The 120,612-nt window shown below is 45.4% G+C and overlaps 1 protein-coding gene and 2 long non-coding RNA genes across 5 annotated transcripts; 2 read left to right on the plus strand and 1 right to left on the minus strand.

The window, feature by feature from the left end:
- Positions 1 to 25,156: 25,156 nt before the first annotated feature.
- On the plus strand, positions 25,157 to 64,556 carry LOC140197860 (uncharacterized). 3 transcript variants are annotated; one of them, XR_011886041.1, is made up of 4 exons: positions 25,157 to 25,475; positions 28,985 to 29,076; positions 48,448 to 48,541; positions 64,324 to 64,556. It is a non-coding gene; the product is annotated as an uncharacterized lncRNA (long non-coding RNA). The 3 variants fall into 3 exon arrangements; XR_011886042.1 differs by lacking the exon at positions 48,448 to 48,541; XR_011886040.1 differs by lacking the exons at positions 48,448 to 48,541; positions 64,324 to 64,556 and adding an exon at positions 31,202 to 35,395.
- On the minus strand, positions 37,463 to 97,826 carry pelp1 (proline, glutamate and leucine rich protein 1). The gene is given in 19 exon segments (XM_072258383.1): positions 37,463 to 37,862; positions 40,011 to 41,462; positions 43,362 to 43,565; positions 50,370 to 50,425; positions 50,940 to 51,105; positions 52,159 to 52,309; positions 55,105 to 55,221; positions 58,739 to 58,827; positions 72,422 to 72,509; positions 75,366 to 75,495; positions 83,924 to 84,074; positions 88,150 to 88,209; positions 89,057 to 89,128; positions 91,373 to 91,522; positions 91,635 to 91,740; positions 94,494 to 94,558; positions 95,174 to 95,350; positions 95,352 to 95,448; positions 97,644 to 97,826. Coding segments are annotated over 18 exon segments (3,360 nt in total). The 5' UTR covers positions 95,382 to 95,448; positions 97,644 to 97,826; the 3' UTR covers positions 37,463 to 37,766.
- LOC140197861 (uncharacterized) lies at positions 73,007 to 92,305 on the plus strand. The gene is made up of 3 exons (XR_011886043.1): positions 73,007 to 73,541; positions 78,966 to 79,119; positions 91,598 to 92,305. It is a non-coding gene; the product is annotated as an uncharacterized lncRNA (long non-coding RNA).
- Positions 97,827 to 120,612: the final 22,786 nt, after the last annotated feature.

The raw sequence follows: 120,612 nt of genomic DNA on the forward strand, positions 1-120,612 counted from the left end.
GAATGGATGAATTCTGCTCCTATGTCCTATGGTCTTCTGAAATGTGCTGTCAGGAGTGGTGGCAAATACGATAGTGGCTTTTAAAAGTTCTTGGAACATCGATATGCAGAAAATGGAAGGATGTGGACATTGTGTAGGCAGAAGGGATTATTTTAGTTAGGTGTTTAATTACTAGAGTGATAGAGTCATAGAGAAATACAGCTTGGATACAGGGCCTTCAGCCCATCCAGTCTATGCTGACCATGAAACTTCGGTTAAGCTGCGCCTGGACTATTGCGTTCAGTTCCGGTCACCCCTTTATAGGAAGAATGTGGAGCCTTTAGACAGGGTGTAGGAGAGGTTCGCCAGGCTGCTGCCTGGATTAGAGAGCATGTGGTATAAAGAGAGGTTGGACAAACCTGGGATGCTTTCTTCAGACCGGCAGTGGCTGAGGGGAGACCTGATAGAGGTTTATAAGTTTGCGAGAGGCATAGTTTAGTCAGGCATAACATCATGGGCCAAAGGGCCAGTTCCATAGTTATACTGTTCTGTGTTTAATGGTGTAGTGAAACCAAGGACCTTGAAGTGTGGTGAAACCATTCTGCAATATTAAGACCACCTCCCACCCAGGACATGCTCTCTTCTCACAGCTGCCGTCAGGAAGGCAGCATAGGAGCCTCAAGACTCACAACATGAAGCTCAGGAACAGTTATCTCCTCTCACCCATCAGGCTCTTGAACCAGAGGGGATAACTCCACGCAACTTCACTCATTCCATCATTGAAATGTTCCCACAACCTATGGACTCACTTTAGGGTCTCTTCATCTCATGTTCCAGATATTTATTGCTTATTTATATATTTTCTTTTTCTTTTGTATTTGCACAGTTCCTTGCCTTCTACACTCTGGTTGAACACTCAAGTTGAGTGGTCTTTTACTGATTCTGTTATGGTTATTATTCCATAGATTTATTGAGCATGCCCACAAGAAAATGAATTTCAGGGTTGTTTATGGTAATATACTACTATATAATAAATTTACTTTGAATTTTGAGGAGCTTCTGGTTTCTTCCTGATTGTATTATGTATAATGAGGTTGGTAAAACAGTGATTGTATCCATGAGGAGTTAACCGCATGGGAATTTGCCTGCAGTTCTGTGTCAAGAAAACACTGACAGTCTTGCCAAATCTGCTTGGACAGCATTCAAACTTCAGACTTGGAACTAGTGACTCAGAGACAATTGAAGTTTTGAGTCCTCTCAAAATTCTTCGCATTCTGCGGAAGAAAGAATCTGACTTTCCCCTGAGGCTCCCTTTTTGCAGTCAGACCTTTATTTTTCAGCTCTCTGGAGTGTCTTGAGGTTGACAAGTGGATGCTGGAGAAAGAGGAGGGTGAATCAGCCGGTGTCAGAGCAGAGCAGTCTAAATAAGGGATTTAGAGATGAGAGAGCTGCCTGTCTGAGGATATCACGGGCTGCCTTTTAAGGAATGGGGAGCCTTGGAGTGGGAGAAGGTCTGATTGAGATGGTGTGGGAGCAGAAGTTGCTGATTAATAGCTGTGTGTGTGTGTGTATTTGTAAAGTGATAGGAATCATCGTCTCCAAAGGGATCTCCAGACTTTAAATTTGGGAACGTAACAAACAGTGAGTGGGTTCTTCTTACAGATTCATGTAGGCACAGTTATCTTAGAACAGGAGGTGCCCCTCTAAGTGCATTGTTATCCAAATGGATCCCAGCAGAGCCTCAGAGAACTGTCTAGAACATAGAGCAGTACAGGCCCTTCGGCCCACAATGTTGTGCCGACCCTTTCACCTACTCCAAGATCAGCCTAACCCTTTCCTCCAACAGAGCTGTTCATTTATGGGCCCGTTTAAAAGTATCTCAAATGTCCCTAGTGTATCTGCCTCTACCACCAGCCCTGGCAGTGTGATCCGCTTGCCTACCACCCTCTGTGTGAAAAAATCTACCTCTGACATCCCTCTACATTCCTCCAAACACCTCAAAGTTATCACCCTTTGTACTAGACATGTGTTAAAGGTTACTGTTCGGAAATAGATCCTTCAACTAAACAATGCTTGCTGTCCTCTTGGGAACTACAAGTCGAGCTTGTACTTCCTTTATCGTCACAGTGTTCTCACCTTATCAGCCACCATACAGGAGTGGAAAAGGCAGCCATGATGGTAAGGGCAACGCAGACATGAGGGAGCCTGGTGAAATTTGCTGTGTATGGGAGCAATTCCACCCCCCCGCCCACACACCCCTTTCCACTTGGGTGATAACCTTCCCAATTTAGTCCTATGCCTCTGGCAGGATTTAGACTGGTGATGAAAGTTCAAAGTTCAAAGTAAATATATTACCAAGGTACATTTATGTTACCCCATCAACCCTGAGATTCAGTTTCTTGCAGGCATCCTCAATAAATCCATAATCAAATAATAACTATAATAGAATCAATGAAATACCGTACCAACTTGGGCGTTCAACCCAAGACAGCAAACTAATAATAAAAAAATCACAAATAAATAAGCAATAAATATTGCAAACATGAGATGAGGTGTCCTTGAAATTTCCACAGGTTGTGGGAACATTTCAATAATGGGGCAAGCGTTGGTTGAGGGATAGTTACTGTTCCTGAACGTGGTGGTGCGAGTCCTGAGGCTCCTGTACCTTCTTCCTGATGGCAGCAGTGAGAAGAGATCATGTTCTGGGAGGTGAGGACCACGATGATGGATGCTGCTTTCCTGTGACAGTTTTTTATGTGCTCAATGGTGGAGAGGGCGTTACCCATGACGTACTAGGCCGTATCCACTACATTTTGTAGGATCTTCTGTTAATGGGCATTGGTGTTTCCACACCAGGCTGTGATGCAGCCAGTCAATATACTCTCCACAATGCATCTATAGACACAAAACATTGAATGCCTTTAGAGAGTGATGGTGTCTTGAGCCCAGCGGCTTCTGCGGCGTACCGTAGAGTGTTGTGCTCCCGGGGTCCTTGAGCATCTGTATTTACTCATCATTATCTTAAGACCTTGTGCTCTCAGTTTAATCTTGTCAAGTTAATTGTGACTGGCACATGTCTCCCGCAGTCTATGATTATTTAAAGAGAACCTTTGTGACAGAGAAAGCCTGTTGTTCCCCCACAGTTTGGGTCGAGTCCTCTGTGAGCACACCATGACACATGGAGCTAAAGAACACAGAAACAGGTGTTTTGGCCCAACTCACCAATGCTGACCAGGATGCCCACCAATGCTAGTCCCATTTGTCTAATCCATGGGTTCTTAATCTCAGTTAAAGGTATTGGTCCACGGCATAAAAAAGGGTTGGGAACCCCTGCTCTAAACCTTTTCTATCCATGTATCTATCCAAATATCTTCAAAACATTGCAATTACATCTACCTCTACATACTTTGATAATAAAATGAACTTCTGAATCTTTGAATACATATCTACTTAGCAGGGGAATTAAGAATTATGGGGTAAAGGTAGGTTGGTGGATTGTGTGTGGCCATCTAGAGAATGCAGAGAAGATCTACAAATTCACTGCCTGGACTCAAGGGCCTGAATTATCGTGGGAAGTTGGGCAGGTGAGGACTACTTGAACCAGAGAACAATGAGGAAAGTGTCACATAACTGGGGCGGTACAGTGGTGTAGTGGTTAGCGGAACGTGTTACAGTACCAGCGACCCAGGTTCAATTCCTGCCTCTACCTGTAGATGTTTGTATGTTCTCCCTGTGACTGTGTGAATTCCCTCTAGGTGCTCCAGTTTCCTCCCACAGTTCAAAGTTGTACCAGTTGGTGGGTTACTTTTTCATTGTAAATTGTCCTGTGGTTAGACCAGGGTTCAATCGGGGGACTGCTGGACGGAAGCCTGTCTCGAGGGGCTGGAAAGGCCCATTCCGCGCTGTACCTCAATAAAATAAAATACAGGCCTAAGATCCTGAGAGGTTTAGAGAGTGAGTGCACAAGGCCTTTTTCCTATTGAAAAAACTGGGTGGCATAGGTTAAAGGTGAGAAGGGAAAGGGTACCTGAGGGGCAATTTTTCCACTAGGAGCATGGCCTGTATATGGAACAAGCTGCCAGAGGAAGAGGCTGGGGCAGCTACAAACATCATCATTATGTGCTGTGCCCCAACTTTTCAAAGATATTTGGTGATTAGAAAGGTTTAGATAGGGGCCAAACACAGACAAGTCAGATCAAAGTCCTGGGGATGAGTGGGGTGAGTACATGAGGAGAGATCGAGTCGCCTGGGACTCTACCTGCCAGAATGAGAAGGGCTTTTACAGATGACAACCAGTGCTGGGCCTCATCATCAACAGTGATGAGATGGCCTACACAGAGGAGGTGGCTTGGTGGCTCGAGGCTTGGTGCCAGGTAAATAAACTCTTCCTCAATGTCAGCAAGACAAAGGAGATGGCTATCGAGTTCAAGGGAACTCAGACTACTCACACTGCCTATTACCAGCTTCACAGCAGTGGAAACTGTGAGCAGTTTCAAACTCCTGGGAGAGCACATCACACACAACCACTCATGGTCCCAGAACACGTCCCTCACAGTCAGGAAAGCTCACCAATGCCTCTACTTTCTGAGGAGGCTGAAGAAAGCAGGTCTTTGCACATCTATACTCACATCATTCTACAGACGCACAATAGGGAGCATCCTACTGTGCTGCATCAGTGCATGGAAACTGCACTACGGCTCTAGTCAAAACTGTCCAACGCATCACCAGCGCCAGCCTATCCACCATCAAGGACATATACACATAGAGATTAGATCAGGACCACGAAGAACACCTGGCCAGCGCAGATTTCTTTTCCGGATATTACCTTTCCTGTACTTTGACTGCTCATAGAGGGTCAGGAAACCTTAGTAGTTGTGCACACAGGTATTTGATATTGTAAATTCAGGTGCTCTTCAGCTAACACAATGAAGGTATTTATTGGTAAATACAGATTCTCTCTGATCATACTAAGAGGAAAGTCCTTGTAACAATGTCCTTGATGAGGAGGAGGGCTGTGCCTGTGATGGAGATGGCTGAGCTTAAGATCCTTTCTTGATCCTGCTCATTGTTGCCTCTGTACCAGGCAGTGATGCAGCCACTCAGAATGGCATCTGCTTAGCTGCTCAACACTGTCCACTTGTTTGTCTGAGGGCCTGTTTACGTGCTGTATGCCTCCATGACTCAACCCCTAGATGGCACGAGCTCACCCGAGTGCCTGCAAAGCCAGGTAAAATCACTCTTCATCGTCATTAGGTCGCATCTGGAATTTCCATTTGGTGGATGATTTCCCTCCACCCCGCTCTGACATGTTGGGAAATCATGTTGGTGGCAGGTTACAGCTGTGGTTTGCCTTTGCCTTCTGCCGGCTGAGATCACCACCTCCTGCAGTGGATGACCAGGATGTCTAAGTGCCTTATCGTGCTCTTAGCGCTCCACCACGCCTGCTGGCCTGCCTTCTTGACCGTTGGACCACTAATCGGTCTCTCCTGCTCAATCCGCCATGGCCAGATTTCACACGTTGGGACAGGCATAAAATCGCTTTTATGTGCAGTTAATTCATTAACTAAAAACATGGAGATGGTTCCATCATCTAGGATAGTGAATGCTCCTACCCAACAGCACTGTGGAGGCATCTTCACCAGGACTGTAGGAGATCAGGAAGGCAGCTTCTCTCCAACCACTCCAGCCCTGTTCAGGGCAGGCAGGCAGTAACAGGATCCCAACTGTATTGGAGGGGTCATGACTGTCACGTGACAGCACTGCCCATTTACCTGGTCGAAAGACACGCCACCTGCCAATCAAGGTTTGACCCCTCCTTGCCCATCGATGCACACCTAACCATTAGCCCCTCTAATTAGCCTTGTACTTGACCTCGGGCAATTGACCCTGCTGGTACCGAGCCATTGGTTTCCCTGTGGATCACCTGGGCTGGACTCATCAGCCCTGCTGCACTATAAAGGAAGCCACGAGTGCTTGACCCGCTCTCTTTTTTGTTACTTCCGAGGGACCACCCTGCTGTTGGTGAGTTGTGCATTGAATAAGGTTGGGGTGTGGGTATTGTTTCTAATATCATAACAGCCGTGCCCGCACAGAGTCAAGAGTGTTGGGTATCGTATTGACTTTTCCCTTGGTTGTGTGTGTGTGTGTGTGTGTGTGTGTGTGTGTGCGTGTACTTTGTTCACACGCGATTTTATTAATTGTCCGTGTGTGTTTTATTGCTGATCTGACTACTGTAAATTGTGTGCATGTGCATGTGCGTGTTGCTTCTGTTACCATTTTCCCACGTTTGCCTTCTGTAAATAAAATCCTTTACTACCAAGAGTGTGTCCAGAGTCCTCGCCTTTGAGACCTATCAAATCTGCTTCCTCACTTACAACACCAACCTCCCATAAAACAGATCCCTGATCCAAGGGAAACCTGCTCCATGGGGAGCGAATGAGGATAGAAGGAGACAGCGAGAACCCCTCAAACTAAGGAGGGACAGACCCAGGGCCTGGCTGCAGCCCTGGAAGTTCTTTGAGCCTTTTGTGTGAGAAACAGGCCCTTTGGCCTACAGGCTGCGCTGAGCACCATGTAGGTTCTCGATACCATCATTAGTTTAGCCCAACGCGCCTCATGCAGGCAATGAGTGGGACCAAAGTTTAAGGTTCAAAGTCTATTTATATCAAAGTACATGTATATTATACAACCTTGAGATTTGTCTCCTTACAGGCAGCCACAAAACAAAGAAACCCAGTACAACCCATAAAACAAGACCATCAACACCCCATGTGCAGAAAAATAACACAAATCGTTCAAGCAATAAAAGTAAGCAAATAACATTCAGAACTGAAGTTCACAGAAGTAAGACCACGTCTGTGAAGTCAGGAGCCCGTCAGTTACAGAGCACAGGACACAGTCTCAGTTTAGCGCAGGGATGAGAAAACCTCACGAGCAGTCAACTGAACACTGACATGTCCCTCACCACTGGCTCCGACACCCTGACCTTTCCAATCTGGCCTGTTGCTTACAGTGGGTCAATCCTCATTCTCGGGCCCGGGCTCTGCCACCTCAATGCCCTCTCAGACCTGGGCTCTGCCACCTTAATGCCTTCTTGGGCCCAGGCTCTGCCACCTCAATGTCCTCTCAGACCTGGGCTCTGTCACCTTAATGCCCTCTTGGGCCTGGGCTCTGCCACTTGAATGCCCTCCCAGATCCAGGCCCTGCCACCTCAATGCCCTCTCGGACCTGGGCTCTGCCACCTCAATGTCCTCTTGGACCTGGGCTCTGCCACCTCAATGCCCTCTCGGACCTGGGCTCTGCCACCTCAATGCCCTCTCAGGCCCAGGCCCTGGGATGAGCTGCCTTGACTCGGCCCATGCCCAACCTTTCCAGTTCGGTCCGACGCTTAAATCAGTGGAGTTCGATTTGTTCCTCACTCTTGGGCTCGGGCCCATGCCCTGCTGCCCCATCTCCACCTCACCTCAGTTCAGCCGCTCTTCCAGCAGCCACACATTGTCTTGTTCTCCACTCTTGGGCCTGGGCCCTGTCACCTCGACTCAACCTGTGCACATTGTGCCACGACTGTCCTCCACATTCAAGACTTCAGTTCACACTGCAAAAACACCAGGTTGTACAGGCGGTCCAAAAGCCCATCTCCAACAGGGGAGTTACAGGCTATTGATCGCAATGATCACTTCCCAGAAGAGTTATTAACAAAGTAATTAGTAATTGTTTTTGCTGCCAGTAAGTCATTGCTGTGTTTCACCAGTGCCATCTTAAACCAGAGAGCACACACCAAACAACAACTACGTGCAGAACTACAATGGATCACATGGGGTCATGCCATTCGGCCCATCCAGTGTGCTCTGCCATTCCAACAGGGCTGAATGATTAACTCTCTCAACCCCATCCTCCTGCCTTTTCCCCTTTATCTTTGACACCCTAACTAGACAAGGTCAACATCTGACTTAAATATACCTAAGCACTTGGCCTCCACAACTTTTTGTGGCAATGAATTCCGCAGATTCGCTGCCCTCTGTCGAAAGAAATTCCTCTTCATCTCTATTCTTATATACTGAGGCCGTGCCCTCTGGTCTTAGACTCCCCCGCTACGATGAACTGCGGCCTGCTCCAGCTGCTGCAGGCTTCGTGTCTACGGACTCACTCTCGTTCTGAATGCTGTTGCTTGCTTTTGTTCTTTGCCCAACTTGTGGGTTTTTTTTCTCTCTGCGCATTGGGTGTCTATTGGTCTTTTTTAATGGGTTCTTTTGGGTTTCTTGTAAGTAGACAAACCTCAAGGTTGTATAATTTATACATACTTTGATAATAAATGCACTTTGGACATCCTCTCCACATCCACCCTATCTAGGCCTTTCATTATCCGATAGGTTTCCGTGAGATCCCCCAGGCTGGATAGAAGCAAGATGCTTCAATGGGTATTTAAAACTGCCAAACACATCACCATCAGCAGCCTACCTGCCATAATTATATATTTCATATTTCATCAGGCTATATTTCACTAAGGGTCTGTGAAGATTTGGTATGTCACCTAAGATATTCACAAGGTTCTACAGATGTACATGGAGAATACAGCTGCATCACTGTCTGGTATGGGGGGTGGGGGGGGGCGACGGTACAGGATCAAAATAATCTGCAGAGAGTTGTAAACTTTGTCAGCTCCATCATGGGCCTGAGCCTCTGTAGTAATCAGGACATCTTCAAGAAGCCATGCTGTAAAAAGGCGGAGTCCATCATTCAGGACCCCCATCACCCAGGTCATGCCCTCTTCTCATTGCTACCATCAGGAAGCGGGTAGACTCAATGATTCAGAAACAGCTTCTTCCCCTCTGCTATCCAATTTCTGAATGGACATCGAACCCATGGACACTACCTCACTACTTTTTTTTCTCTTTTTCCACAACTTATTTAATGTGACTTTTTAAATAAATATATATACTCACTGTAAATGACAATAATAATGTTGTTTTTATTATTATGTGTTGAAACGTACTCAGAAACAGTTACTTCGCCAAAGCATTAAGGCTGATCAACACCTCCACCCATTTACCCACCCCACTCCATCCACGTCAGCCACTCCTCCCCACAGCCTCTCAGCACCCATCAACCCCCATTCATTGCAACTTCACTCATACGCTCCACACAGACATAGTTCTCAAATGACCTGCTGCTACCTAGACTTCCTCTTGCCAACCGTCGCTTTGACACATTATCGTTTCCTGTCGGAGTTACCTTATGCTCAGATACTCCTCCATCTAGCATCACTTATCTACGTACAGTCTATGCATAAAAACTAATTTTATGTATACAACAGCAGAGGGGTTGCTTCCTATAGTGGAGGAGTCTGTGAACAGAGGACTCAGCTTAAGAATAGAAGGACATCTCTTTAGAAAAGAGATGGGGAGGAATTTGTTTAGCCTGGGTTTCAGTGAATCTGTGGAACTGATTGCCTCAGATGGGTGTGGAGGCCAAGTCATTGGGTATATTTAAAGCACAGCATGATAAGTTCTTGATTAGTCAGGGTGTCAAAGGTTACAGGGTTGAGAGGGATAATAAATCAGATCAGAATCAGTTTTAATTCACCAGTGTATGTTGTGAAATTTATTAACTGTAAGGCAGTACAATGAAATACACGATAAATAAATATAGAGAAAAACACTGAATTCCAGTAAGTACATAAATATGCGTGTGTGTCTATTAAATAGATAAGTTAAAATAAGTACAGTAGTGCAAAAAATCAGAAATAAAAAGTAGTGAGGTGGTGTTCATGGGTTCAATGTCCATCCAGAAATCGGGTGGCAGAGGGGAAGAAGCTGTTCCTGAATCACTGAGTGTGTATCTTCAGGCTCCTGTACCTCCTCCCTGATGGTAGCAATGAGAAGGGGGCACATCTGGATTGGTAGGGGTCCATAATGATGGGATAAAAGAACTAGTTCTGCTTCCCTCTTTTATGGTTTTATTTGTACATTGTGTTTTATAGGATTGCTTTTATATTTATATTTATTGTGTTTTTTTATGCTGCATCGGATCCGGAGTAACAAATTATTTTGTTCTTTATTCTGGTGTATGGAAAAAGGACAACAAACAATCTTGATTCATGAATCCTGCACAGCAAATCTCACCCATCTGGCACAGTCAAAGACACTTAGATCACATTTCTTCCCCATTCCAACCGTGAACCAGTTGGGTTCCATAACGGCAACTTTCATTGTTTCTATTACCAAGATAAGCTTCCTTGAAATTATTTATTAAATTGCAAACAGTTGTAAATAATTACTCAACATATTGCATATTCTGGCTGGCGGGATTTGAACTCTTGTCTAAGGTTCAAGAAGGTCTGGAGCCTTGTCTGCTGGCTGAAGTTTACACTGGTACTTCCACACCCAGCTGATCCTGAGACCCACCACTGAATGTTATGGAATCGAAGGCTGGGTCTTGCTCCCACATAACTGTCCGTAGAGTCACAGTCACTACATGAAAATTGCTCTTGGTCTCAACAGGTCCACACCCATCTCCACTAGTCCTGCACTCCTGGGCTGGTTGTCCTATGATCTGCGGGGAAGAAGCTTCCCAATGTCATTGTATTCTCCCCCTAGATTCTACATTTCACACTCACTGGAGGCAATTTGCTCCCCCAGTCAATCAGGAAGGGAGCTTTGAATGAGGGTGAGAAAGGGGTGGGGGGAGAGATGGGGCGGGGGGGGAGAGAGAGAGGGAAAGAGAGAGAGAGAGAGGGAGTGAGTGGGAGAGAGGGAAGTAGAGAGAGAGAGAAAAAAATGGAGGGCTATATGGGAAAGAAATGTTCTTGGAATAGTTTAAAAGGTCAGCCCAATATTGTGGGTTAAAGAGCCTGTGCTGTGCAATAATACTCTATGTTCTATATTCTGTCTTCCTGGCTTGATCAAAGAGGAAGGTGGCTTTTAACAAAAGAAAGAGAGAAAAAAGAGAGAGAGAGAGAGAGAGAGAGAGGGAGTGAGTGAGCAAGAGAGGCTCTTCAGCCCACTGTCCATGCTGACCCATCAAACACTCATTTACACTAATGCTTCATTAATCCCATCTGAATTTTCTGCACATTCCCATCAAGTCAGCAGTTAGGCGTAGTTTGCTCAGCATGGACGAGATGGGTCAATACATCACGGGAACAGTCCCTCCTCACCACTCCACCATTCACATGAAGCACTCCCTCAAGAGGGCAACATCCATCATCAACGATCCCCACCATCTGGGTGACCACCTTCTTGGTGCTACCATCAGGCAGAAGGTACAGAAGCCCAAATCCCACACCACCAGGCTGAGGAACAGCTATGAACCATTCAGGTCTTGAATAAACCTGCACTACCCTAATCACAGCCTCTGGATAGCAACACTATGACCCTTTTGTCACGGAAACCAGAGGAATTGACTCAGCCTGAAACATTGTCCCTTTATTCCTCTCCATTGGTGCTGGCCGACCTGTCGAGATCCCCCAGCACTTTTTGGGTGTTGCCCTGGATTTGCAGCACCTGCAGAATCCCTTGTGTTTGAGACTATGACCACTTTGCACTGATAATGGACTTCGTCATTTTGGTACCAATATAACATGGCTAATCTATGTTCTTCTGATGCTAAGGGCTTGTGATACTGTTGCACCTGAGCATACATGTGCATGAGACAATAAACGTGACTCTGACTTTATAGAACATAGAAGAGTGCAGCACAGGAACAGGCCATTCAGCCCACAATGTTGTGCCGAACCAGCTAAAAAGTAAATCAAAACCACTCACAAACTAACTCTTCTGACCTACTCAATGTCCCTATCCCTCCATCGTCCTCACATTTGTGTGCCTACCTACTCTCTTTTTTGCTCTTGATGTATGTATGGAATGCCTTGGGATTCACCTTCATCCTATTTGCCAAGGACTCTTCATGGCCCCTCCTGGCTTTCCTAATTCCCTTTTTTTGGTTCTTTTCTGGGTTTTTTATACTCCTTAAGTGGTCCCGACTTCCAAAGCTTTGCATTTCTTTTCTTGACTAAATTCATCACCTCTCTGCGCCATTTTCTTTGCAATTTACATTTCTGCAATTGGTTACCTTTGCCCGGGGTTGTGACAATCCCGGACACAGTACTTTGGACAGAGTCACACAATCCCAGAGGCTCAGCCCATTGGAGGTATAGCCTCTGATCTGGGTTGTGACCCGGGTGCGTACACACTGTGGTCTCTTGATTAGGTACCTCATGTACTCCCTGTGCCTAATAAAGTGGCCTCTGCGTGTCTGTCCATGGTCTTCCGCTGCTGCGGACCATCCTCTTTGAGGTTCGATGTCTTGTGCGTTCAGAGATGCTCTTCTGCACTCCACTTGTTGTAATGTGTGGTTATCTGAGTTACTGTCAGTCTGGCCATCCTCCTCTGACCTCTCTCATTAACAAGGCGTTTTCACCCACTGAACTGCCGCTCACTGGATATTTGCAGCATTGCATTGGAACTGCTGTATCAGACCATGATGCAACCAGTCAGGATACTTTCAACAGTACATTTATAGAAGTTTGTTCAAGTGTTGACTGACATGCCAAACTTCCTTAACATCCTAAGTGTAACACTTGCTTCGCCTAGCGGCTTAATCTAGCGGGGTGATAACCCCCTGCCCGGCCAAACTTTAAAAAATCGTGTTTGGGTGCATGCTGCATGATGTGTCCCCTGTTACAGATTAGTACCCCGAAATAACAAACGGTACAATATGCGATTAAACGATTAAGCTTTATAACTCTTACTTTGACTACATGGTTAGTAGAGAAACAAAATATAAAAGAAGAAGGGCGCGATACTATTAAACAGTCTGTGCACAATAGTTGGAGCTCACTCAGCAGATCTTCTTCCACCATCGCTGACCTTCGGACCCCCGCTCAGAGTCCACCCCGTCTGGTGGTCTACCGAATTTCTCCATTCTCATCTTCTCTCTTCATCCCCCTCTCTCCCTCTGCAAAGCCCGCAAAATCAACTGCTCCAGAATCACCAGACAGGGCGACAAAATCCTGATTGGCTAACATACATAATTATCTCCAGCCATAACCCAAACATTGCTGCGACAGGGAAAACATTACCTCAGCAGTTAACATTATAGAGAAGCCATTACATAAGAAAGAAAGACACTGGAGCCCATCCACTTCAAAGTTCAAAGTGTTGTGCATTCAGAGATGCTCTTCTGCACACCACTGTTGTAACACATGGCCCATTTGAGTGACTGTCAGCTTGAACCAGTCTGGCCATTCTCCTCTGACCTCTCTCATTAGCAAGGCATTTTCACCCACAGAACTGCCACTCAGTAGATTTGTTTTTTATTTCTCACACCATTCCCTGTAAACTCTAAAGACAGTTGTGTGTGAAAACCTCAGGAGATCAGCAGTTTCTGAGATACTCAAACCACCCCGTCTGGCACGAACAATCATTCTAAGGTCAAAGTCACTTAAATCACATTTCTTCCCCATTCTGATGTTTGGTCTGAAGAACAACTGAACCACTTCTTCTTCTTTTGTGCTAATGGCCACTTGCACCTATCAAAAAAGTGCATTATTGCCATGATGGCGATCAGAACCTACCTCCCAAAGCCGTTTAAATTAAAAAAGTTCACCAGGCTTGCCCGCCCCTGCTTCAGGCGCCAGAATATCCTGCAAGCTGAGAATTGAACCTCTTGACCATGTCTGTGTGCTTTTATGCATTGAGTTGCTGCCACATGACTGGCTGATTAGATATTTGCATTAGCGAGCAGGTGTATGGCGTACCTAATAAAGTGGCCACTGGGTATATTTACCTTTGCCTAGCCTTCTTAACTTGATTACTGCATCACAAAGGTTTAGCTGATGGGTTTGGACTGAATTGCTGTGGTAGGACTGCCTTTAAAATGAAATCACTTCATCTGGAACAATGTGGGAACATATTCCATACCAAAGGCAGTGAGTAAAGACTCTCATGTTGAGATTGTTGTGCATGGGTCAACAAGTATTTCTCCAGAGACATGCTAAGAGACAGAACTTACAACACTACAGCACAGAAACAGGCCCTACAGCCCATGAAGATTCTGCCAAGCATGACACAGAATTAAACAAGATCTGTTCTGCCTACACATGGCCCATCTCCCACCATATCCTGAATATTCATGTGTCTGTCTAACAGCCTCTGAAAAACCATCACCGTGTCTGCTTCCGGGATCCCTGTGGACCAGTTTGAGTGGTAGGCGAACTGGAAAGGGTCCACCATAGCTGGAAGGTGCGATTTTATACGATCTAGCTGCTCAAAGCACTTCATGACTGTTCGAGTTACTGGGTGTCCATCCTTTAGGCTCTCTCAGGCACCGGAATGATGGTGGCTACCTTGGACAGTGGACTGTTTGAGAGATGGTAAAGATTTCCATTAAGGTGAGCCACACAGTCCCACAGCACCTGACCAGGTGACTCTGCAGCTTCACCTGTGTCTAGGGTCCTCCTCACCTGCGACCAGACCGGGTGCATGCTCCTCAGGGACAGAGGAGGCTTTTCTCAATGTCACAGCATTCAATTAGTCAAACTGTGCAGAGAGAGCATTCAGGCGGGGAGGCGTCACTGCTGTTAAGGTGGATGTAATTAGTTATGGGTTAATAATGGGATTAGATTTGATGAGATGTGAATTGATTTGATAGGATATTAGACCATAAGATCCCAAGTCCATAAGACATAGGAGCAGAATTAGGCCATTTGGCCCATCGATTCTGCACCACCATTTCATCATGGCTGATCCATTTTCCCTCTCAGCCCCAACCTCCTGCCTTCTCCCCGTATCCCTTCATGCCCTGACTAATCAAGAACCAATCAATCTCTGCCTTAAGTTATACCCAATGGCCTCCACAGCCGCCGGTGGCAATGAATTCCACAGATTCACCACCTCTGGCTAAAGAAATTCCTCCTCATCTCGTTCTAAATGGATGTCTTTCTATTCTGAGGCTATGACCTCTGGTCCTGGACTCCATCACTATAGGAAACGCCCTCTCCACATTCACTGTATCTAGGCCTTTCAATATTTGATAGGTTTCGATGTGATCCCACTCATTCTATTAAACAGGCCAAGAGCCATCAAACGCTCTTCATACATTAACCCTTTTATTCCCCAATCATTCTCGTGAACCTCCTCTGGACCCTCTCCAATGCCAGTATATCCTATCCTAGTTAAGTGACTCAGAACTGCTCACAATACTCCAAGTGCAGTCTGACCAATGTCTTATAAAGCCTCTGCAGTAGCTAGAGGGGAACTGGAGTGGGGATATTGAGAATGGGAGGGAGATTAAAGAATGTGAACAGGATGTTAAGGGGAATGGTATTAATGATGCCAAAGAGTTAAACTGACTGGCCAGTCATTATGTTGATGCGGTGTGTGTGATTTATTGACACAATTGTTGTGCTATTTTATGAGTAACTGTTGCAAGTTGCAGCCAGCTTGGGCTGTTTATCAGAATTGAGTACACATGAAGTTTATTTGGCATGCCTTGATCTTGATATATTTGTGCAAGGCAGGGTTGGGAGAGTCTGCTGGCGGGGGTGACTCTCTGATGCAGCCATGCCCAGTCTGGAATAGATTGCTTTCAGGGCCTTATCATTATCATCATCATCATCGTTGTTACATGCCATATCACATTACATAGGTGATCATGATCTTTGACCATGATTGTTCTTGGCAAATTTTTCAACAGAAGAGGTTTGCCATTGCCTTCTTCTGGGCAGTGTCTTCACAAGACGGGTGACCTCAGCCATTATCAATAACCTTCAGAGATTGTCTGCCTGGTGTCAGTGGTCACATAACCAGGACTTGTGATCTGCACCGGCTGCTCATATGACCATCCACCACCTGATCCCATGGTCACATAACCCTGATCATGGGGTGGGGAGAGGGCTAAGCAGGTGCTACACCTTGCCCAAGGGTGACCTGCAGGCTAGCGGAGGGAAGGAGCGCCTTACACCTCCTTTGGTAGAGACATATCTCCACTCCACCATGTGGATCCTGTATAAAATTATGAAAAGATCAGCTTTATTTGCCACATGTCAATTTGCATCAATGACCCACACAGTCCAAGGGGGAGGGGGAATGCAAGTGTCACCACACTTTTGGCGCTAACAGTCCATGCCCACAATTTACATAAACCGTAAGTCTTCGAACTGTGGGAGGAAACCGGAGCACCTGGAGGAAACCTGTGCAATCGGGGAGAACGTACACACTCCTTACAGGCTGGGGTGGAAACTGAACCCCAGCCACCAGCTCTATAAAGTGTTACGCTAACCGCTACACTACAGCACCTCCCATTGGGGCAGAGGTAGAGTGAATCCTTACAATCTGTTTTTCCCGGGTGGGAGATTTTTCATATCGTGCACTGTACTGCTGCTACGACAATACAACAAAGGCCATGATGCATGTCAGTGGTCATATATCCCGGTAGCGTAGTGGCTAGCACAATGCTCTCAAATACCCGGTTCAGTTCACGCCACTGCCTGTACGTTCTCCCCGTGACCGTGTGGGTTTCCTCCGGGTGCTCTGGTTTCCTCCCACAGTCCAAAGGCGTACTGGTTGGTAGGTTAATTGGTCATTGTAAATTGTCCCATGATTAGGGTAGGGTTAATCGGTGCGGCTCGAAGGGTTGTAAGGGCCTATTCCGCACTGCATCTCAATAAATAAATAGATAAATAAAACCTGATTCTCATTTTAGATCAGGTAAATGTATGCAGGCTTTCCCACTGAGGTTGGGTGGGACTACAACCAGAGGTCATGGGTTAAGGGGGAGAGGTGAGAAGTTTAAGGGGAATATGAGGGGAAACTTCTTCACTCAGAGGGGAGTGTGAGCGTGGAGCGAGCTGCTGGTGCAGATGGTGCATGCAAGCTCGATTTCAGTGGATAAGTTTGGATAGGTACATGGACAGTAGGGATATGGAGGGCTATGGTCCTGGTGCAGGTCAATGGGTGTAGGCACCTTAAATGGTTTCAGCAGGGACTAGATGGGCTGAAGGGTCTGTGCTTTTCTGTGCTGTACTTTTCCATGACTCCATGATCCAAGGTGAGAGGGGAGAGCTGTAATAGAAAAATAAGAGGCATCTACTTCGCCTGGACTCAGTAAATGGAATGAGCTGTCAAAGGAAGTGGTTGAAGCAGGTACATGGACAATATTTCACAGGCATTTAGGCGTGTACAGTTCAGTTCTGGTCATTTCTTTTCAGGGAGGATGTGGAAGCTGTAGATAGGGTGCCAAGCTTTTCTGTCTGGAGCAGAGGAAGCTGAGAGGCAGCTTGGCAGAGGAGTACAAGATGATAAGAGGCATAGATAGAATGGACAGCCAGAGACTTCTTCACAGGGTGGAAATGGATGCATTTCTCACAGCTGTAGTTATCAGAGAAACTGAGGGTCTTCCTCACTTCCCACCTCCTGCAAGAAGAGCGTACTACTGTCCCGACAATCACTCTGACTGCTTCATTCATGGAACAACAGAGAAAGAGGCTTCACCTTTGCCTCCTCTCACTTACTCCACTTCTTCTTGGCAATGCTTCAAGGTCTGACGATGTGCCGCTCCTACAGTGACCGCTCCACTTCTTCTCAGCAAAGCCTCAAGGTCTCACTCTTACATTGAACCACTCCTACAGTGACCGCTCCCCTTCTTGGCAAAGCTCCATGGTCTCACTCTTACAATGAGCCACTCCTACAGTGACCGCTCCACTTCTTCTAGGCAAAGCCTCAAGGTCTCACTCTTACATTGAACGACTCCTACAGTGACCACTCCCCTTCTTGGCAAAGCTCCATGGTCTCACTCTTACAATGAGCCACTCCTACAGTGACCGCTCCACTTCTTCTCAGCAAAGCCTCAAGGTCTCACTCTTACATTGAACCACTCCTACAGTGACCGCTCCCCTTCTTGGCAAAGCTCCATGGTCTCACTCTTACAATGAGCCACTCCTACAGTGACCGCTCCACTTCTTCTAGGCAAAGCCTCAGGGTCTCACCCTTGCAATGAGTCACTCTTTAAGTGACCATTCCACTTCTACTCAGCAAAGCCTTAAGGTTTCACTCTTACATTGAGCCACCTCTACAGTGACCGCTCCACTTCTTCTAGGCAAAGCCTCAAGGTCTCACTTTTACATTGAACCACTCCTACAGTGACCGCTCCCCTTCTTGGCAAAGCTCCATGGTCTGACTCTTACAATGAGCCGCTCCTACAGTGACCGCTCCACTTCTTCTAGGCAAAGCCTCAGGGTCTCACTCCTAACCAGAGCCAGTGAACTGCACAGTGACCACTCCACAAAATTGTATGAAAGGTTGTGGCTCCAGCCCAGTACATAATGGGCAAAGCCCTCCCAACCATTGAATACATCTACATGATGCATGGTCATTGGAAAGCAGCTTTCATCATCAGAGATCCTCACCACCCAGGCCATGCTCTTTTCTTGCTGTTGACATCAGGTAGAAGGTACAAGAGCCTCAGGACTCACACCACCAGGTTTGAGAACAGTTACTACCTCCCAACCTACAGGCTCTTGAACAAAAGGGGATAGCTACACTCACTTATCCATCCATTGAGATGTTCTCACAACCAATGATCTCACTTTAAGGATGCTTTATCTTGTTATTTCATGTTCTCATTATTTATTGCCATTTATTTATATTTGCATTTGCACAGTTTGTTGTCTTCAGCACTCGTTCATTGATCCTGTTACTATTCTAAAGATTTGCTGAGTATGCCCACAAGAAACTGAATCTCCGGGTTGTATGTGGTGTTATATATGAAAATATATGATACTCAAATTTATTTCGAACTTTGGAGCTTTGAACTCTTTATTGGCAGTATCTGCCCAATTAACCAATTAGCTAATTAACAATACACGTGCTTTTAATACCTTCCTTCTCTCAATCCTGTAAAAGTAGAATTGCCAGCAATGAGATGAGCTATTTTAAAATTGGAATCAGTGGGGCAACTCTTTCACCCAGAGGGTGGTCAGTATATGTAACAAGTTGCTAGAGGAACTTGGAAAGTTTTGTGAGTAAGAAAAGTTTAGAACAGGAGTTCCCAAACTGAGGTCCGTGGACCCCTTGCTTAATGGTATTGGTCCATGGCGTAAAAAAGGTCAGAAACCCCTGGTTAAAAGGATGTAGACCATACAGATAGGGATCTTGGCCAGAATGGATGAGACGGGCCGAAAGTCCTGCTTCCAAGCTTGTCACAGCCAGGTTCCAATGTACAAAGTTCAGTTCACCGAATGCACATTAGAAGGACCAACCTGTGCTTAGGGACCAGTGGGCTGGGTCGGGAAGCTGACCTTTCACCTCTGAAGCCAAGGCGCTCACATGCCATTGGCTGCTGATCGATTGGGGTGAAGAGGGGTTGAACAAGTCAGTCAGAAAGGTGGGGAAGGATGGGGAGATCAGTGGATTCAAGAACTTGTAAGCCTCCCTCACAAGGTCACCATACGGCTGCTCCCTGCCTTTCACTTAGTGTCTAGTCACAGACAACAGACAGGGACTGTTCCCTTGCCAAGTCCCTGTGGCAGTGAGTCAGCTGGGACTGCTCCAACCCTGACCCTGGAGAGGAGACCGAACACCTCCTCAGCACCGAGGAAAATCCTGGTAATTGTCACTGGCTCCGCAGCCAACTTCCCTTAACAAGCGTCTGGGAAAAGTGACAGTTCCGTACTGTCTGTGTCTGAGTCCCTGGCAGCCAGCTCCACCGCAATCACGGCACCCTGCTCACTAAATGTGCAGTCTGTCATCTACACAAATGCACATATGCACAGGTGCAGTGTGCAACTAATCTTGCAGAGGCATCGCAGCCACATAGAATCAGATAATCAGCATTCAGCAGGATAAAATAAATAACATATCACCAAATACTGTAACAAGCTTCTACAGATGTACTGTGGGGAGCATTCTGACTGGTTCCATCACTGTCTGATATGGGGGGTGGGGGAGGAGCCGCTGCACAGGATCGGAAAAAGCTGCAGGGGGGTTTGTAAACGCAGCCAGAAAACCTCTCCCCACCACCAAGAGCATCTCCAAAGGTGGCATCTCAAGAAGGCGGCATCCATCGCTAAGGACCTCCATCCCCCAGGTCACGCCTTGTTCTCATTGCTACCATCAGGTAGGAGGTACAGGAGCCTGAAGGCACACACTCAGTGATTCAGGAACAGCTCCTTCCCCTCTGCCATTAGATTTCTGTATGGGCACTGAACCCATGAACCATGGGCATGGACCTCCGGGTCCAAGGATAGATTCCAGGGGGTCCGTGAACTTGGATGGGAAAAAATTTACAACTTTATTTTCACTAACCTCTAACTGGAATTTAGCATTTCCTTCAATTATGGATGTAGGGACCCCCATCACCCAGGACATGCCCATCTCATTGCCACCATCAGGGAGGAGGTACAGGAGCCTGAAGGCAAACACTAGACACTAGACACTAAACACTCAGTGTTTTAGGAACAGCTTCTTCCCCTACCCCAGCAGATTTCAGAAGGGTCCGTGAACTGAGCAGAATGAAGAGTAGCAAACGTAGTTCCCAGAGTGACCAGACGATGGCACCCTAACCTGGCACAAATCCACTAGACAAGTATGGCAGGAGATCGAAATGTGCTACTCTTCAGAGTACTTGCCACTGGGTAAAAAACTGTCTGCACAGAACTGACTAAGTTAAGCTAACTGAAGAAAATAACAAATCTGAAGATGTAGAAGAATGCCATATAACATTGTTTGCAAAGGAATCACCTAATAATGCAGAGGTTTCTGATGCAGGGATTTTGATGGCAGAATCACTGGAATCTGCTGTTATTGATACAGCTGCATGCAGACAGTGTGTTGAGAAAAGTGACTTGAAGGCCATGCAAGTAAAGGAAGTGTATAAACTGGTGAACACAGATACACACAGTAACAAAGCATTCAAATTTGGTGATGGAAAGATTGTACATTCTACCGAAAGAGTACAGATTCCTACAAAAATAGGGCAGACAAAATGTTATATTGGAGAAAGTGAAGTTGTTAAAACGAAAGAAAATCTTGTCTTTGTCGTTTGAATGTTTACACCACCTCACTGTTTTGCTCACTTTTTGCTTTTAATTCCATTATTTATTTACATTTTTATATATTCTTATTGTGGTTCCTTAAGGTTGTTTTAGCCAGGGGTGGTAATGAGGATAAGATCCCATTGCCTATTAAATACTCCCAATGGCACGCGTCTCAAATAAGGCGGCACGTGTGTAATTGCGCAAGTGCCTCTACAACTCATGTTCTCGGTGTTACATTGAACATCAATTTTTTTGAAAGTGTTGCACTCTCAGAATTTTGTTTTTGTTTGTGCTAGGCTGCTTGAAGCTGAACACAAATATAATTCCAGTCTACTTTTTTCAGGTAAGAATTTGGAGAAACAGGAAACTAACTTTTTTTGAATATAATGTGTTTAATTATGTAACAGTGCTGATGCTCTACAATAGTTCAACTAAGCTAAAAATGTTTTGTTGATGATTAGGGAAATTTCATGGTGATTTTCGTGATCAGCAGCCATAAGATACACCCAAAAATATTCAGAAAGCAAAATCTTTGTTGTCCAGTGTTATTTATTTTCTTTTTTTTTTGTTATTCATTTGCACAGTTTTTCTTCTTTCACATTGGCTGTCTGTCTGCCTTTGTGTGTATTTCTTTGTTCTACTGTGAATGCCTGCAAGAGATTAAATCTCAGAGTAGTACCGAGAGACATTGGGTACTTTGGTAATTAATTTACTTTGAACTTTTTGAACTTGGAACTGTTTACTTGTGGTGCTACATTCATGAACTTGGATCTCATATGCCTCTGAACCATCAATTCGAGCTGTAACATCCAAAATTGGAGCTGCCCAGACTGGACCTGTGCCACAGATGCTGACGTACACGTGAGCGGTGCCTTGTACTTTAGTGTTGCTCGTGGCAACTTGACAAGCAGGATTACTTGGCCCCCAGGGCCATCCTGTCAAGTCATTCAAGGCCACAATAGCTCCCTGAATAGTAACAAAAAATGATCTGTCATTGGCAATCCTTAATTAAACACAACTTCTACAACACTGATGTTCAACGGCTGTCTTTGTGTTCCGCTCCATGGTCCTGTTCTGACTGATAACTTGAAACCCTCTGCTTGCAATCACCAGCGGAATTAGCTGCCATTTGGCCTGGTTGTGCTGACATGGTTACCACTAGACCCAACCACATTAGGGACAAATTGTCCGTTCTGTGCTCTTGTTCTGCCTGATAGCTCTGCTTATAACCATATAATAATTACAGCACGGAAACAGGCCATCTCGGCCCTTCTAGTTCGTGCTGAACTCTTACTCTCACCCAGTCCCACCGTGCTTGTTCAAGTTCAACATCATTCCACTGTATACATGTACACTGTCAAATGAAACAATGTTCCTCCAAACCAAGGCTGGGGTTGGATGGGTTTTTGATTATGTTGGTTGCCTTACTGAGGCAGCAATGAGTGTAGACGGAATCCATGGAGGGTGGAGATGGACCGTGATACTTGTGTGATCCAAAAGTTCTTCAGAAGTTAAGAATGAGGCATCAAACTTGCTGTTTATAATTATTTTATTAAGTATAGCAAGAACAGGAAAAAGCAAGAAAGCGGTGTCGAGGGAATGAATGAAGGGGAAAAAAAGGAAAGACAAAGGAAAAAAGGTTGCGGTGATCTCATACTCAGACCAGAGACAACCCAGATTCCAGTGATAACAATTAACCTATGAACTAGTTAGATTCAATTGGTGTGACACCTGCTACTGAAAACTGAACGGCGCTAACCACTACGCTGCTGTACTACCCTGGGTAAATTCATGAGGGGCAGATTCAGGGTGAATGTGTGTAGTCTTTTCCCCAGGGTTGGGAAATCAATAACTGGAGAAAACAGGTTTAAGGTAACTCCACCATGGACAGTCCCAAGCCCAGTGGCAAAAAGAGCAGGGTTGGACACGGGACTAGCAACACAATCCCTTAAAAACACAGAGCTACAAAAATGCCAACAGAAGCTATAAAGTTCTCCTTCCTGGGAGAGGAAGGTCCTAGACCAGGGGTTCCCAACCTCTTTTTATACCATGGATTCCTACCGAGAGTTATGTTGACCCCCAGATTTGAAACCCCTGATCTAGAAGATAGGCTGCACTTTGGGACAACATGAAAGACAGGCCCCAGATAGACTGGCGAGCTGGTGTTGCGGGCCTACGTCCCAGTAGGAGTGATGAGAAGAATGTAGGTTTAGGGTGAGAGGGGAGGGTTTAATAGCAAAGTGAGGGGGCAAGTTATTCACTCATAGGGTGGTCTGTATTTGGAATGAGCTGCCAGAGGAAGTGGCTCAGGCAGGTTCAAACATTAACAATATTTTCAGATTCAGATTCAGATTTACTTATCAAATGTGCGTTGAAACATACAATGAAAAAGTATTGTTTGCATTAACCACACATTCTTGTGCTAGTATAGCATGCCCATGATGTTTAACACAACAGCACAACACAAAACAAGCAGAAACAACAACAGCAGCAAACTCTCACCCCCTCACACAAACAGGAGCTTCCAACAACAGGACTGGCCACCACTTTCTAAATTTTAAACAGAGTTGGACTTTTTAAATGTTCAAGGCATTTGTGGGTAGGAAAAGTTTCAAGGATTATGGGCCAAGCCAGGGAAAGTGGGACTAGCTTAGATGGGCACCTTGGTGAGTATTGAGCAGATGGGCCAAACGACCTGTTTCCATGCTCTATGACTCTCACTCTAAGAGGGTTTTCGGTAATTTGAAGTATAGCTGATTTTGTACTTCTGTTGTTTTTTTTTGTCTGTACAACTCCGATGCCATTTTTAAGATTGCTGACGACATCATTATCAGAGGCTGAATCAAAGATGATGGCACATCAACATATAAGAAGGAGATTGAAAATCTGGCTGAGTGGTGCCACAATAAAAACCTCTCATTCAACGTCGGAAAAAACAAGGAACTGATTGTCGACTACAGCAGGAAGAAGCCAGAGCTCCATTAGCCAATCTTCATCAGCAGATTAGAGGTAGAGAGCATTAGTAACTTTATATTTCTTGGTGTGGAGGCCAAGTTATTGGGTATATTTAAGACGATGATAGATTCTTGATTAGTCAGGGCATGAAGGGCTATGGGGGGGGGTGGAGGCAGGAGATTGGGGTTGAGAGGGAAAATGGATCAGCCACGGTGATATGGTGGAGCAGACACGATGGGCCGAATGGCCTAATTCTGCTCCTATATCTTATGGTCTTATGATTTCCCAAGGTCTCTGATTAAGGGCCTCGACCGGAAAAGTCAACTGTTTATTCTTTTCCATAGAAGCTGCCTGGCCTGCTGAGTTCCTCCAGCATTTTGTGTGTGTTGCTTTGGATTTCTAGCAGTTGCAGATGTCCTCAAAGATTTCCCAACCCTGGGAGAAAGAGTGTGCGCATTCGCTCTGTCTATTCCCCTCATAATCTGATGCAATTCAGTCTCCCTCTCGCCAGGCAATAATATCCTATTAGCCTAACTAACTCGTCCTTGTAGCTCAAGTCCTGGATTCCTGGCAACATTCTTCTCTGTTCTTCACTCTTTCCAACTTAATGGTCTTGACCAATCCATCATTATCTGACATCAAGCAGTGTGTGGTCACACCGCAAAAGGACACACTCCCTTACTATACTCCCACGCTTCTCCCTTTGCACACAAATCTTCCACTACTTCCTTGAACATCCTAATCCCCGGAGCGCAGAAAGTAGCCGAAAAGACGGCAGGCGCTAGGACCCCGAGGAAAACCAGCAGCTGCAGAATCTCCTACATTTATGCTGTTTCTCACTCCTCGAACATTTATTCCGGAAATACTTTATATTAATGCGGTGGGGAATCAAGGAAAGAAATTTGTTTTCGTGCTTTTCTGGTACGCGAGGACAGACTGGTGATTGGTTGCATTCCAGAAATACGAGAGCAATGAGATTAAACTCCACAAATTCGACAAGAGGGTAAAAATAAAGTCACAGAACATTGTCAGACCACAAAGTCAGCAAGAGAATAAGACCAGGATGTGAGTCGGCTTGACGTGTGAAAGTAATTTACAGGAGTACGCTGCTGTGTGGAAGATTAGCTAGAGAGCAATGGCGCAATTTGCACGCCGGGATTCACTTCCTGGGTCCTAAGCATTTGACTCTACATGAGGGGTTAAATTTTAACCCCAGTCGAGCGGTTTAGGTGTCAGAATGAACACCGGTCAGTGGAATTGCCGCTTCCACTACTTGAAACTCCTCTGCTCGCCTTCCCGAGCTTATTAAATTGGAAAAGAGCCCAAAACTGAGTCTTTCGATTGTAGCACATGGTAGAGGTGTTGCCTCCCAGCTCCAGACACCCGAGTTCGATCCCGGCCACCGGCACTGTTTTTGTTTGTGTGTGTGCGTATTCTCCCTTCCACCGGAAGCCTAAAAATGATGACGTAAGCTTCCACACAGAGCAACATGGCTAAAAAAGTGTATGAGGTCAGTGCGTTAATCGGCCGCGGGGGGAATGCACTGGGATGAGTGCAAATGGGTGGGTGACTGGTTGGTCAGCACAGTGTTGGGAAGGCCAGAGGAATCTGCGCTGGTTCACTCTGGGATGGGAACCCTGGAGTCCCCCCGGGGTCTGTCACCGCGACCACCGGCCCTATCCCTAACCTCACTATCCCGCAAATGATGACTCATTTAGCATCACTTTATTCAACTTCACTTGCCCCATCACTGAAATGGCCCCACAACCAATGGACTCGCTTTCAAGGACTCTTCATCTCATGTTCTCGATATTTATTGTTTACTTATTATTATTGCTTCTTCTTTTTGTATTTGCTGTTTGTTGTCTCTGCACTGTGGTTAAACGCCCAAGTTGAGTGACCTTTCACTGATTCTGTTATTGTTATTATTCTATAGATTTATTGAGTATGCCCACAAGAAAATTAATCTCAGGGTTGTATATCGTGACATAAATGTGCTCTAATAATAAAATTAACTTTTTACGTTTTAAAAGTGTTCAGTGTATTGGTTGACAGCAAGATCCCACACAGAGCCACATGATCTGAACTTCTGTGCAACGAAGTTCAAAGTACGTATATATATCACCCTATACTACCCCGATATTCACTTTCTTGCAGGCATTCACAGTAGCTCAAAAGAAGTATCTCTAGTAGTTGTGCGAGCTGCCTGCAAAACATCACCATGTACTGCCAGGGCCATCTTAGACCCACCTCGTAGATGCAGCCAGGCCAGGATCACCAGTAGTGAATCTTCTCTCTGCTTCCCCTGGCCCTCCTTGCTATGGGTTTCATCTCCAACTTTTCCCAGTTGCAATGAAGGTGTGCAAGTCTGAAAGAGTTCCTCTCCACACTGTTAATTGCACGATAGGTGGTTGATGAGGAGGGTCTTTGAAAAAGGGTCTCAGCCCCAAAATGTCAACTGCTCATTTCCCTACATGCATGCTGATTTCTTCAGCATTTACTTGCTTCCAGCTTGTACTCCATCCCCTCCACCCCCATATTCAGGCTTCTGCCCCCTTCCTTTCCAGTCCTGATGAAGGGTCTCAGTCTGAAACGTCAATGGCTTTTTCCCTCCATGGTTGCTGCCTCACCTACTGAGTTCCTCCAGCATTTTGTGTCTGTACCTCAAGATTTCCAGCATCAGCAGAACCTCGTGTCTCCCTTGAAGAACCTCCATGGATTCCAGCTGAAATTCTACTTCGTATTTCAAGTTAACACACTATCAGGCAATGCAGTTTAGCCCCGGAGTAGTATCATGGCTGATTTGTTTAATATCACTGGCATATGCCATGAAATTTATTGTTATGTGACAGCAGTACATTGCAATACATAATAAAAATAAAAAATTATGCTAAGTATATACAGTATATATTGCAACTACTCACGTAACTTTTAAAAAAAAAGTATATATATATATATAAAAACTTTTGAAAAGTTAAGTTACGTGAATAATGCAAAAATGGAAAAAAAGTAGTAAGGTAGTGTTCATGGGCTTATTGTCCATTCAGAAATTGGATGGCAGAGGGGAAGAGTCATTTAGTGTGTATCTTCAGGATCCTGTACCTCCTCCCTGATGTTAGCAATGAGAAGAGGGCATGTCCCGGATGACGGGGTCATTCCCTGAATCTCAGCATCCAGAAAGAAAATCTATCACTCTCTGGAGCTGAACCTCATCACCCCTCTTGCAAAGAGAAATACAAAGATTGACCAGGATCCGGATGAAGAAATTTCTTATCTCCAACCTCAATGGACAATCCTTTATTTTTTGAGAATGGACTTCTGGTTCCAGACTGTTGGCCATGAAGAAAACATCAAAGTCAAATGGATCAAGGACAGTGGAAGCAGGCAAACCAATTATCTTTGTTCTTGTCTTGAGGTGGAAGGAATGGAGGCTGCCATTTTGTGAAGCTGCTCTACATCCTCCATTTTATGAGATGGAGCTGCTTGGATTTTGGTGTTTTAAAGTAGACACAATGATGCAGAAGTTAATTTGCTGGACTTGAGATCATTTCCAAATAAGTTATTTGTGAAGTGTCCTTTGGTTAGAAATAACATGTAAGTTTGTGGCTGTTGGGGTCTGTGTCTACAGGTTTTGTAACTGATATAAAACAAAGCCAAAATTACCAGTTGTCAGTTGTCACTTGTGGAAGAGGAGTTGTAAATTCATGCTGGCTTGGACCAGAGCCAACAAGAAGATAAAGGTCAGTCAGATGGCCAATAACACTGAAAGTCAACATTTAAATTGGTAAGGAATGGATATAAAAGCAGAGATATTCAGATACAATATAGCGATAACTCTCTCAAGAGACCCACCATCGCAAGGAAGAACCCCCAAGCCGGGGGCTGGGAAAAGAAAGGATCAATCATCTGGCCAATGGAGAGCCCCTGTTTTCTATGTTTAAATTGGAAAAGTGGTCTGAATGAGAGGGAATGGTAGAATTCATGTTCTAAGTTGTTGGGGTTAACGTAGCTACGTTGCTGTTTGTGCAGAGATAACAAAGTACAAGCTCTGATTAATTATGAGTTGCATAGTGAGTTTCCTAATCCTAGCTCGTTGACGAATGGTCAACAAGACACCACATTTTCCCAGCACATATCCTCTAAAGTTCAGTTAGATTAAGATCATCTTTCATTTCTCAAAAGTATACTACAGGAAGAGGAAACAACAAATAAAAGTATTCATTTATAATTATTTGTTGTTTTTTTTGTAGTTTGTCTTCTTTTCCACATTGGTTGTTCGTCACTCTTTTGTTTGTGTTGATAGTCCAGATTCAGGAACAGTTATTTCTCCTCAACCATCTGGCTCCTTGAACAAAGTGCAAATCAGTAGTAGTGTTCATGAGTTCAATGTCCATTCAGAAATTGGATGGCAGAGAAGGGAAAAAGTGAACCACTTCATACTCTAAATCAAACAATAAGCATTAAAATATTAATTATGCATACATACTCACATTTCTTCATACTTGTAAATGTATCTAAGCTTTGATACAAAACTCCGCACCATGAGAAAGATCAGTACCCACTGGAATTTAGAAGAATGAGGGTGATCTTTGAAACCTATTGAAAGTTGAAAGATGTAGATAGAGTGGATGTGACGAGACTAGGACCAGAGGCACAGCCTCAGAAAGATGAACATCTTTAGAACAAAAATTTGTAGCTGTAGGGGCCAGATCACTGGTTTCATTTAAGGTGGAGATTGATATTTCCTGATTAGTCAAGGAGTGAAGGTTGTGGGGAGAAGGCATGAGAATGTGTTGAGGAGTAAATGGACCACCCATGATGAAATGGTGGAGCAGACTCGATGGGCCGATTGGCCTAATTCTGCTCCTAGGTCTTATGGACTAAGTGTGGATTACTTCACTTACCTCAACACTGAACTGGTTCCACAACCTACGAATTCGTTTTGAAGGACTCTACAACTCATGTTCTCAATTTCATTTTTTTAAAGCTTATTAGGTGTCTTTATTTTGTTATTTGCAGATTGCCTTCAGAATCTGAACCAGCAAGTGTCATGAAATGTGTTACCATTGCAACATCAGTACAATGATAATTGAGAAAAAAACTGAATTATAGTAAGTATATTTATGCACTGTATATGTATATTATATGTTAAGTTTAATAAGTAGTGCAAATACAGAAATTAAATATTAGTGAGGTAGTGTTCATGGGTTCAATGTCCATTCAAAAATTGGATGGCAGAAGGGGAAGAAGCTGTTCCTAAATCGCTGACTGTGCGTCTTCAGGCTTCTGTACCTCCTTCCTGATGGTAGCAATGAAAAGAGGGCATGTCCTGGGTGATGGGGGTCCTTAATGATGCCTTTTTGAGGCATTGCTCATTGAAGATGTCCTGGATAGTGCCCATGATGGAGCTGACTAATTTAACAAATCTCTGCAGCTTATTTTGATCTTGTACAGTAGCCCCCCCCCCATACCAGACGCTGATGCCCATTGGTTGCTTGAGTCTGTGCGCTGTTTTATTGTCCTACTGCGAATGCCCGCAAGAAAATGTATCTCAGGGTAGTATATATAGTGACAACTTGGATAATATACTTACTTTGACCTTTGAACTGTAGATATTGAAAGCCTAGCTTGTTTAGTTGTTCCTTGCAAAGGGCAAAATCCCTCCTCTCAAATTTTGTTACACTCCCTCTATGGCGAATCGGGAAATCAGATGTGTACATACAGCACAAACAAATGAACTGCTGGATGAATTCTGTGGGTCAGGCAGCAACTACAGAGGGAAACGGACAATCGGTGCATTGGGCTGAGGCCGCACATCTGGAAGGGAGATGGCCAGTCTAATGAGGTGAGGAGAAAGTGTGGAGTAAGATCTGGCAGGTGATGGGTGGATCCAGGTGAGGAGGGAGTAGGTATAATGATAGACACTGGGAGGTGGGAGGTGAAGGTGACAAAGGGCTGCAGATGGTGGGATCAGATAGGAGAGGAAGAAGTGAACGAGGTGGGGCATGCAGAGTACCATGGGGATAGGGGATCCAGTGTTGTGCATAATGGGCAGATGGAGGAGGGGAATGCATTAGGGCAAGGATCCCAACCTTTTTTATGCCATGGACCCTACCATTAACCAAAGGGTCAATGGACCCCAGGTTAGCAACCCCTGCATTAGGATATCCTAACGCAGAATGAAGGTGGGTGAAGTGGAGGGGGGGGGTGTCCTTGCATCTGAACATTGTAATTGAGGTGTGGTCTTACCAGAGCCCAAAATAATCTCAGCAAAACACTGTTATTGCGAGAAGTTTTGTGTGCGTGGGTGAAGGCTGATTCTCCATGGACTCTCTCTATGGGTCTCGCTGCCTCGGTAAGGCAGCCAACATAATGCGGGTCACCGTTACAGCTCAGGCCCTTGGAGTTCAGAGTTCAAACTTCAATTCCAGTGTCCTATGTAAGGGGTTTGTACATCTTCCCCGTGAACGTGTGGTGGTTTCCTCACGATGCTCCAATTTCCGCCCACAGTCTAAATAAAGGTGTAGCAATTAGTAGGTTAGTTAGTCAGAGACAATCTCTGAGGAGTACTGATAACAGCTGGGATCACCTGTCTTTGACAGAAGGCGGCAATAGCAAACCACTTTGGTAAAAAAAAATTACCGAAGTGGTTTGCCATTGAAAAATCATGGTCAAAAGGCCATAATCGCCCATGTCATAGGACATGGCACATAATGAATGGTTAAATTGGTCATTGTAAAAATTGTCCTGTGATTAGGCTAGGGTTAAGTCGCTGGGTTGCTGGGCGGTCTGGCTAATTGGGCTGGAAGGACCCCGTGCTGAATCTCTAAATAAGTAATTCATCAAAGACTTCGGATATTCTCGCTTCTCCCCTCTCCCGATGGACAGGAGATACAAAATCCTGAAACCAACTACCAGCAGGCTGAAGGACAGCTTCTGCCCCATGTTATTGAACAGTCCACTAGCACAATAAGATGGACTCTTGACTCACAATCTACCCCATCATGAACCTTAATGCTTAGCTGCCCTTTCTCTGTAACTTTCACACTTTATCTGGCTTTCCGTTGTTTTCCCCTGTACTACCTCAATGTCTGTAGGGATGATGTGCATGACTCTGTGGCCTTGTCAACAATCTGTGCTGCCACTCAGCCTTAGATGAAAGATTCAAAGCTTCAAAGTACATTTAGTATCAAAGAATGGATAAGTTATCGAACCTTGAGATTTGTTTGCTTACAGGGAACCACAAGCAAGAAACCTGAAAGAATCCATTTAAAGCAAAAAATCAGAATAAAAGACCAACAGAGAAAGGGGAAAAAAAAACAAAATCATGTCAACAATAGAAGTGAACAACAACACTCTGAACCAAAATGAGTCGTCAGATCTGAATCCTGGAGCAGCCCGAAGTAAGCCCAAAGCCTCACTTATCAGTTCATTATATTAGTGGGCATGAAGCACAGCAACCAGGGCAGTCTTCATAGCCTCAGCACCATGGAGAAAGGAGAGACCATCACAGGAGAGTGAGCAAAATTGGCCATTGCCTCGGATCCTGACACCCTGTCTTTCCAGTCCATCTGCGTCAATGATCAAATGGAAAAGCGAAAGGCTCCAGCACCCTGGAAAGAGTGAACATGGCTGAGAACAAGCAAAATCAGCTCTGCCTCCAATCTGGGCTGGCTTTTAAATTGTCCAAACAGCAGATCGTGCCTCATACTAGGACCCGGCTACTGCAAAGGGCTCAGGGCCTAGACCACTACACCTAGCGGCTCACTCCGGGTCAACAGCAAACGCAAACATATTACACCTAGTGTAACACGTAAACCATCACTGTAAACACCTGGAACCATAACACTAATTCCTGTGGTGCCCAGCTACCCAGAGCCTTCCAACACACAAATCACACACATATTCCAACTCAGTTTTGTTAACTAACCTCCAACCACATTGATATATTCCTCTCAAAGTCATTTGTTCCAATTCTCTTCTAAATAACGTGTGTCACACCTTAATATGACAGATTTAATGAACTGAATGGCCTAGTTCTCCTTCTATGTCTGATGGTCTGAACAAAGGTCTTCCAGAAACCTAGATACAGGGGCTTCCTTGATTACAAATGACCTGACACAGGAAAATCCAACTTTATGCAAAACTTTGAGTAGTTTAATGTGAGGACAATACTGAGGCACAACTTCTTGATCTGTTGGTTATGTAGTTGAGCAGTTATAGCACTGTGTGAAAAGAAAGTTACTATTACAAATGGACCAGCTGGAAAATGGCAGTTGGAATTCAATGCAGACAAGTGTGAGGTGTTGCACTTCAGTACGACCAACCAGACTAAATCTTACACAGAGAACGGTAGGGAGCTGAGCAATGTGGTAGAACAAAACGATCTAGGAATACAGGTGCATAATTCGTTGAAAGTGACACCACAGGTAGATAGGGTCGTAAAGAAAGCTGTTGGCACATTGGCCTTCATAAATCAAAGTACTGAGTACTTTGGAGGGATGTTATGTAGAAGTTGTATAAGAATGGTGAGTATTGTGTGCAGTTTTGGTGTGCAGGAAAGATGCAAGTGTGATTGAAAGAGTACGGAGAAAATTTACAGGGATGTTGCCAGGTTGGAAGATCTGGAAGTTTATAAAATTATTAAAATCTGGACTTTATTCCTTGGAACATAGAAGATTGAGAGATTTGATAGAGGTATAAAAATTATGAGGGTTATAAATAGGATAAATGCAAGCAAGCTTTTTGCACTGAGGCTGGGTGGGAATAAAACCAGAGGTCATGGGCTAGGGGTGAAAGGTGAAAAATTTAAGGGGAACATGAGGGGAAACTTCTTCAGAGGGTTGTGAGAGTGTTGAATGAGCTGCCAGCACAGGTGGTGCATGCAAGCTTGATTTCAACGTTTAAGTTTGGATAGGTACATGGTTGGTTAGGGGTATGAAGGTGCAGGTCGTTGAGAGTAGGCAGTTTAAATGGTTCATCATGAACTAGATGTGCTGTACTTTTCTATGACTCTATGAACTACCTAACAATATTAATGGGCAGTGTTAGAAATCTCAATGTACCTCGTCATGGCCCCTGCGCATCACTGCCTACTTGACTATTGATTGTTGGCCTTACAATCTACCTCATTTTACACTTTATCGTTTACCTGCACTGCACCTTTTCCAGTAACTTTTATACTTTACCAGTAATTTTTACACTTTAATTCTGCATTGCTGCTGTTTTACCTCGTTCTACTTCAATTCACTGTGTAATGATTTGATCTGTATGAACAGTATGCCAGACAAGTTTTTCACATCTCAGTACATGCAAGAATCAGAATCAGGTTTAATATCACTAGTATATGTTGTGAAATTTGCTTTAAGTATATATATTGTACGTTATGTGCTGTGTCATATGACGTGGGTGGTCATCGTCTTTCCATGAACATGATGATTCTTGACAAATTTTTCTACAGAACTAATTTGTCATTGTCTTCTTCTGGTCAGTATCTTTATAAGATCAGTGACTCCACCATTACCAATACTCTTCAGAGATTGTCTGCCTGGCGTATAACCAGGACTTGTGATATGCACCAGCTGCTCATACGACAATGAACAGGGAAACATACCACTTGCATACACACATTCATATATATTTGAAGAAGTGCACATCCTTGATTATCAGCGAGGAGATGTTATTTCCAATCCAGCGAGCAAGTCAAGGACCCAATAGCAGAGAGAGGTACAGAGGCCCAGGGTTTGGAGCTTTCTCGATCAGAACTGTCCGAATGATTGTGTTAAATCCTGAGCTGTGGTCAATAAACAGCAGACTGACGCAATAATTATAGTACATGTGACAATAATAAACCAATAAACTTCTGTATTATACTCTCTTTGCAACTCTAACTCAATATTCTGCATTGGTTTCTTCCCCCCCACTTTGGTTTAACCTTGATGTATTTACGTATGGAATGACCTTTTCACCACATATTGGCGCACGTGAAAATAATAAATGTATAAATGAAAGCTTTATAGCAAGGAGTTCCCAACTTTTATATGCCATGGCCCCCTACCATAAACTGAGGGGTCCGTGGACCCCAGATTGGGAACCCTTGCTTTACAGAAAACATGTGACAGCAATACACCAGTAGCTACTGAAAATGGACAATTGACAAGGCAATCAGCTAATGGACAGTTACTAGATAACCTGGGGACTGCCCCTACGTCACCTCCACTGGATCCCCCATTTATTTAGTCCTGATGAAGGGCCTTGGCCCAAAGCGTCGACTCTTCATTCCCCTCGATGGATGCTGCCTGACATGCTGAGTTCCTCCGGCATTTTGTGTGTCTTGCTCTGGATTTTCATGTTTATCCTGAATATCTCATGTTTATGTTCCCCTGTCCATTTTATTAGTTACATCTCAAAGCACTGATAGACTTGTCAAACCCAATTCCCTCTCCGTTAATCTGTGTTGCCACTAACAGCCCTCTTACCAGTTACCTTAAAACGGAATGCAATGGCTGCGGTCTTTCATTGATTCTGTTATTGTTATTATTCTATGGATTTATTGAGTATGCCAGCAAGGAAATGAATCTCAAAGTTGTATATGGTGACACATATGTACTTTGAAAATTTTTCTACTTCGGACTTTGACTTTCCGCCCAACCACTACTTTCAGACTAATTGGTCTGTGGTTCACCACCCAGTTTCCTTCTTTCCCAAATAGCAACTTAAGTTTGCTGCCTTCCAATGACAAGACTCGTGACAGAATGTATTGAAGTTTAATTTCAATGACTGCTTCTTTCTAGGACTAACTGGTACAGAAATTGGCACTTTAGCCCACCCTGTCCACGCTGACAAGTTTTTCCATGCACCAACTCCATGCTGGTGGAACTCAGTAAGTCAGGCAGCATCTGTGGAGGGGAATAAGCAGCCAATGTTATGGGTCAAGATTTCCAGCATCTGCAGCATAAGCCCATAGATACAGGAGCAGAATTTGACCAGTCAGCCCATCGAGTCTTCTCCGACATTAATCATGACTGATTTGTCATTCCTCACAAACCATTTGGTAGAATTTTGAGTTTAGTTTTTTCCACTGTACTACTGATCTTGTAATGAAAGGTCAACACTTCACCTACCTTCTTTAAACGTTACCGAGTTCTCTATTTTTAAATCAGTTTTGCCTGCTCTTGATGCTGGGTGGAGCAGCAGTGACATCTGCTGGCAAGAGGTGGTGTGGCTGCTGGGAAACACTGGGGACAGGGCAAGCGAGTGGCATCATGTAAAACCAACCAACCAATCAAAATCTGCCCTCTGCTACCTTGCCAAACCTAGGGAAGAGCCTCAGTGAGGTGGCTTGTCTCGCCACCCTCTGTGCAGCCTGACTGGCCTCTGAAGAGTCCGTGTTCCTGCCATTCTGCACTGTGGCTATCTCCACTGAAGTGTTAGGGGTTTCAATAGGGGTTATAGATGTGGGGCTGGGGGGGTGGGGGAGGGAGCCCTCAAGCCTCTGGGTGTGTGAGACGTGAGACACTGATCAACGTGTCCTCCTCTAGCAGGGCTAGTAGGCTTGTTCGTGCTGACTGCTACCCAAGGGATTTGCAGCCTAAGGTGTTGCTCTGCAGGAACTTTGCCAAAAGGACAGGTAGCACAGGAAAATCCAAGACGACATAACATTACACATAAATGAGACCAGACCCATCCATCCACGCTCCCTTCTGTCCTCTCCCTTGGAGTAGAATATGCAAACATTTGAAAACACGTACCAACAGGCTCAAGGACAGCTTCCACCCCACTGTTTGATTCTTGAACTCACCTCTTGCAAGATAAAGACTGATCTTTCAGTCTACCTTATCGTGACCCTTTCATCATAATGTCTGCCTGCACTGTGCTTTTTTTGTTCTGCATTTTGATCATTTTTCCCTTGAAGTACTTATGTTTTAGAATGATCTATCTGGTTAGAATGCAGAAGCTTCTTGCGGTACCCAGATACACAGAAAGTGGTGGTCGTCTGGAATGCGCTGCCTGGGGAGGTGGTTGTGGCAGATAGATTAGGGACTTTTTAAGAGACGTTTTGATAGGCACAGCAATGTGAGGGAAATCGAAGAATATGGACATTGTGAAGGCAGAAGGGATTAATATAGTTGGCCATTTGATTACTAATTTGGTTCGGCATAATTGTGGTCCAGAAGGTCCTGTTCCTGTGCTGTCCCATTCTTTCAAGGATTCTTCATCTCATGTTCTTGATATTTATTGCTAATTTATTATTATTTCCTTCCTTTTACATTTGCAATTTGTTGCCTTCTGCACTCTGGTTGAACACCCTAGCTGGGCGGTCATCCATTGATTATGTACAGTTATTATCCTATAGATTTGCTGCATATACCCAAAGGAAAATGAATCTCAGGGTTGTATACTGTGACACAAATGTACTATAATATAATTTACTTTGAACTATTTTCTATGTGACCATAATAAACTAATTCTACTCTCTGCACATCATGGCCCTGGGTGTCAGTATACTTTGGTTCTGCAACAGATACAGTGGTGGGCAACAGGATATGGGCAAATCATATGTAAGCACGTGAAAGTCTGCAGACGCTCGAAATTCAGAGCAATGTCACGCTAAACGCTGCAGGAATGCAGCGGGTCAGGCAGCATCTATGGAAATGAATGAAGTCGACATTTCAGGCCGAGACCCTTCATCAGGACTGGAAAAGAAGGGGGAAGAATAAGGTGGATAGGGGTGGGTGGGTGGGCAGGCAGAAGTACAATCTGATAGGAGAGAAGAGTGGACCACAGGAGAAAGGGAAGGAGGGGACCCAGGGGAGGTGACAGGCAGATGAGAAGAGGTAAAAGGCCAGAATGGGGAATAGAAGAAGAGGGGAGGGGGTGGGAAATTGATAATCATGCCATCAGTTTGGAGGCTACCTAGAGGGAAATGAGGTGCTGCTCCTTCACCCTGAGGGTAGCTTCATCTTGGCACAAAGTTGTGATGGGAATTAAAATGTTTGGCCCCGGGAAGTTCCACTTTTGTTGGATGGCACGGAGGTGTTCGACAAAGTGGTCTCCCAATTTATGACAGGTCTTACCAATGTAGAGGAGGTTGCATCAGGAGTACCGGTCACAATAAACGACCCCAGCAGGTTCACAGGTGAAGTGTTGCCTCACCTGGAAGGAGTGTTTGAGGCCCTGAATGGAGGTGGGGGTGGAGGTGAATGGGCAGGTGTAGCACTTTAGCACTTCGTTAAGGACAATGACGGGTATATTCCTCTTCCCCTCCTACCCCACTCCCTATTTTAATTTGAAATAAAAGGTAGACTCAACTTCAGACCTGGCGAGAGACCCAGCGTCAGGTCCAACTACTACAGGCAGAGCGCGGGGTTCAGACCAACACGGTTTTCGCTTCAAAAGGCCTTCACACTCACTTATTACTTGGTGGTGCTTTCCCAAAATAAAGAACCTTGGTTTAGTAACAGTTCTACTGTGAAACACAGGCTGGGCAAAAAGTGGTAACGAATTGTAACATTCTTTATTAATGCATGCACTAGACTCAAGTTCAGGCACGTTAACAATTTATATTTTAAAAAAGTCATAGAAAACACAACCGTACACATAAACACGTATTTTTGAGTTACCTCAGCCTTAACCCCTTGTATCCAGAGCCAGGCATCATGGTAGCAGTCCGGAGTATAACTAGACAGCCAGCTACCCCACCCCAGCCTACAACAAACAGCTTCGCACGTCAACACGGCCAACCTGGGCTCCAAGTCTGACTGCTGCAGTCGTCTCTGGTCCTCTGCACACCAGGACACGATCAGCTGCTTGATCCCGGGACCTCAGCCACATCCTCTTCGTCCGGTGGACAGTCTATGAAGTCAGCTAACATGGCTGCCGTCTCGTCCTTGGGGGCCTGACAGACAGAAGCAGCAAGGAAAAACACATTGAGTAAGTGACCCAGTGGAGGAGGGTCTCACTGGGGAGCTGTGCAGAGACGATAGTCTGCAACAGCGCCTGTTTGGCACTAACCAGAGCAGAACTGCCTCAGCACCTTGCAGAATGCTCTTTGTACGTACAGACACAGCCTGATCAGGCCTGGGAGTTATAGAAAACCTGGGCTAATTCAATAAGAGACACAAGAGATGGCAGATGCTGAAGTCTGGAACAATACACAACCTGCTGGAGGAACCCAGCGAGCTGAGCAGCAACTGTAGGGAGGAAAGCACCTGCCTTTCAGGTCGAAGCAATGAGCCTGAAGCTGGTACTCAAATACTCTGAGTTACGAAGGCAATTATGCCAAAAGCTCCTTTTACAATACTATCTATCTGTCACACCACTTTCAAGGAATTATGGATCTTCGTTCCCAGATTCTTCTGTTCTACCAAACACCTCAGTGCCCTACCAACTCAACATGTAAGCTTTGAAGCCTTCCTGGCTCTTCCCACTAAGCCGTTCTACATTCACTGGCCACTTTATTACAAACATTTGTAGGTACAACTTAGAACTGTGTAAGCTGGCTGGTGGCGTAGTGGCATCAGCGCCAGACTTCGGAGCAAAGGCTCCCAAGTTCGAATCCAGCTGGCTCCCCTGGCACGCTTTCCATCCGTGCTGGGTTGAGCGTCGAGCTAGCAACTCGACCTCATAAAAAAGAAATTGCCTGTTACAGAAACATCAACAGCAAAAAGTTGATGGCCTATGCTCTCTCGTGAGTTTAAAAGCCAATTTCCTTTTTCCAGAACTCTGTGGTCCCAAGTTGTCTGCTGGGTAGCCCATCCACTTCAAGGTTCGACATGCCATGCATTCAGAGGCGTTCTTCGGCACACCACTGTGGCAAAGTGTGGTTATCTGAATTACTGTCTCCTTCCTGTCAGTTTGCACCAGTCTGGCCATTCTCCCTTGGCCTCTCTCATTAGCAAGGTGCTTTCTCCCTCAGTACTGCTGCACACTGGATTTTTTTTGTTTTTTTTGCACCATTCTCTGTTAACCCTCCAGACTGTTGTGTGTGAAAATCCCAGGAGACTAGCAGATTCTGAGATCCTCAAACCACCCCACCTGGCAGAACAGTCTAAGTCACTTAGATCACATTCTGATGTATAAGTGACAACTGAACCTTTTGACCATGTCTGCATGCTTTTATGCATTTAGTTGCTGCCTCGTGATTGATTAAATATTTGCATTAATGAGCAGGTGACCTAATAAAGTGGCCACTGGGTTAAGTTCCAAGTACCTAGCCATGAACACAAGGATGCTGCACATCTCAGTTTCCACTCTGTCTACAGTTGCTGTAGCACGTGCTCTCTAATCCAGGCAGCATCCTGGTGAACCTCTTCTGCATCCTCTCCAAAACATCCACCTAGGAATGCAGGTCCATAATTCATTGAAAGTGGCATCATCACAGGTTGATAAGGTCATTACATAAAGAACATTGGCCTTCATAAATCAAAGTACTGAGTACAGGAGTTGGGATGTTATGTTGAAGCTGTATAAGATATTGGTGAGGTCTAATGCAGTTTTGGTCATCTACCCAGAGGAAAGATGTAAATAAGGTTGAAAGAGTAGAGAAAAAATTTACAAGGATGTTGCCAGTCTGGAGGACCCAAGTTATAAGGAAAGATTGGATAGGCTAGGACTTTAATCGTTGGAACATAGAAGATGCAGAATGAATAGATTTGATAGAGGTATACAAAATTTTGAGGGGTATACGTAGGGTAAATGCAAGCAGGCTTTTTTCCACTAAGGATGAGTGAGGCTACAAGTAGAGATCATGGGTTAAGGGTGAAACATGAAAAGTTTAAGAGGAACATGAGAAGAAACTTCTTTACTCAAGAGGGTCATGAGAGTTTGGAATGAGCTGCCAGTGCAAGTGGTGCATGAAAGCTCAACTTCTACGTTTAAGAGAAGTTTGGATAGCTACATGGAGTGTAGGAGTATGGAGAGCTATAGTCCCGGTGCAGGCCGATGAGAAGAGGCAGTTTAAATGGCTCGGCTGTTTCTGTGCTGTAATTTTGTATGACTCCTTCCTGTAACAGTACAAGTGATTGTATCAAAGACTAGGTCTCACCTTGCCTTCAGCGGGTTCTTCAGACATCTCCACCTCCTCTGGCTGGGGCTGGTCGCTGGTGCTCCCCTCCACAGCTGCTGTTGTAATTTCTGGGACTTTTGCTGGGGACCCAGCCTCTGGTTTCCCCTCGGGCTCCTGGATGGGCCCTCCATCCTCTACGCCGGCTTCCTCAGACGCTCCCTCCTCTCTGCTCTCGGTAACTGGCGTCTGCTTGCTCTCCTCCTCTGGCACGGACTCCTCCCTGGACTCTGCTGCATCATCCGGGGTAGTCTGGGCCCCAGCTGTCACCTCCTCTGTGGGCTGGGAGCTCTGCTCTGGTAGGGCGTCAGTCTTCCCTGCAGGACTTTGCTCCTCAGTCCCTGGCTCCGGGGGTGCCACCACCTCTGCCACCGGTTCCTCCTGCCCACCATCCCTCTGGGAAGCGACCTCCTGTGTCCCGTTCTCGGCTGGTGGAGTGGTTCCGGGCTCCGGCTGGCCCGCCTCTGCCAGCTGCATGCTCATTCCTGCCAGGAGCCCCTCGTCCTCAGACGCCGGACCTTGGCCCCGACTGAATATCTCCTCTTCCTCTTCCTCCAGCTCCTCGAACCCCTTGTAGTCCATCTCATCGTCCTCCTCCTCCTCATCCTCCCCTTCCTCTTCCTCCTCTTCTTCCTCCTCCTCCAGCTCCCCCTCCTCAAAGTCCTCCTCGTCCTCATAGTCTTCCTCATCCTCTTCCTCCTCATAGTAGTCCTCCTCATCCTCAGGGTATTCTCCTTCCTCGTCCTCACTGCTGTTAATGTTGATGACAGTCAGGTCCTCATCCAGAGGTTGGGCCTCTGGCCTGGGTTCTTCCGCCATGGGAGGCTGAGCAGGGGGGGCAGCCAGGGGTGGGGCAGGTGCCTGGGGCTGACTGGGGGGTGGCGAGGCCACAACGATCTTTTCCACTTCCTCTGCCTCCTCCTTCCTGGCCTCGGGAGAGGCCCGCTCGAGAGTGAGGCCGCCGGGCACAATGACCACGCTGTCGTCGGAGTCGCTCTCCAGTGAGATCTCAACATCCGACTCTTCCTCCTTGTCATAGCGGATGAAGACCGGCCGCCGACCGCCGTCCCCCAGGAGGGCGTCTTCGTCCCCAGGGACCCCTGCTTCGGTCTCCCCCTCAGCCGCGGGGACCGGGGTTGGGCCCAGGCTGAGCTGCGGGGGGAAGCCCAGCACTGGAGGGGCAGTGGCAGGGGGACCAGAGAAGCGGGGCTGCAGGGAGGGGAGCCCCGAAGGCGGGAGGCGGGCAGCCGTGAAGGAGGGCGGTGGGGGCTGCTCGATGAGGGGCTGTGCGTCCGTCGGCTGTGGCTTGAAGGGGGCCCCCACCCCTGCCACTGCCCCCGGCCCTGTCCCGGCGAGAGACACCCTGAGCGGAGGCACCCGTGGGTGGATGACGCAGTTGCAGATCACCAGGGCCTCAGCGCAGAAAGCCGCCACCTACAGATGCAAACAGAATGACAATTTTAGTTGGGGGCACCGGAAGGATTAAATTGGCCTCGGTGACTATGCTCCCACCTCCCCCGAAGAACATGGATTTTGTTGGAAAAATCCAGGGAGAGCTGACAGGAATGTGGGATAGGCAGGGATAAGAGGAAGGGTTAAATCAGTCATACTGAACTCTTTCCCCCTTCACACAGTGGGTCTCAGTGGAAAATCTGGGGAGAACAGGAATGATTAAGTTGGCCATAATGAACCCCCCCCCCCCCCACCCCACCATCAACTCAAATGAGTTTCAACAGAAGTCTGGGAGCTGACAGGAATGCAGGAGTGGGGTGAGTTTAAATTAACCACAGTGAACACCGCATATCCCCCAACCCTGACTTTTTGATGCACGCTGGTTTTGATGGAGGATTCCAGGGAGAGCTGACAGAAATGCAGGGATTAGATCAGCTTTTAGATTCAGGAAGACTAGAGATTTGTCCTGGGGTTAGAGGACTGTGTGTGTGCATTAGGAGGGAAGAAGGAACAGGGGCCTGCTTTGCCTTTGTTGTTTGTTGCTTGCGGGCCGCCCTTGGCACACCCTCGGGTGTGCTGTTTGCTGACGTAGATGCCGCATTTCACTGTTTTGTTTTTATGTACATTTGAAAAATAAATCTGAATCTGGGGAGAGCTGACAGGAATGCAGACGGGCAGGGAAGTGTTAAAATAGCCACAGTGACGCCATCACCAACCCCCCCCCCCCCCAATGCAAGTGGGTTTCGGTGGAAAATTCAAGGGTGTGCAGGGTAGGTGGGTGGGAGCAGAAGAGTTAAATTTGCTGCAGTGAACGCCCTCCCCACTTCAATGAGTGTGGTTTTCAGTGGAAAAGTCTGGGAAGAGCTGATGGGAATGCAGAGCAGGGAAGGTCAGTAGGTGAGTAAAATGTCATTTCTGTGAACGGGTGCACACAACCCACCCACCTACCCATTGTTACATGCCTGTCACAGGAGACTGTAGACGTGCCGGTACCTAAGGCAATGGGCGAGCTGCTGGAGGAACTCAGCAGTGGTGGGGACAGAGGGACGGTCGACATTTCAGGTTGGGACCCTGCATCAGGACTGTAAGTGCAGAGAGGAGATGGCCAATATAATGAAACCCTACAAAAGCAGCAGCTATGGCCCAGTCCATCACGAGTAAAGCACTCTCCAGCACAGAGCAGGAAAGATGCATCCGCAAATGCTGCCTGTCGCTGAGTTCCTCCTGCGGCTTGCTTTAAGTTGAGTGAAGGAGGAAATCGGAGTATCCGAAGGGAAAATCCGCCCAGTCCATGACAGCTCTCTGTGGAGCCCCTGTCATCTGCCTTCATACCACATGCAGCTCAAGGTCAAACTCAGTTTGATCCTGCTGCTCTGAACATTTTCATTTGTTAGTATTCTTCAGCCTGGCAATCGGCTATTTGGTCCATTAAATCCTTGCTGACCATCAAGCACCCTTTTACACCAATCCGTCTGTCTTTAATCTCTCCACAATTTCATCAATTCTTCCCAGATTCTAACCCTCACTCACACACTAGGGCAGGGGCTCCCAACCTGGGGTCTATTGGTCCACAGCATAAAAACATTTTTGGAACCTTTGCACTAGGAGGTCAAAATACAGTGGCCAATTAACCCCACAGGTCGTTGGGATGTGCAAAAGAACTGGAGCACCTGGGGTAGCCCTACATGGTCACAGAGAGATTGTGTATACTCTGCATAGGCTGAGACACACAGTGGCATAAGTCAGGGTTGAACCTGGGTCTCTGGAGTTGTGAAACAGCAGCTCTACACCCTAAGCCATGACATCAATTAAGGCAAAGGCACTGGACACACAAGAGAGATGTTAACACACAGGTAAGGGAACGTTCAGCCCTGTTTTTACCTCAGTGTTCCCGTCGTTCTGTCCCTGGCTGAAGGCTCGAACAGCGCAGTGCAAGGGGGGTGGCCACCTGGGGCTGGGCACCAGGAGCAGGAAGAGCAGCAGCCGGTAGAGTTCCTTGCGGCAGTCCGCCCGCAGGTAGGGGCTAGGGGAGTTCGAGCCCTGATGCATGCGGAGGAGCAGGGGCAGCACCAGCTCGTGGAATTTCTGCAGCGGGAGAGAGGAAATACGTTAAATCAAGTCATCGAGGTTAATGTCACTTGCACAGGTACAATGTACGACTTACTTGCCTCAGCATCACAGGCACATAGGTACTGACACATAATGCTCTGTAAGTTATACATGAAAAATACAAAACAACAAAGTGAGAGAGTCAAAGGAAGAAAGACAAGACTCAATCAGAAAGAAGAGATTCTGTAGATGCTGGAAATCCAGAGCAAAACTCACAAAATGCCAGAGGGACTCAGCAGGTCAGGTATTGAAAGGGGCTGAGACACTTCACTGGGACTGAAAAGACCACAAGATACAGGAGCACCATTAGGCTATTTGGCCCCTTGAGTCTGCTCCACCATTTCATTATGACTGATCCATTTTCCATCTCAGCCCTAATCTCCGGCCTTCTCCCTGGATCCATTCATGCCCTGACTAATCAAGAATGCCATAAATATACCCAATGACTTAGCCTCCAAAGCCACCTGTGACAACAAATTCCACAGATTCACCACTCTGTTCCAAAAGACACCCCTCTATTCTGAGGCTGTGTCCTCTGGTCTTGGACTTCCCCACCATAGGAGACATCCTCTCCACATCCATTCTATCGAGACCTTTCAACATTCAATAGGTTTCAATATAGATACCCCCTCCTCATTAGTTTCTGGCTTCTTCTCCACTTCCTTTCCAGACACAATCAGAGACAAGTTCATGGTAGTGCACAAGTTGGTCAGTATGTTCTGTTGCCAAGGTAGAGTTAGAGTTGTGCAGGTTGGTTCAAGAACTTGATAGTTGTAAGAAAGTAACTGTTCCTGAAGACGGTGGTGCGAAACCTCAGGCTTCTGCACCTCCTGCTTGACAGTAGCAATGAGAAGGCTTGCCTGGATTGTGGGACCCTAGATGATAGATGCTGCCTTTTGAAGCAACGTCTCCTGTGGATGCTGTCAGCAGTAGGGAGGGCTGTTACTGTGACAGACCAGGCTATCTCCACTACCCTCTGCAACTTATTACCTTCCTGTGCATTCAGAAGAATGCTGATAATGGCTGGGGTCACCCGCTTGTAAAGACACAGCCCAGAAGGCGGCAATGGCAAACCATTTCTGTAGACCATGATCGCCCACGTTATGCTACATAATGATGATGATGATAATGAGGATGACCATAAAGATCAGCATTGTTGTGTGAGGCAAAAGGCCCATTCCTAAGCTGTGAGACTCTATGATACTTGACCAGTAACTTCCCATGCATCAACAGTGTAAGAACTTGGCTAGAACATTGAACACAGAATGGTACAGCACGGAATGAAGCCCTTCGGCCCAATGCCTGTGATGAACATGATGCCAAATTAAATCAAATCTCTTCTGTCTGTACAGAATCCATTTCATGACCTGCACATCTCCTTTAACCTTTAGCCCTCTTACCTTAGAGCATTGTGCATCATGTCGTATGACGTGGGTGATCATGGTCTTTCCATGAAAGAGGGCCTTACCACCCACTATACCTTATAAAAATGGAGAGTCTAGGTAGTTCTTAACTGCTGTGACTGCCTGTAGCTCCAGCACCAGCAGTGCGCTCCAGATTCCCTATCCCTAGTCGCCAGGCTCCCGTTGCTTTATAAACCCCCAACAGTACACTATCAGCTGTTAATTAGTTACTGTTTTGAACTTAGAACATTACAGTACAGGCCCTCTGGCCCATGACATTGTGCTGAACTCTTGGATCAATCTAACTCTTCCCTCCTGTATAGGCCTCCATTCTCCTACCATCCATCTCAGAGCCTCAAATACCCCTAAATGCCTCTACAACCACATCTGGCAGTGTGTTCCATGCACCCACTAGTCTCTGTTACCTCTGACATTCCCCACCATGCTTTCCTAAATCACTTTAAATTTACACTCCCTGGTATTAGTATGTGCACCCTGGAAAGCCTCTGGCTGTCCACTTGATCTATGCTTCATCATCTTATACAATTATCAATTCACCTCCCATCCTCCTATGTTCCAAAGAGAAAAGGTCTAGCTTGCTCAACCTTCCTCATTAGACCAGTCTCACCTGAACTGGAGGGAGAATAACATCTTTTATTGGAAGGTTTGCTAGTGGTGCACTGGGGGGGGGGGGGTTAAACTAGAGTTACAGGGAGATGGGAACAAGACTACCAGAACAGACAGTCGAGTGGCTGTGAAGAAAGATGTTGTAAAGGCTACATACACAGTCAGGATGGTGGAACTAATGTTCTGAGCTGCGCATATTTCATTACAGACAAGCTTAGGAAATTATGACATTGTAGCCATTACTGAGAGTTGGTTGCAGGAGAGGCAGGACTGGCAGCTCATTGCTGTGGGATTCTGTTGTTACAGACATGATAGAGCAGGAAGGATTAAAGGGGCAAGGGGTTGCATTACTAATCAGGGAAAATATCCCGACAGTGCTCAGTCAGCACAGATTGGAGAGCTCGTTTAGTGAAGCTTTATGGGTAGAACTGAGGAATAAGAGAGAATACAAGATTATGTTATAGAGCATCCAACGCGATTTAAAGGAGCAAATTTGTAGAGAAATTGCAGACTGCTGCAAGAAACATAAGGTTGTGATAGGCGATTTTAGCTTTCCACGTGTTGACTGGGAATCTCAAACTATAAAATGGTTGGACAGGAAAGAGTTTTTCAAATGTATCCAGGAGGTCCCAACTTGAGAGCGTGTGATACCAGATCTCCTATTAAGGCAGGTGACAGAAGCTTGTGTATGGAAACACTTTGCATATGGTGATCGTAATGCCCTTAGTTTGAAGGTAATTACGGAAAAGTATAGTTCTGGTCCTCCGGTTGAGATTCTAAATTGGAGAATGGCCAGCTGGTGGTATCAGAAAGGATCTGACAAGTGTGGATTGGTACAGGTTGTTTTATAGCAAAGGTGTACCTGGTAAGTGGAAGGCCTACCGAAGTGGAATTTTTAGTACAAAGCTTCTATGTGCCTGTCAGGATAAAAGGCGGCTAACACGTTTAGGGAACCGTAGCTTTCGAGAGATATTGAGGCCCTGGTTAAGAAAACAAAAGAAGTGCATAGCAGGTATTGGCAGAGAGGAACAAATGAGGTACTTGAGGAGTATAAGAAATACAAGACAGCACTGAGAAAGGAAATCAGGAGTGCTAGAAGACATGAAACTACTCCAGCAGACAAGGTGGAGAATCCCAAGGGATTCTACAGGTATATTAAGAGCAAAAGGATAACAAGGGGCAATACTGGTCCGCTGGAAGATCAGAACTATTACTATGCGTGGAGATGGGAAAGATCTTAAATAGATTTTTTGCAATTGTATTTAATCAGGAAATAGACAGAGTCTAAAGATGTGTGGGTGTGGCAATGCAGCAACAAGGTCATGGACCCTATACAGATTACAGAGGAGAAGGTGGTGTTTGCTTTCTTGAGGCAAATTGGGAGGGGGATAAATCCCCAGGGTCTGACAATGTGTTTGTTCCCTCAGACCCTGTGGGAGGTTGGTGCAGAAATTGCCCTAGCAGAGATATGTAAACATTCTTAGCCACAGGTGAGGTGCCAGAGGATTACAGGATAGCTAATATTGTTCTGTTGTTTAAGAAAGGCTCTAAGAATAAGTCAAGAAATTATTGGCCAGACAGCATGACATCATAGTGGGAAAGTTATTGGAAGGTATTCTATAACGGAACAGATATATGTGTATTTGGATAGACAGGACTAATTAAGGATAGTCAACAAGACTTTGGACAATCTTACAGAGATATTTGAGGAAGTTACCACTAAAGTTGATAAAGGCAAGGCAGTGAGTGTTGTCTATATGGACTTTAGCAAGGTCTTTGACAAGGTCTTGCATGGGAGGTTGGTCAAAAAGCTTCAGTCGCTGGGCATTCAAGATGAGGTAGTGAATTGGATTAGACATCAGATTCGTAGAAGCTAGAGATTGGTAGTAGATGGTTGCCTCTGACTGGAGGCCTGAGACTAGTGGAGTGCTGCAGGGATCAATGCTGGGTCCATTGTTGTTTGTCATCTATATCAATGATCTGGATAATAAAGTGGCAAACTCGATCAGCAAATTTGTGGATGACACCAAGACTATGGGTGCAGTGGACCATGGGGAAGATTATCAAAGATTGCAGCAGGATCTGTACCAGCTGGAAAAATGGGCTGAAAAATGGCAAATGAAATTTAATGCAGACAAGTGTGAGGTGTTGCACTTTGAGAGGACAAACCAGGGCAGGTCTTACAGAGTGAGTGTTAGGGCACTGAGGAGTGAGATAAAACAGAGGGATCTGAGAATACAGATCCATAATTCCTATGGCATCACAGGTATATAGGGTTGCAAAGAAAACTTTTGGCACACTGAACTTCATAAATCGATGTATTGAGTACAGGAGTTGGGATATTATATTGAAATTGTATAAGATGTTGGTGAGCCTAATTTGGAGTATTGTGTTCAATATTGGTCACTTACCTACAAGAAAAATATAAATAAGATTGAAAGAGTGCAAAGAAAATTGACAAGGATATTGCTGGGACTTGAGGACCTGAATATAGGGAAAGTTTGAACAGGTTAGGACTTTATTCCCCAGAAGGGTCTCGGCCTGAAATGTTGCCCGTACTCTTTTCCATAGTTGCTGCCTGGCCTGCCGAGTTCCTCCAGCATTTTGTGTGTTGCTTAGATTTACAGCATCTGCAGATTTTCTCATTTGTGACTAGATGGCCAAATGCCTGTTTCCGTACTGTAGTGTTCCAGGACTCCATGGCATGCTTTCTAGACCAGGCAAAGCATACCCGTCAGAAAGATGACGCTCAAGTCCCTCTCAGGTTAATGGAACAAATATTTCTGACTACTGGACAAGTCAATTGACAGCCTACTTGCCTCTCAAAGGGCTGGAGAATGTCCCACAGGATCCTCACAAAGAAGAGACCTGCAGCCCTGGGCACTACTTGGAGGTTGGAGGACCATCTGTGGATATCAGTAGGTGGGTGAGTAAAATGGGGTGGGGGAGAAGGGGAGGGCATGGTTTAGTGCCGTTGTTCTACTGAACAACGTGGGCATGCTATGTTGATGTCCTTAAGACACCAGAGCAGAATTAGGTCATTCAGCCCATTTATTCTTCGCCACAATTCAATCATGGCTTATTTATTTTCCTTCTCAACACCATTCTTCCGCCTTCTTCCCATATCTTTGACTCCCTTAATAATCAAGAACCTATCAATCTCCACTTTAAATACACCTCATGAATTGACCTCCATAGCCATCTGTGCTTTATAGTCACTACCATCTGGCTAAAGAAATTCCTACTCATCTCTGTTCTAAAGGGACGTCCTTCTATTCTGAGGTTGTGCCATCCGGTCCTAGGCTTTGTAACTATGAGAATCATCCTCTCTACATCTACTCTATTTAGGCTTAACAATATTCTGTAGGTTTCATTGAGATCCCCCTCATTCTATTGAACTCCAATAGTACAGACCCAGAGCCATCATAAGCTCCCCAGTTTCATTCCCAGGATCATTCTTGTAAACCTCCTCTGGAGGCTCTCCAATGCCAAAATGTCCTTTATTTAGATATGGTGCCCAAAACTACTCACAATACTCCAAGTGCAGTCTGATCAATGCCTTATCAAACCTCAGCAATACATCCATGTTTTTATATTCTAGTCCCCTCAAAATGAATGCTTAACAGTGAATTTTCCCTTTGTTACCAATGATTCAACCTGCAAGTTAACCTTTAGGGAATTCTGCACTAAGACTCTAAAGTCTCTTTGCACTGATTTCTGAACTTTCTCCCCGTTTAGAAAACACTCTATGTCTTTATTCCGTCTACCGAAATGCAGGACCATTCCATCTGCCACATATTTACTCACTCTCATCCTTAGGTTCTGTTGGTTAACACAAACGACACATTTCACTGTATGTTTCGGTGTATGGGTGATAAATAAATGAATCTGAACTGACAGATGAAAACAGCTGTCATTTCCATTAAAAGGCTCCTCGAATGCTACAACTGGATCAGCCCAGAACACTAACCCAATCAAGCGCTTATCTCAAGGAACATGAAGTTGGTCTAATGGGATTCTCCCCCCCACACAGCTTCAGCTCCTTTGACCAAGCATTTGGTCACTTTCTCCAAGAAAAGTTCAGGCAGCAAAGTAAACTCCCTTTCAACATTTCAACCACCTCACCCAAGGTCAGAACCCAGAAGGAACTAAAACTGCTCTTTTATTTGTTGTCACAAGTTGCTGAAGGAACTAGAAACAAAAACGGAAAGTAGAACACATGCCTGGCTGAATCAAAAGCTGGAATCAAACCCAGCAAAAGGAAAAGACCAAAAGAGCGATTCCTTCCAAAGATTCAATTTAATGCTGATGAAGGTCATTTGGCCCTTCCCTCTTTGCACCTACTTTCTTTTCCATGTTAATTATCTATTTACCAGAGAAACATCGCCACTACCTCACTATTTATCTCTATTTCTGCACTATCTATTTACATTAAATATATGCCAGTGATATTAAACTTGATTCATTAGTAGCCCCATTTGAAGGAACTCCAGTCAGCTAGAGATCAGATTTTAGATGTGTCAGAATTAACCCCAGTGCACTACCCTGATCAGGCGCTTGCCTGCAGGGCTGTGAAGTGGGTCTAATGGGATGCTGCAAAAAAAGGTCTGCTGTTTCCCGGTCACCAGTTCCCGCACGCCACCGGGGGCGGAAAGGAATCGCTATGCACTCCCCCCCAACCCCCAGCGCAGCCTCAGACCCTCCCCCCTTAGGAACGTAAACGAGAAGAGGAGTGGCCACCTTCACGCACCTTATGGGTCTCCTCCTTCAGGAAACTTCCGCTGGACAGGATCACACTGCTGCAGACTGTGGGAGAGGGTGGAAACACAGTGATGAGCCAGGGGGTGACATAATTCTGTCGCCAAGCCGGCAGCATGGGAGGGCGGGTGGGACGCAGAGTCAGCATCCACCACAGGCTTCTGCCAAACTCCAGTCAGGGTCTGCCTGCACAGTCGCTAGTGCAAGGCTACACACCACCCGGCACGGCCACTGGGAGCCAGGGATACAGACGTTGTGATCACTGGGATTGCGACATGGTCTCAGCGAAACAACAAAACGAGCCAGGAGCTAAGAGTGGACCTTCCCCAGTCCAGTGACCAGGCGTGAGAATCACCCTCACTCCAATGGGAGTGACTGAGGGGCTGCGTCTGATGAGAGTGGTGCCATGCAGCTCTGAACTCTGCGCACACTCCTGTACACTTTGACCTCACCAAGTAAGGGCAACGAAGCGGGTGGGGATCAGGTAAAACTCAGCAAGCCTCAATGCGGACTCGTCAGGCAGACCTTCACCGCGATGAGGGAGGGTTAACCTCTCAGGTACCTCTCAGTGCCGCCAAGCAGACATCACTGTTGGCGCTCAGGTCTCTCTTCTTCTGCCCTTGCATGGTGGACCCTTCGCTCAGGTCCATCAGCTTCTGCTTCTTGTGGGCGTGTTTGCCGTAGTTCTGTGACTGGGCCCCATCGCCCGCCGGTCTCTCCCCCTGCAGCTGGAAGGGCAAAGGCCAAAAGTCACAACACCAGTAAGGGCAGCCGGAGTTGCAGCCAGAATTTGGGGGAGTTCAAACTTTCAGCTCCAGAGATCCAGGTTCAATCCCCATCTCTCCCACACCTCACATCTCCCCTCTGTCTTGTCTCTTCCTCCCCCACCCCCTGCCTCCAGTTCCTTCCCCAGCCCAGCCCACCTCACCCTGCTGTCTTAGTCTCTCCTCCCCGCTCCATCCTGCTATCCGTCTCTCCCATATCTTTCAATCGACCCCTCCGTCTAACTCTCCCCCTTCCCCCCCGCCTGTTTCTGTGCCCACCACCCTGTGTGTGTGTGTGTGTGTGTGTGTGTGTGTGTGTGTGTGTGTGTGTGTGTGTGAAGTTTGCACATTCTCCCTTTAACCACATGGGTTTCCCCTTGGGTGCTCCAGTTCCCTCCCACATCCCAAAATCATGCGGGTTCGTAGATTAACTGGCCTCTGTAAATTACCCTTAGTGTGGGTGAGGGCGAGAATCCGGGGGTGAGTTCATTGGAATGTGGGGAGAGGGGAGAGGGACTGATGGGAATGCTCCCCAAAGTAGCACATACTTTGGCATTCAGATGGGGGGGAGGGGTTGGAGGGGGAGAAAGGGGGGCGTGGAGGGGCAGGTGGAAGGTCGGGGTGGAGAGGAAATGCACCATACACATTCTCTGAGAGGTTTTAGTTTGACTTCAAGTCAACGCTATACTCCTAAGGGTGCTCTACCATTTTGTAGAGGAGTATAAAATCATGAGGGGTATACAAATGGTGAATGTCCTTTTTCCCCCAAAACGGAAGAAATCAAGGGCATAGGTTTAAGTTGAGAGGGGAAAGATTTGATAGGAACTTGAGGGGGCAACTTTTTTTTATATATAAACACAGGCACGGACCAGTCGGGCTGATGGGCCTGTTTCTGTACTGCCTGACTCTATGCTGTCGGGAGCCTCTCCCCGTTTCACAATACAAGTTGTTGGTTTACCATGCTGAGCAAACTGGCTCCCGCCACCTCTCCTACCCTCACTCTGTGGATCTCCTCACCTTCAGTGTGTCCACCACGGGAGTGATATCGCTAAGCAGGTTAGCCAACAGGACGTCAGAATGGTGGAACGTGCCCTGGAGAACGCCTGAGGAAGCCCCACAGACTTTCACCCATGTTTCCAGCACCTCATACACCTTCACTCTCACAGAGCTGCAAGAACGATTGTGTGGCATTAGTTTTCCCTCGTCCTGTTCACCCTCAGGAATCAAACCAAACCAGCACTTAGTACTCATCTGCAGTTAACTGAGGAAGATTGCAATCTTTCTTCCCCAACTATGCTTTAACATTGCAATCATGTAGGAGCAGCTTTGATCAAATACAATCCTTTCCAAGAACACCAATTTGAAATTAAATAAATATTCTGGGCCTGACTCAGATTTGAAGTCAAATCCCAACCAAATCTGAGCACCAAGCTCTAAGCTGATTTCACAGTATGGGGCTGAAGTGAACAGTCAGTCAGTAAACTAGGATCAATGAGGAGGTGCAGTGGGTAGAGGTCACAACTCCAGAGACCCGAGTTCGATCCCCACCTTTGGCACTGTGTACGTGCTTGTATCTGTCTGTGCGTGTCTGGAGCTTGCACATTCTCCATGATGGCATAGGTTTTTCCCCAGGCGTTTTCCCTCCAACATCCCAACAGTGCATGGGTTTATAACTGGCCACTGCAAATTGCCCCCCCCAGCATGCGAGAGAGGTTGATTCTAGGGGTAGCTGGTAGGAAAGTGCAAAGAATAAATGGAATCGATGTAAATGGCTTGTTGATAGTCAGTACGGACTCAACTGAAGAATCACTCAGGAAGAGGAGGCAGTTAAAGGGCGTGAAAGAGGGATAGGTTAATGGGACAGATAGCTCTGACAACTTGACGGGTCAAATTTGGGGCAGAATTTGTTAAGTGTGTCTAGGAGGGATTCCTAGTCCACAATGGTGTATTTTCATTCTGTGGACTAGAGGAGAGGCCATACTGAGGGGACAAAAGGCATAGATAAATGAACAGCCAGGGTCTTTATCCCATGAAAAGACTTATTTATAAGATAATTGGAGGAAAATATAGGGGGGATTTCTTAGGTATGCTTTATTTTTAAATACAGAGAGTGTTAAGTGCATGGAATCCACTGTCAGACAGTATAGACTGAATACCAAGCCTTTGGGCTGCTGCGGCGATTTGGGTTCAGAATGATGTTGCTGCTGCTCGCTTCTATTGTTTGCATGACTTGTGCTTTTTTTCCCTCTTTCTCTGCACATTGGGGGTCGGTCTTTATTTTTTTAAAAATTGGGTTCTTTCAGGTTTCTTGCTTTGCGGTTGCCTGTAAGCAGACAAATCTGAAGGTTGTGTAATTTATACATCCTTTTATCATAAGTGTACTTTAATTCATTAGAGACTCATATAAATAGGCTATTGGATGAAAGAAAATGCAAGTTATGTAGGAGGGAAGGGTTAGATTGACCTTAACGTAGGTTTAAAGTTTGGCTCAACATCGTGGACCAAAGGATCTGTACTGTGCTGTACTGCTCTAAACTCTAAATGGCCTCATTGGAAGAAAAACTGAACATGAGAAGAGAGGGCTCCGCAGGACCTTGTGGTGAGTGAAATTCGGAGCATAGCAGTTATATCAGTACTGACTCAGTGAGCTGAATGGTCTTTTTCTGTGGTCTCTATGACCCTGCAGTTTCTTCCAGTTCTGTTCCTGGAAACTGTTCAAGCTGGAATTGCAGCCATAAACTGAGTTCTTGGGCAGCAGACGATACCTGTAGCCCCACTTTGGCTGAAAAATCCAACCTACCAGGCTCCCCAATGCTTGTGTGTATGAGCTATACGCACAGCTGCTGGGGAGGACCTGTACTGTACCACTTTTAGAGTAATATCCACAAAAGACATGCAAAGTGCTCCTTCCCTCTGCTAGCCTGCAGGTCACCCTTGGCAAAGTGTAGAAACTGCTTAGCCCCAGACCCCACACCACCTCCCCTGCCCCCCGCCAGATCAGGATCACATGAAACCATGGTAACAGGTGGTAGATGGTTGTATCAGCAGCTGGTGTATTTCACAAGTCCTGGTATGTGACCACTGACACCACGCTGACAATCTCTGAAGAGTACTGATAATGGCCAGGGTCACCTGTCTAGTAGACAATGCCCAGAGGAAGGCAATGGCAAACCACTTCTGTAGAAAAAATTGCCAAGAACAGTCATGGTCATGATCACCCACATCATAAGAGATGATGAGTGACACAAGATATGGGAGAAATGCAAGTTCTTTCTCTCCCCACAGACTGATCGCCACTCTTCAGTTTCTTGCCGTTTGTCAACCTCTATGGCTCATCTTTCACAATCCCTCCCACTAGACATAGATATTTAATTATTCATTTGGAGACACAGCACAGTAACAGGCCCTTCTGGTCCAACGAGCCCGCACCATCTAATTACACCCATGTGACCAATTAACCCATACGTCTCTGGAAGGTGGAGGAAACCGGGGCACCCAGAGGAAAACCACGCAGACACGGGGAGAATGGGATCACACTGGGTGCACTGTTGCGCAGGGGAGCAGTCTAAGTTATCCAAAGCTGACCTTCGAGGCGGTATGGTAGCGCAGTGGCTAGCAAAACGCTTTACAGTACAGGTTGCCCGGGTTCAATTCCCGCCACTGCCTGTAAGGACCTAGTACGTACTCCCGACGCGTGGGTTTCTTCCGGGTGCTCCGGTTTACCTCGCGGTCCAAAGACGTACCAGTTGGTAGGTTAACTGGTCATTGTTAATTGTCCCATAATTAGGCTAGAGTTAAACCAGGAGTTGCTGGGCTGCGTGGCTCGAAGAGCCGGAAGGGCTTGTTCCATGTTGTATCTCAATAATAAATAAAACCATGGGCACTGTTGAATGCTGCCCATCAACCCCTCTCCTCCACTCTGTCATGATTCCCACAAACCAGTCTCTCAGCATGGAACCTAACCTGTATGCTTTCTCCTGGCCGGGCACAGCTGTGTCGCGGGGAGAACCCCATGCCGTCAGGACTTGAGGGAAGAGTCTACAGATGACATCAGCAAAACGCAGTAGACGCTTCTTGCACCTGATGAACAGAAAACAACAGATTCACATCCTGGTACGTCGCAGGGGAGGGGAGGAAGAAAGATCGAACAGCACTAAGTACGCCCAGGGTGTTATCCGTTATGAGAGCAATAACCATGGTATTTGAGGTTTAGTGCTGTACTGGAATAAAAGTGCCAGTGCAGAGTTGGGGTTGGGGAGGGGGAGATGTAGAAGAAGTGGACAGGTGAAAGCGCTGTTCCATTTTCTATTATGTGCATAACAACACAAACCGAGAAAGTCTGCAGATGCTGGAAATCTGAAGCAACACACACAGAACGCTGGAGGAACTCAGCAGGTCAGGCAACTTCTATGGACTGAGACTCTTCTTCAGGATTGAAAAGGAAGGGGGAAGACATCAGAATAAAAAGGTGGGAGGGAATGCGGGGGAGGAAGGCTTGGTGGTGATAGGTGAAGCCAGGTGGATGGGAAAGATCAAGGGCAAGTTTTGGCCCAAAACATCAACTGTTTACTCTTTTCCATAGATGCTGACTGACCTGTTGAGTTTCTCCAGCGTTCTGTGTGTTATTATGTATGTAGTTTATTAAATAAGTGAATGAAGTTCATCTTAAACTCTTCCCCTTGCCATGTGATAAACTGGGCATGTCAAAATGATTTAAGAGCCGGTTATCTTGTCTCAAGGAAAGAGATGGGAAACAAAAGACAAATCTGCTAGAATTCATTGAGAAAATAAGATACAACTTTATTTATCCCAAAGGAAAATATTGTTGCAAGGTTGCTCACTCAGAAATATATACGTTAAAATACAAAATGTAAGCACTGAGGCACGAGAAAGAACACAAACTGTGCATTAAAAAGTAACAGTGCAAAATACAGATGTGCAATGAAACCATACGCTTACATACTTGAGGAGGAGGAGTTGTAGAGTCTTGTAGCCACATGGAGAAAGGATCTCCTGTGGCATTCAGTGGTGCACCTCGGAGGAATCAGTCTGTAATCAGCTCCTCTGTTTGCCCAGTATGTCATGGAAGGGGTGAGAGGGATTCTCCATAATGCTCTGTAGCTTCTGCAGTATCCTCTTCAGACACAACCATTAGGGAATCCAGTTCCACCCCCAGGACAGAACCAGCCTTCCTGATGAGCTTATCGATCTTCGTGGTGTCAGCTGCTCTCACCCTGCTGCCCCAGCAGGGTACAGCGTAGAACAGAATGCTGGCCGCCACTGAGTCATAGAACATCTGCAGCATAGTACTGCAGATGTTGAATGACCGGAGCCCCCTCAGGAAATACCGTCGGTTCTGTCCCTTCTTGTACAGAGCCCCTGTAATTTTAGTCAAGTCCAGTTTATTATCCAGGTGAGCTCCCAGATATTTGGAATCCTGGACAACTTCCACATCTGTTTCCTTGATGGAGATGGGAATGCAGGGCGTTTTCACCTTCATGAAGTCCACCACCAACTCCTTTGTCTTAGTGATGTTGAGCTGCAGGTGATTCAGCCCACACTACTCAACAACGTTGTCCACCGCTCTTCTGTACTCAGCCTCTTGAGCTCACCTATTCTAGCCCACAACTGCCGAATCGTCCGAAAACCTCTGTAGGTGGCAGGACTTTGAGTTGTATCTGAAGTCCGAGGTGTAGACAGTGAACAGGAAGGGGGACGGGACAGTCCTCTGAGGTGCCCCTGTGCTGCTAACCACGGTATCTAATACACAGCTCTGCAATCTCACATACTGTGGCCGTCTGGACAAGTATTCTGTAATCCAGGACACTAATGGAGCCTCCAAATGCATCTTGGTGAGCTTACTCCCTAGTAAAGCAGGTCGCACGGTGTTAAAAGCACTGGAGAAATCAGAGAACATGATGCTCACAGTGCTGCCTGGCTCATCCAGGTGGGTGTAAGCTCGCTGAAGCAGGACGATAATGGCGTACTTGCCTCCAATGTGTGGTTGGTAAGCAAACCGTAAGGGGTCCAGTGATGGATTTACGATGGTCCAGAGATGTGTCAAGACCAGTCTTACAGGCAAAATAGACAAAGAAGAGTCAATGGGCATTGTTCACTCGCATTTTTTGAAGGCCTTTGAGAAGGTTGCGTAGCAGTATGGACATTTATCTCTTCCAAAGGAAATGTAAGGCACTCCTTCCCTCTGCTAGCCTACAGGTGACCCTTGGGCAAGCTGTAACACCTGCTTAGCCACACCTCCCCGCCCCCTACTGGATCAGGGTCACATGAAGCCATGGGAGGTGGTGGATGGTTATATGAGCAACTGGTGCATATCACAAGTCCTGGTTATGTGACCACTGACACCAGGCAGACAATCGCTGAGGGGTATTAATAATGTCTGGGTTCACCCGTCTTGTAAAGACTGTGCCCAGAAGAAGGCATTGGCAAACCATTTCTGCAGAAAAATTTGCCAAGAACAAATGTGGTCATGGAGACCATGATCACCCACAGCACATAGTGATGATGACGATTCGACAAGGTAACACACTTGAGGCTGCTTAACAAGACAAGAGCCCATGGTATTACAGGAAAGATACTAGCCCATGGTTGATTAGTAGAAGGCAAAGAGTGGGAATAAAGGGAGCTTTTTCAAGTAGACTGCAGGTGATTAACGGTGTTCCACAGGGGTTGGTGTTGGGGCCACTTCCTTTCACCTTGTATGTCAATAATTTGGATGATGGAATTGATAGCTTTGTGTCCAAGTTTAAGGATGATACAAAGATAGGTGGAGGGGAAGATGGTGTGGAAGAAGCAGGGAGTCTGCAGAAGGACTCAGATTGGGAGAATCTAGACTAAGAATTAGCAGATGGAATACATTGTTGGGAAGTGTACAGTCATGCACTTTGGCAGAAAAAATAAACGCATAGTCTACTTTCTAAATGGGGAGAAAATTCAGATATCAGAGGTGCAAAAAGACTTGGGAGTCCTTGTACAGGATTCCCTAAAGATTAACTTGCAGATTGAGTTGGTGATAAGGAAGGCAAACGCAATGTTAGCATTCAAGAGAACTACACTATAAATGCAAGGTTTTATAAGGAATTGGTCAGACCACACTTGAGAGAGGCACACACACAATTAATATTTTAAGTCATCAGAATTAGATTTTGGTTTTGACAACCTACGATGCAAGCTCTGTTTCTCTCTTCACAGATGCTGCACAGCCTGCTGAACACTTCCAATTTCCTACTTTTTTACGAAATTCTCTTGTTTAGTTTTATCCGTTTCTCTCACATGGAAGCTTCGAAACATTTCCAGTTTTCTTTAAATTTCATATTTCTGGCATGTGTGTGTGGTTTTTTTTATTTTCACTTATAAGCAAATTAGATGATAAAGAGAAATACTTGCAGGATTATTGGGAGGGAAGAAGTGCTCAGCAAGTGCTAGCATTGACACAATGGCCAAACAGCCTTCAACTATCTTGTGGGACGCTAAGGGACAAGTCTTAACAATTGTGCGCAGTCAATGGAGGAGGCGGGGGAGTGGGGTTGAGGGCGAGGGAGTTGATACACAATTAACTAACTGGACAGGTAACACTTACACAGTGATGAGAGCAGAGAGGATCTCAAGGGCATCACAGTGGACTGTCGGCAGGACTAGCAGCTTCAGTGGTCCCTCGCCTATCCAGCTCTGCCAAGGAAGATGTCAAAAGCAAGAGGTCTGAGAGGACAAATGAGGACAAACCCAAAGACGGCTTCATGCTCAGCAATACTTCACAACCTTCGCAGTCGTATCTTTATTCCCCAAGTTCAAAATATCTAATTATAGCTGGTAGCTTGCTCCCAAGATGCATATATTTAACTACAAACGTTTGTAATTACCACGGCATAAATAAATAAAGGCATCCGTTAGTCTTGCAAGACCATGTATCTGCGCCTGGAAAGTCTTCACTCTCCAGGGTGCAGGCCTGGGCAAGGTTGTATGGAAGACCAGCAATTGCCCATGCTGCAAGTCTCCCCTCTCCGCGACACCAATGTAGTCCAAAGGAAGGGCATTAGGACTCATACAGCTTGGCACCAGTGTTGTCACAGAGCAACGTGTGGTTAAGGGCCTTGCTCAAGGACACAACACGTTCCCTTGACTGAGGCTTGAACTCACAACCTTCAGGTCGCTAGTCCATTGCCTTAACCACTTGGCCACGTGCCCAATCCACCATGGCATAGATACTTTGCTTAACATGGGGCACTTCTCCAATATTTAACAAAATGGGGAGTAAATGATATAGGACATAGTAGAGTAAAGCATTCGAGCAGACCCTTTGGACTACGAAATCTGTAACAATCTCGGTGCCAACCTAAACTAATCTTATCAGACTGTACTGCCCCTCCATTACCTGTCTTGTATAGATGCCTGTCCCAATGCCTCTTAAACATTGCTATTATCTTTGGAGAACTGTGTACAGTTTTGCCCACCTACTCACAGGAAAGATGTAAACAAGGTTGAAAGAACAGAGAAAATTTACAAAGTTATTGTCAAGACTGGGGACCTGAGTTATAAGGAAAAATAGGTTATAACTATTCCTTGGGACGTAAAAGATTGAGGGGAGATTTGATATATAAAGCTTAGGTGTCTAAGGCTTTTGCATAATACTGTAGTGATTTTATGTTTCGTACTGTACTGCTATCGCAAAACAAAAAACATTACACACGAGTTATGATAAACCTGATTCTGATATGGGTCTCTATTGTGGACTGAGAGTAGGAAGAGGGCAGGGAGAGGGGAATCATGGTTGGGAAATGGAGAGGGGAATCATGGTTGGGAAATGGGGAAGGAAGAGGGGAAGGAGTGAAAAACACTTGAGAGACATTAAACCAATTGTTTGGAATCAAATGACCTTGCCTGGTGTGTCAGCGCTGTGAGTGTCTTCACCCACACCGCTCCCTCGGCTCCTGGCATTCCTCCTCTGCCACCTGTCTATGACTCTACGACATTACATCTGCTTCCACCACCATCCCCAGTCATCTACACTCTTTGTGTAAAATATTGAACAAACACACCACCAGGCTCAAGGAGAGCTTCTACCTCAGATATAAAACTATTGAATGGACTCATGACTTCACAGTCTAAATTCATTATGACCTTGCACCCTGTTTACCTGCACTGCACTTTCTGCAGCTGTTAAAGTTACTCTGCATTGTTATTGTCTTACCTGGTTCTACCTCAAAGCACCATGTAATTATCTGATCTGTATGAACAGTTTGCAAGAGAAACTTCTCAATGCACCTCAGAACATGTAATAACAATAAATCATTTCAATTGCCTCGTAAATTTCTTTTAAACTTTCCCCCTCTCAACTTAAAGTTATCACCTCCAATAGAATCAGAATCACTGAGACATGTCGTGAAATTGTTTTTTTTTTGCGGTATCTGACATTTCCACCACTAGAATTAAATTCATTATCAAATTTCATAGACTTCTTTTTGGCCTCCCCTCAGCCTCTCCAGCCAAAAGAACTCAAGTCTGTCCATCCTGGCCTTATGGCTCAAGTTTTCTAATCCAGGCAGCCTCCTGGTAAAACTTTACAGCATCCTCTCCACATCCTTCCTGTAACAGGGTAGCCAGAACTGCACACAATACTCCAGATGTGGCTAAACCAACATCTTGTAGAGCTGCAACCTTGCTTCCTAGCTTTTATACTCAGGACCCGGTGCTTGGACAATTTAAACGCAGGCCAGATGGACTGAAAAGGCAGGGTGTCAGGACTGAAGACGAGGGTTGGAGCCTGCTCTCCTCCACCACGTTTTTACTCCGTTCTCCTCGGCGTCGTGCTTTGGCTGCCCTGGGTTAGTGTCTGTGAGCTTCGTGGCTATTTGCCCTGCTGTTTGATGGACTGAGACGGAAGCTATGGGCCGACTCCGGCTGCTCCAGCTCTACGGGCTCAATTTCATTCTGAATGCTGATGCTTGCTTTATTGTGTGAATGATTTGTTTTTCTTCCCCCTCTCTCTGGGTATTGTGTGTTGGTCTTTTGTTTAAATTGGGTTCTTTCATTTTCTTGTTTTGTGGCCACCTATAAGGATATGAATCTCAAGGTTGTGTAATTTATACATACTTTGATAGTAAACGTACTTTGAACTTTGAACCACAACTGATGAAGGCAAGTAAACCATATGCTTTCTTTACCTCCCTGTCTACCAGTGTCACCACTTTTAGGGAGCAATGGACAACATTCTAATATTCTTTGTCCATACTGGTTAAAAATGGGAAACTCTTCAGAAGAAGGGCTACATGTGGTGAACATTACTGGTGCATACAAGGGAAAATTATTTCTCCTGTTTCCTTGTAAGACATGACACTTGGCACATCAACTCTATGCTAGCTCTCAAGACAATGCTGTTGCCCGACTTACTCCTCTGCAACAAACTCAGTCTCTCATGCACCCTTCAGCATCCCCAATTTTCCCACTTACCGTTCTGTATAAAAGTCTTAGGATCATAAGACATAAGAGATTTAGGCCATTCAGCCCATCAAGTCTGCTCTGCCATTCTATCATGGCTGATCCTGGATCCCACTCAACGTCATATACCTGCCTTCTTTCCATATCCTTTAATGCCCTGACCAATCAGGAAACTATCAACTTCCACTTTAAATATACCCATGGACTTGGCCTCCACCACAGTCTGTGGCAGAGCATTCCACAAATTCATCACTCTCTGGCTAAAATAATTTCTCCTTACCTCTGTTCTAAAAGGTCACCCCTCAATTTTGAGGCTGTGCCCTCTAGTTCTGGATACTGCTACCAGAGGAAACATCCTCTCCACATCTATGTTATCTAGTCCTTTCAACATTCGGTAGGTTTCAATCAGATGCCCATGCATTCTTCTAAATTCCAGCAAGTACAGGCCCAAAGCTGCCAAACGCTCTTCATATGTTAACCCCTTCATTCCCAGAATCATCCTTGGGAACCTCCTCTCCAATGACAATATATCCTTTCCGAGATACGGGGCCTAAGCTATAGCTAAGGCGCCAAAGACTTTTGCACAGTTCTGCAGTAATTTTATGCATTGCACTGTAATACTGAAGCAAAAATAACAAAAAATCATGACATATACGAGTGATGATACACGTGATCCTGATTATGGGTATCTGTTGTGGACTGAGAGTGGGAAAGGGGCAGGAAGAGGAGAATCATGATTGGAAAAAGTGAAAGGGAGAGTGGAGGGAGAGGGAAGTACCACAGAGACATTTTGTAATGATCAATATCCGCTATTTAAGAAGGGTGGGAGGCAGCGGAAAGGAAACGATAGACCTGTTAGCCTGACATCAGTAGTTGGGAAGTTGTTGGAATCGATTGTTAGGGATGAGATTACGGAGTACCTGGAGGCACATGACAAGATAGGCCAAAGCCAGCATGGTCCCCTGAAAGGAAGATCCTGCCTGACAAACCTACTGCAATTCTTTGAGGAAATTACAAGCAGAGTACACAAAGGAGATGCAGAAGACGTGCTGTTCTTGGATTTTCAGAAGGTCTTTGACAAGGTGCCGCACATGAGGCTGCTTAGCAAGATAACAGCCCATGGAATTACAGGGAAGTTACTAGCGTGGGTGGAGCATTGGCTGGTCGGCAGAAAACAGAGAGTGGGAATGAAGGGATCCTATTCTGGCTAGCTGCCAGTTACCAGTGGAGTTCCACAGGGGTCGGTGTTGGGACCGTTAAGATGTATGTCAGTAATTTGGACTATGGTATTAAGGGATTTGAGGCTAAATTTGCCGATGATACAAAGATAGGTGTAGGAGCGGGTAGTGTTGAGGAAATAGAGAGACTTAGATAGTTTAGGGGAATGGGCAAAGCAGTGGCAAATGAAATACAATGTTGGAAAGTATATGGTCATGCACCTTGCTAGAAGAAATAAACAGGCAGACTATTATTTAGATGGGGAGAGAATTCAAAATGCAGAGATGCAGAGACTTGGGAGTCCTTGTGCAAGGTACCCTAAGGTTTAATCTGCAGGTTGAGTCGGTTGTGAAGAAGGCGAATACAATGGTGGCATTCATTCCTAGAGGTATAGAATATAAGAGCCGGGCTGTGATGTTGAGGCTCTATAAGGCACTCGTGAGGCCACACTTGGGAGTATTGTGTGCAGTTCTGGGCTCCTTGTTTTAGAAAGGATATATTGACTTTGGAGAGAGTTCACAGAAGATTCACGAGAATGATTCCAGGAATGAGAGGCTTAACGTATGAGGAATGTCTGGCAGCTCTTGGGCTGTATTCCCTGGAGTTCAGGAGAATGAGGGGGGGGATCTCATAGAAACATTCCAAATGTTAAAGGCCTGAACAGATTAGATATGGCAAAGTTATTTCCCATGGTAGGGGATTCTAGGACAAGAGGGCACAACTTCAGGATTGAAGGACATCCTTTTAGAACTGAGATGCGGAGAAATTACTTTGGTCAGAGGGTGGTAAATCTATGGAATTTGTTACCACGAGTGGCTGTGGAGGCCAAGTCATTGGGTGTATTTAAAGGAGAGATAGATAGGTTCTTGATTAGCTAGGGCATCAAAGGGTATGGGGTGAAAGCAGGGGAGTAGGAATGACTGGATGAAGTAGATCAGCCCATGATTGAATGGCGGAGCATACTCGATGGGCCAAATAGCCTACTTCTGCTCCTATATCTTATGGTCTTATAATAAACCAACTGTTTGGAATTAAATGACCTCTCAGGGCTGGGTGTGTCTGGACCGCGCCCCCCCCCCCGGCTGTCACTCCTTCTCTGCCACCTATCCCACACCACGCCCCCACAGGGCTAACCTTCGCCATTCCCAACATCCTTTGTTCCCATCAGATTTACAAATTCTCTCTCTGCTCCACTTTGCCAATACAGTATTGTGCAAAAGTCTTAGGCCAGCGGTCCCCAACCACAGGGCCGCGGACCGGTACCGGGCCGCGAGGAAACGATATGAGTCAGCTGCACCTTTCCTCATTCCCTGTCACGCACTGTTGAACTTGAACGCACGTGTCATCCGTGTCAGCGCGGGAAGAAGATCAACTCCTCGAGCTTGCAACTGACGGCGGGCTGAAAAGTATTTTTTTACATAACATCTCTGCTGGCATTCTGGATCAAAGTCAAGGCTAAATTTCCTGAGATAGCCCTGAAAGCACTGAAAATGTTGCTTCCATTTCCAACAGATCTGCGAAGCGGGCTTTTCTGCAATGAGTGCAACAAAACTAAATTGCGGAATAGATGGACATAAGGAACTCCCTTCGAGTATCGCTGTCTCCTATCACCCCTCGGTGGGACCGTCCTGTTGCAGGACAACAAGCCCAGGGCTCCCACTGATTCATATTGGTGTGTTGCAATGATTTTATATGTTCATACGAGGAAAACGTGCCATGTGTTTAATATCCAAATGTTACTTAAAATGTTATGACGCTATTGACTTATAAATGACTTAATTGACGTATCAATATATTCATGCGCTGTGTTACATAAAACCTAAAATAACACTAACATATAGTAAAAGCAGAAATGATAAATCCACAGCCTATATAAAGTACAAATAATGTCTATGTACACTGAACAGAATCGCCAAAAACGATTTGTAGAAAAAAATCTACATGTACGTGCATGCGCACATAGGTGCCAGCACAAGGCTTCATGGTCATGGAAGTCTTTCTCGGGGGAAAACACAATGTATTTGACTGCTACTCTTCTCCATTGGCAGCCCTCCCCTCCCTCCCTCCACCACCCGCTCCCCTTGGTCGGCTGGTCCGCAAGAATATAGTCAATATTAAACCAGTCCGTGGTGCAAAAGAGGCTGGGGACCCCTGTCTTAGGCAACCTAGCTACAGCCAAGGACTTTTTGCATTGTACTGTACATTAAAAGCCATTTACAGCGATTAATAATCAACCAAACAGCAGGTCTTTGGGTTGTGGGGTGGGAACCGGAGTACTCAGGGAAACCCACATTGTTACAGGGTGAATTTTCAAACCCCACAGTGTCTGACATCAGGATCAAATTCAGGATACTGGAGCCAATAGGCAGCAGAGCCAATTGCTTCTTTGTCAGAGCAGGGTTAACGCGATGAGGTGTGGGAGAAGTTCAAGTTCAGCGCTAACTCCAGCTCAGATGAGTCAAGCTGAAGGCCCTCTGTGTCATCAGTTCCAAACATTAGAGACACAGAGTCAGAGTCATATAGTCCCCTTTGGTCGAACTCATCCATGCCAATTAAAGACCCGATCTGAGCTAAGTGCATTTGCCCATGTCTGACCCGTATTCCTCTAAACCAGGGATTCCCAACCTGGGGTCCTCGGACCTCTTGCTTAATGGTATTGGGTCAAAGGCAACTTCCGCACCACTCTACCTGTGTCTCTACTTCAGAGAACTACACTCTGTGGCCACTTTATTAGGTACACTTGTTCACTAATGCAAATATCTAATCAGCAGTAAGCCGTATCATGTGGCACTAAGTCAATGCATAAAAGCACGAAAACATAGAAAACCTACAGCGCAATACAGGCCCTTCGGCCCAGAATGCTGTGCTGAATATGTACTTACTTTAGAAATTACCTCAGGTTACCCACGGCCCTCTATTTTTCTAAGCTCCATGTACCTATCCAGGAGCCTCTTAAAAGACCCTATTGAATCTGCCTCCACCACCATCGCCGGTAGTCCATTCCATGTACTCACCAATCTCTGCGTAAAAAAACTTACCCCTGACATCCCCTCTGTACCTACTTCCAAGCACCTTAAAATTGTGTCCTCTCATGTTAGCCATTTCAGAATTTCAGAGCTGGGAAAAAGTCTCTGACTATCCACACAATCAATGCCTTTACACCTCTATCAGGTCACCTCTCATCCTATGTCGCTCCAAGGAGAAAAGGCCAAGTTCACTTAACCTATTTTCATATGGCATGCTCACCAATCCAGGCAACATCCTTGTAAATCTCCTCTGCACTCTTTCTATAGTTTCCATCCTTGCTGTAGTGAGGTGACCAGAACTGAGCACAGTACTCCAAGTGGGGTCTGACCAGGATCATATATATAGCTCTTGAACTCAATCCCACGGTTGATGAAGGCCAATAGACCGTATGCCTTCTTAACCACACAGTCAACCTGCGCAGCAGCTTTAAGTGCCCTATGAATTCGGATCCCAAGATCCCTCTGATCCCACTACCAAGAGTCTTAACATTAATACTATATTCTGCCATTATATTTGACCTACCAAAATGAATCACCTCACACTTATCTGGGTTGAACTCCATCTGCCACTTCTCAGTCAGTTTTGCATCCTATCAATGTCCCGCTGTAACCTGACAGCCCTCCACACTATCCACAACACCCCCAACCTTTGTGTCACCAGCAAATTTACTAACCCATCCCTCTACTTCCTCATCCAGGTCATTTATAAAAATCACAAAGAGAAGGAGTCCCAGAACAGATCCCTGAGGCACACCACTGGTCACCGACCTCCATGCAGGATATGACCAATCTATAACCACTCTTCGCCTTCTGTGTGCAAGCCAGTTCTGGATCCACAAAGCAATGTCCCCTTGGATCCCATGCCTCCTTACTTTCTCAATAAGCCTTGCATGGGGTACCTTATCAAATGCCTTGCTGAAATCCATAAACACTACATCTACTACTCTACCTTCATCAATTGGTTTAGTCACATCCTCAAAAAATTCTATCAGGCTTGTAAGGCACGACCTGCTTTTCACAAAGCCATGCTGACTATTCCTAATCATATTATGCCTCTCCAAATGTTCATAAAACCTGCCTCTCAGGATCTTCTCCACTAACTTACCAACTACTGAAGTAAGACTCACTGGTCTATAATTTCTCTACTCCCTTTCTTGAATAAGAGAACAACACCTGCTACCCTCCAATCCTCCAGAAGCTCTCCCGTCCCCATTGATGATGCAAAGATCATCGCCAGAGGCTCAGCAATCTCCTCCCTCATTCCCCACAGTAGCCTGGGGTATATCTCATCCAGTCCGGAGACTTATCCAACTTAATGTTTTCCAAACAGCTCTAGCACATCCTCTTTCTTGATGTCTATATGTTCAAGCTTTTTAGTTCACTGTAAGTCATCCCTACAATCGCCAAGGTCGTTTTCCGTAGTGAATACTGAAGCAAAGTATTCATTAAGTACCTCCGCTACCTCCTCCGGTTCCATACATACTTTTCCACTGTCACATTTGATTGGTCCTGTTCTCTCATGTCTTAGCCTCTTGCTCTTCACATACCTGTAGAATGCCTTGGGGTTTTCCTTAATCCTGCTCACCAAGGCCTTCTAATAGCCCCTTCTGGCTCTCCAAATTTCATTCTGATCTCCAATGCTGAGCCTTATAATTTTCTAGATCTCAATCATTACCTAGCTTTTTGAACCTTTCATAAGCTTTTCTCTTCTTCTTGACTAGATTGTCTACAGCCTTTGTACACCATGGTTCCTGTACCCTACTACCATCATTTCCCTGTCTCATTGGCATGTACCTATGCAGAATGCCACACACATATCCCCTGAACATTCATCACATTTCTGCCATACATTTCCCTGAGAACATCCGCTCCCAATTTATGCTTCCAAGTTCCTGCCTGATAGCTTCACAGTTCCCCTTACTCCAATTAAACGTCTTCCTGACTTGTCTGCTCCCATTCCTCTCCAATGCGATGGCAAAGAAAATAGAATTTTGATCACTATCTCCAAAATGCCCTCCCACTGAGAGACCTGACACCTGACCAGGTTCATTTCCCAATACCAGATCAAGTAAAGCCTCTCCTCTTACAAGCTTATCTACATATTGTGTCAAGAAACCTTCCTGAACACACCTAACAAACTCCACCCCATCTAAACCCCTCACTCTAGGGAGATGCCAGTCAATATTGGGGAAATTAAAATCCCCCGTCATGACAACCTTGTTATTGCTGCACCGTTCCAGAATCTGTCTCCTTATCTGCTCCCCGATGTCCCTGTTATTATTGGGTGGTCTATACAAAACACCCAGTAGTTATTGACCCCTTCCTGTTTCTAACTTCCACCCACAGAGACTCAGTAGACAATCCCTCCATGTATTCCTCCTTTTCTGCAGCCATGACACTAATCTCTGATCAGCAGTGTCATGCCCCCACCTCTTTTGCCTCCCTCCCTGTCCTTTCTGAAACATCGAAAGCCTGGCACACTAAGTAACTATTCCTGCCCCGAGCCATCCAAGTCTCTGTAATGGCCACAACATCATAGCTCAAAGTATTGATCCACGCTCTAAGCTCATCTACTTTGTTCATGATGCTTCTTGCATTAAAATAGACACATCACAAAACACTGGCCAGAGTGCATCCCTTCTCTATCACCTGCCTATCCTCCCTCTCACACTGCCTATAAGCTTTCTCTATTTGTCAGCCAACCGCCCCTTCCTATATCTCTTCAGTTCGGTTCCCACTACTTAGCAATTCCAGTTTAAACTCTCCTAATAGCCTTAGCAAACCTCCCTGCCAGGATATTGGTCCCCCTCGGATTCAAGTGCAACCTGTCCTTTTTGTACAGGTCACAACTCCCTCAAAAGAGGTCCCAATGATCCAGAAATCTGAATCCCAGTCCCCGCTCCAATCCCTCAGTCACGCATTTATCCTCCACCTCACTCAATTCCTATATTCACTGTTGCGTGGCACAGACAGTAATCCCGAGATTACTACCTTTGAGGTCATGCTTCTCAGCTTCATTCCTAACTCCCTGTAGTCTGTTTTCAGGACCTCCTCCCTTTCCTTACCTATGATGTTGGTACCAATATGCACCACGACTTCTGGCTGTTCACCTTCCCACTTCAGGATATCATGGTGTGATCAGAAACATCCTGGACCCTAGCACCTGGGAGGCAAACTACCATCCGTGTTTCTTTCCTGTGTCCACAGAATCACCTGTCTGACCCCCTACCTATAGAGATCCCCTATCACTGCTGCCATCCTCTTCCTTTCCCTACCCTTCTGAGCCACAGGGCCAGACTCTGTGCCAGAGGCACGGCCACTGTTGTTTCCCTCAGGTACGTCGCCCCCCCCCCCGCACCCCGACAGTACTCAAACAGGAGTACTTATTAAGGAGGATAGCCACTCGGGTACTCCCTAGTACCTGACTCACCCTTCCCTCTTCTGTCTCCCGAGGCACCGGTGTGACTACTTGCCGATAGCTCCTCTCTATCATCTCCTCACTTTCCCTGACCAGACGAATGTCACTGAGTGTATCTCCAGTTCTCTAACCCGGTGCCTAAAGAGCTGCAGCTCGACACACCTGACGCAGATGTAGCCGTCCGGGAAGCTGGGAGTTTTCCGGGCTTCCCACATCTGACACCCAGTACGGAACACAGACTATTCCTATTCTTCACAAGTAACTTACCTCGCCTCAACCCGTTATTGCTGAAGCCCCGGTGTGCCAAAGCCCTCCTGCTCTGACTCCTTTTACTGTAAGGCCCACTCTATAAAGCTGTCTTCTTTTAAAATCCTTCCCGCCGCTCTAACTCGTTGACGTCCACGCACTTGCACAGTCATACCTCAAGCATGCAGACATGGTCAAGAAGTTCAGTTGTTGTTCAGACAAAACATCATAATAAGAAAGATATATGATCTAAGTGATTTTGACCAGGGAATCATTGTTGTTACCAGACGGGGTGGTTTGAGTATCTGAGAAACTGCTGATCTCCTGCGATTTTTACTCACAACAGTCCCTAGAGTTTACAGAAAATGATGCGAAAACAAAAAACATCCAGTGAGCAGCAATTCTGTGGGCAAAAGCTCCTTGTTAATGAGAGAGGTCAGAGGAGAATGGCCAAACTGGTTCAAGCTGACAGAAAGGTGTCAGTAACTCAAATAACCATGTGTTACTACAGTGGTATGCAGAAGAGCATCTCTAAACGCACAACACGTCAAATCTTGAAGTGGATGGGCCACAAGAGCAGAAGACCTTGAACATGCAGTCAGTGGCCACTTTATTAGGTAATTGAAGGTACTTAATAAAGTGACCACTGACCATCTATGCCTGGACCCCTAGGTCTCTGTTCCACAATGCTCTCCAGTGCCCTACCATATATGATACGCAAGTCCTGCTCTAGTTTCATTCACCAAAATGTAACTCCTTGCACTTGTCCAAATTAAATTCCATCTGCTGTTCCTTGGGCCAATTCAGAAACAGTGGCAGTCCATGAACCCAGAGTCTAGGGATTCAACCAGCTACCAGCCCAGCTAAGGAAGTAATGGGAAAAGCAATGGAAGGAGCACTCCCTATATGGAGTACAAGAGCAGATGGAACAATGTTAGTCATGTCAATTCATACATTATGCACGTCTACCATTACTGTAACCAGAAGTTAGGAAGGGATGAGAGGCATCACCATCATTCGCCAGCTCAGGTCGACCTTGGGCCAGCTCGGTAGCATAGTGGTTAGCACAACACTTTACAGTACACATAAAAATTGCTGGTGAACGCAGCAGGCCAGGCAGCATCTATAGGAAGAGGTACAGTCGACGTTTCAGGCTGAGACCCTTTGTCAGGACTAACTGAAAGAAGAGCTAGTAAGAGATTTGAAAGTGGGAGGGGGAGGGGGAGATCCGAAATGACAAGAGAAGACAGGAGGGTGAGGGATGGAGCTAAGAGCTGGAAAGTTGATTGGCAAAAGGGATATGAGAGGATCATGGGACAGGAGGCCTAGGGAGAAAGAAAAGGGGGAGGGGGGAAACCCCAGAGGATGGGCAAGGGGTATAGTCAGAGGGACAGAGGGAGAGAAAGGAGAGAGAGAGAGAGAGAGAAATAAATTAATAATAATAAATAACGGATGGGGTACGAAGGGGAGGTGGGGCATTAACAGAAGTTAGAGAAGTCAACGTTCGTGCCATCAGGTTGGAGGCTACCCAGACGGAATATAAGGTGTTGTTCCTCCAACCTGAGTGTGGCCTCATCTTGACTGTAGAGGAGGCTGTGGATAGACATATCAGAATGGGAATGGGACGTGAAACTAAAATGTGTGGCCACTGGGAGATCCTGCTTTCTCTGACGGACGGAGCATAGGTGTTCAGCGAAACCGTCTCCCAGCCTGCGTCGGGTCTCGCCAATATATAGAAGGCCACATCGGGAGCACCAGACGCAGTATATCACCCCAGCCGACTCAGAGGTGAAGTGTCGCCTCACCTGGAAGGACTGTCTGGGGCCCGGAATGGTGGTAAGGGAGGAAGTGTAAGGGCATGTGTAGCACTTGTTCCGCTTACAAGGATAGGTGCCAGGAGGGAGAGCGGTGGGAAGAGATGGGTTGGGGGGGGGGGGGGGGGAGAGAGACAAATGGACAAGGGAGTCGTGTAGGGAGCAATCCATGCAGAAAGCCGGGGGGGGTGGGGGGGGTGGAGATGTGCTTAGTGGTGGGATCCCGTTGGAGGTGGTGGAAGTTACGGAGAATTATATGCTGGACCCGGAGGCTGGTGGGGTGGTAGGTGAGGACAAGGGAACCCTATTCCTAGTGGGGTGGGAGGAGGATGGGCTGACATGTGGGTAGCCACCAACACCTGATGCCATGAACATTGACTTCTCTAACTTCCTTTAATGCCCCACCTCCCTTTTGTACCCCATCCATTATTTATTATTATTAATTTTTTTCTCTCTCTCTCTCTCCTTTTTCTCCCTCTGTCCCTCTCACTATACTCCTTGCCCATCCTCTGGACTTTCACCCTCCCCCTTTCTTTCTCCCTAGGCCTCCCGTCCCATGATCCTCTCATATCCCTTTTGCCAATCAACCATCCAGCTCTTGGCTCCATCCCTCACCCTCCTGTCTTCTCCTATCATTTCAGATCTCCCCCTCCCCCTCTCAAATCTCTTACTAGCTCTTCTTTCAGTTAGTCCTGACGAAAGGTCTCAGCCCAAAACGTCGACTGTACCTCTTCCTAGAGATGCTGCCTGGCCTGCTGCGTTTACCAGCAATTTTTATGTGTGTTGCTTGAAACTCCAGCACCTGCAGATTTCCTCGTATTTGTGCTAACAGTACAAGCCGTTGTCTTTCTGCCGCAGCCTTAAGGAGTTTGTATGTTCTTCCTGTGACTGCACGGATTTTCTCCGGGTGCTCCGGTTTCCTCGCACTGTCCAAAGATGTATCAGCTGGCAGGTTGATTGGTCATTGTAAATTATCCTGTGATTAGGCTGAGGTTATATCGGCGGATTGCAGGGTGGCGCGGTTCAAAGGGCCTCTAGCATGCTCTATCTCAGTAAATAATAAATGAGACCAATCCCGGACCGGATTGGAGTATCTGTGTCCTTACCATGCTCCTGGGGGAGATGTTCAAGACTCGGCAGATGAAGCTGAGCACGTCCTGGACCGGGATCTTCACAGGCACTGGGAAATCCGAACTAGGCCAGATGGGAGAGAGGAGTCAGTCACGTCTTAGAGAAAGGCTAGGGCAAAATGCCCAGAAAGCAGAGATGATTTACAAAGCAAAGCACATAACTTTCTGCAATGTTACTTCTTTAAGAGAGACCCCCCCCCCAACTGTGGACTCCACAGATGAGTTCTATTAATCACTGCCTTTTTCCACTTCCACCCTCGAAACTGTACACAACCCACCACCCCCTCAACTACACTGCACTTTATCCATTAATAATTGAGTCTTCCCACAGTTCATCTAAACTTAATAGGTTTAGAACTCTGAACACAACCGTCAAAAAAAAACCAAGGAAGTTTTGAAGTAGGGTAGCGCAGTGGTTATCACAACGCTTTACAGCACAGGTCTCCCGGGCTCAATTCCTACCACTGTTTGTAAGGAGCTTGTACGTTCTCCACATGATTGAGTGAGTTTCCTCCCACAGTCCAAAACTGTACTGGTTGGTTGGTTTATTGGTCAGTGTAAATTGTCCTGAGATTAGGCTCAGATTAAATTGAGGGGTGCTGGGCAGCATGGCTTGAAGGGCCAGAAGGACCTCTTCTGCATTGTATCTCAATAAAATAAAAAAATAAAAATAAATCTTCTGCTTGGGCTGTCTACAACCTAACAGTAAGATCACAGAATTTTTTTGATTTCAGATAACCCTGACCTCCTGTGTTCCCCACCCCCCTCTTCGCCTTCTGATCCACCTCTGGTCCTCCTGTTTTGTTGCCTTTCCCGTACATTCTCTCAGACCCCAATCACCCACTTCCAAACCCCTCCTCCTCCTGGATCCAACCAATGCCCCACACATTTCACTCATTGGATCTCCCCTTCTGCATCTGGCTCCATCTGTCCCTCACCTCTTCTCTAATGGTCCCCAATATCATCTTCTGTATGAATGAGATTCCAGCACTAGTCATCAGGACACGCAAGAGAGAATACAGATGTTGGAATGCTGGAGCGACAAAATGCTGGAGGAACTCAGCAGGTCAAGTAGCATCTCTTTGCAACTCACAATGTCAGTATTATCTTTCTATATTTGCATAGTTTGTCTTCTTTTGCACTTTCAAGGACTCTTCATCTCATGTTCTCGATGTTATTATTTCTTTTTTGTATTTGTACAGTTCGCTGTCTTCTGCACTCTGGTTGGTGCAGTCTTTCATTGATTCTGCTATGGTTATTATTCTATGGATTTGTTGAGTGTGCCCACAAGAAATTGAATCTCAGGGTTGTGTTTGGTGACATATATGTACTTTGATAATAAAATTTACTTTGAACTTTGGTTGCTTGTTAGTCTATGTATAGAGAGTTGAATTGACATAGGGAACGCTACAGCACAGCAACAGGCCCTACGGTCCATCTAGTCTGTGCTGAATTGTTATTCCACCTAGTCTCTTCAACCCACACCTGGACCATAGAACTCCATACCACTCGCATCCATGTCCTTATCTAAACTTCTCTTATCGCAATTACTGTAAATGCACACAAGGAAATGACTCAAGGAAATATATGGTAACATATACATACTCTGATAATAAATTTGCTTTGAACTTTTCTACTGGGGGAGAATGGGCAGTCAACATTTCAGTCAAGACCTAAAACTTCCACTGCCCATTTCCTCTCATAAATGCTCTTTGACCTACCAAGATCCTCCAGCATGTGTGTTGCTCCAGCACCGTTAACCTTTATGTTCCTATTTATCACCCTCCAGTCTCCGTCTCCACCTTTACCCTTCCCTCACCTACCTGCCTTCATTTTCCCATTCCACCCCTCCCCCATTCCACCCATCACTTACTGGCCTCTCCCCTAAACTAGCTATCTCCCCCTCCACTCTCTGTCCTGATATGGAGTCTCGCCCCAAAACATTGATCATCCTCCACCAACACAGAGATGCTGCTCAACCCACTAAGTTCCTTCAGCAGTTTCTGTTTTGCTTTCAGAGTGTGTTGGGCTTATTAAGAATATCTAATCATCTGGAAAATCAGATAATCCAAGACCAAAAGTCACAAGCATTTTACCGTACCTGGTTGTCAGATCATTCAATGCTCAGATTGTTTCCGTTATTGGCTGTAAACACTTTGTGGGTACCTAACGCTTGTGCAAGCCACTGCACACTGGCAAACATACGATGGTGGTGGAGTGCAGCGACTCTATGCAAGCTGCTCTCAACCAGTCTATTGATTGTGCTTATTATAAATCATCCCTACTCTTTTAAATCGCGACCAAAATATGAATTACTAACAAAGTTCTCAGACTGCTTACCGACTGGGTAAGTGACTTCTTGACACAAATGGACCCATCTAGCAAGGCTTAGGACACTCCCAACCTCCTGAAGACTCACAAATTCCCAATCTGCCTCACCGTAGCTTTTTTTTTTGTCTATCTGGACTGCGCTTTATTGTAGCTGTAACACTTAAATTTGTGTTCATTTTCAGTTATCTTTCTTTCCTTCCTTCCCTCTGTCGGTCAGTCCTTCCTTCTCTCTATCTATCGATATAGGATGATACAAGGCCCTTCTGGTCCAACAAACCCACATTACCCAATTACACCTGTGTGATTAATTAACCTACTAACCCGCGTGTCTTTGGAATGTGGCAGAGCACCCAGAGGAAAGCCATGTGGTCTCAGGAAGAACATACCAATTCCTGGATCGCTGGTGCAGTAATAGCATTAAGCTTCCTTGATGCACTTACCAGTGGAAAGCTTAGCTTTGCATGCCATCCAAACTTATCAGGAATGTATTCCAGTACATGTGACAATAATGAACCAATTATCAGTTCAATTCCAAACACAGACCCTGCTTATGCCACCACGCGCTGGCATGAGGAGCGCAGGGACTTACCAGAGAAACAGAGATAGGCACTTGCTCAGGGCCGAGAAGCGTTGTCTCACCCGCAGCACGTGGAAGGGGTCGGTTTCACAGAGCAGGGACAGGGGCAGGTCAACTCCAGGTCCCTCATAGCAAACGGAGTCTGCAGCAGAGGAGAGAGTGCACCAGGGTCAGTGTCACCCAGTGACCAAAAATCAAAGCAAAACCTGCAGATGCTGAAAGTCAGAGATAAAAATCAGAGAGAGCTAGGAACATTCAGCCTCTGTGGAGAAAGAAACCAAGTTAACTTCTCAGACCAGAGACCTTCAATTGACCTGAAATATTAAATGCTCTGTCTCCAAAGATGCTGCTTGACCTGCTGAATGTTTTTAGGATTTTCTCTTTTACCTCAACCCATGTCAATGTTGGCTCACAGATCAATCCCATTCTCCCATATACCTCTGCAACCTATTCTCTCTCCCACGCCCATCATCATCCCTTCAATTCCAGTTCCCGTGCCACCCACTCACAGTAGGGGAAATTTACAGCAGACAATTAACAAAGGGACCTGCACATCTTTGGGATGTGGGAGGAAACCAGGGCATCCGGAGGAAACCCACACAATTGCATGCAAGCTACTCAGCACTGGAGATCAGAATCGAACCCGGATCTCAGGAGATGCGAGGCCATTAGGTGCATAGTCTTGAGGGGCTGAAATGCCCTCAACTGCTCCTAATCTCAATGCTCATATGATCTTAAATGAAGTATTTTCATTTTATTTAGAAATACAGCACAGTAATAAGCCCTCTCCCAATGAGCCCACACTGCCCAATTATACCCATGGGATCAATCTACTAACCCACATGTCTTTGGGAGGTGAGAGGAAACCATAGCACCCTGAGGAAACTCACAAACTCCTTAAAAAGAGTGGCAGAAATTGAATCTGGATTGCTAGCGATTTAATAGCATTATGCTAACTACTATGCTTAATTAAATTTTCCACTAGCACAGTCATCTCCCATCACCTGTAAATATCCCTATAATATTGTCTCCTGATAATATGGTTCCTTAAGGTTATCATAGCAGGGGGTGGTAATGGGGATAGCTCAAAGAGCTTCTGACAACCAAATCTACCTCATGTGTGGCTCAGTTACCAACCCCAGCAAAACCATTTCTATTGACAGGAGAAGGGGCAAGGCAGGTTACTAGCACCTTAAAACCAGTAGCTTCGAACAGATGGGGTTCATCAACCGTGGTTGGCAGCTTATCTAGGAGAAGGAAAACTCTGATCTCAAACTCCCTTGCAGCTATACCCACTCACGGGGAAGGCTTCAGGAGTAAATCCCGAGGGAAAAATAGTCCCCAAGGACTACATCGAGTTCAACGTTGACTGGCAACTCCTGCAGTGCTGCTGGTGCCAAACTGTATCCTTTATGCAGTTCATTTGGGTTCATCAGAAGTGTAGAGAGGGGTTTAGTTTGCTACATGGGCATCAGCTTGCTCTCCATATTGTACTACCCAGGCTTCTGCATCTAGAGAGCTAGGATGCAACATCTATGACCAACAGAAGCCTACATTGTCTTGCAAAATTCCACTTAACTATACTGCTCTTACAAGATAAAAAATTCACAGTTTTACCACCTCTCCACAGAGCACAACTTTCTAGTTAAACTAACTGGGTGAAGGGACTTGGGTTGGGTGAATATATTCACCAACTACACTCAAACCAAGCTCTCGTCTCCATGCAAGCATCCCACCACTGAAAGTCAAACTTATCTCTGATCAGTCCCTCTAGCATAACCTGCTCTCACCAAGGCAGAGATTTTTAGCTTCCAGTTCAAGTTTAATTATCATTCAACCATACATGAATGCAGCCAAACGAAACAGCATTCCTCCGGAATCAAGGTGGAACATCAGTACCAACGAGCACATAGCAGACTGAACATAACACGTAGCACAAATAGCACATATGGTTACAATTCATTAAAAAAAAAGTCACCAAGAGAAAAAAAAATATTTTAATAATATTGCCCAAGTCCCTGTGGGGCGTGACTAGATTGACAGTAATTTCTCCTGGTCCAGGCTGTTCTTCTACCAAGTGAACACTGGAGGGCAGCATTGTCATTGATGCTATTTTTATTTCCAATGTTGCAATTATATAGAACACTACATTGCAGAAACAGGCTCTTCAGCCCACTTAATCCATGCCAAACTATTATTCTACCTCGTCCCATCGACCTGCACCTGAACCATAGCCCTCTATATCCTCCCCATCCAGATTTCTCTAAAATGCTGAAACTGAACCCACATCCACTGGCAAATTGCCCCACACGGGCACTGCCCTCCGAGTGAAGTTTCCCTCAGGTTTCCCTCAAAAATTTCACCTTTCACCCTTAACCCATGATCTCTAGTCCTCAATGAAATAAGCCTGTTTGCATTCACCCTACCTACTCCTCCCATTTTTTTCTCTCTCCGCACACTGGGTATTAGTCTCTTTAATGGGTTCTTTTGGAGTTTCATTGTGTTGTGGCTGTAAGGAGATGGATCTCAAAGCTGTATAAAGTAGACGTACTTTGATAATAAATATACTTTGAACTTTACACTTCTATCAAATCTCCCCTCATTCTTTTAGGCTCCAGGGAATAACATCCTAACCCATTCAATGTTTCCCTACGATTCAGGTTCTCAAGTCCTGGCAATGCCTTTGTAAATTTCCTGTATACTCTTTCAATCTTATTGATACATTTCCGAAAGGTAGGTTTCATTTTCAGCCTTTGCTGCAATTGTCTTTCCTCCCTTCAGCATCATCAGTGTACTGTAGCAATTGATCAATTCATGCAGTCATACAGTGTGCAAACCAGCCCTTCAGCTCACCTCACCATATGTGATGCTCAAGGGACTGGTCCCACCTACTTGTGTTTGGTCCATGGCCTCAACATGTCTTCAATTCATCTATGCATCTAGATGGCTTTTAAATACTGCTCATGTTCAAAGTATACTTATTATTAAAGTACACATACAACCCTGCCATTAATTTTCTTGTGGGCATACTCAATGAATCCAATAACCATAACTGAATCAGTGAAAGACTGCACAAACTTGGGCATTCAACCAGTATGTAAAAGGGAATAAACTGCCCAAATATAAAAAGAAATAATAATAAATAAACAATAAATACCAAGAAATATGAAATGAAGAGGCCGTGAAAGCTAGTCCGTTAGTTGTGGGAATACTTCAATGACGGGGCAAGTGAAGTTATCCCCACTGGTTCTACAGCCTGGTGGTTGAGGGGTATTAACTGTTCCTGAACCTAGTGGTGTGGGTCCTAACCATCCCCTCCCTACCCCATTTTTTTACCACCTGTCCCACACCCGTCCTGTGGTACCCCACCCTTGTCATTCCCAACAACCTTTGCTCCAGCCAGATTTACAAACTCACTCTCCACTCAACATTGAAAAGTATAGTACTGTGCAAAAGTATAAAAATAAATAAATGTGCCTAAGACATTGGACAGTACTGTTGGTTGGAACTTTATTCTCCAGAGCATAGGAGAATGACAGGAGATCTTACACAGACATAACAATTATAAGGGGTATAAATAGGATAAATACATGCAGGCTTTTTCCTCCCCAGGTTGAGTGCAACTAGAACCAGAGATCAGAGGTGAAAGGTGAAATATTTAAGGGGAATCTGAGGGGGAACTACATCACTCAGAGTGTGGTGCGAGTGCAGAACGAGATGCCAGTGGAAGTGGTGGATGCACGTTCGAATGCAACATATAAAATAGGTATGTGGATTGAAGGGGTGTGGAAGGCTACATTCTGGGTATGGGTAGATGGGACTAGGCAGAAAAACAGACAGGTGTTTCTAGATGGGCCGAACAGCTTCTTTCTGAGCACTAGTGCTCTACAGCTAATCACAAGCCCACCACTCCCTGCGAGAAAATATGTATCTTTATTTTCAGTCAACTGTTCCACTGAGGGAAAATTTTATTTACTTCACCTATTCTCTGTAATATAATAACAACCTTGCTGTTTGTCTACAATGCTAGTTTCTCACCAACACAAATCCTTCCCAGGTTTAAAAACACCTGATTGGTCTGGTCTATATGGTCTATATGGGAGACCAGTGAGATGGCCACTCCGAGAATTGTCTGCCTTGTGGGAAATCAGTTCGTGGATATAGCTGAGTGGTCGAATCAAATGCCCTAGGCTGAACTCAATTTTTTTTATTTTAAATATAATGCCGGGCAGACATTTCTGACTTGCAAACTGTTTGGGTTATGAACAGTGTACAGGAATGGAGCAGTTGGATTTGGGTGTAGAATTGTTACTTTTTAAAGTTTAATTTTAAATTAGACATGCAGCACAGTAACAGGCCCATGCCGCTCAATTATACAATTTACGAATTAACCTACTAACTGGTACGTCTTTGAAATGAGGGAGCCCACGCGGTCATGGGGAAAACGTACAAACTCCTTAGACAGCAGCAGGACTTGAACCCCAGTCACTGACGCTGCAAAGCAATGCACTAACTGCTATGCTACTGTGCTGTACCTTGTAGACATACAGCAGCAAGGAATCCTTACCCAGCACATCCTTACCAACTATCAAACATCCACCTGTACCACAGCAACACACACAGAAAGCTAGAGGAACTCAGCAAGTCAGACAGCATCCATTGAAATGAACAAACAGTCGAGATTTCGGGACGAGACCCTTCTTCTGGACTGTGAAGGGGTATAAATACCACAGGACTAGACATGGTCCGGCATCATCCCTGATGAAGATAATGGAGTTTGTCACCGAAGTGCTGGTTATATTCAATACGTACTCAGCTGGAAGCCCGAGAACAGTTTCTTCATCATATACGCCAGGAAAACACTAGGTCCTTTTTCACTTATCTCTACAGGGAGGAAGTTCACCGCAATATTCATCGCTTTGAATTACTGCGTAAGAGAAAGCAAAGCTTCTTTGTTTTTTAGACTTCCTCCTGAGATGCCGGGACAAGGACATCATCCCTAAATTCATGAGGTTGTATTGTGTGGTGGTTTCTCCGGCGGCTAAATGCATTCTACTACGAGCCAGCCAAGCTTTGATTAGGAAGCTTGTCCATTACATTAGATTCGCTCTGATCATCAATGTGAACAGACAATTGTCTCTTCACCTGGAATTGTCAGCCCTCTAGCCTCCGCATGATTGGGAGTACATCGACAGGTCCACCACTGCCCAAGGTGAACTCGTTTCATGAAGGAACACTACGAGGCAGGTCAGGAAATACAACAAACTATCCAAAGTACAGCCATCCCACCAATGGACCCAGAACGGATTGTCATCAGTCAAACTGGGCAATGCATCAACAGGACGACCAGATCGGTCCTCGTCAAGGGGCTAAACTTCACTAGACTACACTGGCGGAATAGAGCAAGCAATCTGAAAACTACCACCGGATACCGAGGAGGAGGTAAGGATGGAGGTCTGCATGGCCCTCAAAACAGCTGCTTTGCCGAAACTGAACATTAAAAAAGGAGAGTGACTGGCTCCGGACATTACGGTGAAATCCAACCATCATGATTTTGCCTGTGGATAAAGGAAATGCAACCGTCCTGATGTACTCAGAGGAATGCCACAAGAAATTCCAAGATTCAGGATGATCCACTTAGAGTTCCTCAGCGGGATCCCACGGATTCGATTGTGACAATGACTTCTGCTTTACTGAAGAAATCTGGACTGCCAGCAGACATATGCAAGGCATTTCTGTCTCAGGCACCAGTACCACCAAGGTTTTACGGGCTTTCAACAATACACACAGAAGGTTCCCCCTGAGGCCTATCGTCAATGGGTTAGATTCTCCAACTTACTACCTCGCTAAGCATTAAACAACAATGCTGTGTCTGTTAGGGGCTGTGAGCATCGCATAATGAATCTGATCGACTTCGTAAAAATGACAACCAACATCCAGCTGAACCCAGAGGACATAATGGTCGATTCCGACATGGTATCCCTGTTCATTACAGTTCCCATTAAGGACACCTTGGTCCTCCTGTGGTCCATGTTTGATAAAGGTACCATTGACCTTTTTGAACATACCTTACATCGACATAGTTCCTCTGTAAGGGGATCAGCAATGAACAAACAGACGGAGTGGTCATGGAATCACCCTTGTCGCCGGCTATTGCTAATTTCTACATGGAGGACTTTGAGAGCTCTGAGTTCATCGCCCTTACGCCCGAAATGCTTCTTCAGATATGTTGATGACACCTTTGTAGTGTGGCTTCAGGGACTCCAGGCACTCCAACAGTTCCACGACTATTTAACAGTATACATCCAAACATTCAATTTATGATGGAGATGGAAAAGAATGGTTTCCTCCCATTCCTGGACATTCTAGTGTTACATGCTCAAGGAGATCTGGGTTTTTTTTGTGAGAATGATTAATGGTCTTTTGGAAGTCACCTGATGTGATTTTCCCGCCAATGTGAGGTCACGTGATGACATGTGCCCCATGACTATATAAGGGTTGACCCAGGTGGCGCAGTTGGTTTTTTGAGTTTGTATATTTCCAGGTAGAACGTGCTGTATCTCCGTTTCTGTTGTGTGTTTGTTTTTGTGACGCAGTTTCATTTTTAAAACAGTTGTGCGTTCTGTTGCAAAATACCATATTATTTGGACTGGAAATTTTTGCTAGATGTGTTGATTTACTCAATTCCAACATTAGAAGGGAGAGTGAAGAATTTATCGAAGTTACAGGATCGAGAGGAGTCAACATCGTTTGGCAGTTTAATAAAGGATCGACCTTATTGAGTCTTCGTTGGGAGTAGTAGCTACCTGCATCGAGATAACTCTTGCCAGAAAAAGCAAGGAGTTCATGCAAAAAGGTGCTCTCTCTCTTTAAAGGAATTTAAAGTCAATCGATTTAAACTGTTTATTTTCGGCATCGTGAATCCTGTGGACAGAACCAGCAGTAAAGTTGCATCTGTGAAGAAATCCTTCTCCAGAGAAGTCTCTCCCAATTGAACGTGTAAATCTGTTGGACTTTCGAAGTTATCGCTTTAAGAACTATATCTGACTGTATCGCTTTAAGAACTGTTTTCGCACTTAACGCTTTAAGAACCAGAGCCGAGTGGCGAACTGGTGAACGGCTGCATATCTGTTAACTTCCAGTTAAAGATTTCGTTTGTTTTTTTTTCCCTTATCGTTTATTGGTGTTTAATAACTGTTTGGTTTTTTTATATAACCTGTCTCAATTGATAGTCATTGTTGCCGGTTACGTAACACTAGTACAACGTTAACTGGATGGTAGCCTTGGACATTGCGCCTATTGGAAAACACTCACACGGACCTGTACCTCAACGATAACAGCCACCATCACGCCTCCCAACGTAGAGCAGCTCTTTCTACTTTGATTAAGCATGTGAAAACTATTTTGGACCCGGACAGTCATCCCGAGGAAATAAGACAATTACACACGACATTCTACAAGGTGAAGGAAACAACTGGGCCCTTAATACGGCCGACAGAAAAACCAGGAAACTTAACAAGGAGGAACCCATTGCTACTGTCTGCCTTCCCTATATTTCCATTGTTTCTGGAAAGATCACCAAGATCCTGTAGAAATTCTGTATTAATACCATGTATAAACCTGTAAGGAAACTCAAATCACAGCTTATGCGGGTCAAAGGTAACTTGGGACTCAGGTCAATTGACATTTATGGGATTCCCTGCGAATACGGAACAGTGTATATCTGCCAGATGGGACACACAATAGAAACCCACATCAAAGAGCACAGGAGGTGTATCAATTTGGAGAAGTCAGCGGTGACAGAATATTGTATTTGCAATGGTCATGGGATTGACTTCGACAGCACTAAACTATTGTATTATACCAATGGCCTTAGGGACCGCCTAATAAAGGATGACATTGAAATGAAACTAGAGGAAAAGAATTTTAACAAAGATAGGTCTTGCTGTAAGTTAGATCTGGAATTCGACTGTATGCGAGGTAGGAGTGCGGAAACCTGATTGGCTGAGAACCAACCAATCAGGAGAAACAGACTACTGGGGTATGAATACCACCAGACCAGACATGGCCAGACATCATCCCTGATGAATATGGCAGAGCTTGTCATTGAAACATCAGTTATAACCAATACCCGTACTCGGATGAAAGCCCAAGAAGAGTTTATTCATGATATACGCTGGGAAAGCACTAGATCCTTTTTTTCAGCACTAGATTTTTTAATCAATGGAATTTACTGGTGTCAGTAGTCTGGTATGAGGCCTTTTGTTCTTTCTCTGTCTTTGTTCTCTCACCATGTTTCTTCCCTTCTGTCCTTTGCTCTTTATCAATAAAACAATTGTAAGCAACAACTTTTATGCCTCATTCTTAACTTCCAAAGAACCTTTAGAATCACAAAAGCATCAGGATCAAACAGAACCCTGTGCCAACACAGGAAGGAGATGTAATAAGATACGACAACAATGATAACCTTAACTCCTTGCAATGGCAGCAGGGATCATTCCCCTTACCAGGAAGAAACCAGTGAATGTTAGGTTCGCTTTCAAAGGCGCAAGCGACGAGGCAGCCCTCACCTGTTTCCATCTCTGCATACATCTCCCCTACCAGGCTATGCAGTGTGGCCAGGAGGCAGTGCAACTGCTGACTCCAGGACTCCGTGTACTTCATGCCCTGAGCGAAGCCGGTGCCGAGACCCGGCAGCAAAACGTAACACTGGCAGGCCAGCTGGGTGGGGGGAGGAGAATGAAGAGAGAGAGAGAGAGAGAGAGAGAGAGAGAGAGACACCAGTCAGTATATTTGCTTTGCCGGAGGGACCAGGGTTTAAGCAGCTTGTGCGGTGCAAAATACTGACAGTCAACCCAACCACAGTGGTTGAGCGTTGGCACTGGAAGCATGGCAGCATTTGCAGGCTGCCCAGCACAACCCTCACTCATTTGAATTGATGCAAAAAAAAAATGCAGTTCACCATGTTTCAATACTTTGATGTACATGTGACAAATAATCACATTTCCCCCTCCCACAGTGAGTTGCTCCAGTAAAACACAGAAACATAGAAAATCTACAGCACGATACAGGCCCTTCAGCCCACAAAGCTGTGCCAAACATGTCCCCACCCCAGAACCACCAGGCTTTACCCATAGCCCTCTACCTTTCCAAGCTCCATGTAGCCATCCAGGTGTCTCCCGAAAGACCCTATCATTTAGAAATTTGCAAGAAATGGGCAAACAAATGACAAATGGAATACAGTATTGGGAAATATCTGGTCATGCACTTTGGTAGAAGTAGTAAAATGGTTAACTATTTTCTGAATGGAGAGATACGGCACAGTAACAGAACCTTCTGGCTTAATAAGCCAGCGCTACCCGGTTACACCATGGGACAAACTAACTGGGTGATGGAATGGAGCTATATCTCTACCAAAGGAGGTGTAAGGAGCTCCTTCCCTACGTTAGTCTGCAGGTCACCCTTGGGCAAGGTGTAGCACCTGCTTAGTGATCCCCAACCACTCCCACCCCCGTTCCCCCAGTCAAGGTCACATGAAGCAGGTGGTGGATGGTCATATGAGCAGTTGATGCATATCAGAAGTCCTGGTAATGCAACCACTGATGCCAGGCAGACAATCTCTAAAGAGTATTGATAATGGCTGGGGTCATCTGGCTTGTAAAGACACTGCCCTGAAGGTGGCAATGGCAAACCACTTGTGTAGAAAAAAATTGCCAAGAACAATCATGGTCAAAAGACCACAATCGCTCAATGTCATACGACACGGCACATAATGATGATGATGATAACTAGATGTACTAACCATACATCTTTGGAATGTGGGAGGAAACTCATATGGTTACAGGGAGAACATACAAATTCCTTACATTCAGCAATGGAATTGAACCTGGGTCACCGGTGCTGTCGCAGTGTTACACCAGTGTGCTGCTTCAATAAGTGCTCAGGGTACCCGGTAATTATTTCTCCAGTTTTATGATGCATGAGGCCATTTGGCCCATCGTGCCCATGACAGGCAGAGCCTTAGTTGATTCTATTTCCCAGCGCTGGGCCCATTGCAGCAGTGTTAGTGCAGGGGTAGGTTACGTCTCCAGCAATTTGTACCAGACCCCACTATATGCCAGTGAACACTTTTGTCCCTGGCCCCACGCTAATATTTCCACCAACCAAATCTGTTTTCCTATAAAGAAAATATCAGTGCACTCTGCTTCATCGATTGTTTACACTCAGTGGCCACATTATTTGATACCTCCTGTAGCTAATAAAGTGGCAGAGCGCATGTTCGTGGTCTTCTGCTACTGTAGCCCATCCACTTCAAGGGGCATTCAGATTCTCTTCTGCACACCACTGTTGTAACACGTCACCGTACTTGAGTTATTGTCACTTTCCTGTCAGCTTGAACCAGTCTGGCCATTCACCTCTGACCCCTCTCATTAACAAGACACTTTCGCCAGCAGCTCTGCTCACTGGATGTTCCTTGTTTATCGCACCATTCTCTATAAACTCTAGAGACTATTGTTTGTAAAAATCCCAGATCAGCAGTTTCTGAGATAATCTAACCATCCCGTTTGGTACCAACAATCGTTCCACGGTCAAAGATCACTGAGCATATGTCTCAATTGAATTTCCCCATGGTGGGGCTTGAAGGGGAAGCCTTTAGTACTTGTACGGTGACAGCAGGCTGCTTGAGGATGATTATCAGCCAGCACCTCTTTAATAATAATACTGAGTTATTAATAACTCAAATAAGCAGAGGTGTTCGAACCTCTGGAACTTCGTTCCTGTCCCACCAGCCATGCACCCCTCCCATGCCAAAGTACTGACTAGTTGGGGATCAATGAAAACGAGCTTACAGAACATGCAGAGGATACAAGCAAGTGAGTCAGACATTGAAATATGGGGATTTGACACCGGGCTAAAGTCATACAGCACGGAAACGGGCCTTTCAGCCAGGGCAAGTGTCTGGAACGCACTGCCGGAGGTGGGAGCAGAGGCTGGTACATTAGGGACATTTAAGAGACTCTTAGATAGGCACTTGGATGAAAGAAAAATGGAGGATTGTGGGCTGTGTCGGAGGGAGAGGGTGAGATCAATTGTGACATGAAGTAGGTCATAAGGTTGGCACATTGTGAGCTGCGTTCTGTGTTCTACATCGTCCATGCTGGGTGTGTTGCCCAGCAAGCTATCCCATCTGCCTGCAAACTTCTCTTATGTTTTATACCTTCAAAACATTAAACTAATCCAAAGGAAGACAGGGAGGTCCAAACACACATCAACCGATGCATGAAGAAGCTGCCTTTGATGCCCCTTTTAAATCCATCACCACTGATTTTAAACTTACGCTCTCTTGTTTTTACAACTGCTTCCTGCTGCTCCCTGGGAAGAACACTACAGGCATTCACCCTTCATGATCCTTTGCATCTCTAACAGGTTATTTCTGAATCTCTTGCATTCCAGGGAATAAAAGTCTATACAACCTCCTCTGTGACACTGGCTCCTAAGTCCAGGCCACATCTGGGTGAATCTTTTCTGCGCTCTTTCTGGTCTGACAACATCCTTCCAAAACAGGGTGACCAAAACCATATGTAATACTCAAAGTCCTACTGCATCTGTTTCAGTGGGAACTTTCTGCCTGTAAATTAGCTGCTGCATTTCCTATAGGACAAGCAACCGCACCTTAATGCTTCAGTGGCAGTGAACGCTGAGCCAGGACCGTGAATAAACGCAAGCCACTCTACTCTTTTCTTCTCAGCGGGATCGGAGCTACAATCCCTTTCCCACACCAACATGCCTGTTCACGGTCTCCTCTACTGCCATGGTGAAGCTGGTCTCAGATTGGAGTAGCAACACCTCATATTCCATCAGGGCAGCTTCCAAATTAATGGCATGAACAGAGATTTCTCTAACTTCCTGTGATTGCTCCTCTTTTTAGTCTCTCCCCCACCCCACTCTATTTCCCATCTCTTATCCCTTCCCTTTTCCTCCCTCTGGCATTATGACCTTCCCAACAGCTCTTTTTCCTTTCCCCACCTCCTTTTTTGTCCATCCACTGTCCTATCAGATTCCTTCTTCAGCCTTTTACCTTTTCCAGCCTCTAAGCTGATGAGATGAACATTAATTTCTCCAACTTCGAGTTATTTTCTCCCCCTTCCCTTCTCTCTGTTTCCAATTCCTGGTACCCTTCTTACCCCTCCTTTTCTCTTTACCTGGCCATCCCCTCCATCTGGTCATGCTCCTTGCCGCTGGCCTCATGACCTGCCCAACAGCTCCTTTTCCTTTCCCCAACTCGATTTTTGTCCATGGTCCACTCTCCCCTCCTATCAAACTCCTTTTTCTTCAGCCCTTTACCTTTTCAGCCTAACACCTCATAGCTTCTCGCTTCATCCCCTCTCCCACCCATCTACCTTCCCCCTCATCTGGTCTCACCTATGAACTACCAGCTTGCACTCCTCCTCCAACCCTAGTTTCTTATGCTGGATTCTGCCCCCCCCCCCTTCACAGTCCTGATGAAGGGTCTCGGCCCAAAACATCAAATGAATATTTCTCTCCACAGATGAGGCCTGACTTGCTGAGTTCCTACAGTATTTTATGTGTGCTGCTCAAGATTTCTAGCATCTGCAGAATCTTGTGTCCAAACTAAATTAAGCTGGTCAGCCGTTTAAGGGAAGAGATTATCCAGGGGCAGGTTGAAAAGAGCTTGAGAAAATCATTCCCTCACATCCAACCAGATAAATAATGTTTGGTACATCATTCCAGCGAAACGCAGAAGGCCAAAACCCACTCAGAGATGAGTGCTCACCTCTTGTACATGCCGACTTGCAGAATCCAGCTTACTGAGAAAATAAGCAGCCAACTTGCCCTGTGGGAAAAGGGATGCATGGGGTTACAGATTGACCATCATTGTGTTAGTGACAGTCCTGTCCCTCTCGGTACTGTACCCCAGCGTTACAGTGCGTTACAAACCCGTCCCCACCAGTAATATACCGCCGAGTTACAGTGACAGACCAGACACCAGCAGTACTATACCCCAGTGTTATACAGTGATAAACCCGTCCCCTCTGGTACTGTACCCCAGTGTTACACATTGACAAACCTGTCCCAAGTACGGTACCCCAGTATTAGTGACAGAGCTGTCCCCACCGGTACAGTACCCCGGTATTACTGACAGACCCGTTTCCATCAGTCCTGCACCCCAGTGTTACTAAATGACAGACCAATCCCTACCACTACTGAATCCGGTGTTATGCAGTGACACACGTCCTCAACAGTTCAGTATCCCAATATCATACTGCGACCATTTTAAACATCACGTGTCCTGTACCCATACGTCATACTACTCAAAACTTCTCCATTCAGCCTGAGGGGCAAGTTTTAACATACCTCCCAAGAGACACTACCCAAGGGAATGAAGTTATAAATGTGCTGTTAATTTTTTTTTTGTTTTGAATATTCATTCAAACGTCACAGGCTGAGTCAAGGTTTTATTGCCTATTCTTAGTTGCCTTTGGGAAGGTGGTGGCGAGCTGCCACCTTGAACCACTGCAGTCCTTGTGGTCTGGGTACACCCCAAAAAAGTGTTAGATGGGAAGAGTTCAAGGATTTTGACCCAGCAAAGGCCTTGTAAAACTAAATGGAGATGTACTTCACCTTCAAACAAAACCATCTGACAACTGACTCCAGCACCAACAGAACAGAATGTTTCTTACCCTCAGCGATCCACAGGCCCGGGGGTAAAAGGTCATGCAGGTCTTTATCCCATCCATGGCAGCAACATGGCACTAGTGAGGACACAAAGGATTAGGCAGAAACAGAACAGTCACACTTAACATAGGCACAAACAGATGCCACACTTACAAAAGGTCAGGACACTTGGCTGGACTTATGGAGTGGTTAAACGATTCCCACTGGATGGCAGAGCGGGTAATGTCCAAACCTGGAGCTGGAATTCACAAAACGTTTCTAACAAACACAGAATCCGGAACACTACCATGCACCAAATCAGCTCCAAATACATCTTCTATAACCCGAGGAGAATGATGTAAACACAGGCTCAGTGGCTGAATCGCCTGCTTGTGCACTTCATGATGTGACAACTCGACTGTGGGACTTGTTACAGTGTATTCTGAAGTTATGGAATATAGCAAATATTAATTTCAACAGCAACCAGTCCTCAGATCTGAAGGTGGACGGTAGGTTTAATTTAAAATGCAGCTCAGAACAATGGAGCTGCAGGCTGGGGTTGACTGCAAACCAGGAACATCCCATTAACCTGTGATGTCTGCATATGCATGAATGTAGCCCAGAGGCAGGGGAGATTAAAATTCATTTCGGGTGCCTGGACTGTTGGTATGAAGGTCTAGGTATTTGAATGGATTCAGGGCCTTAAGGTACAGCAGCACTCCAGGCTGGAGTCAGTGCTGACCTCCAGTGTTCGCTCAGCAGAAGGCAAGCTGTTTTGTGGTTGGTAGATTTCCGTGCCATTGGATGGATGGCTTGTGTTTGGACTCTTGAGTGGCTGTATCTTTCATCTATGCATGCTTTGTGCTGGGTGCTTTGCACATTGGTCCCGGAGTAATGCTATCTCGTTTGGCTGCATTCATGTATGGTTGAATGACAATTAAACTTGAATTCAATTTAATCAAATTGAAAATTGTATGTAATTCAAAGGAAGCATTGCGGCTACATTGTAACTATAGAATTGTCCTGCCGCTATCTTTAATCTTTAGCATGTAAAATGTAATATTTTGTAAGGCGGCCTCTTCCTCCAAGAGCGTCTCCAAGATGATGCCTGCTTGTTTTGCTGAATAAAGACTTGTATATCCACCGGCTTCAGTGACTCTCCGGTGACTTTGTTCTGTCACAACAGGACTCTGGAACACTTCTTGAAAGTGGGGGTGAAAGGAGCTCCTAGTACATTTAAAATCTACTCAGGATGGGCTGACCTTAAGAGCTGCATTAGTTTATACAGTTCTTCCAAAGAGCACTTTCTGACGGGCTGAATGGCTTCCAATGCAACTTATGTTTCTGCAACCGGAGCCACCTCTGGTTGTATGACCACCACCCCCCAACCAATTTGCAGTAACAGTACTGGACTTAGTACGGCTCTTGCTTATTTCAGAAGTCGAGACCTAAAGGTCAAACCCATCACTGGTCTCCTGGAATGAAGCTGGAAGGCTGGTATCTGCAAGAATCCAAGACACGGACTGGAGGTGGCCTGGCCAAGGGGTTAGGGCAGTGGAGACCTGTCTGTGTGTTGTGTGTGTGTCTGAATTTCCAGTGGTGGGGGGGGGGGGGGGGGAAGGAGGGCTGGAAAAGGGACTTGTGCTGTCATTGACTTGTTTTGTTGGTGCTGCTTACTCTTTGTTGTTTTGCTGAATGCTGTGGCACTGGAATATCTAGTGACTTTTGCGAGCTGCCCTCCCACATCCTTCGGTCATGTTGGTTGTTAATACAAACAGCGTACATCACTGTAGGTTTCGATGTACATGTGATAAATAAACCTAAATAAATAAATGCTCAGTTCAGAATGTAGGAGTTCTACTTCATTGGTATAAACTATGATTTTCTTTGGACCGTACTGCAGCCACAGGACAACAAATTTCACATCATATGGCATGGTAGTACACCAGTTAGAGCCACACTTTACAGCAGTCATCAGTAAGCCCGGGATTCAACTCCTGCTCCGGATTCAAACTCCTCTTTAAGGAGTTTATACATTCTCCCCATGATCACGTAGGTTTCCTCACACAGTCCACAGACATATAGCTAGGGCCAGTGAATTGTGGGCATGCTATGTTGGCACCAAAAGCATGGCAACCCAGCAAAACCTTTGCTGGTTTCATTTTACACAAAATGACACATTTCACTGGATGTTTTGAATGGTTTGATGTATACTAATCTTTAAAGATAATAAATTGGATTCCAAAATGAAACCAACTTTGGTGGGCACCTTGGCTGGCATCAACAAGTTGGGCCAAAAGGCCTGTTTCCGTGCTGTATGATGCAATGATTCTGTTACTCACCTCGGGCTTCAGCGCCAGCAGTGAGGTTACTAGGCTGGGGATGTGGTTCATGGACACCTCCCGGGCCAGCTCAGGAAGCTGGGATGAATACCTTAGCAGGTCGTGCAGTACCCAGACCGCCAGCTCCACTGTTGTCTGAGGATCCTGGGACTGCAAGAGAAGCAGGGGTCAATAGAAAGCTAGTAACTGGACTTTCTTTGTGCTCTCTCCCCCACCCGGAGGTAGGCAGACACAAATGAGTAGCATGCAGTCCACTGCTTACCTGGATGATGTGCTGCACTGCCCGAAGCCAGGAGATGCATTGGTCCTGGAATACATCAGTGGGGCTGTCAGCCACCAACAGTGCCAGCAGGCAAACACCTTCAAATCTGCGAGGATGAAAGACACAGGAAATAATCAGCACCAACTGAAAACAGGACGTCTTGAGGGACCGGCTTCTAGGGAAAGGTCCATTCCAACTAAGCTGCGCATCTAAGCTAGTCCCATCGACCCACATTTATTCCAGCTTCTTTGTAAAATGTCACCCTTCCCCAGAACATACTGGTGCAATTCTACACTGCCATCAGCCAATTCCAAAGGGATTGTTAGCAATGGTCATTTGCCAGAAAAACTGATTAACAAAGTATTTAGTTGCTTTCCTTGTTTCATCAGCCACCAGCCAGAAGTCGCAGAGATTCACCAGTGCCATCTTAATAGATGTAAATGGCGAATAAAGTTGGGCCTTGATTTTACCATACCTTTCCTGTTCATCTGTACCTGTCCAAGTGTCTTTTAATGTACCTGCCTCACCAACTTCTTCTGATGGCTCATTCAACTCTCTGAGGGTAAAACTTACCCCTCATGTTCCTATTAAACCTATGTTCCCAGTCTCTTGTTTTCACCACACACCCATGACCTCTAGTTTCTGATTTCCTGAATGCTGGGAAAAATACAATGCACATTCCCCTTTCTAAGCCTGTCATGAATTTATGTACAGTGGTGCTAGAAAGTTTGTGAACCCTGTAGAATTTTCTCTATTTCTGCATTAACATGACCTAAAATGTGATCAGATCTTCATGCAAGTCCTAAAACTAAATAAAGAGAACCTAATTAAACAACACATGAAACTGGCATTCATTGCCACAAGAGGCTGTGGAGGCCAAGTCTGTATGTATATTTAAGGCAAAGGTTGACAAATTCTTGATTAGTCAGGGCATGAAGGAATAAGGGAAGAAGGCAGGAGATTGGGACTGAGAGGAAAAATAGATCAGCCATGATGAAATGACGGTGCAGACTCAAGAGGTCAAATGACCCAATTCTGCTCCTACAGTGGCATGCAAAAGTTTGGGCACCCCCCCCCCACCGTCAAAATTCCTGTTATTGTGAATAGCTAATCGAGTAAAGATGAACTGATTTCCAAAAGGCATAAAGTTAAAGATAACACATTTCTTTAATATTTTAAGCAAGATTACTTTTTTATTTCCATCTTTTACAGTTTCAAAATAACAAAAAAGGAAAAGGGCCCAAAGCAAAAGTTTGGGCACCCTGCATGGTCAGTACTTAGTAACACCCCCTTTGGCAAGTATCACAGCTTGTAAACGCTTTCTGTAGCCACCTAAGAGTCTTTCAATTCTTGTTCAGGGGATTTTCACCCATTCTTCCTTGCAAAAGGCTTCTAGTTCTGTGAGATTCTTGGGCCGTCTTGCATGCACTACTCTTTTGAGGTCTATTCACAGATTCTCGATGATGTTTAGGTCAGGGGACTGTGAGGGCCATGGCAAAATCTTCATCTTGCACCTCTTGAGGTAGTCCATTGTGGATTTTGAGGTGTGTTTAGGATCAATATCCTGTTATAGAAGCCAGCCTCTTTTCATCTTCAGTTTTTTTTATACAGACAGTGTGATGTTTGCTTCCAGAATTTGCTGGTATTTAATTGAATTCATTCTTCCCTCTAACAGTGAAATGTTCCCCGTGCCACTGGCTGCAACACAAGCCCAAAGCATGATCGATCCACCCTCATGCTTAGCAGTTGGAGAGGTGTTCTTTTCGTGAAATTCTGCACCCTTTTTTCTCCAAACATACCTTCGCTCATTGCGGCCAAAAAGTTCTATTTTAACTTCATCAGTCCACAAGACTTGTTTAGATGTTCCTTTGCAAACTTCTGACGCTGAATTTTGTGGTGAGGGCGCAGGAAAGGTTTTCTTCTGATGACTCTTCCATGAAGGTACAGTGAACAGTGCACCACCACTCGAGAGTCTGCTACATCTTCCTGAAGGTCTTTTGCAGTAAAACACGGGGTTTGATTTGCCTTTCTAGCAATCCTATGAGCAGTTCTCTCGGAAAGTTTTCTTGGTCTTCCAGACCTCAACTTGACCTCTACCATTCCTGTTAACTGCCATTTCTTAATTATATTACGAACTGAGCAAATGGCTACCTGAAAATGCTTTGCTATCTTCTGATACCCTTCTCCTATTTTGTGGGCATCATTTATTTTAATTTTCAGAGTGCGAGGCAGCTGCTTAGAGGAGCTCATGGCTGCTGATTGTTGGGACAAGGTTTGAGGAGTCAGGGTATTTATAAAGCTTTGAAGTTTGCATCACCTGGCCTTTCCTAACGATGACTGTGAACAAGCCATAGCCCTAACAAGCCAATTAAGGTCTGAGACATTGGTAAAAGTTATCTGAGAGCTCAAATCTCTTGGGGTGTCCAAACTTTTGCATGGTGCTCCTTCCCCCCCCCACTCTAAAATTGTACAAAACAAAAATAATATACTAATCTTGCTTAAAATGTTGAAAAGAATGTTTAATCTTTAACTTTGCAAACACGAGGAAATCTGCAGATGCTGGAAATTCAAGCAACACACACAAAATGCTGGTGAAACGCAGCAGGCCAGGCAGCATTTTGTGTGTGTTGCTTCATCTTTATGACTTTTGGAGATCAGTTCATCTTCTACTCACTTAACTATTCACAGTAACAGAAATTTTGACCGGGGTGCCTAAGCTTTTGCATGCCACTATATATCTTATGGTATGGTCTTTTATTCTCATATTTAAAAGCCCTGGAACAGCCTCGTCTTCTCCCCACGGGCACTGCCTGGCTTGCTGAGGATCCCCAGGGTAGTGATTACCAGCTTGTCCCTCACCTGGTCCTGATTGAGGCCAGCCGGCTGTTGCTGATGCCAATCAGCGCTCCCACATCAGATAGGTTCTGCGGTAAAATGAAAAGATTAAACAAACGGGTTCGGGGGTCGATGCATGTGCAGGGCCGGGTTGGGTGGGGTTTGAGGGACTGTGTTGGGGGGGGGTATGCAGGCATACTGGAGGGACGCGTACACTGCTGTGGGTGTTCAGCATCGCACGGAAGCACAAGTAAGTGTGGTGCTGGGGTATGCCTATGACAACGATCGTTTCAGTGTGGAAAGCATACGGCAAACGTTGCACCGGCACAGAGGTAGGGGGAGGTGGGTGAGTTTACCCCCCTCCCCTGAAGGATGTATATGACACTTTTGGGTTGGGGGAGCAAGCACAGCCTGAACAGGAGGTAAACATGGCACAGAGGTGATTGAACAAACCCTAAGGGGCAGTGGCGAGGGAAAAGAGTGCATCTGCCCGGGGTAATAGCACGGGGGGAGAAAGTCCCTCCCCGGGGGTAGTGAGCGCGCCCCTGGGAGAGTGGCGGGTGGGGGTGGTGGAATGATTGCGCCCTTCGAAGTGTCGGAGAGGGGGAGCAAACGCGCCCCCGAGAGAAGACGAGCACGGTTTGGGGAAGGGGGCGTGCAGAGCTCCTTGAGGATGGGGGAAGGGGACGCATGCACATCAACACCTCAGTCTGTAGCAGCCGCTGTCCCTTCAGCTGCCGGACGATGTCGGCCAAGTGCTGCCCCTCGAGCACCGCCTCTTCCCCGCCTTCCGAACTGCTGCCGCGCCGCAGCAACACACACACGCGGTCCAACAGCCGCCAACCTCGCCCGGGCGCTACCGCTGCCGCCATCTCCCTCACACCGGGCCTCCTCTCCTGCCTCACACCTCATCCATCCGCGCCACCAACATTAGCGTCATCAGCTCCGCGACCAGGAACCGTCACCACGGCAACGAGGCCTAGCAAGCAAAAACAATCGGAGTGCCGGCACTAATAAAATACAAATTGCAAATATAACAAAGATTAAAGGTATAGTGGATCGGACAAGGAGCTTGCATTCCCATTAACTGACACCCTTCATGGACTCAGAGCTCTTTAAATTCACTGGGATCACTTAAATACATTAAAACAGGAGAAATAAGTATGCATTAAAGATTTGGATCCCCATGCAGATGACAGGAAAATTGGTGGGTGGCAAGTGACGATTAGAATAATGCTATTAGAGCGCCAGGGTTGGGGATTCAATTCTCACCGCTGTCTGAAAAGGATGTTGGGAATGGCGTGGGTGGATCACTGCTGGAGGGTTGTGGGACAGGTGGCAGAGAAGGAGTCAGTGCTAGGGCTGGGGATGGGGGTGCGTGGCATGGGTGCAGACATACCCAGCCCTCAGACACCAGGCAATTCCAAACAATTGGTTTATTGATCATTATAGAATGTCTCTCTGAATCACAATGAGTATCAGAATCAGGTTTATTGTCACCGGCATGTGTCGTGAAATTTGTTAACTTCCAGTGTTAACTCCCACTCCCTCCCCTCTCCCTTCCCCTTTTCCCAACCATGATTCCCCTCTCCCTTCCCTCTTCCCACTCTCAGTCCACAGCAGAGTTCCATATCTGAATCAGGTTTATCATCACTCACATACATCATGAAATTTGTTAATTTTTATTTGCGGCAGCAGTACAACGCAATACATAAAACTAGTGCTGTGCTGTGCAAAAATCTAAGGCGTCATCATCATTGTCATCATGTGCTGTGTGACGTGGGCCATCTCTCTAATCTGAGAAACTATGATAAGCTTTGCAAAACTTTTGCCTATCCAACCTCCTACGTAACTCATGAATGCTATGTGCTGTCATCTGCGACTTTTTCTTCCAGCAGTTTTTCCTGTCACTGCAAGATGTTCGAGCTTCTCTTTCCTCAGTACATGTCCCAGAAATTCCAGCTGCCATTTCCTGATTGTTGATATCAGCTCTCTCCTTATTCTGACTTTCTGCAAGATTTCCTCATTTGCTACTCTTGTAGTTTTATCACAAATAAAACAAAGTGAGGCATTCTATTTTAAGAAAAACTGTAACACATTTTATTGAACACCAAAGTGCACTAAAACTCCTTAAGACCAACAACAGACAGGATCTCCTGGTTGCCACCCACTTCAATTCTGCTTCACAGTCCCATTCGGATATGTCCATACATGGCCTCTTCTACTGCCATGATGAGGCTAAACTCAGGCTGGAGGAGCAACACCTCATATACTGTCTAGGTAGTCTCCAGCCCCTTGGTATGAACATAGAATTCTCCAACTTCTGGTAATTCTCTCCCCCTCCCTTCCCCTATCCCTATTACACCCCGCCTCCTCCCCCAGCTGCCTATCATGTCCCTCATGGTTCCACCTCCTTCTACTACCCATTGTGTTTTCCCCTATTCCTTCTTCACCTTTCCTGCCTATCCCCTCCCTGCTTCCCCTCCCCCACCCCTTTATCTTTCCCCTTACTGGTTTTTCACCTGGAACCTACCAGCCTTCTCCTTCCCACCCTCCCCCCACCTTCTTTATAGGGCCCCTGCCCCTTCCCTCTTCAGTCCTGACAAAGGGTTCCAGCCCGAAATGTTGACTGATCATTTCCACGGATGCTGCCTGACCTGCTGAGTTCCTCCAGCGTGTTGTGAGTGTTGCATCAATAGGCAATGCTGGCAGCACACTCACTTGAGCACCTATGTCACATACGAAGCATTGCCCTGAAAGGGTGTCCATAATGAACAGTAGCTGGCCCTGGCAGCTGAATCTCACGGTGTTCACAGACCTCTGATGTCCTGATGCGCTGGCACTGTCAAAGCTAGAAAGCAGCTGGCACTTTCTAGCATTCATACCGAAGCGTGCATGGTAAAATCACAGGCCCGTCATCATCCATTTTGCAGCCACAAGCGTCCGTATGTTGAGGGCCTTGCTAACCAGGCTAATTGGTGTAATGAAAAGAGGAGGAGTGATATATCGCTGCCCAGCTGAGTGTAGACCATCAGTCATTTTAGCAGGATCCCTATAATCCATCATGGGTGCAAGGGCTATGCAAACTTGATTGGGCATTTGCTGCATGAAGAGTTCTTTAAAAATAAAATAAGCTTGGTGATTTCCCAGGAGAGACAGCATGTAATCCATTACCTTTGAAGGCTCACCATTGTCGACGGCGGGTAAGGAGAGCAACTGTTTGCTGCACTCAGACTCCAATAGTCCAAAAGTCCGTAAAAGATGAGTTTTCAGTGATTGGTAGTTATTGTGTTCAGGCGAGTGTTTAAACACAGGGGTCCCCAACCTTTTTGGCACTGCGGACCGCTTTAATATTGACAAAATTCTTGCGGACAGGCCGACGGGGGGGGGGGGGGGGGGAGGGGGGAGGGGGGGCGCAGGGGTGGTGAGGGTTGCCAACGGACAAGAGTATGGGTTTACCCAGAAAAAGACTACAAGGACCATGAAGCCTTGCGCGGGCACCAGTGCGCATGCGTGACCTGCGCACGTGTCCCTGCTGATTTTTTTTGTCCACAAATTGTTTTTGGCGGTTCTGTTGGGGGGGGGGGTTAATCACGACATGAATATAGGTGATAAGTGACTAATACACTCAATTTCGTTTCTAAAAGGGTTTATTTAACGAATTTAATATTAAACAACACACATCAAAGTTGCTGGTGAACGCAGCAGGCCAGGCAGCATCTCTAGGAAGAGGTACAGTCGACGTTTCAGGCCGAGACCCTTCGTCAGGACTAACTGAAGGAAGGTATTAAACGCACAGCGCATATTTTCCTCGCATGAATATAGCGATAAGTCAATTATCAGGGGAGGACAGGGAAGCTTGAAGTAAGTGTTGAATGAACTTCCAGTAGAAGTGGCAGAAGCAGGTTCGATATTATCATTTAAAATTAAATTGGATAGGTATATGGACAGGAAAGGAATGGAGGGTTATGGGCTGAGTGCAGGTCGGTGGGACTAGGTGACAGTAGCATTCGGCACGGACTAGAAGGGCCGAGATGGCCTGTTTCCGTGCTGTAATTGTTATATGGTTATATAAGTAAGTCAATAGCATCATAACGTTTTAAGTAACGTTTGGATATTAAACACACAGCGCATATTTTCCCCGTATGAACATATAAAATCATTGCAACACACCAGTATCGCTGAATCAGTGGGAGCCCTGGGCTTGTTTTCCTGCAACAAGACGGTCCTATCGAGGGATGATAGGAGACAGCGATACCTGAAGGGGCTTCCTTATGTCCAGTCTATTCCATGATTTAGTTTTCCTTGCATTCATCACAGAAAACTCTGCTTCGCAGTGATATGATGTTGGAAATGGAAGCAACGTTTTCATTGCTTTCGTGGCTATCTCGGGATATTCAGCCTTGACTTTGATCCAGAATGCCGGCAGAGACGTTATGTCAGACATACTTTTCAGCCCGCCGTCAATTGCAAGCTCGAGGAGTCGATCTCCTTCCCGCGCTGACATAGATGACGCGCGGGTAATGACCTCACGTGCGTTCAAGTTCAACAGTGGGCGTGACAGGGAATGAGGAAAGATTTTTCATATCGCCAAATCATATTGTTTCCTCGCGGCCCAGCACCGGTCCATGGCCCGGTGGTTGGGGATCGCTGTTTAAACAGACTCACTACACTCGCAGCCATGGAGTTGCTAAGCAACGCTACCACATAGTAGAATTCGGTGTTGTCAGCGGAGATTTCTCAAAGCAGGATTTAGGACTTGGCTTGTGTGAACCAAGCAGTGGCATTTTGCTCCCAAAACTTTGGCGATTTTAAAGTTACTGCGTTGCCTTGTATATGCAATAACTCTGGAATCATCCTGGAGCATCAAGGTCACCAATGTAGGTTTTCACAAATAAAATGAGGTGAGGCATTTTATGTTTAAGAATAACCATAACAGGTTTTATTGAACTCCAAAACCTAATACCTCTGTCAGGATGCTGTTTATTGACTATAAACTTTTAACACTGTCATTCCTACAGTTCTGATTGAAAACCTATAGAACCTAGGCCTCTGTACCTCTGTTTGCAACTGGATCCTCGACTTCCTAACCAGGAGACCACAATCCATGTGGATTGCAAATAGCATCTCCAAGTCTCTGATAATCAACACTGGCGCACCACAAGGATGTGTGTTTTGCCCACTGCTCTACTCTCTTTACACCCATGACTGTGTGGCTAGGCATAGCTCAAGTGCCATCTATAAATTTGTCAATGATACAACCATTGTTGGCAGAATCTCAGATAGTGAAGAGAGGGCATACCAGTTGAGATATACCAGCAGAGTGATGTCATAGCAACAACCTTGCACTCAGTGTTAGCAAGAACAAAGAGATGATTGTGGACTTCAGAAAGGGTGGCACGAGGGAAAACAAACCAATCCTCATAGAGGGATCAGAAATGGAGTGAGCAGTTTCAAGTTTCTGGGTGTTAATATCTCTGAGGACCTAACCCGGTCACAACATATTGATGCTGCTATAAAGAAGACAAAACAGTGGCTATATTTGGAGTTTGAGAAAATTTGGGTTTGCCACATAAAACACTTGAGAACTTCTACAAATGAACTGTGGAGGGTATTCTGACCGGCTACATCACTGTCTGGTATGGGGGGGGGCACTGCACTGGATCAAAGTAAGCTGCGGGAAGTTGTAAATTAGTCAACTTCATTATGGATACTAGCCTCCATAGTATCCAAGACATCTTCAAGGAGCAGTGCCTCAGGAAGGCAGCATCCATCTTTAAGGATCCCCACCACCCAGGACATGCCCCCTTCTCATTGCTACCATCAGGGAGGAGATACAGGAGCCCGAAGGCACACACTCAACAATTCAGGAACAGTTTCTTCCCCCTGCCATCCGATTTCTGAAGGGACATTGAATCTAGGAACACTACCTCTCTACGTTTTTATTTATTTCTGTTTTATCACTACTTAATTTAACATAACTATTTAATATCAGTCTGAGTCTGAAGCCTCTGTCGTCAGAGTTGACCATGGATATTGTGTCCTAGCTGTCCAGATACGCAAACCAGGGCAGTACGATATGAGAGCAAGCTCCCCCTTTCCACACAACTGATGAACCCAAAGGAACAGCGGAGACCGATGCAGTTTGGTACCAGCAGCATCGCGCAAGTTGCCGGACAGCATTGAACTCAATGTAGGACTGCTTTAAGGACTCGAGCTCTGGAATTTTTCCTTTGGGGTTTACTCCCGAAGCCTTTCCCATGGATGGGTACAGCCGCAAGGCAGCTGAGGTTTGCGATCAGAGCTGCCAACCATGGATGATGAGTCCCATCTGCCTGAAGTGACTGGTTTTAAGGTGCCGGTAACCCGCCTTCGCCCCTTCTCCTGTCACTAGGAACAGTTCCGCCGGAATTAGTAGCTAAACCACATGAGAAGGCCAGGAGCTGGACTTGGTTCTCAGAGACTGTTTGAGGTGCACGCCACTGGTAGCATTTAATAGGTAGTGGGAGCTAGTCGCCATTACCACCCCCAGCTATAACAAATTTAAGGAACCAACTAATTAATATGCTTAATATAATTTCAGTAATTCAGTTTTCTTTCTATTATCATGTATTGTGTTGTACTGCTGCCGCAAAGTTAACGAACTTCACGACATATGCCGGTGATAGTAAATCTGATTCTGATTCTGAACACCTAAGCGCACCTTATGTCACAACGTCATCACTTCAGACCAGCCTCTTAAACTGAAACCCCCAGTCACTGTCGGGGGTTGTGAATTATGCACATTTCCACCAATTACATTACCCCACACTCTGTCCTTCCACAGTACTTTCATCGTTCCTCTCAAAAGCCACGTTTCTGTAGCTTTGAGCCTTCCCTCATTTTGTTTTGATATTGTCTGACATTCGCTTCCATGTTAGTGTAATGAACATAGAACAGCAACATTCTGAGTTTCCTACCCATAGGAATTATGTTATTCTTTAGTATCTTGCTCGAAGTCTAAGGCACCCTAACTATGTATATGTATAGCAACACACATTAAAGTTGCTGGTGAACACAACAGGCCAGGCAGCATCTCTAGGAAGAGGTACAGTCGACGCTTCGGGCCGAGACCCTTCGTCAGTATTGTACAGGACTTCGACGGTACCTCTTCCTAGAGATGCTGCCTGCCCTGCTGCGTTCACCAGCAGCTTTGATGTGTGTTGCTTGAATTTCCAGCATCTGCAGAATTCCTTGTGTTTGCGTATGTATATGTAACAGTACGTAAGACCTTTGCACTGTACTGTACCTCATCATGACCCTTGCATTTTATTTGTCTGCCTGCACAGCAACTATAACACAAGGTTCTGCGTTCTGTCTTCTTTTTACTTCCTCACTGTAGTTATGTATTGAATTATGGCAAGCAAAATGAATTTTTTTCACTGTATCTTAATACTTAGGACAAGATTAAATCAAGAGCACATGTTTCAGAGGCTGCCCTTTGGTGACAGGACTCTAGACTTCTGTCGTGTCTGTCCCAAGCTTCAGTGTATTTCACAGCACCCTGGACTGGGCGATCAGCAGTATTCCCTTATGGACATCTCATAGTATGGAGACTAGCTAGTTTTGTTTTTTACAGTGATTTATTTATTTACTTAGTGAGATACAGTGTGGAGTAGCGGGCCTTCGAGCTATGCCGCCCAGCAATCCCCTGCTTTAATCCGAGCCTAATCATGGGACAATTTACAATGACCAATTAACCTACCAACCGGTATATCTTTGGACTGTGGGAGGAAACTGGAGCACCCGGAGGAATCCCATGTGATCATGGGGAGAATGAACAAACTCCTTACAGGCAGTGGCGGGGAATTGAACCATAGTCGCTAGTAATGTAAAGCATTGTGCTAACCATTATGCTACCAGGCTGTCCTAATCTAACAGCAGCAGCCAGTGACTATCTTGGTGTATGTCCCTGGGAACAGCCCAGTAAAGGTTAGAGATCTTAATCACATGTACATCAAAACTTCAAAATGTACAGTGAAGTGCATCGTTTGCATCAATGAAGATGCGTTGGGCCCAGCCGGCAACTGCTTCCAGCGCCAAAATAGCATACCCACAAATTACTAATCCTAACTTGTACGTGTATTCAATATTTCAGTAATATTTGAGTAATATTGTAAATATATTGTTTAATTAAGGATTCTGTTTGTTTACATAATTCATTATGTGTTATATGTAAGAAGTACGTGAAAGGTATAATTTATTAAGTCACCACGTCATCATCATTTGTAAGCACCTCACTAAAGAAAATCTTAGTAGGCATGTTTTTCTGGCTACTGTGTTTTTCTCTTGATTAGTTTCTGGAATTACACGTTCAAGTTCAAATTTAATTGTCATTCAACCATATCATCATCATAGCTTGTCACAGCAGACAGCCAGCCACTCTAGTGTTGTCTGGTTGATGTTGAGCAGGTCAGTGTCAGCTAAATCAGGTGAGAGTGGGCAGCTGCGCAGAACGTGCTCAATGTTCTGCACCCTTTCGCCACACTCACAGGATTCGCTGGTCTTTAAACCCCACTTCACCATATTGTCTCCCGTCCTACAAACTCCCGCTCTCACTCTGTTGACAGTGAACCACTTCCGTCTGTCAAGCAGTGCCCCGTCTGGCAACATTTCTGTGGGGTCTTGCACTGTATTGTTTGGTGGGGTTCTGGCTTCTGTTTGTTGCCAGAGGTCAATCCTGTATGTTTGGGGGATGTTCCGTGCGGTAGTTCCTCCACTGTAGCAAAGTTTTTTTCCTCGATTTTAGGCGGTTGAAATCGGGCACATGATGTAGTGGGTGTCGTGGATCCAAGTTCTGTTTACCTTTTTCAATTTTTGTTGTAGCGTGTCTTCAGATCTCTGGGGGAGAAATGCCTGCAAGTCTGTAAATGATGCTAGCGGGTGTGGGCTGCAGTGTGCCTGTGATTATTTGGCAGGCTTCATTAAGCAACGGGTCTATTTTCTTCGCATGGGCTGATCTGCCCCACACAGGTGCACAGTATTCTGCAGGTGCATAGCAGAGTGCTAAGGCAGTTGATCTAAGTGTGAGCATTAGCTCCCCATTTCGCGCCTGCTAATTTTTTCAAGAGAGAATCACGAGAGGCAACTTTTCCTCGGGGTTTTTGGATGTGGTTGGCAACCATACATGAACACCCATGAATAGGGCCGAACATTACTCCCGGGCCAAGTTGCAAAACACAGTGTCAACAGTCATACACAGCCCAAGGCACATGTAAGGTAGCAAGCACACATAAGCTATCAGTGTCACACAAAAAAAATGGTCCAAGACCCTGAGTCCCATGAATGTTGTAGCAGTCTTCAGTCAAAAATAATACAGCTTGCTTTCTGCCAAACGAACACTGGGGGGCAGCACCACCTTCAGATTGGACGCTGCGCAACACTGCCTCTGGTGGAGCTCAACAACTCTGACACCTCTCTCCTGGGCAGCTGTAAACGGGTGACACCACAATTTGAGGCCTGTTACCGCTAAGACCAACGCCACAGAGCTTTCCTGCCACCTGCCAATAAATCAGTGAATTGGACTTGCAGCATTCCACATTAACAATATCCAACAGGGTCTCATGATCACAAGAAAAGTGACTAAAACGTTCATTCTCTGTTAAGTCCACCTTCATGCACCAACTCCTCTGATATCTCCCTGATGCAGGCTGCAGCATGATCCGCACCAATTCCAGCTCCTTCAGCTTCTCCGCCAATGAACAACTGGTTGATGGGGTAGACCTGCAATATTATAAGTTCTGAATGTCCAGCATGGTCTTGTGATCATAAAAGAATGTTTAAAATGGAAAATAACACCTTTGTTTAGCCCCGGAGGAGCTACTGCAATTGAATGAGCCGCCATCCTACCGGAAGATAACAGTGGCGACAAGGCAGTTTCAAAACAAACCCGAGACAACTACCAACCTGTTGAGCACCCTTAATTTAATTCAACCTTTAATTCCACGTCCCATTCCCATTCTGATAAGTCTATCACAGCCTCCTCTACTGTAAAGATGAAGCCACACTCAGGTTGGAGGAACAACACCTTATATTCCATCTGGATAGCCTCCAAACTGATGGCATGAACATTGACTTCTCTAACTTCTGCTAATGCCCCACCTCCCCCTCATAGCCCATCCGTTATTTATTTATATACACATGTTCTTTCTCTCTCTCTCTCTCTCTCTCCTTTCTCTCCCTCTGTCCCTCTGACTATACCCCTTGCCCATCCTCTGGGTTTCCCCCCTCCCCCTTTTCTTTCTCCCTAGGCCTCCTGTCCCATGATCCTCTCATATCCCTATTGCCATCACCTGACAAACTCTTGGCTCCATCCCTCCCCCTCCTGTCTTCTCCTATCATTTCGGATCTCCCCCTCCCCTTCCCACTTTCAAATCTCTTACTAGCTCTTCTTCGTCCTGACGAAGGGTCTCGGCCCGAAATGTCGACTGTACCTCTTCCTAGAGATGCTGCCTGGCCTGCTGCGTTCACCAGCAACTTTTATGTGTGTTGCTTGAGCACAGCATATTTTTCTTCAGAAGAGGAGAAAGACTTTCAAATATAAAAAGCACAGCATGTTTTTCTTTGGAAAAGGAGAAAGACATTTGACTTTAAAAAGAAAGGCAGGATATGGACAAAATTAACAAGCAACATTTCGGCTATAAGTTTATAGACAATGAGCACTGGGTGATGATAATAATAATAATTAAATAAAAAAACAGAAGGTGCTGGCCACATCGGAAGGATAGACGCATTCAATAGTACAATAGATAACTAGATCATGTATACTGAAGAAATTGAGAGACATTTTAAAGCAGAAGGAATAGCCAATAAGAAATGAGTCTTGTTGAGTGTAATAGGTGGATAAACACACAGTTTGCATAGAAATTTGACTGCACCAGCCAAACCGCCGAAATGAGCTTTGCTGTTCTCATGATCATAATGCAGTAACATTCAGAACCAAAGCCAGTGTTGATTATAGAACAGTTTAGGTTTCATAAGCGGAATCAAAAGGAGCGTCCATTTCATCTCATGTGGCTGAACTGAAGAAATTTTCCAAGCATTACCAGTTCAGTTATGGGCTTAAAGATGCACTGGAAGATCACTTAGGTTGTGGAATCTTTCAAGAAACATTCAAAAACAGCTCCTAATAAAGCACAACTCACATTTAAAAGAGCAGATGAAATCACTGTATCAATGAAAACAGCAGCCAGAGACACAATTGAGTTGTAGTCAGGAATGAAAGTGAGTGTGAACAAAATTGCAACACGTAATCAAAAACCTACCTGGCCATACAAATTGTGTTACCATGATGGCAGGGGTTCACATACACCAGACCAATGCAAGTTTAAAGGATGCAAAAAAGTAGGATACAGGCAAAGAGCATGTTGGGTAGACAAAAATAAATGATCTGCACAGGAAAGAGAAAAAGATAAATCTAGTTGCAGTTTTGAGAAAAGCACTAATCTGCATGCTGTTGATGAAAAATCTGATAATGATGAGAGTGAGTGACACTGGACTGAGTAGCTTTAAGATTTACAATGTGAAAACCAACAAGAGACAAACTTACACCAGAAGTGAACAGCAAATTAATTAATTAAAATGGAATTGGACTCTGACTCAGTTGTTTCCGTCTTTCCACAAAATAAGATTGAATTACATTTCAAAGATGCTGAACTGAAGTCTGAAGATGTCTGTCTAAGAACAGAGTTAGACATCTCTGTTCTTAGATGTCTAACTCTATTCATAGTTAAACATCTGCAGACAAAAGATAAGTCCTGTGGGAATGACATTCATAACAATGAAATACAACAACCAACAAGCCATATTGGGCTTGTATGTGGTCAAAACAGGAGGGGCTGTGATTGGCTGAGCCAACTACAACTTGATCGGAGATCCATCCACTGTTAGCATGCCATATCCCCTGAAACGGAATCAATTGAAAGCAAATAAGGAAAGGTACCATTTGATGCCACAGCGGTGTTCAAGGATGGCATTGGAAAACTCAAACAAATCAAGGGTAAAATAGTGTTAAATGAAAATGCCACACCCAAGTTTTATACAGCCCATCCAGTTCCTTTTTTCTTTCTGTGATAAAGTAGCCAGTGAGCTAAATAGCATAGATGCTGAAGGAATTGTTTCCAAGGTCAAATGGAGCCCATGGGCAATGCCAGTGGCCCCAGTAGCCAAGATGAATGGGTCTGTTAGGTTTTTCTGGTGATTTTAAGGTCACCACCACCTAGTACTAAAAGTATATCAATACTCTCTGCCCAGGATAAAGGATATATTTGCCAACCTTTCTGGAAGGAAACAGTTCACCAAAGTAGACTTAGCTTAGATCTACCTACAGATGGAGATGGAAGAAGAGTCCAAAATGTTTCTCACTATATATACTTACAAAGGTTTTATCACTACAATAGCCTTATTTTTGATTTTGCATCTGTACCTGCACTCTGGCAGAAAGCTATAAACAAGGTGCTTACAAGGCTGCCAGGCACTCAGTGTTACCTGGATGACAGCATTGTTACTGGTAAGGATGACAAGAAATATCTCCAAAATCTCAAGGCAGTGTTAAAACGATTAGAAGATTAGGGGCTCAGAGCATAACTTCCTTAAACCAAGTATCATTACTGTGGTCACACCATTGATGCACAAGATTTACACAAGTGTGCTGAGAAAGTTCAAGAAGTGGTGGATACCCCAAGGTCAAAGGATGTGTCACAGTTGTGACCCTCTTTAGGAATTTTCAATTACTATAAGAGGCTCCTGCCAACCTGGCCACTGTGCTCCACCCTTTGAACTCATTATTACAGACTTGGAAGAAAAGACCATGGACAAAGCAGTGTGAAGTGACTTTCCAAAAAAGTAAAGGAAATGGTGACATCAGACACTGTACTGACACATTATGATCCACAAGGTCCAGTGAAGCTTGCCTGTGACGCTTCGCCTTATGGGCTAGCTGCAGTTATGTCATATGTTATGACTGACAGAAGTGAATGCCCCTCAGCCTTTCCCTTTGCATCGCTTTCCCTTACTGCTGTAGAGAAAAATTACCCACAGATTGATAGAGAGGCCTTGAGGTGTAATCATTTCAATCAGTACTTGAATGGGAAAGAGTTTACCCTCGTTACTGATCAACAACCACCTTTCGATCCACAGAAGGGTGTTCCACTAAGAGCAGCAGAACGACTGCAGAGATGGGCTCTGTTTCTTGGAGGACACAATTCCAAGATCGAATTGAAAAGGACAACTAATCATGGAAGTGCTGACGGATTGTCCCCTTTACCCTTGGAAAAAGAAACACCTGAAAATTTTGACAGAAGAACTCACTCTTCCTGACACATTCTCCCTAATGCAAATTGTAAGTTGCCCTATTATGGCAAAGATGGTCCAAAGGGAATCCGGAGAAGATCCCACACTGTCTCAAGTCTACAAGACAACACAAGTGGGTGGAATGTGCAGCAGAAATTCCAGTTCCCTCACGTTAACCAGTGCCGGGATTGACCCTGATAGGGGTTACTTTATGTGGGCATTGATAGTTGTTGTACCATCCAAACAGAGAGGCAGAGTGTTTGAGCAGCAACAGTACACGCTGGTCAATTACAGTATGCGTGGTGAAAATGAGAGCGTTGGCTCGAAGCTTTGTCTGGTGGCCTGGGATCGATCAGTAGATTGAGCAGCTCACCTTGCACTGTTCAGGTCCAACACGCCCAAAAGGTGCCAAGAGCAGCACCTCTCCAGCCCTGAGAGTAGCCTGCATTGCCCTGGCAGGGGATTCATGTGAATTTTGCTGGACCATTCATGTGCACCAGTTTCTTGGTAGTTGTGGATGCAGCTACAAAGTAGCCAGAAGTGTGAACTACAGCCTCATACACTATCAAGTCCTTTTCTTGAGGACTGGTGGTCCAGAACACATAGTCAGTGACCATGGACCACAGTTTGTTGTGGAACAGTTTCAGTCATTCCTGAAAATGAACGGAATAAGACATATTACATCTGCGACGTACCACCCAGCTACAAACAGCTTGGCAGGAAGGTTTGTCCAGAGTATAAAGACAATGTCAGCAGAACACACTACACTTACACTGACATTGAATCAGAATCTGAAGCTCACCAATTTCCTCCTTGCATATTGCAACGCAGCACACTCCGCAACCAACAACTCACCAGCTATGTTGTTCCTGGGCCAACCCTTACGCTCACACTTGCACCTAATCTCAGAAGGAGTATGCAGACAAATAGCTGAGGCAAATCAGGAGTCTCGGCCCAAAACGTTGACTCTTCGTTCCTCTCTATATTTGCTGCCAAACCTACTGAGTTCCTCCAGTATTGTGTGTTACTGACGATTTACAGCATCTGCAGAATCTCTTGTGTTGATCAATCTAAAGGTCCTTCTATGGATGCTGCTTGACCAGTGAGAATTTCCAGAATTTATTTATTTCTCAATTGCTTTTTGTTATCATGAAGGTCATACTTACATCTCCAGGTCAAAAACTTTTCTCCTCAATTCACCACTCAGTGACTGGTTCCACATTGATTAATTTACTTGTGAGGAATGGGAAGTAGAATTGAAATGGCAACCACTGCGAGATCACTCTTTTTGCATTTTAACACGTCAGTCCATGGACTCCTCTACTGCAAGGATGAGGCCACACTCAAGTTAGAGGAATAATACCTTATATTCTGCTTGTGTAGCCTCCAATCTGATGGCATGAACATTGATTTCTCGAGCTTCCTGTAATTGCCCAGCTCCCTCCCTCTCCTTTACCATTCCCCATTCCTCTCACCTTATCTTATTACCTGCCCATCACCTCCCCCTGGAGCTCCTCCTCCTTCCCTTTCTTCCATGGTCTTTTGTTCTCTCCTATCAGTTTCCCCCTTCTCCAGCCCTGTATCTCTTTCATCGATGGACTTCCCAGCTCTTTACTTCACCCTCTCCCCAACCCCTTCTCCCCGTTTCACCTATCACCTGCCACCTTGAATTTCTTCCTCCACTTTCCCCACCTTCTTACTTTGACTTCTTCCCCTTTCTTTCCAGTCCTGATGAAGGGTCTTGGTCTGAAACGTTGACTGTTTATTCTTTTCCATAGATGCTGACTGGACTGCTGAGTTCCTCCAGCATTTTGTGTTGTGTGTGTTGCTTTGGATTTCCATCAACTGCAGACTTTCTTGTGACCTGGAGAATCATAGTAGTCTTGGTCTTTTTTTTTTGTGGAAATGGTTTGTGCTAGAGGCTGTTCATAAGGGTTAGATTGTGGGAAGAACAAATAGACATAGACAATGAAACAATTGACATTGTGTAGGGTGAGTTCAGAAGAAAGAGAGGTGATCTTATCGAAAGATATTGAATTTTCTCTAATGGGGGAATCTTGGTGGAAGGACGGTTGTATTTTGAGAAGGGGAGGGGGTCACCAAGTAATGACAAAATGAGGAAGAATTTCTTCTCTCTGAGGGTCATGAATCTTTGAGTTACGGAGTCATAGGGCACTGATCATCATTGTTACTTGCCGTGTTGCCCTTGGAAAATTTTTCTACAGAAAGTGGTTTGCTATTGCCTGTTTCTAGGCAGTGCTTTTACAAGAAGGGTGACCCCAGCCATATCAATAATCTTCAGAGATTGTCTGCCTGGCGTCAGTTGTCATATAATCAGGTTGTGATATGCACCGGCTGTCCTCACGACCATCTACCACCTGCTCCCGTGGCTTCACATGACCCTGTCGGGTGTTGGGGGGGGGCGTAAGCAGGTGCAAACCTTGCCCAAAGGTGATCTGTTGGCTAGTGGAGGAAAAGAGCACTTTACATACCTTTGGTAGAGATGTATCTCCACCCCACCACCCAAACAGCACTAAAGCACAAAAACAGGCCTTTCAGCCCATCTAGTCAGTGCCAAACTATTATTCTACCTAGTCCGATTCAGAATTCTCTAACCAAGAGAGCTGTGGAAGCAAAGATTTTGGTGTTGAAAAACAACTACTTATTTAAAAGTAATACTATTTATAAGATTTGTACATTTTAACAAAGTCTTGCATTTTTACACTCATTGGCAGAAAGCAGTATAGCTACTAAGCTAACGGTTTATCGCCTTTCTCATTTTTCATTAGCTAAATTTTCCCACATTACCCATGTGATATATTTTATTTAATTAGATTAGGTTAGATTAGATTATGAGGACACTCAGTCCTCATTTATTGTCATTTAGAAATGCATGCATTAAAAAGTGATACAGTGTTCCCCCGGTATCATATCACAGAAACACAAGACAGACCAAGACTAAAACTGACAAAAACCACATAATTATAACATATAGTTACAGCAGTGCAAAGCAATACCATAATTTGATAAGAGTAGACCATGGACACGGTAAAAAAAAGTCTCAAAATTCCGATAGCCCCAACATCTCACACAGGCGTAGGAGGGAGAAACTGTCCCTGCCATGAGCTTCTAGTGCCGCAAACTTGCCGATCCAGCATCCTGGAAGCACCTGATCACTGTCCAACTCTGAGTCCGTCCGAAAACTTCGAGCCTCTGACACCGAGCACCGAACACCAAGCACCATCTCTGCCGAGCGCTTCGACCCCAGCCCCGGCCGCCAAGCAACAGGCAAAGCCAAGGATTTGGGGCCTTCCCCTCCGGAGATTTTGGATCACACAGTAGCGGCGGCAGCGAAACAGGCATTTCAGAAGTTTCACCAGATGTTCCTTCGTGCTCTCACGTCTGCCTCCATCAAATCAGAATTGTGCATGACCTCCTACTTGACAGATTACAGATATTCATCACCGGAGAGGCCACATGCGCTGCGTTGCACCGCCATCTTCTCCTCCTCCTCACTAGATGGGCTGAAAAGCCTGTTTTGTGCTTTAGGTGTCAATTATGCAACCTATTAACTAATTAATTCCTGTCTAAGGAATTTCCTTCTCTTATCTATAAAAGTGATCAATTTTTCAGAGGAACCATCTTGGCTTCCCTATTCCTTTGTCTTCTCTTCCCCTCAGATCTTTATATGTTTGTTAGTACTTAAAAATAAACTGAAAATTTCGAGTTAAGAATACTCCTCATTCTTGACTCCTTAAGGATCAGGAATTAAACAGAGATCCAACATTGTATCTATCAAAGCTGAGTGTTCTTCCAGCAGGGTGTCAAGGGTCACAGGGAATGGGAAGAAGAGTGTTTCAGAGGTTAAAATCAAATTAACGGTTGTGTCCAAGAATGTTTGAGAGTCTAGATTTCCATGTTCTTCTGTTGCCTGTGTTTTCAAATTCAATGTCAAACTTATTGTTATCTGCACAACTCCAAGTGTCACACAGGTGCAATGAAAAACTTACTTGCAGCAGTATCACAGGCACAGAGCATCAGATACACAATATTCACAAGAAAAACATAAATCAAACATATGCTCTGTATTTATATATTTATTAAGATACAGTGTGGAATAGGCACTTCTGGCTCTTTGAGCCACACTGCCCACCAATCTCCCGATTTAACCCTAGTCTAATCATGGGGCAACTTTACAATGACCAATTAACCAACCAACTGGTACACCTTTGGACTGTGGGAGGAAACCGGAACTCCCGGAGAAACCCCACACGGTCACAGGGAGAATATACAAACTCCTTACAGGCAGTGGTGGGAATTGAACCTGGGTCACCTGTTCCGTAAAGCATTGTGCTAAGCACTATGTTATCGTGTTGCCCCACTCAAGGAACACATTTAGAACAAAGAAAAGTCCATTTTAGTGCAAAGTGGTCATAGCATTGCTAATATTTCCCTCCATAGACTTTTAAGGACTCTTTGTCTCTAGTTCTCAATATTTATTGCTGATTTATTTGTTCTTATTATTTTATTTCTGTTTTGTTTTTGCACTGTTTGTTATCTTTTGCACACTGGTTACCTGGGTGTGGACTTTCTTTGTTTCCGTGATGGTTATTTGATTTATTGAGTATGCCCATAAGAAAATGAATCTCAGAGTTGTGCATACATGGTAACGTACATGTACTTTGATAATAAATTTACTTTGAACTTTTGAACTTTTCCCTGACATATTGAGTTCCTCCAGCATTTTGTGTGTGTTGATTTGGATTTCTAACATCTGTAGAATTTCTTGTGTTTATGACTTGATGCTAGATATTCTCAGCAGCTTCTTGTGTTCCATGCATTTGAATTGTCATACCAGGCCATGAAACAACTAGTCTGTTCAAAGTTTAAAGCAAATTTATCACAAATTTATTTATACCGAAGGAGGTGGAAGGTGCTCCTTCCCTCTAGCCTACAGTTTACCCTTGGGTAAGGTGTAGCACCTGCTTAGTCACCCCGGCCCCAGTCAGGGTCTCGTGAAGCGATGGGAGCAGGTGGTGGATGGTCGTACGAGCAGCTGGTGCATTTCACAAGTCTTGATTATGTGACCACTGACACCAGGCAGGTAATCTCTGAAGAATATTCATAATGCCTGGGATCTTGTAAAGACACTGCCCAGAAGAAAACAATGGCAAAGCACTTCTGTAGAAAAATTTGCCAAGAACAATCATGGTCGTTGAAAGACCATGATTGCCCACATCATACAACACAGCTCGTAATGAATTAACCTGTAGCAAGGTGACCAAAACTGAACACAATATTCTAAAGGCTGCCTCACCAACTTCTTGCACAACTACAAGTAAGTCTATTTTCGAAGTACGTACATATATGTAAGCTATACTGCCCTGAGATTCACTTACTTGTGGGGATTCATGGTAGATACAAAGAAATACAATGGAATTAAAGAAAAACTACACACAAAGGCAGTCAAGAAAACCAATGTGCAAAAGAGGACAAACTAAGCAATACAAAAAAAGTCAAATAATAATCATAAATAAATAACTAAGGGTGGCACCGTAGCATAGTGGTTAACACAATGCTTACGGGTCCAGCGACCTGGGTTCAATTCCGGCCGCTGCCTGTAAGGAGTTTGTACGTCCTCCCTGTGACTGTGTGGATTTCCTCTGGGTGTCGCTGTTTCCTCCCACAGTCTAAATGCATACTGGTTGATAGGTGACAATTTACAGGCTAGGGTTAAATCGGGGGATTGCTGGTCAGTGTGGCTCATAGGGCGGGAAGGGCCTGTTCTGTGCTGTAGCCCAATACATAAATCAATAAGTAAACAGTGATTCTTCCTTGTCACTTAATCCACCGGTAACTTCCTGCTCCCATTGTTTCTATGCCGTTCATCTTAATATAACCCAGGTTCCAAAAGTGATAATGAGGCATTGTAAAACAAATTCTTAAATCAGCAAGCTAAATTTATTGGCCATAAGGAAATTCGACTTTGTACTGAAATTAATGTCCTGATGGGTAATTAGTAAATTCACTGAACTGTTTTATAACTTTGTGCTGTATTTAATATAATCATGTTTATATCCCAGACACGGCAAGTGAATGTACCATGGAGGGTGAGGCCATTCAGCCTTTCACATTTGTTCTAGCATTCAATTAGATCTGTCTCCTAACTCCCACTACCTCCTTAAGCAGCAGTAATTGGAATTGGTTTATTATTTTCAATGTAATGAGATAAAGTGAAAAGTTATCTTGCATACGGTTCATACATATCAGATCATTACACAGTGTATTGAGATAGTTCGAGCGTTGGGGTGGAGATACGTCTCTACCAAAGGAAGTGTAAGGCGCTCCTTCCTTCCGCTAGCCTGTAGGTCACCCTTGGACAAGCTGCTTAGCCCTCACCCCCAGCCCCACCTCTATCGGGGTCACGTGAAGCCATGGGAGTAGGTGGTGGATGATGGTTGTATGAGCAGCTGGAGCGTATCAGAAATCCTGGTTATGCGACCACTAACGCCAGGCAGGCAATTTCTGAAAAGAATTGATAATGGCTGGGGTTACCCGTCTCTAAATCCACTGCTCAGAAGAAGGCAATGGCAACCCACTTCTGTAGAATTTGCCAAGATCAATCATGGTCAAGGAAAGACCACGATATCGCCCACATTTTATGACACAGCACATAGTAGCGATGATGTTGAACAATAACAGAATGCAGAGTAAAGTGCATATCTATGGAGAAAATGAAGTACTGTGCTGGTAGACAATAAGGTGCAAGATGATGATGAGGTAGATTCTGAGTCTTATCATCCCGGGGAACCATTCAACAGTCTTCCAACAGCAGAATAACATTGAAGGAGGGTGAGAGTTGAAATAGAGACTTACAACATGATAAGGGGCATAGATTGACTAGATAGCCAGAGACGTTCTCCTAGGGTAGAAATGGTTAATGCCAAAGGGCATAATTTTAGGGTGAATGGAGGAAAGTAAAAAGGGAATATCAGAGGTAGGTTTTTCCACAGAGAGTGGTGGATACGAGGAACACACTGAGATAGTTGGTGGTAGAGGCAGATACATTCATCATCATCATTATGCGCCATGTTGTAGGATGTTGGGCGATCATGGTGACTGTGATTGTTCTTGGCAAATTTTTCAACAGTGGTTTGCCATTGCCTTCTTCAGGCCAGTGTCTTTACAAGACACCTCCCATGGCTTCACGTGATCCTGATGGGGGGTGGGGGGGTGCTCAGCTGGTGCTACTCCTTGCCGAATGGTAACCTGCAGGCTAGCAGAGCGAAAGAGTGCCTTGTACCCCCTTTGATGGAGATGTATCTCCATCCCCGCCACCCAAGCTGAAACATCAGGGGAACTTAAGAAACACTTAGACGGGCAAATGGATGAAAGAAAAATGGAAGGTTACATAGGAGGAATGTGTTAGATTGATCTTAGTGTAGGCTAAATGTCAGCGAACATCGTGGGCTGAAGGGTCAGTACTGTGTTCTATGGTTTATGTTCTTGAAGTGGGACTGAGGTAAATGGACAGTCTTGAGTAACAAGCAGTCTACTGGAGGAACTCAGCAGGTTGAGCAGCAACTGTGGGAGGAAAGGAACTGTCGACGCTTCAGGTCAAAACCCTCATCAGGATTGGGAGAGTGCAGATGGCTGGGTTAAAGAGAAGGGAGGTCATAGAGTCATAGAAAGCTCCAGCTCAGAAAAAGGCCCTTTGGCCCACCCAGTCCATACCAAACCATTTAAGCTGCCTACTCCCATCGATCTGCACCGGGACTGTGGCCCTCCATACTCCTCCCATCCATGTACCGATCCAAACTTCTCCTGAATGTTCAAAGCGAAATTGCACGCACCACTTGTGCAGGCAGCGCATTCCACACTCTCACCACCCTCTGAGTGAAGTTCCCCCTCATTTTCCCCTTGAATATTTCTATGACCTCCAGTTTTAGTCTAACCCAACCTCAGTAGAAAAAGCCTCTTGCATTTATCCTACCTATAGCTTTCATTATCTTGTATACCTCTGCCAAATCTCCTCTCAATCTTTTATGATCTAGGGAACAAAGTTCTAACCTTCTCAATTTTCCCTTATAACTCTGATCCTCTAGTCCTGGAAACATCTTTGTAAATTTTCTCTGTACTCTTTCAATTTTATTTACATCTTTCCTGTAGGTAAGTGACTAAAACTGTACACAATACTTCAAACTAGGTCTCATCAACGTCTTACACATCTTCAACATAACATCCCAATGTTATGTTGAAGATCCATGCTCTGATCTATGAAGGACAATGTTCCAAGAACTCCCTTTATGATCCTTATGGATTATGGACATGAATTCCCAGATCGCTTTGTTCTACTGCATTCCTCAATAGCGAGAGATGATTCCAAGGTGATTGGTGGACTGAAGTGAGGTGTGAGAGAACTGACAGGTGGAGAAGTTGAGCAGGGACACAGGTGGGAGAAAATGGCAGGTGAATGATAGATGGAGGTAGAGAGGGAGAGAGAGGGAAAAAGGGAAGTCAAATGAATGCAGCAAGTGTGGGGAGGGGTCTGTGAAGAAAGCAAACATCTACTAGAGGGAGATAAGCAGGAACTCAAAATGCTACCGGTGCTGGATTCTGAAAAGTAGCAGAGATGAGAATGAGAACCGTTAGGGGAGAGGTATATGGCAGATGGAATCAGGTGAGGGTGTAGGGGAGAGGTATATGGCAGATGGAACCAGGTGGGGATGTGGGGAGAGGTATATGGCAGGTGGAATCAGGTGGGGGTGTGGGGGAGAGATATATGGCAGGTGGAGGAAAGTGGGAGTGGAGAGGTATATGGCAGATGGAATCAGGTGGGGTGGGGGTGGAGAGGTATATGGCTGGTGGAACCAGGTGGGGGTGTGGGGGAGAGGTATATGGCAGGGAGAACCAGGTGGGGGTGTGGGGGAGAGGTATATGGCAGGTGGAGCCAGGTGGGGGTGTGGGGGAGAGGTATATGGCAGGTGGAACCAGGTGTAGGTTGGAGATCCTGTGTGTGAAGTGGGTGGATGAAACTAGGAGGGGGTGTGGGGGGATGAAGGTGGGTGAAGGTGTGGGGACATTTCAACTCACACCATAGGTAATTCCAGTTACAGAACATAGAACAGTACAGCTCAGGAACAGGCCCCTGTGTGCACTAACTACTATTAAATCCTTCACAAAACCAATCCATTCTGCTTGCACAATATTTATTTCTCTCCTTTCTCGACCTATCTGCATGCCTATCAGTGAGCCTCTTAAATGGCTTGATGGTATTTGCCTCTGTCACGACCCCTGGCAGCACATTCCAAGCACCCACTACTCTCTGTAAAAAAAAGTGCCCTGCACATGTCCTTAGGATTTAAACCCCCTCTCAGCTCTTAAATTAGACATTTCAACCCTAGGAAAATGGTTCTGGCTGACTACTCTATGTATCGGGTGGCGGAGTGGAGATGCGTCTCTACCAAAGGAGGTGTAATGCGCTCCTTCCCTCCACCAGCCTGCAGGTCACCCTTGGGCAAGGTGTATCACCTGCTTAGTCCCCTCGATCAGGGTCATGTGACTCCACGGGAGCAGGTGGTGGATGGTTGTAGGAGCAGTTCGTGCATATCTCAAGCCCCGGTTATGTGACCACTGACCCCAGGCAGACAATCTCTGAAGAGTATTGATAATGGCTGCGGTCGCCTGTCTTGTAAAGACACTGCCCAGAAGAAGGCAACGGCAAACCACTTCTGTAGAAAATTTTGCCAAGAACAATCATGGTGAAAAGACCATGATCGTCCATGTCATATAACACGGGACATAGTGATGATGATGACTTTATTTATGCCTTTCATAGTTTTATAGACTAATATCAGATTCTTCCCTCAGCCTTCCCCTACTCCAGAGAAAACAACCCAAAGATTGTCCAGCCTCTCCTCATAGCACATGGCCTCTAATTCAGACAGCGTTCTGGTTCAAGTTCAAGTTTATTATCATCTGACTGTACATATATACAACCAAACAAAACAATGTTTTTCTGGACCACGGTGCACCCACAAGACACATAAAACAAAATATTACCTCAAATAAGTTGATAAAATACAATTCTAAATGCATGTAATATCCAGCACAGGTAAACTGTAAACAGTTAACAGTACAGTAAACAGCTTGCTCTCCTTTTGGGAAGACCTTGGTTGTGACAGGGTATTCATTATTCTCACAAACTGAGAGAAGAAGCTCTTTCTCTTTTAAATCTTTTTATTAATTATTATTGAAAATCAATAACAAAAAAAACCACTGAAGTAATCAACATATCAATATGTATAATAAGAGTTAAACTATCAACCAAGTTAAACAATATATCAATAATAATAAGAAAAAACAAAATGTTAAAGCTATTTTTTTGGAAAAAAGAAAGAAGGAAAAAGAACCCCTACTAACTAAAACAAAAAAAAAACGAATAAAAAAAGAACCCCTTTGGAACACAAACATGTAGCTATACGCCATACAAGCTTCCATAAAAGAAAGACATCAATCCGCCAACCAAATCCATTTACCCAAGAATCAGAAGGGGATAGAAGAAGCTGTGACCCAGTCTGGCAGTCCTAATCCTGATGCTCCTGTACCTTCTCCCTGATGGTAGTGGGTCAAAAAGATTGTGTATGGGTGGTAGGATGATCTTCAACAATGCTTCAGACCCCTCGTATACAACGCTTCCAGTAAATGTCACAAATAGGGTGAAGGGAAACATTGGTGATCCTCTCAGCAGTTTTCACTATCCTCTGTGGGGTCCTGAGGACCTCAGCCTCTGTATCACACATTGATGCAGCCAGACTGGATACTCTTGATGGTGCTCTTGTGGGGGTGGGGACCCTTGCCCATTTCAGTCTCCTCAGAAAGTGTCGACACTGCTGCGTCTTTTTGACTAACGAGGTGACTAGGTTGGATCGTCCATTATGTGCACACCAAGGAAGTCTATGCTCTTCACAATCTCCCAGCTGGAGCCATTTGATGTGCAATGGAGAGTGGCTGAACTGCATCTTCCTGAAGTCCACAATCATCTCTTTTTTCTTGTTCATGTTGAGACTCGTGTTGTTGTTCTCGCACCATTCGACAGGCCTCTCTACCTCCTCCCTGTATGCTGCTGGCTCATCATTGTTGTTGATGAGGCTGACCACTGTAGTATCATCAGCAACTTGTTGATGCAGTTTGAGCCGGACCTGGTAGCGCAGTTGTGAGTCAGCCACGGACTGAGCATACCACTTGGGGGGGCACCAGTGCTCAGGGTGATGGAATACGAGTTGTTGCTGCCAGTTTGGACTGATTAGGGGCCATTCCTTCAAGTCCAAGATCCAGCCACGGTGAGGGCAGTTGAGTCCCAAAGAGGGCAATTCACCCACAAGCCTCTGAGTGGTGATTGAGTTAAACACCAAGCTGAGGACAATGAACAATACCTTGGGAGATGAGGCATTGTTTTTTAGGTGGGACAGGATGGAGTGGGCAGATGAGGCTATGGCATCATCAGTGCTCTGGTTTGAGCAGTAGGCGAACTAGAAAGGCTCCAATGTGGGATTTCATATGATCCATTACTAGCCACTCAAAGCACTTTATGATTGTTGAGGTCTGTGCCACTGGGGGTAATTCCTCAGGCCAGTTACCATCACTCTCTTGGGCTCCTGATTGATGGTGGCTGCCTTGAAACTTGCAGGGACAGTGGACTGTTGCAAAGAGATTATAAAGGCATACAAAGTATGTTCAAAGTATATTTATTATCAAACTATGTATAAAATATTGAGATTTCCCTGCAAGAAGCCCGAAAGAACCCAATTCAAAGAAGAAAGACCAACACCTAATACACAGAGAAAGAGAAAAAAACCCAAATTATGTAAACGGTAGGAGCCAGGAGCAGCACTCTGAACCAAATTGAGTCCATAGATCCAGATCTTCCGAGCAGCCAAAGCCTCGGTCTCAGTCTGTCACATAGCAGGGCAAATCATCACTAAGCTCACAGACACGAAGCCCATAGCAGCCGGAGCAGTCTCACAGCCTCAGCGCCACGGAGAGAAGAGTGAACATTATGTGAGAGCGAGCAAAATTGGCCCAACCCTCGCTTCCAGTCCTGACACCCTGCCTTTTCGGTCTATCCGAGCTGGCCTAACCAGAGTTTTACAAACCTGCAACATAGCTTCCCGTCTTTTGAACTTAATGCCCCGACTAATATGGTTTCACAGATGCTGCTTGATACGCTGAGTCCTTTGAGCACGTTGTATGTCGCTCCAGATTCCAGCATCTGTGGTCTCCTCTGTCTCCAAAAGATTAAAGATGAGCTTTATTGTCACATGTACATCGAAACACATAGGGAAATGCATTATATGCAGCAAAGGCTGACACAGTCCAAGAATTGTGAAGGGTGAAATCACAAGTGACGTCATGCCTCCAGCATCAATGGAGCATGCCCACAACTCACTAACCCTAACCTATACATTTTTGGAATGTGGGAGGAAACCAGAGCACCCTGAGGAAACCCACGTGGTCGTGGGTAGGACATACAAACTCCATACAGAGAGCAGTCTGAAGGGAAACTCTATGGTTGGTGCTGCAAAGCGTTATGCTGACCAGAATAGTCAGGATTATTTTCAAAAGCGATGCCCCCAAAAGGAAGACTCCATCGTTAAGGACCCCCATCACCCAGGACGTGCTCTCTTGTTGTTACCATAATGGAGGAGATAGCGGATCCTGAATACACAGCATCAACACTTTAGGAAGAGCTTCTTTGCCTCCATGATTAGAATCAGAATATCACTGGCGTCTGTTGTGAAGTTTGTCTTTGTGC

The sequence above is a fragment of the Mobula birostris genome, chromosome 5 (genome assembly GCF_030028105.1).
Source record: "Mobula birostris isolate sMobBir1 chromosome 5, sMobBir1.hap1, whole genome shotgun sequence".
NCBI classification, from domain to species: Eukaryota; Metazoa; Chordata; class Chondrichthyes; order Myliobatiformes; family Myliobatidae; genus Mobula; species Mobula birostris.